At 32.0% G+C, this 144,179-nt stretch overlaps 3 protein-coding genes across 30 annotated transcripts in view; 2 read left to right on the forward strand and 1 right to left on the reverse strand.

Moving 5' to 3' along the window:
- Positions 1–1,208: 1,208 nt before the first annotated feature.
- Positions 1,209–64,203, reverse strand: LOC139491062 (titin homolog). Its single transcript, XM_071278341.1, has 21 exons — positions 64,126–64,203; positions 59,779–59,881; positions 56,710–56,813; positions 54,575–54,634; positions 52,252–53,790; positions 49,676–50,422; positions 39,634–39,747; positions 37,433–37,616; positions 36,951–36,999; positions 35,265–35,390; positions 34,478–34,615; positions 33,232–33,877; positions 19,414–19,482; positions 16,831–16,863; positions 16,289–16,435; positions 15,005–15,153; positions 13,883–13,951; positions 13,275–13,289; positions 7,945–8,030; positions 6,199–6,333; positions 1,209–4,664 (listed from the first exon to the last, which is right to left on the reverse strand). Exons 2-21 carry the CDS (start codon positions 59,858–59,860, stop codon positions 2,779–2,781), a joined length of 6,378 nt encoding a protein of 2,125 aa, XP_071134442.1. The 5' UTR covers positions 59,861–59,881; positions 64,126–64,203; the 3' UTR covers positions 1,209–2,778.
- LOC139491063 (tryptophan--tRNA ligase, mitochondrial-like) lies at positions 23,516–45,014 on the forward strand. 2 transcript variants are annotated; one of them, XM_071278342.1, is made up of 7 exons: positions 23,516–23,700; positions 29,327–29,493; positions 30,291–30,372; positions 31,069–31,149; positions 40,287–40,369; positions 42,732–42,850; positions 43,420–45,014. In XM_071278342.1, the coding sequence occupies exons 1-7, from the start codon at positions 23,548–23,550 to the stop codon at positions 43,866–43,868; spliced, it is 1,134 nt and encodes a 377-aa protein (XP_071134443.1). In that variant the 5' UTR covers positions 23,516–23,547; the 3' UTR covers positions 43,869–45,014. The 2 variants fall into 2 exon arrangements, with proteins under 2 accessions (XP_071134443.1, XP_071134444.1); XM_071278343.1 differs by lacking the exon at positions 23,516–23,700 and adding an exon at positions 24,438–24,502 and having other exon boundaries at positions 43,420–43,997.
- Positions 64,204–92,265: 28,062 nt separating the features above from the next.
- The window catches only part of LOC139491064 (CUGBP Elav-like family member 2), a 62,820-nt gene continuing 10,906 nt past the window's right edge, over positions 92,266–144,179 (forward strand). For 2 of the 27 annotated variants that reach the window (XM_071278344.1, XM_071278347.1), the window contains exons 1-13: positions 92,278–92,407; positions 98,107–98,289; positions 105,730–105,812; positions 117,158–117,251; positions 122,687–122,815; positions 126,686–126,765; positions 128,218–128,355; positions 132,504–132,561; positions 134,137–134,208; positions 136,012–136,113; positions 139,002–139,064; positions 140,170–140,238; positions 142,464–142,493. In XM_071278344.1, coding sequence (XP_071134445.1) covers positions 98,112–98,289; positions 105,730–105,812; positions 117,158–117,251; positions 122,687–122,815; positions 126,686–126,765; positions 128,218–128,355; positions 132,504–132,561; positions 134,137–134,208; positions 136,012–136,113; positions 139,002–139,064; positions 140,170–140,238; positions 142,464–142,493 — 1,096 coding nt within the window. In that variant the 5' untranslated portion in view covers positions 92,278–92,407; positions 98,107–98,111. Of the gene's footprint in view, positions 92,408–98,106; positions 98,290–105,729; positions 105,813–117,157; positions 117,252–122,686; positions 122,816–126,685; positions 126,766–128,217; positions 128,356–132,503; positions 132,562–134,136; positions 134,209–136,011; positions 136,114–139,001; positions 139,065–140,169; positions 140,239–142,463; positions 142,494–144,179 lie in introns of all 27 variants that reach the window. The other 25 variants (XM_071278348.1, XM_071278350.1, XM_071278358.1 and 22 more) reach the window with 20 other exon arrangements.

A 144,179-nucleotide genomic window follows, 5' to 3' on the forward strand; every position in this document is an offset into this window, starting at 1 on the left:
CCATGACTAAAGGGGCAGGGCCAAATCATCTCCATGGAAATTAGATGTGCCAATGCTTATACAACTGCATACCAAATATGATTGACCTACCATATGATTCACCATAAACTATACCTAATCACAAACTAATACATTGTTGACGCTGTCGCCGCCGCCAGAAACATCATACCTATGTCTTGCTTTTTGACTCCGTCAAGGTGACAAAAACTAGTAGAACAAGAAAAGTCAAGACTGAAAATACATTGGATACACAATTGTATAATGTATCCTAAAAACATAAACATTTTGAGATTTTTGTTCTCAAAGGTACAGTAGGGATGACATACTATAAAGTCATAAAATAATGCAACAATACAAGATGGTAATCATTTTCAAGTTGGAAGTTCAACCTAGCTCATATTGAGATTTGTGCAAACAACAGGTACAATACTGATCAAAGGATTTATACTGCTGAAATAATCACATAAAATTCTTAATTTACATTAGATGTAATTTAGTACAAGAAATCAAGTAGTTACTATTTTTGTGCAAATGAGACATTCACAATTATGAAAAAAATATTCTTTAGCACATTACTTTCAATATCCACAACAATTAAAGCTCACCTAATTCAGTAATTGTTCACTACCGGTACATGGAATAATACTTTCACATAGTGCAAATCACTAAAACAATAATCCACAAGGAATGATATTTAAAGTCAAAACCAAGCAACAGAAAAATTAATGTTTCTACAATATACATGATATATTCAAAGCTGATTTTGAACATTTTATGTTGAAGGTCTAGGTCACACCTGAAAATTTGTCCACTCAACATTTCTATTCATCAGCTCATCTATTAACAATGGATTTCAATACAAGACTCTTCTTCACTCATCTCTATTATACTTTTTTATATGTTTTACAATTAATTACTATTTTATCATAAAAATATTTAGCAGTTCACAGTACAGTTGTAACTTTAAAATGACATCACTGGCACACATGCATTTCTCTTTATTTCAACAGAATCATTCGGACACCAGTTATGATTAAAAAAGATGAATCAAAGTTTAAAAGTACAATGTAATTTCAATATTTCAATTGTTTTCAAAACTTCAGACAAGAAATCATTCAAGGAACTAAAAACTAACATATATGTGCAGAAAAAAACCCAACTATATAACAGATGTTTTCAACATCATTTCAACAAAAGCACAAGAGTAGTTAAAGAAACCCTTTTTATTTAACATACCTAGAAAGAAATATACATATAGGTTTAATTTACTAACCAACTCTATCCATGTGCATGTATAACTCATCTGACAACTAGTACAATCTTAACATTAATACTGATGAAAGTTAAATGTCCCTCTTATTTCTACTGGAACTGGAAAATCTTCTACCAAATGATATTCTTAATGGTTAAACCTCTTGCATTAACACGTCCAAAGGAGAAGGTGCACAAAGGGTTAAAATCGCCCCTAAATTTTTAATGTTTATTTGATTGGGCCAAACGATAACAAATTTAAAATATAAATACTTATGATAAGACTATTAAGACTAAAATATACTTTTTTGGCCCCTTCCTTTAACTTTTTTGGAGCTTTGACCCCTTGAATATACATTATTTGAGTTTTAGGTCATTTTTGGTCAATTTTGTCACAAGTTTTAAGAGTTTTTGGCATAATTAACATTGGCCGCCATCCACGATCCAAAAAGTTTTTATATTGATGAATACTATATCACATTGGGAATCTTTTACAAAACATTTGATCTTAAGTGGCGGCCAAATTTTTCTTAAAGCTTTTAGGTCTGAAAATTGCCCAAAATCATCAAAATTTGACAAAATGTTCAAAATGGGCCTAATTTGGAATGTATTATGTACTTTTATAGAAGGAACTGATTTATTGAGCATTAAGACTTTTGAACTAGACCTATTTATGAACCCATTTGTGAACTTTTTGGTGTTTTATGATAAAGTTGATTTTTTATGCCATTTGGGGCCATAAGTGAACCTTGTCCTTTGTTTCTAAGTGAACAAATACTGTGGAATATTGTTTCTTCTGGTATTCAAAATTCCAAGGACTTTGATTTGTAAAGGTTAATCATCAATGGAGCTAAACAACATACCAATGTTTTATATATATAAATTATAGGCTGGTAATAAGCAAAATTAGTTTTAAACCATGAAATAAAGTATCCCTGATTGTAATACAATGGGAGATTTGGTGTGCTGTAAAACCTGAATTAACTAACCACCATACAAAAGTGTACATTTTAAAACACTCAATTCTTTGTCTGGGAATACCTGCATGTTAATACACTGGTGTTCCACCCAAGTAAAAAGGCATATTGGACCCAAGGACTGTTCTAGATAAAATGTACAGGTGTCTTTAACCACACTTTTTCAGATGCCAAAACCATGGAACTTTAACCATACATCTTTTATTTTTCTTTAGGCTAAAGTAGATTCAAGCCCCAACCACCAATACATTTCAAACATCTAAAAGACAACAGATAACTTTTCTGTATTATTCACCAAGTATTTGGAATTTCAATATTCCAGCACATATCACAAACAGAAATAAAACCTGATATATCAGGTAAGACTTTCTTTTAATTGATTGCATCACAGTAAATAATTAAACTATTAACAATTAAAATATTCTTTAAACAGCAACAACTTCTAAAACTTAAAATTGGTACATGTATCATTATTTTTTATATCCTCAGTATGTAATATAAATGTGTACATTTTATATGTATAATAGTCTATATAATGTTTACAAAAAATCTAATCGTCAATGACAATGATAGGATCAGCCTCCTTTTGATCATCTATATTAGTTGTATTTTTCTTTGCATTATTAGATATGTTCCCAGCCTCATTTTCATCATCTTCGTCACTATCTAATGATATAAATACTGGTTCTTCATTCTTAACAACAACATAATCCATTGACGCTTCCTGTTTGACTGAATTTTTATTGATATCATTATCGTTTGTTGAAGAAGTAGGCTCATGTTGTCCAAAAGATGAATCGCCAAATGGTGCCATTGACTGGTTTGAAAAATTCATAGTTATGCCATCATTAATACTAAGTCCTGTCGTAATCACATTTTTTCCTGAAAATCCTGAAGTATTTTCTTCTTTTACTTTAATCCTTTCTTGAGTATTTTGAGACGTAGGTTCGTTTGAATGAGTTTTTGACATACATGTATTTGTTTGAGCTGGCATTGCCTCTTGGACATTTGGATATGGTGTTATGTCTGTAAGCTGTGAATTGTTTTGACTGTATGAATCAATCATTGTTGAAACATCTGTCGCTGGCCTAGATGAGCCTAAATTTTGTTCGAGCTGTTCTAACCTGGATGAATCTGAAGTGGCAGTGGAAGAGGAGGTATTTATTAGTGTTGCATTTTGTGGTGGCAATGTTGATGTGATTGAGTTATATGATGATGAGAATGGTACCCTGTTGTACTGAGGTGGCGGTACATGACGAACACTACTGCTAATAGTATAGGGAGGTGGAGGAGATCTCATACAACTGGTTCCCTGTGATATATTAGAAGGGGGAAACAATGGACTCAACTGTCCGGCATTAAACTGAGGTCTCCCAGCACTAGAAGTTGGTACTTTGGTAGACTGAATATTTGAAGCACCAATTGGCATACCAAATGTTGGCATGTTCAGTTGTATGCCTAAAGCACTAGTACTCAAATGACCTGGTATGATATTAACATTTAAACCAGCAGTCTGTATCGATTCATTCAGTAGTCTTTGTTCCTCCTCAGCCTTTTGCACAAACCTGTCTTCATAGGGAACACATACACCATTTTCAACATTGTCAATTTCAACAACTGGTGACGACAAGTTTTCGTTTTCATCAGCTCGATATAAACAAACTGGTATAGGCACTTCTGGATCAGTTGATTGTCTATGTTTTTTATGTGGAATGAGTTCATCCTCATCATCTTCATCACTTGTTCTAGATTTCGCACTTTTTCCCTCCTTATGAGATAGATGTCGTCTGCGAGATTGCCCTCTACCTGAGTAATGAGATTTTGGTTCTTGAGGTTTGTGTTTATCTTTGATTCTTTTATCAAGTACTGATATTTCTTTTTTATCAAGTACAGACATAACATCGACTATGGGTATAGAACAAGGTGAAATTGAATCCTTCTTTTTGTCAATGCTTTTTTTCTTTTCTGATTCTTTTTTGCACAAAGTCTTTCCTTTCAGTTCATACGTGCTGAATTTCCAAGTTTTATTACTTGCTGGAGGTGAACTTAATGCTTTCTTACTACCTGCTAGCGATACTGATGGAGATTTTATTAGTGATGTGTATTGAACTTGCTCAGGGGTTTGGCACATTTTTTTCTGAACCTTCTGTTCTTGCACCAGTTCTGGTGATTGGCTGCGTCTTTGAGGAGTGTTCTGCCTCAATGCTACTTTCCAATTTCTAACACTAGGTGTGTTTCCTTTATCTCCCGAACGTGGTGATCTATTTTTATTATTTGTTCCTCTTCTTCCACCTCTACCTTTCCCGACACCTCCCCTTCTGACCTGTTTTACACGTCCTCCATCAGATTTGGACGGCTTTTCCTCACCTTCACTATCTGAGCTACTGTATCTGTATGCATCTGTAGAATCTAAGGTTGTGTCTTTTACATAAACTTCTACAATGAATAAATAAATTATATAATTTTTTTTATCAATTAACATTTATCAATTAACAAATTTTCCTGAAAATTGATCTTTTTGTAGATCTGTAGGACTTTATATACTTATAATTAAAATATCATTCTGAAAATGAAGACTCCTTTACTGGTAAATTTAGCTAATGTTTCAAAGTTAGTGTCGCTCACCTTTGTCTATTACTCTATGTGTATATTAAACAAAGGACACAGTTGGATTCATCATCATGACAAAATTGTGTTTTGGTGATAGTGATGTGTTTGTAGATCTTACTTTACTGAACATTCTTGCTACTTATAATTTTCTCTATCTGTAATGAACCTGGCCGTTTAGTTACAGAGGAAAATATTTTGTAAAAACTTACCAAAATTTACCAAATTAATGAAAATTGTTTAAAATTGAATATAAAGGGCAATAACTCCTTAAGGGGTCAACTGACCATTTTGGTCATGTTGACTTATTTGTAGATCTTACTATGTTGAACATTATTGCTGTTTACAGTTTATCTCTTTCTATAATAGTATTCAAGATAATAACCAAAAACAGCAAAATTTCCATAAAAAATACCAATTGGGGGGCAGCAACCCAACAAGCAGTTGTCAAATTTATCTGAAAATTTCAGGGCAGATAGATATTGACTTGATGAACAATTTACCCTGGAAAGATTTGGTTTCAGAGTTATAAGCCAAAATCTATATTTAACTCCTATATTCTATTTTTAGCCATGGCAGCAATCTTGGTTGGTTGGCTCGGTCACCGCACACATTTTTAAACTAGATACCCTAATAATGATTGTGGCTAAGTCTGGTTAAATTGGGCCCAGTAGTTTCAGAAGAGAAGATTTTTGTAAAAGATTACAAAAATTTACTAAAAATGGTTAAAAATTGACTATAAAGGGCAATAACTCATTAAGGGGTCAACTGACCATTTTGGTAATGTTGACTTATTTGTAGATCTTACTTTGCTGAACAATATTGCTGTTTATATTTTATCTGTATCTATAATAATATTCAAGATAATAACTGAAACGGCAAAATTTCCTTAAAATTAACAAATCAGGGGAGAAGCTAAAAATGAATAAAAATTAAAATCTATCATGTATTTCTGGTAAGTTGTGAGTAAATTTCTTACTGCTTGTGCATTTTTTCCCCAATACTAACAGATGACAGTTAGAACTCAAGACTTTAATTAGTTTATTCCTGTTTTGACTTCTATATATGTTTATAGATGAGATGAAATCAATCTGACTTGTTCAGGTCAGTTTATGTTTTTCATTATTTTTCCATGATCTGGTATATTTTATTCAAATTGCCACCTTTGGTCTATGATCTTGCAATTTTGACTGTCTGACATGACAATCAGAAATCATTGAAGGGAAACAGTAACCGATTACGTTAACTTATTGATTGTTCACAGGTTTTGACCAGAACCTCGCCCTTCCCCAGTTTCTCAGCCTCATACAAAAAATTTATATTTTTCTGACATTGACCTAATATTGTATATTTATTGACTTACCACCCCATCTCCCATGTCCTTCCTTGCCACACAGTTTTAACTTTTGTATCCATACTAACAATTTGGCAAAATCTTGTCTTTTTAAAGATGCTCTTGCTAATAATTTCAAAACCTCAGTCTTTGCATCTGTGAGATCTGCAGGAGAAAGAAAACTTACCTATACATGAGTTATGAACCAGTTTCTGGTTTTTGTACTAATTCATAAATTGTGCATACTGTGGATTATTTATTTTCGTGAATACCAATTTTCGAGGATTGAGGAAAATTTGCATATTGGGCAAAATCTAATTTAGTGGTTTTGGCAATGTCTACATACATATTAGGAAATTTGGAAAATTTCACCTGTACCCAAGAAATCCACAACCAGGTGCTCCGCAGGGCACAGATTTATACGACCGCAGTGGTTGAACCCTGAACAGTTGGGGCAAATTTGGTCACAATATTCAAGCTTGATACTGTCTGCATTTGGACGGTGATCACATTTTTGACATAATATAGGTTTTGGTCACATCGTAAATGTGGTCAATGATCTAACAAATCTATTGCACAATACTGTGAAGATTTCTTCTTTAAACTTTTGAAAACAAGCAGTGTAAGTGAGGTAATCAAGAAATCAAACATATATAACAGTATTCTTTAAATATTAATTGCATAACCTCCCTAACACTGCTTTTAAATTGTCTAAATTGTCCTTTAAACAGAAAAACCTGTTTTCCGCCTATTTTGCCCCTAATGGCTTAATGATTTGAGCCATAACCGCCCATAACCATCCCTTTGTAGTATGGAAACTTGTGGTATAATTTCAAGTTATTGATTGAAAACTACAAAAATGCTTATTTGTGCCCCTTTTTTGACCCCTCGCTAATTGAAACCCCCCTATACACTATAATTCAATATACGTGACTGTTTATATTAACATTAAAAAGCTTATGGATAAAGGAACTAAATGTACATCATCCAAACGGCATCAATAAGAAATACTAAAATTTTTGTTTTTCACTCATTTTTTAGGATTGATATCTCTAAGAAGCCACTTCTCCCAGTTTCTCAGCATTTCAGACAGTCGGGTCACAAACTTGATGACTTTAACTGCATGAAAATGCTAGTGATTGAACAGAACATTCATTAGAGTGATGCCCAGCGACAGGTTCAGGAAAGCTGTGGGATAAAGGAACTAAATGTACATCATCCAAACGGCATCAATAATAAATACTAACAGTTTTGTTTTCAATCATGTTTTAATATTAAAATACACAGTCATGTATATTGAATTATAGTGTTTTGTTTATATTATGAGATTCAGGATTTTGGATTAAAGTCAATAGACCAAAACTTACCTGTATTATCACTGATCTATTTTGACACCTAATATCAGTATTGTTAAAACTTTTGACACTGACGAAGGCCATTTGTTGAGCCGAAATATTTGTCAACACGATTTAATAACAACATTTTCGTATAATAACATCTTATATCAGTACAGTTGTGCAAATTTTTAGACTGATATAATTTTTTCCTTATCTGCATAATATTGTCTATTCTAGACATATACGGTACATAGTTAATTTCCTGGTTGGTCCTTCTATGTAGAGTTAGTTTCTGCTCTACATTTGCATGACTTCGGATGTATCATGACACGAAGATGACAACTAGATGTATCATGACACGAAGATGACAACTATATACTATCTTTTTTTGCTTGGTTGCTCTAAGTAATGTTTGCCCTGGAACTCATTTTATTCTAACCTGTGATTGATGATGCTACTGCTGCTGAAGTAAATGTTTTACGTAGTTTCATAGGTGAATCTGGTCTTTGCTCTACACCCAAAGACCTAGAAATGTAAATAAAATATTAGTATAACACTGTTCAAAGTCATTTTATACTTATCAAGTTATAATATATTTTTTTAGTACAGGTAGAAGACATGTCAAAAGTCTTGTAAGAGTTGTCTCCTATTTGGTCCCTTTTCAGACACTCTTGAAAATAAACTGTTATCACAGAGATATGTCTTTTTGTAATTTTGATTATGCAATTGTTGAAATCAAAGTAGCAATATTTTATCATCTTACACAAGTTATGTAAATATTCAAAGTCAATGAACCATGACTGAGTTCACCTGGCTAAACAAAAGTTACAATCTCCATGTAAATGAGATGTGCAAATGCTAATACGAATGCATACCAAATACCATTGACTTTTTATAAGTCTTTCCCAAACCTAAATACAACCATTAACTTGTAAACTATGTAAAAGTTTCAAAATCAATAAATCATGAAAAGGGGATACGGCTTTATAATCTCCATGGAAACAATAGTTGCAAATGCCAATAAATTTGCATACCAAATATCATTGACTTAACATTAGCAGTTCATCTTAAACTGATCTAATCACAAACTAATACATGTAAACTAAGATAAGTTCCAAAGTCATTATACCATGACTTAGGGGTGAGGCCAAATATTCTCCATGGAAATGAGATGCTCCAATGCTTATACAACTGAATACTAATTAGCATACTAATGGTTCACCTTGGATCTGCCTATGGGGCGGAGCCAAATTATCTCTATGGAAATGAGATATGCCATGTATGTGCCTGTCCCAATTCAGGAGCCTGTAATTCAGTGGTTGTTGTTTGTTTATGTCAAGGATTTGTATAGTATACTTGTTTATGTGTTACATATTTGTTTTTCGTTCAATTTTTTTTTTTTATATAAATAAGGCCGTTAGTTTTCTTGTTTGAATTGTTTTACATTGTCTTATCAAGGCCTTTTATAGCTGACTATGCTGTATGGGCTTTGCTCATTGTTGAAGGCCATACGGTGACCTATAGTTGTTAATGTCTGTGCTATTTTGGTTTCTTGTGGACAGTTGTCTCATTGGCAATCATACCACATCTTCTTTTTTATATTATACAACTGCATACCAAATATAAATGCCCTACCACTTGTGGTTCCCCATAAACTGACATAATCACAAACTAATACATGTAAAATAAGCAAAAGTTTCAAAGTCAATAGACTATGACTGAGGGGGCAGGGCCAAATAATTTGTATTGAACAGTATGAATTCAGAACATTTTTTTTCTCATTTAAACCTTTTAATACAAATCTGAAAAGGTTTGTTTTATTCACATAATCAAAACAACTGTTACCTTACACCTAAAGATTGGCAATATGATATATTTTCTTTAACATAGCTGAAATAATTGAAGGTTTATATAGAATACATTTTAAAAGTATTTTTCAATTTCAATGTGTAATAAAGTTTAAATACCATAAAAATGAACAGAAAATATTGAGGTTTGAGGTTTATCTTAAATAAATTTTTGTTTTCACTTACACAAGATTTTTCTTGAAGGATGATAAAAACAAAAAAATATAACCACAATAAATTTTAATTTCTATTGATTAAACTTTCACTCAATATTTATCAAAATTTAAAACAAAGTTATTAATTTAAACTATTAATGGTGAAAAAATAATATCTATGACCAGAGAAAATCATTGCTACACTACACACACCATTTGATTAGCATTATTTAAGCAATAGACGATTAGATGTTATTTGATATCTGTAATAAAACCGTGAGTATGAAATATTCAAATGTTAGAAACTATCTGTAGAATAAATATACTAGTATTTGTCACTTGTAACATTGAAGTACATCTCATAACATTTTGGTTGAATGGGTTTGAAGTAAAAAATGTTTTAGGTGTAATACCACCATTGATTTTCCCCTATTAGTCTTTGTTAAATTTGCACTTTTCAAAAAAATGTGCAGAATTTATCTTTGTTTCAAATAAAGAAATACTTGGCATGAGTAAAGTTTTATCCTGTCCAGTACTACAGAAAAAATTCCACATAACATTTCATTGCATATAAGAAAATAACCATCATTGGAAGTTAACCAATCAAATTCCTCCCCTTAATTTATCTGTGTACAAGGTTTAGTCACCATGTAACCTCAAGATTACAAAATTTTCTATAGAAATCCCAAATAAAAAATAATGGTGTTTTGAAATACCCAAGACATATGTTTATGATAAGGAAATGTTTTTACTGCAATAAAATGTAGGATTAATAACCTACAACTGTCAAATTCAATGGAATATTTTTTTAGACCTACTTTCGTATACAACCGGATGTGACGTACCATGATTTGGTGGTACAAATGTATTACACCTAAAGAAGACATTATTGTTCAATAAACTGAATGTAACTTTTTTCCTTTGTAATACTGGTTATTTCAAGCATTTCTGTCAAGTTTTGTCATAATCAGTTCAATAGTTTGAGAAAAATCTAGTATAATGAAAGACGACATCTACAGCGATTCGAGCAAAATTTCATCGACAAATTCAAACCAAGCCGCATCAAGATGAAATAGAGTGTGGACCAATAAATGATCAAATATCTATCTTATCTGCCTACAAACAGTTAAATATGATACACAAGATGATTTTAGGAAGATAAATACCACTAATGAACCTCTTTGTCTTCTTTATAAGGTCTCTTTTGGTCAATTTAGACCTCTTATTTCCTAAAAATTTCAACTATGCAGCCCAATAAATAAAAATTATGGAGTAACTTTCACTCATTTATGGTAAAAATGTTATAAGAAATGAGTAATTGAAGCATTTTAGCAGATTGAACAATCCATATAAAAGTTTACAGTCTCCAATGAGGTTTTAATAAGTCCTTACGTAAAAATTAAGTTCACGCCGCGTTCCAGAGAGGGACTTAAAAGGCTTCTCTTTTAGTAAATAATTTGTCATTACGACATTAAAAATAATTTCATCTACTTATAACTATATATTTATTTAAGTATTTCCTCGGAAAATGTTCTATAATAGCAGAATATAAGAAATAAGGAGACCCCTCTCCTCCCCCCCTCCCCCCCCCCCCCCCCCCAAAAAAAAATACACTTATAGTATGGCTTGTTCTGACAACTGAATATTCATGGTAGAGTCCTATTTCAAGACAATTTTCTCATAAAATGTGTTTTGGAGACTCAATCCACTCAGAATATTTCATATTTTGTAATATTTCACTTAAATAGCAAGAAATTTTAACACATGAGATTACTCACAAGGTCAAGGGTGCATGTACAGCTTCCCATAATAGGTGTAATACCACCATTGATTTTCCCCTATTAGTCTTTGTTAAATTTGCACTTTTCAAAAAAATGTGCAGAATTTATCTTTGTTTCAAATAAAGAAATACTTGACATGAGTAAAGTTTTATCCTGTCCAGTACTACAGAAAAAATTCCACATAACATTTCATTGCATATAAGAAAATAACTATCATTGGAAGTTAACCAATCAAATTCCTCCCCTTAATTTATCTGTGTACAAGGTTTAGTCACCATGTAACCTCAAGATTACAAAATTTTCTATAGAAATCCCAAATAAAAAATAATGGTGTTTTGAAATACCCAAGACATATGTTTATGATACAGAAATGTTTTTACTGCAATAAAATGTAGGATTAATAACCTACAACTGTCAAATTCAATGAAATATTTTTTTAGACCTACTTTCGTATACAACCGGATGTGATGACCATGATTTGGTGGTATTACACCTTTAGACTTTTTTTTTTACCAGAAAAAATTATCCCTAATTTCGAATTAATTTTTTATTTTAGAGAACCTGATCTCAACATACAATAAGCCTGAAGCTGTGAAGCAAGCTTTACATATCACAACTGGATTCAAATGCAAATTTTAGTTTAAGTTACCCCAGTGACCACCATTTTCCTATATATATAATGTATAAGAGAAGTGATGTGACAAGCATAAGCCTTTCAAAAAGGGCTAGTCGACTCTTAGCTGATAAAAATGAATAGTGCTCTCGCTTTGTAGATTAATTTATTTACTAGAATAGCCACGTGCATCAATCAACAAATTTTAAAACACACATGAGGTCACACATTATGAAGTAGTATATATCGTTTAACGTTGTTGTTGACGAAACTCCAAAAGATTCGACTATTTATAGATAAAAGTTACCTGTGTACCAATATCATGAATATGCATGATTAATGACCAGGCAAAATCTAATTGCTAAAATAGAGGACAAATCCGATACTCTACAGGATTGAAGGACATTAACTAGGTTTGGATTGTCCTAACTAATCAATAAACTTTGATTATTCACGTCTCGTAATATCTTCCAATCAGGTAGCAAGAAAAATTCACGCACTGATTGTCCATCGTTCAATTCTTAATATCGACTCCTACGCTAATGAAAGATCACTAGTATATAAAGAAACATAGATCCCTAAAAGAAAACTGCAGTGCTGAAATAGTGTTATATATTCTGTAGATGTATTCAAACTTTTACAGCCAATTTCTAATATAGAACATATAGGAATAGTTGAAACCGAAAAATAGATTGCAGAATTGATGTGTATCAGAAATTTTATTTCAGTGGAGGATGCCGGAGTGCCTTGAAAAAACCAATGACCTTTGATAGAACTGACAATCCTAGTCAATTAAGGTTGTAGTCAAGTGCACCTCCACAAGCAGGGTTCAATCACAACTCACAACTTCAGTTCATTTTTTTTTATTTCTAATTTTCCAGTTATTCTCACATAAAGTTACAAAAGAAATCAAGAGTAAAATTATTTTTTATTAAATTTCAATATATTTAAATTTCTTTCTTGTACAAGTCAACAAGCAATTTATTTTTGTGAGACAAAAACCAATTAGAAAATAAATCACAGTGAGTGAATATCATGAATATGTAAAACTTTGATCTTTCCTATTCAAATAGATCAAATGTTTTTTGAAAATACCGAAATTAAATAACCGTGAAGTGGACTAGAAAGGACAAAAAGCTCGAAAAAAAAAAGAATCGGCAAAGATAAGTTGGTTTACAGTATCAACAATCCTTTCCCACAAGTTTGGATAAAATATTTTAGTAATTAGCAGATTTTAATTCCCTCAAGGAATCAAATAAGCATAAATGTTGATGTCTAGTGGTAGTGATAGACTAATATATGTGCTAAACAGTACAACTATGATATACTTCAAGCATACCTTCAGAACATTTATTCTACAACATTTAACTTACCACTTCTTAGAATCACTGTCGATTCAACCATGCATAGAAGAACAGAAAGAAAAAATTAGCATATAAAAATACTTACTGAGATCATAATTAAATATCACATTCCTTTTACCCTGTAGAGCCTTATATCAAAAGAAATTTCTAACAATTTGATGTTTTGAATAGAATTTTTAGGCATCTGACACCAAAAAAAAGTCTTATTATACACCTGGAAAAAAACATGTTTTTTATAGTAAGAGAACTGTGATGTCCTCTTCAGGTCATGTCTATGAACCCTTACTGATTACTTTATTTCATTCATATTTTATTTTGTACCTTTAAAGCCCAAAACTAATTTCACTCCTTTAAGAGACTTATATCTTTTTTTAATAATCTGGAAAGGTTTTCATTCTAGTGGTTTTGACAAAATTACCTCAATACATGCAATTATGCTGTGTAAAAACAGATATGCTACATCACAATTTTAATAAACTTGCAAACAACTTAATTAAAGCTATGTTCATCTATTTCAACATTTGCATTTGTGTTACCTGTGGCATCTCCCATACCGTAGCTAGGTTGTAGAAATATTGTATGAAATATTCTAAATAATATGTCTCAATATATATTACCTGATTTCCTTCTGTGATATCAAATGCCTTGTTCTGTTCCTGTCCTTGCTTCTCTCATCTTGTTCAACTCTTAAGATAAAACAAAACATATATATCTCTAGTAAAATATGTGTATCTACTATGCATGTAGAAAGAAACCTTTTAATTACTAGCTAAAATACAACATGCCTCTTATTATACTGAATGGTCAATATAACAACAGGATATCTTACAAGTCAATGTGTTAATTGTTTCCCTTAAATTGGACTATATGTAATGTGCAAATGAAGAAATGGCAGTGCCATAGTAGTTTCAAGAAGAGGAAACAGGTCATTATTTGTATTTCATCCTACTGGTTCAAATCCTATGCTAATCTTGGTTTGTTTGTTAATAAAGGTGTGTCTTTAATATGGAAGGCAAGGCAGAAGTTTTCCCATGTAAAAAAGAATTTTGATTCAAATTGTGTAGTCATGACCTACATTTTATCAGAGGAGGATATTATTGATTCAAGTTGTAATCATGACCTACATTTTATCAGAAAATAGTAACGTTGATTCAAGTTGTAACCATGACCTACATTTTATCAGAGAATGCTAACTTTCATTCAAGTTGTAATCGTGACCTACATTTTATCAGAGGATGTTAACTTTGACTCAGGTTGTAATCATGACCTACATTTTATCAGAAAATGGTAACTTTGATTCAAGTTGTAATCATGACCTACATTTTATCAAAGGATGGTAACTTTGATTCAAGCTGTAATCATGACCTACATTTGATCAGAGGTTGTTAACTTTGATTCAAGTTGTAATCATGACCTACATTTTAACTGAGGATGCACACTTTGATTCAAATTGTAGTAGTGACCTGTATCTTAACAGAGGATGCTGACTTTAATTCAAGTTGTTGTAATGACCTACATATTATCAATGGATGATAAATTTGATTCAAGTTATAGTCATTATCTATATTTTATTAAAGGAATGCTTACTTTGATTCAGTTGTAATCATGAACTTAATTTTAACAGAGGATGCTAACTTTGATTCAAGTTGTAGTAGTAACCTACATTTTAACATCTAGGATTCTAACTTTGATTCAAGTTGTAATCATGACCTACATTTTATAAGAGGATGCTCACTTACCTTGCTTTAACATAAGACAGGAGTACTTTTGATCTACATATATTGTTGGACATCTGACGAGGATCTGCTCTAGTCATGTGATACAGAAGGGGATAAAATTCCTTCTTCACCGATCGTATCTCTTTTGCAGCATCATAATTTACTGTTACCTGAAGTAAATTTATAAAGAAGTATGGTAAGATATGCAAATCATTACATCAACAATATTTACAAAGGGCTTTCATAGACTGGACCTGTTGACAAATCCATTTCAATTTTTTAATCAAATATTGTTCCATATATAAACATGACCAACATGACCAATGGTGCTATTGGACATAAATTTTAAAAGAAAAAAATAGATCAAATTATGCAGAGCACAATTTTTAACCAGAAACCGGCAATTACTGACAATTTTTTTAAATTCAAAGTAGGCCAATTATTAAAATTAATTGATAGATTTTCATCCCAAACCGCCCCTCTGGAATGGTCCTGCCCCGATTTTTTTTATTTTAAAAAAAATTACAATTTCCCGATTCTGTTCATGTCCGTTATCGTTGTCGTTTGTGTCCAAAAACACAAATTGCTGTATGCCACAAATGATTCAGTAAAAAACAGTTTGTTTTTTTATTTTATAGTATAATACAATGACGTTTACTTTAAAGAAGTTTCTAAAGCGGCAATTGTACATGTATAACAGTGGTTGCCAATCAGAGATATTTATTTAAGAGTTTGAAAAATTATGTGATTCCTTATACAGCATGTATATACATAATATAAGCTTATTTTACACTTGCTTATATCCCGCAGTATGAAGAACTCATGACAAGAGGCTTTCATATGAAATAAAATTTAAAAAAATAAAATCCTCCCACCCGCCCCATTTAAAAAAAAAAATTGGATGAAAATCTACTAATTAATTTTAGTTGGCCTTATCCAAAAAAAAAATATTAATTCTGTCTAGCTTCAAGTGATCAGTAACAACATATTAAAATTTGGGAAGCTTTGGTAGAACAGTTCATGCGTAAATGCACGGACACGACTGGAAACTCCATTTTTCAATCTTTCAAGAACCATAACTCCTGAACGGTAAAAGTCAAAATTGCCATTATTGAACTTGACCTTCATTTAGTTGTCAGTAACAACATATTAAAATTTTAAAAGCTTTGGTTGACAATTCATGAGTTAATGCACGGACAACATTTGATTGACGCCCACCCGACCGACCGCCCGGCCGACCGCCAGACAACGATCACCAAATCAATAACCGACATTTTTGTCACAAAAATCGGGTTAAAAACCCACCTCTACACTAGTATCTAGAGGCCATGTTGTTCCTTTAATAAACTTTGGTATCCCAGAATCCCTCTTGTCCATTTTAGAAAACATCTCATCTTCTGATTCTGATGAGTCTTGCTTGCTTCCATCGCTGCTGTTTGAATCTTTTCCCTGCTAAAAAATATAAATTTACAATATATTTTAATCAAGCATGAGTGTGACATGGTATAATATTACAAATGTATTTTAAAACTGTCAACCCAAACCAGAATTTTGTTACTTTATATTGCAAAATAATAAAATTTATGATTTGTCAGTAAAGCAAATTTCAAATAGTTTCAATTGGAAATTAATTTTTAGGGGAGGGTTATGAGATATATTTTTATTTTGGATGGTCAGTAGTTGTTTATGACATATTTTTGATATTTTTGTTTGTTAATTTTTTACTTTGTACTTTGGTGGATAGTTGTTTCATTGGCAATCATACCATATACCCCTTATTTTTGTATAATACAACCATGTGACCACCTTTACTTGTGCAAGAGAAGGTTAAGATTTTTTTTACATACTGTTTTCTTTGCTTCGTCTGTTTTCTTTACTTCCTAAAATAAAAAGATACAACAAAAACTCAAAACTACTAAACTTTGATATAAAAACAGTCTGATTTTGGACATTACAGTAAAAAGCCCTATTCACATTTTTTTTGTCAAACTGTATTGTTTTCCTTATTTTTTTTTTATTTAAGAAATAATTCATGGAAGCCATAGATTGTTGGAAATTTACACATGGCCTGGGCCGTGATATTTGTTAACGCTCAGGATAAAATTTGAATATCACGGCCCAGGCCATGTGTAAATTTCCAACAATCTATGGCTTCCATGAATTATTTCGATTCTAATAGGACAAATACGGTCATTAAAAAACTGAAGCGAGGGTAGGTATGCTGTGTGTGTGGCTGTTCTTTTTTACTCCCTGTTAGATAAATATCAAATATATTTATAAATAGGTAGCTTGCGTAGGTTATTTCGTGAATAACCGCTAGAAAAAAACTTTTTAAAATATTTAAATTCTCAAACCCAACATTTGCCATTTTTAATCTACATGTTTTTCTCATAAGCTTCCGTCAAATCCGATGTTGACATTTTGTAACTAAGGAGCCGCCATGTTGACTTGCTGAAATGAGTAAATATGCAAATAATGCAATAGAATAGAAAATAAAACAAAACCTACCTCAACAAGAGTGCACACACTGAAATGTTTCGCCTTCTTTACTAATCATTGATATTATGTTGATAGTCCTGAGTATAAAGCTTGATTACAACTGTCACATAAACTTACAATAACCAAGATAGCTAAACAAAGACCAATGAACCATGAAAATGAGGTCAAGGTCATATGAACCATGCCAGGCAGACATGTACAGCTAACACAGCTTCCATACAACAAATATAGTTGACCTATTACTTATAGTTAAGAAAAATAGACCAAAACACAAAAACAACACTGTGCAATGAACCGTGTCATGGTCAAATAAAACCTGCGGGACTGACATATAGATCATAATATATTTCCATACACTAAATATAGTTGACCTTTGGCATATAATATTAGATAAAAAGACCAAAACTTAAAAACTTAACTTTGACCACTGAACCATGAAAATGAGGTCAAGGTCAGATGGCATCTGCCCGCTAGACATGTACACCTTACAATCATTCCATACAACAAATATAGCAGACCTATTGCATAAAGTATGAGAAAAACAGACCAAAACACAAAAACTTAACTATAACCACTGAACCATGAAAATGAGGTCAAGGTCAGATGACACCTGCCAGTTGGACATGTACACCTTCCAGTCCTTCCATACACCAAATATACTAGCCCTATTACTTATAGTATCTGAGATATGGACTTGACCACCAAAACTTAACCTTGTTCACTGATCCATGAAATGAGGTCGAGGTCAGGTGAAAACTGTCTGACGGGCATGAGGACCGTGCAAGGTACGCACATACCAAATATAGTTATCCTATTACTTATAATAAGAGAGAATTCAACATTACAAAAATTTTGAACTTTTTTTTCAAGTGGTCACTGAACCATGAAAATGAGGTCAAGGACATTGGACATGTGACTGACGGAAACTTCGTAACATGAGGCATCTATATACAAAGTATGAAGCATTCAGGTCTTTCACCTTCTAAAATATAAAGCTTTTAAGAAGTTAGCTAACGCTGCCGCCTCCGTAGCCGCCACCACCGCCTATCACTATCCCTATGTCGAGCTTTCTGCAACAGTAGTTGCAGGCTCGACAAAAATCAGTTTTAATACAATATCATACCAATTCCGATGGTTCACGTAACAGAAAACTTTTAACTTTAGCGGTTTCATTTGTATGACGTCATGTTTTGAAATGACTTAAATGCGCCAAAAAGATTAATAGACTTTCGCGGAATTTTATTTAATTTTTATTTTGTTGATTTCTCCGAGCTCTTTTGCATTACTTCTTTTTATTATGCATACGAATAAGAAAAAAAGTTATTTTGTCTTTTTTTAATTGCACTTTTTAAAACAATAAAATCGGCAGAGGGTCTGCAAATAGGTTCCAATATATGTAGATTTACATGGGAAGTATATTGTAACAGCCATTATTATGTTTATCTCTGAGTCTGCGCTAAGTATATTTTATCGAGAATTTTATCACAGTGTTGTTTAAAGAAGCACGTCATATTAGAATTACTATTTTAGCATCCTTAATTCCTAATAAGGATCTTGAGTATAATAAAAGAAGACTGATGATATTTTTTTTACATTCTCTCAAGTATTTATTTTAAAGCTAAAAACAATTGGCTATTTTGGAATAACTATAAAAAAATATTCTTATAAGTAATGAAATATCATCCTGTAATATAATCTGATAATAAATAAATACTATCACATTTTCTTTTTTTCATTTTTTTCACTTTGTCATGATTCATTAACTTGTTGATTAGTTGTTAATATGCAGATTGAAGAACAGAAGAGATTACAATAGGTGTCAAAGAAAAGCAAAAAAAGATCTACATAAAATAGTAAAGATAATAAAGATATTTGATGCAGTTGTTCTACAAATAACTAGTACATAATGAAAGAAAAATAAAATAGTGTACCTTTTTCTTTTTGTCATCTTCTCTGTTGATAACTGATGTTTTTGTTCTTGCCATCACTTCTGTCTTTCCCTGGAAACAAAGTCAATACTATCAAATTTTCTATCTACTGTAAAAGCAGAAATTTTCGTGGAGGATTTAATTTCGTTTATTTCGTGGAAAGAATATATCCATGAAATCAAAACCGCCAGTAAAAATTTAACCTCCATATATTACCATTTACATTTAAGGAAACCAAGAAATTAAATCCACATGAAATCTTATAATATAAAGACAAAACCAAGAAATTTTAACCCCACGAAAATAAATCTTTCTACAGTATCTTTAATTATTTTCAAATTAATAGGTAAGAATTTTCTAAAGGGCAATAACTCCAATAAGGACTTGTCAACAGCCAGGTTGGTTTATTGATAGATTATCTCATGTATATCACTGAGTCATTTGTGGTATAGAAGTTCTTTCTTTCAACAATTACAGTTTTGGGGATAAATGGCAAAAATGCAGAAAAAAACAAGAATGTGTCTATTGTACATAATGTACAGGAATGCCCCACTCGCACTATCATTTTCTATGTTCAGTGGACCGTGAAATTGGGGTAAAAACTCTAATTTGGCATTTAAATTAGAAATATCATATCATAGCTATATATACATGTATAGGGAACACGTGAAATAAGTTTCAAGTTGATTGGACTTCAACTTCATCAAAAACTCCTTTGACCAAAACTTTAAGCAGTGAAGCAAGACAGGCAGCAAGACAGACGAACAGACGGACGGAAGAATGTACTGACAAACGAATGGAAGCACAGATCAGAAAACATATAACGCCCCTCTACTATTGTAGGTAGGCAGGATCGTTTGGCACAAAGTTCAAACTAGGTACCCCAATCATCATTGATTGCCAAGGTTTGTTCCAATTAGCCCATGGTATGTAGGTGTTACATGAATGAGGATGAATGAGGATTATTATCAAATTTAACAGACAGTGTATAATTGTAGGAATACTAATGACAATCATCATGATCATGACAATGGACACTAAGTGATGAGGAAAGTGCACTTGACCTTTTGGGTCAGGTGAGCAAAGACTATATCCAAATATTTTAATACTACTTAGAAAATTAAAGTACAGATTAACTTGTAAGTATTAGAAAAGATGTACTTGACTTTTATTAGACTATTTTTTAAATAGGCATCCATGGACATGATGGAGAGTTGTCTCATTTAATTTTTGCAATATTAATTTTCATTGATTTTTGTGAAATTGAAAAAATCCTGTTTAATTCATATACAAAATTTTAAATTGCAAGTTTAAATAAATTACTTTGCTGAGCGCAGCCTGATAGGACTGCAAATGTTAAACACTGAACAGTTGGCAAATTTGGACACAATATTCAAACTTGATACTGTCTAAATTTGGATTGTGATCAATTTTTGACATAGTATAGGTTTCTTACCCCAAAAAAATGTCAAGATCTTACCAATCTATTGTGCAATACTGTGCAATTAAAGATTCTTTTTGAAAATTTCAAAATTTGAAAAATTTTGAAACAAAAATTACATAAAAAATGTAGAACCCCTTAAAAAACTTAGAATTCCCAAACTTTTGAAACTTCCCTTGGACCAATTACCCCCACACTGAATCCCAGTCTTTCCTTAGGAGAATGGGACCTTGAAGTACAATTTCAGAGAGATCCATACTCTTAAACACAACTTATTGTCTTGAAACTAGAAAAATGCTTGTTTTTGGCCCCTAGTTCCTGCATGATTTGAACAAATAGCCCCAAACACACACCATGCCTTCCTTTTGTGATACGGAACCTTGTGGTACAATGTCTAAGAGATCCATAAACTTACACACTACCGGTACTTATTGTCCAGAAAGTACAAAATTGCTTGTTTTTAGCCCCTTTTTGGTCCTTTATTCCTAAACTGTTGGCCCCATAACCCCTAAAATGAATCCAAACTTTCTACTTGTGGTATTAATCAGTGTGGTACAATTTCAGAGCAACTGAAATATTTATACTGGTACACAAGTCATTAACCTGAAAGGAGAAAAATGCTTGTTTTGGCCCCTTTTGGGCCACTAATTCCTAAACGATTAGGACCATCATCCCCAAAATCCTTCCTATTGTGGTATTGAACCTTCTTCTTAGATTTCATAGAAATCCATTGACTTAAACTAAAGTTATTGTCCAGGAACGCATTCTACATTGTAATCAATAATAAAAACATTGCAATAATTTCTGAATTTACAGTATTCATTTTAATAATGCACCAGCCTGTCTTTGTGTTTTGATTCTACCATCAACTCAAAGTGCAGCAGCTGTTTACCTCTTACACATGTACATCATGTACATGCATTATATGCAAATACATTCAGTATGCTTTTATGATGATTCCAGCCCATGATAACCTGCCAATATTTACAAGTGGATCTAGCCCCAAATTTAAAACGTTTACAAGGGATGAAATTCTATATGTATTTCATGAATATTAATGAACTTTTAAATACATGTAATAGCAAAGTTGGAAGATCAAACCTTGTCAAAACAGTGCCTTTAAAATGTTTGACAGATATTAAATAAACAAATTTCATACATGTAAGACATGCATTTATAGATAAAATGTAAGATCAGATACATGTAATTTAAATTCAAATCTTTTAATATGTATCATACATATTTGAATACTTATTAATGTTTTAAATAATAAGAGGACCAAGTCTATTACTGTAGAAAAATTAAAAAAAAAAAGAAATTTATATATTTTTGATCCAGAGGGGGAGTTCCGGTGGTTTTTTTTTAATGGACAATCAATGCATTTGAATGGGGTCATATAGTTGGAACACTATCCTTTATCCTGGGTTGGGAACCCGTCTTTTAGAAATGGCTGCCCCACCCCTGCCTTGCATGTACAATGATGTAAGTATACTTCCACCCAAAAACATCTAGATCAGTAGATAGGAGATACATGTAGCTAATGTCAATTAATCTGTATCTGTATCGATCACTATCTGTACATTGAAGATGCCAATTCTGGCTTTTAACATTTGTTTATTCATCTGCAAAATTGACACAATTTTTTTCATGTGCCGATTCTGCTTACATGAACCATGAATTGCGTGCAAAATAAAACCCTGGACTTTTATCATGTTTATTTATAAGTAATTAATCATGATCTTAATCATTGAATATTTATATAATATGGTGACTTATCGACTTGGCCTTGCACACTGAAGTCATGGCAAAATATTCAGTTTGTTGATTGTGGCCATTATCCGGTAGAAGAAGTAGAAGATGAACTTCGGCCGGATCAACATCAATAACTCAGACTAAATCGACTTGGGGCCTAGTCTACATAATTATGAAGTCTTGAAAGGTTAATACGATATTTGGTTTTGTTTATGCCTTACAAAGTCGCTGTAGGGTATCCATCACTGTGTAAGGCGTCAAAGCCAAAAAGTATTTATAGCCTCTCAAGACATCATAATTATTTGGACTACTTGGCAGCCCTTAGTCCAAATAATTATGACGTCTGGCAAGACTATTTTAATTTTTTTCTGGGAGGAAGGCGTCTCCCAGAAAGAAAAAAAAATAGCCTTGCCAGACGTCATAATTATTTGGACTAGGCGGCCCTGTGCTTTGCATTTTATTTTTTCATAGATAAATATATATACTACAAGGTGGGTCTCATTGGGGTCTAAGCGTGACGCGGGATTGCTGATTTTTTTGTAAGCGTGACACGTGAAAGTCAAATTATTGTGTATCGAAAATGGGAAATGAGGTCTTGCAGGACCCGGGAAATGACAAAAAAATGAGAATTGCTTAGGTATATAGTGTAAGCGGGATACGGGAATCTAACAAAACAGTAAGCGGGATCCGGGATCAGAACCCCCCAATGAGACCCCCTACAAGGTGAACACAATATTTAAATTGGATCAAAACCTATATATAACATAATTTTGCATGTCTACACAACTTTTAGTAAAAAATAGTCATTATAGTGTTCACAAGAGACAGCTAATATCGACTTTTGTTGAATAAAAACAACGCAAAATTAATGAGAAATATTACCTGAGCTGTTATGCTTCTGTAAACATAGTAAAAATAATATTTTAGCGAACTTGTGAAAGTTTATGGTTTTTGCAAGTTTTAGTTTACAAAGGTGGATCCCCGAGAACTTCCGAAAGAAAACCAAGATGTCTGCCCACATACGAAATAGAAAGTTGATGCATTTAGCTAAACGCCTTTATTCTAATCATGCAGGTTCAGAATCATCTGTAAAATTGGTAAATTGATGGAAACTCATTTTTGTATAGTACAAAGTTTAAAAAGTGACAAGTTTTCAGTCTACTTTTGTTTGGTTAAATAAAACTTATTACGACCTGGAAAGGGAGATAATTATTACTAGATCACTTTTGTAGCTCATCTGGCCTAAATATTCAGTATGAACTTTCCCCATCACTTGGCGTCTGTCGTTTGTCGTTTTGTTACATTTTGCAGATATTCCTCCTCTGTAACTACGGGCAAATGTATCCAAACTTGGTCAAAATCAATATTTATTTCAAAATTTCCAAAACTGAAAAACATAAACTTAATTATCTGGACAATAACAAATGAGATTTGGTTTTTTGATACAGATTTTAGTCTATACTTAAAGGCAGTGTCTGCATGTATCTGCATGCTGGAGGAGACCCCTGAAAACAGGATTATTGTACTCCCGTCAGGAGGTTCACATGTATGTGGTACTCATAGCCAAATTGGCCTTCGTAGGCTACGCATACCCGCCGCCTGTTTAATATAATTTAAAGTCATCAGATCGGGAATAAAATGTGAAATAAACCTTGAAATTATGGCAATGAGTAAACAAAAATGATAACCCACAGAGATTTTAAGATTTGAAATGTCAAAATTTCGACTACGAAAAAAAAAGCTGATTCTATTTTTACTATGTCCTATAACACTTTGAAGAAATGATCCCGGTTAGTTTTTGAATATTTTTCTTTTAATATTAATTATAATTATTGATATAATGTAATTATGAAATTATTTATTTAGATGAGAATCAAATGTAAAAGGCATTACAAACAAGTGAGAAATACAGAAACAAAATAAGAACATTTTAAGTTTTTAGCATTAATGATCATAAAAATACAAATCCATGATCATACATAGCACTTAATTTTCATTTTAACCTATGAACAAGGAATTATTTGAATCTGGAATTATATTGAATTCTGGAAAATTGATTAGAAATTTATGATGAAAATTAACCCAACTAAATAGGATAAGCAATCTGCCCAAAAATTTTCAGACAAATCCAACAACCTGTTGTTAGGTTGCTGCCCCTGAATAGGTAATTTTAAAGAAATTTTGCAGTTTTTGGTTATTATCTTGAATATTATAATAGATAGAGATAAACTGTAACTAACAATAATGTTCAGCAAAGTAAGATCCTACAAATAAGTCAACATGACCAAAATTGTCAGTCGACCCCGTAAGGAGTTATTGCTCTTTATAGTAAATTTTTCACAATTTAATACAATTTTGTAATCTTTTACAAAAAATTTCTCCTCTGAAACTACTGGGCCAAATTTAACCAAATTTGGCCACAATTATCATTAGGGTATCTTGTTTTAAAAATGTGTCCGGTGACCTGGCCAACCAAGCAAGATGGCCGCCATGGATTAAATTGAACATAGGGGTAAAATGTAGATTTTGATGTGTATATGGGCGTTTTTCAATAAAAGCGTACATTTCAGACCTAAAAAAAATGGAAAATCAACTTGTCTAAAATTTAATTTCAAGAGTTATTTTGAATACCTCTATAATAGACCTGTTTGTAAACAAAAAGTGCAATCTTAAATATTCTTTAAAATGATATTATTTTCATAATTTGTGTACTGTTTCGTAGGGGACTTTTGTCCCCTACGAAACTTCTTCTAAACACAGATATTTTTGCAATTTTAAATGTCTCCTATAGACATTCCAGTTTGTTTACTTTAAATACTAGAAAAATATCATTTTTTTTCTGAATTAGAAAATCATTTTTATCGATAAAGATTAGACAGTACTTCACATATGAAGGTTCAACTCATGTTACGTAGTGGACATTTTGATGCGTTTCGTAGTGGACAAAAAGTTTCGTAGTTGACATCAACCCTATTATATGTTAATAAGAACATAATAAAAATTACATGAAACTTACCCTTGTTATTTGTTTTGCACGAATATAATTGAAAAAAGATTAAAAAAAGACTCCATGGTAGTGGTAGTGTCCACTACGAAACGTTTTTCTCCCATACTTGTTTCGTAGGGGACCGTTTCGTAAGGGACGTATTCGCATGCTTTATTTTTTTCCCACAATCCCTATATTGTAATAGTAACAAGACTGATTGCATTCATCAAAGCATTTATCAAGCTGTACACTGATATTTTTTTCATAATTTTAAAACCAGATACTGAAGGAGATTTGACCCGTTTCGTAGGGGACATTATCAAAAATACGGTATCACTCTGGTCCATTTGATGTGCTCAATTTTTCTTACCAACAATTTAATTGCTGTTATAAAAGCATCACTTCTTTTGTAAGACCCTAATGTTTATATCTCTTGCAAACAAAAATTACATTGATTTTATAAAACTGTTTATTGGCAAATTTTAATGACTTCGTTTCGTAGTGGACAATTTGTGAGGGACACACCTTCTGAAATTAAAAAACCTATATTGAAAGCTGTTTATTAGAATATGTTGGCGCTGAACATACTTTTGAATTATTAAAGAACTTATGTAAAGTAAAAAAAACATTAATTTCTTCATTTTTTACGATATTTTAGAGTATGAATGTTGGACAGGCGGTCTAGGGACATGCCATATTGGTTGTTTTGGACCATTCAGGAGTCAATATCTTATCAATCCCTCTAAAAAATAAACTGTTACTTTGCTTAAAAATGTTAAATCTAATTCAATGTACTGACTGCACAAAAAATTACTTGCAAAGATCAAACACATTTTTTTTAAAGTGGCTAGGACAAGAAAATACGTTTTTATTGAAAAACGCCCATATCTGAAACCAAAGCATTTAGAGTAAATTCGACAGGGGGTAAATATGTTCATCAGATTAAGATCTATCTGATCACAAATTTTCAGACAAATTTGACAACCTGTTGTTGGGTTTCTGTCCGTGAATTGGTTATTTCAAGGAAATTTTACGTTATCATCTAAGATATCATTATGGTATCTGATGATATCTAATATCTAATACTATTAATTATGTTTTAACCTTATTTCACATGATTTACAAAGCATCGTTTAATACAGGTGAGCGACACAGGCTCTTGAAAGCCTCTAGTTTTTATACGACCGCAAAATTTGAAAAATTTTTCGTCGTATATTGCTATCACGTTGGCGTCGTTTAGTTTTCGCACTCTAACTTTAGTAAAAGTGAATGGAAATCTATGAAATTTTAACACAAGGTTTATGACCACAAAAGGAAGGTTGGTATTGATTTTGGGAGTTTTGGTCCCAACATTTTAGGAATTAGGGGCCAAAAAGGGCCCAAATAAGCATTTTCTTGGTTTTCGCACTATAACTTTTGTTTAAGTTAATAGAAATCTATGAAATTTTGACACAAGGTTTATGACCACAAAAGAACGGTTGGGATTGATTTTGGGAGTTTAGGTCCCAACAGTTTAGGAATTAGGGGCCAAAAAGGGACCCAAATAAGCATTTTTCTTGGTTTTCGCACCATAACGTTAGTATAAGTAAATAGAAATCTATGAAATTTAAACACAAGGTTTATGACCATAAAAGGAAGGTTGGTATTGATTTTGGGAGTTTTGGTCCCAACAGAATAAGGGGCCCAAAGGGTCCAAAATTAAACTTTGTTTGATTTCATCAAAATTGAATAATTGGGGTTCTTTGATATATGCCGAATCTAACTGTCATGACTGTGTATGATGATTCTTAACTTTTGGTCCCGTTTTCAAATTGGTCTACATTAAGGTCCAAAGGGTCCAAAATTAAACTTAGTTTGATTTTGACAAAAAATGAATCAGTTAGGTTCTTTGATATGCTGAATCTAAAAATGTACTTAGATTTTTGATTATTGGCCCAGTTTTCAAGTTGGTCCAAATCGGGGTCCAAAATTAAACTTTGTTTGATTTCATCAAAAATTGAATAAATGGGGTTCTTTGATATACCAAATCTAACTGTGTATGTAGATTCTTCATTTTTGGTCCTGTTTTCAAATTGGTCTACACTAAAGTCCAAAGGGTCCAAAATTAAACTTAGTCTGATTTTAACAAAAATTGAAATCTTGGGGTTCTTTGATATGCTGAATCCAAAAATGTACTTAGATTTTTTATTATGGGCCCGGCCCAGTTTTCAAGTTGGTCCAAATCAGGATCTAAAATTATTATATTAAGTATTGTGCAATAGCAAGTCTTTTCAATTGCACAGTATTGCGCAATGGCATGAAATATCTAATTGCACAATATTGTGAAATAGCAAATTTTTTTTTAATTAGAGTTATCTTTCTTTGTCCAGAATAGTAAGCAAGAAATATCTAATTGCAAAATATTGTGCAATAGCAAAATTTTTTTTTAATTGGAGTTATCTTTCTTTGTCCAGAATCAACTTAAATCTTTGTTATATACAATATACAATGTATATTCACTTTTTACTACCAACTGATAAATTAAAATAATCTTTACCATTCAGTGATAACAAGCAGTTTTTTTACATCTTAATATTTTATGATGTATTTAAATGAGTAGTTATTGTTGCAAACTCCATTAGAAATTTTAATTGAGATTAGTTTTGGAATAAGGGAAAGGGGGATGTGATTAAAAAAATTGGGTTCAATTTTTCTCATTTGAAATTTCATAAATAAAAAAGAAAATTTCTTCAAACATTTTTTTGAGAGGATTAATATTCAACAGCATAGTGAATTGCTCTAAGAGAAAAAAAAATTTTAAGTTCATTAGAACACATTCATTCTGTGTCAGAAACCTATGCTGTGTCAACTATTTAATCACAATCCAAATTTAGAGCTGAATCCAGCTTGAATGTTGTGTCCATACTTGCCCCAACCGTTCAGGGTTCAACCTCTGCGGTTGTATAAAGCTACGCCCTGCGGAGCATCTGGTTTACTTCTTACCCAACTTACATGTAGTACATTTGAACTAAGTTACATGTAAATGTGTTATGAGTTATTTCTTGAAAATCATTGGACAACTTCCCAATATTTGGTCATTTAGATCTCAAAAATTAGAAACTTGTACGACCTATTCTCATTCTCAAGATTAATCTCAGTTTTGTTTAATCACACCTTTTGATGACTCTCGAAATATATAATATTGACACCTGTCTATTGTAAAAGACTGCATGCTAACCTATATGTTTCAGTTGTTGTGCAATTTGGTTGTTATCTACACAAGTTAGATTACTGCATGTACTGTTAGTAGAAATATCAGTATCTTGATATTTTTGTATAAAAATATCTCATGTATCTATATTTTTTAGAAAACTGTAAACATTAATATCTGCAAACATATAATTACATTGCATGCATGTTTCATTATCCTGAGTTGTTTTGATTGGCTAACAGCTATCTCATGTCCTTCTGAAATTAACATTCATTACGTATACACAATGAAATTTAACATTCATGATGACATGAGCTACCACAATAACGTACACAGGTAAATTAAAGAAAAACTTAATAGGAAATTGTTTTTTCATTCTCCTAGCTAAAAATGTAATTATAAGTATTGATAGCTTCTTTTTGGAAGTTCATAGGGTTGTAAAAGCGTTGACTGTGCACACATTTTTAGAATGAAGCACTTCCATTGACTTCTGCACTTCATACAAAACGTATTTAATACATTTTGATTTTTTTTTACTATTTTACAGAAGCCAAGAGTTTTATCTGGAATTCAACCAACAGGGATACCTCATATTGGGAACTATCTTGGAGCCATTAAAAACTGGGTCCAATTGCAGGACCAATTTGATGATGTTTTATATACTATTGTAGATCTGCATGCACTCACAGTGCCTAATGATCCAAAGACATTAAGGTAATGGCTGTTTTTCTTGTCATGGATACATACTATGTGATAATAAACGGAATTTCATTACTGTTTTTGTATTCAAAAAATTCCAAGCTTTAGATAATTTTAATCAATTGGCAATTATTACAGTTTATACAGATATTTTATGTCATATTCCAATTTACATGGAACTATCAGATGTATGCAATAAATGATGATTTTTTTAATCTTGCTTTAAAAAATAATACCTGGTAACCAGGTAGTGAATTTGTAATGAGGAATTCTATCAATAAATCATTTTAGTGAAGAAAAAAATTCTATAACTACAGAATGACTTCGAATTTGGTCATCAGTCATTTGTCAGTTTGATAGGGATGAGTTGTAACATATAAGAACACTTTACTGATCTTTTAAATCCTAATTCCCTGTTTCCCAATACTTGGAATTGTAACATGTGGAATAAACTTAAAATCTTTCATCACAAATTTCTCCAATACTATGTATACTCAATAGAATGAATCTTCATATTTTGTCGAAAGCTGAAGCTCTTGTGAGTTTTAAGGTGTGTGCACTCCTTTGATCTGTCCTACACCTACTTCCTGTTTTCAAATGTTTTAAGCAACGATTGGGGAGTAGGCTTGGCATGTACATGTAACACTACATGCATTCTTAATTTGATTTGATTGGCTCTCTGATTTGTGTTCAGTGAGTAATGACTATTTTTCTGTGTCAGCAAACCACTATTGACCTTATTCAAAGACAGACATCATATATAGCAAATTGATATTCACTCAACAATTGTATTTTAATATTTCAAATTTTAGAGAAAATATCTACAAGATGGCAGCTTCTTTACTGGCTTGTGGTATTGACACTAATAAAAGTATATTATTTCAACAATCACAGGTAAGAGAAAATTATTGGTCTTCCCTCAACCCATATCACTCTTACTCGATCAGCTCTTCATAAAATACCATATCAAGACATTTCTTAAAGCCAAATATGTTGAACTGGCCTTAATATTTACAACTCAGACTTATCCCTTACATTATTATATTTATAAAACAGACTTTAATATGTTTGACCAGAACTTATCAATTTCTCTTTTAATTTGCCATTGACAAAGAAAAAGTACTGTTCTGATATTGTTTAGAGACACACACATGACACATATACATTCAATAAATCAATATTCATTATATTGCTATTGTAAAAATATTAGCTGCATCTTTTTATAACTTGTTTGAAAAAAAAGTTTCTGGCAAAACCTAAACCCTGCACAGTTTTTTCAACAGACTTGGTTTTGTATTCTTCATTTGACATGTTAGAAATTTAAATTTAACTAAACTTTGATTTTTACTGTTTGCCTTTTACATGTTTAACAAGAAATAATATTTTGCTCCAAATACAAATGTATGTTGGGAAGATTTCAAGGTTTGTTTAAGTTACAAATAAATTTGGCTTAAAAATGTAGGGTTTACGGAATATACCATTAATATTCAACATGTTCAATGTCATATTCTACCAGAGAGAAAATAGCACATGAATTGTCAGATTATCAACTTGTTTTGGTTTGAATAACTTTTATATTTTCCCTTAAAGGTCCCTCATCACACAGATTTAGCATGGTTGCTAGGGTGTATATGTACATTACCAAGGCTACAGCATCTACCACAATGGAAGGTAATTAGAAACTTTTCATAGATACCAAGATTGAAATTTTATATTTACACCAGACGCGCGTTTCGTCTACAAAAGACTGAGTGACACTAGAATAATAAAATGTTAAAAAGTCCAAATATAGTACAAAGTTGAAGAGCATTGAGGACCAAAAACTCCTAACAGTTTTGCCAAATACAGAAACTTATTATTGATATTCTTCCTTTTCTTTCAAGAAAGTGATATATACATGTATATATATATAATTTGTCTAAACATCAGCCCAACAATGTTAGATATGTAAATTTGCTTTCTCAAATTTTTTGGTTCTTCCCTTGCCAGGATTCGAAATTCATGCTACTGAGATATCGTGGCACCAGATTTTGATTGATTGGTTGGAAGCCAGCATATTTTTCACATAGTCTAACATTTTTTTCTCATTTCAAATGAATGTGCCTGTTTTTAACCACTGCCGGTGAATATTCCTCAAATACCATGGTATTTACCATTTTGAATATTTCTTTTTTAACCTCGCAATTATCTTCCCGCCAGAATTTTGCAGATATGACATTACATTAAGAAAGAGAGCTAACATGTATTATAAATTCCTGTGGTTCTATGATAATATCCACTTATCCTCAAAATTATGCATAAACAGGTTTATGAATTACAGCTTACAAGTACAAATAAAGGTTTAATTTCACCTGTACAGAGAACGTCAATCCAAATCTATTCTGTGTAATTAAACAGATATATCTTGTTATGGAGTGGTATTTGCGAAAAATACCAGTCTTGGATCCGAATTTTCCTCGCCTGTCAGCTCAGGAAATTTCACAGTCCCTGAACCTGTATTTTCGCAAATACCCCTCCATAACATGATATATCTGTTCAAAAATGACAAAATGGAAATAATTTGTGAATTTACAGTACTGTGAACTCACTGCAGTCTTATCTTTATAAAATGAACTTAGTAATTTTGAAGTCTCTTCAAGTTAAAAGTTATTACTTCATATTTCGACATAAATAAACATCACTGTTTTGTTATGCTTACTGATTAAGTTTGGAAGACTTAATTTTCAATGGTCAATGATCATGATGATGTGCAGGGAAAATTCATTCAGACAGAGTCTTTGTTATACATCATTTATCTAGTATGCATGATCTGATAAATTGATGAACTGACTTAAAATAAGGGTGCAAAAATAAAATTGGGATTGGAAATGGGGAATTTGTCAAAGGGACAACAACCCGACCAAAGAGCAGAAAAGCCTTTAATGGGTTTTCAACACAGCGAGAAAATCCCACTCCTGGAGGTGTGCTTCAGCTGGCCCCTTAACAAAAATGTGTACTAGTTCAGTGATAATGGCTGTCATACTAAACTTGGAAATATATGAATGAACTATAATTACAAATCGTGCATGACTAACAAAGGCCAGAAGCTCCTGACTTAGGACAGGAGCAATAAAGGGCTAAATATGACATAATGTTTTGTGAGATCTCAACCTTCCCCCTATACCTTTAGCCAATGAAGCAAAAAGTGTGTCGCATTTGATAATAAATTGCTTCACCGAGCGCAACTGGATACCACCACAGAGGTCTAACCCTGAACAGTGCGGGAAAAAATGATCACAATATTCGCACTTGATATTGAATTTGGATTGTAATTAGATATTTAACACATAATAGGTTTCTGACACAGTATAACTGTAGTCAAATTAAAGAACTTAGAATTGGATATATGATTTGAATTAATACTTTATATTTTTTTGCGGTCATATAAAAAGGTAGATGGTTTTGCTGTGACATCTATTTAAAGTCCGTGGTTTGCATGAAAAATAGCTTTTTACTTTACAAATTTGGCTGAGCAATTTTCAGTCAATAATAAATCTATTTAGCTATTGACTTATAAGGATTTTTGGTAAAATGTCACTTTTTAAATAAGTCAGCTTTTTAAACATTTAGGGATAGGTAACCTTTATCATGTAAGAAAACTAGAAATAAAGTTTTCTGACAATTTGATATATTCTTATGCTGGTAAGAAGAAAGAGTGGAACCATGTGTGATTTGACTTGAAACCATTTTACTTCTTATTATACCATGGCATACCTTTTGAGAGCGCAATGACATTTTGATGTTGGATGTTATCTCCTTCTCACATGTCTTAGTACAGTCAGTAGGAAGTTTTTTGTTGGCAGCATTGGTTTTGACAGCAGTGTTAGTTTTGTAAACATCATTGGTTTTGTCAGCAACTTTGGTTTTGTCAGCAACTTTGATTTTGTCAGCAACTTTGGTTTTGTCAACTTTGGTTTTGTCAGCAATTTTGGTTTTGTCAGCAACAAGTGTTTTGCAAGCAACAACGTTTTTGTCACCAACAAGTGTTTTGTCAGTGACAAGTGTTTTAACAGCAACAACAGTTTTGTCAGCAACAATGGTTTGATCAGCAATAAGTGTTTTGTCAGCAACTTTGATTTTGTCAGCAACAAATGTTTTGACAGCAACAAGTGTTGTGTCAGCAACAAGTGTTGTGTCAGCAATAAGTGTTTTGTCAGCAACAAGTGTTGTGTCAGCAATAAGTGTTTTGTCAGCAATAAGTGTTTTGTCAGCAACAAGTGTTGTGTCAGCAATAAGTGTTTTGTCAGCAACAAGTGTTTTGTCAGCAACAAGTGTTTTGTCAGCAACAAGTGTTTTGTCAGCAACAAGTGTTTTGTCAGCAACATTGAATTGGAATGTACCTTCTTTTGACAATGCTTCTCTGAAAAATAATCATAAATTAATAATATAATTTGGATTTTCATTTAAAAATCATTCCAGCTAACAAATGCATGTTTTAAGGGAGCTACCATTTGATTTTTATGGGGGGGGGGGGGGGGGGGTTAGGATGAAATTTGAAAAAAATAGGCAGGACAGGAGTTTTGAGTAAAAAAAAAAAGGCAGGATGAGTCACTTGCAAAAAAAAAAGTCAAGACTACAATTTAGGTAAAAAAAAGACAGGACTGAACAGAGTGAAAAATAAAAAGGCAGGATAAAAATAAAAAGGCAAGGCCCATAAAAATCAAATGGTAGCTCCCTAATAGAGGGCTTAGTTTTTTGGTCTGTGGGATGGTTCTATAATTAAGCTTCAAATACTGCTAAATTATGTTTGTTTTGAATATGTTTGTTTGTGCACATGCAACAAACTATGCAATTCGTAACCACATCATTGGCTTTCAAACTTTTTACCTCTAAGGTTTTCTTTACCTATATTAACACAGAGCTTTGAAATTAACAATTTTTATGTGAGACTTTAAAGTTGTGAATAAGTGATCATAAGTGTTATTGGGGTGTTTATGTCCACCTACTCTATTTTACTTACTTGAAGCTTAGATAGGTCCCTCCTACATTGAGGAGTATATTACTTATGATATATCCTCCTGCTTGTTGTCCTGGTAATAATTTATATTCTTCCCCTAACACTGTTGATCTTCCAAGTTTGTTTGTGTCAAAGGGTCCACTTAAATATATCAAGTAAAATTGGACCTTGGTTTGAGAAATATTATATTCAATGTTTGTTTGTGTCAAATGGTCCACTAAAATATATCAATTAAAGTAAAACTGGACCTTGGTTCAAGAAATATTATATTCAATGTTTAAAATAAGTCTGATAACTTGGTGGCCATTTTAATCATTGTTACCACAGTAACCAAATTTTAAGAGTCTTCCTTGTGCTATATGGCAATTTGTATGATAATAAGATTTACTTTGGACCAAGTCAGGTTGTAACAATTCATTATACTAATGATCAATCTTAGTCATAAAATTTTTTATGAAACTGACTCCAGATCCTGTAAACCAGTGGTTGTGGTTAGCTTCTGTCTGCCATAACTGTGTGATGAAGTTTTTTTTTGTTGTTTTTTTTTTTTGTAGCATGAAACAAATGTTATTTTTTTTCTTTTACATGATCATCATGCTAGGACCTTTTATAACTTACTATATGTTTACATTATATGTTTTACTCATTGTTAAAGGCCACACAGTAGCATATAGTGGTTTACAATCTTGTCCTACAGTTTTTGCATGGTTGATAGTTGTCTAATTTACAATCCAATACCATCTTCTTATATTTATATTTACACATAAGTCAAATTAATTTAAATTCTTACATAAAATTCAACTCTGCACACAAATCCTTTACTTTCTTAATCACAGCATTTGACTGTTCTTCCTTGCAATGGCCACCAAGGTCAGAGAGTAAAATAATTCTTCTTTTTATAATCTCAGACCGGTTTCTGCAATGTGTATTTAATACAATAAGTTCAGTAGAATTTACAAAAAAAAAGCTTACAAAATTAGAAACCATAAAATTTTCTACTCTGCAAATAATACAGAATCATTTTTTGTAAATAAATCTTGAAAAGAACTATATTTCAACTTTGACAAGTAACACTTTATTAGGGTGACAAGTATCTTTTTATAAGGGTAATTAGGATTTGATTTTTACAAATAAAAAATTGTGATATTCAAGATACCAGATGTTATTGTGTACCCTGTTTAAATATGCAATGGTACATGTCCTGAGCTGTAAAAACTAGAGGCTCTAAAGAGCCTGTGTCACTCAATCACCTGTATTTACTGATGATTTGGAAATCATGTAAAATAAAGTTAAAATCATAATTTATAGTATAAGATAAATATCTAAGATAATAGCAAAAAACTGCAAAATTTTCATAAAATTACTAAATCTGATGAACATTTTTGCCACAAGTCAGATTTGCTCTAAATGCTTCTTTTTCAGAGATATAAACCAAAAACTGCATTTTACCCTATGTACTATTTTTAGCCATGTCTGCCATCTTGATTGGCGGGCATGGTTATTAGACACATTTTTCAAACTACATACTCATATGATGATTGTGGACAAGTTTGGTTACATATTTGTCTTAGTAGTTTCAGAGAAGATTTTTGTAAAAGATTACAAAAATTAAAGAAAAAATGGTAAAATTGACTATAAAGGGCAATAACTCCTTAAGAGGTCAACTGACCTTTTGTTCATGTTGACTTATTTGTAGATCTTACTTTGCTGAACATTATTGCTGTTTACAGTTTATCTCTATCTATAATAATATTTAAGATAATAACCAGACAGCAAAATTTCCTTAAAATTACCCATAAAGGGGTAGCAATCCAACAAATGGTTGTCCCATTCATCTGAAAATTTCAGGGCAGATAGAACCTTAAACTCTGTCAGATTTGCTCTAAATGCCTCGGTTTCAGAGTTATAAGCCAAAATCTACATTTTACCCCTATGTTCTATTTTTAGCCATGGCGGCCATCTTGATCTATTTAAGATTACATTCATATGCACATGTACAGCACTAACAGTTAGGTTTATGTATTGTATTAGAAATCCAGGAATAGGAGATGATAAAACATTTTGTGGCCAATTTTTTATTTTATTTTCTAACTGTGGAGTGCCATCAAAGAACGTATCGTCCTTTTTCTAAAAAAAAGTTCATTGGAAGGTACCAAGAACTTGTTGATAAATATTCTGTATCAACTTCACAAATAATACATGATGGTCTTGATGTATAGATTCTGCGTACTTATAAAGTTTTATATTGTTCTTTCATTAAATTTTGTCTTTGTTCTATTATATATTAATTTTACTTTAACTGTTGGATTGTTCAATGTGTTTGTACTTTTTAAAATTTTTGCTCGTGTGTTTTGTATAAGCGACTTTTTTGTGTTTCTTTGGTTCTTATAACGTGACTCTAAAAGATCTTGTCAGTATTTTATTGCTCTATTATATGTCATTATGTTATATTTATATTATAAATCAGAATACTTACTTTGTGGCATCCTTCAGATGATTCAATGCCACTATTAAAGCATCTAAAACTGTTTTCTGTTAAGTTTTTTTTAAAGTCAAACACAGTTGTAAGCTTATGAATTATATCTTTGAATATCATGAGAAACACCTTTTATTGTAAAACATCATATTTTTTATAAAAATTTAATCAAAATCGTTAAAATACTGCCATATTGAAAATCATTGCAATATTTAATCAAATGTCTTAAATGTAGAACATCACTATAATCTTGCTTATGCTTATTCCCATAAACACAACATGAGTCTATTTAATCGTTAGATTCATGACAAAAAGTTTTGAAATAGAAATTAAATTGTCGCACAGTTTGACTGAAAAGTGTTAATGCTTAAATATACACCACCTATAGTGATCTGTTTGCCTTTAAAGTCTTTAAGAACTTACTGACACACGTCACATGGTCAAATAAATGCATTCATATGATAAACATGGTATAAGGATACAGTCAGCAGAAATTGATGTAGGCTCTATGGAGTTCTGCACTAAATCCAAAAGTTCAAGGTTCACTGCATCCAAATGGTTAATAATTGTGATATTCTGGAAATGTACATCATCTGCAAATGGGTGGACTGTTGCAGGGGTGCCAAATAATATCAAACTTATTTCAGAATTACACCTGGATATTCTCTGTAAAGAATTAAGAATCCATTTACATGAATTTTGGATAACTTTGCTTTTATTTATTTCACACCAAAACATCAAGAGAAAAATACCTTTATACATATTCATATGTTGTTTAGAACAAATTAAAGTGTTTGTATGCAATTGACCTATATCTGTATATTGTGTATATAATAAACAGATCAGCTTACCAATATTTTAATGAATACAAAGCAAAAACAAATATCAAGATAAGTTTACTGTCTTATTTTTATGCCCTGCCTACGGTCAAACTATGATGGTAGAGGGGCATTATATGTTCTGTTCATTTGTTTGTGCATCCTTTCATTCCTCTGTCTGTTTCGCCTCAGATTAAAGTTTTTGGTCAAGGTAGTTTTTGATGATGTTGAAGTCCAATCAATTTGAAACTTAGTACACACGTTCCCTATTCTATGATCTTTTTAATTTTAATGCCAAATATGACTTTTCACCCCAATGTTACTGTCCATTGAACATAGAAAATGATAGTGCGAGTTTGGCATCGGATTCCGTGTACTAGAAACACATTCTTGTTTGTTCTTCCTTGCCTTTAGCACCATGGTATTAATGTGATATACTGTAGATTATACAGTCTAAGTTATATGGTTGACTACTGATCCCCTAGGGATCCATAGAGGGTTAGTAAAATTCATAGGGGGTGAGGCAGGAGGCCGAATCCCCTAAGGATTTTATTCAACCTCTATGGATCTGTAGGGGGTCAGTAGTTAACCATAAAACGAATTTATCTCACGCTGGACTTTTTCTACTGCATTTTGTTGAAAAAATAAACAATAAACACAACATCATTAATCGACGACGTCACCATTAACATTATCGCACCACGGGTAAAATACCACTTTCTGATTGGTTTAAAGCCGTCACGTGGCGACTCCCTATAAGACGGTAGGGGGTTAGTAAATTTCATAGGGGGTTCATGACCATAAATGGTGATGTAATCTATTAATGTTGTTGTGTTTCATTGTTTATTTTTCAACATAATGCAGCAGAAAAAGTCCAGCATGCAATAAATTCGTTATACAGTTAACTACTGACTCCCTACGAACCATAGAGGGTGAATAAAATCCAGGCCTCACCCCCTATGAATTTTACTAACCCTCTATTGATCCTTGGGGGGTCAGTAGCGAACCATATAACTTATAGTAGACGTGACGTCATGAACCCCTATGAAATTTACTAACCCCTACGGTCCTATAGGGGGTCACCACATGACGTCACTAAACCAATCACAACGTGATATTTTACCAGCAGTGCGATAATGGATGTTTTTCCATAGTTTCCAGTAAATAGATGGTACAGTTGTATATCATAGTTGCTTTTATTAAATTCCTCACAAGAACTAATCATTACAAATTTAAGTTTTGTAAATGATTGAAAAGTGTGCAGTTTTAAACACCATTTGTCAAATCAAACCTTGATCATGCATTAAGGCTATACATTTACACTATTGAGTTTTGTGACTGAAAATTAACTGTTAGTGACAGCTCTTGGGATAAATGTATGTGTAAAACAAAGTCTGTATCAGTCTTGGTACATCCGCAGTAACTGTTTGATAATGCGGCAAACAGTAGATTATAGTTTAAGCTATAAAGTTATGAGGATTTGTAATCACATAAGCAACACGAAGGGTGTCACATGTGGAGCAGGATCTGCTTACCCTTCCAGTGCACCTGAGATCACCCCTTAGGCCTAGTTTTTGGTGGGGTTCGTGTTGCTTATTCTTTAGTTTTCTATGTTGTGTCATGTGTACTATTGTTTGTCTGTTTGTATTTTTCATTTTTAGCCATGTTGTTGTCAGTTTATTTTCGATTTATGAGTTTGACTGTCCCTCTGGTATCTTTCGTCCCTCTTTTATGACTGTTGCAGTTGCTAAAAGCTCTTTGAGAACACAAATAAAAGACAATTTGTCAATGTCTATTATTTTTTAACACCCCATTCCTTCCCTTCTCCTCTTTTATAGTTGATATAAGTATTTAATGTAACTTACCTTTTGCTGAAGTAATTTTGAAACAATGTCTTTTGAGATCTGTAGAAATGTGTGTCCACTCTTTAAGCGTGTATTCATTGATGGTCCAATGTCCATCACTATTGCTATGGCTTCCTAAAATTTCAAATTTCATTGAAATTAAGCTGTTTTAGTATGATATTTGTTGAATTCAAATGCTCCCATAACAAATTCCTAGAGTTGGTAAATATATTATGATTTGTTCATACATCATGTAAATGCATAGATGTCTTATAATTAGAAGATTACACCAGGCATATTGCAATTTTGTATGACCTTATTTTTAGAGACCTAATTGATCAAAATATCCTTAAATTTTTCAAAATAGATCAGTTTCCCAAAGAAATCATTGTGAATGTAATTACAATATTTGCCACTGAATGATAAGCAACAACAAGCAATCATTTTATGATCTTTTATCTATGGTAGACAAGAATCAGCATTACAAAACCTACAAATAGATCAACATAGCTGAAATACATGTAGGGATTATTGCCCTTTTTTGACAATGTTTAGGATTTTTTGCTTTAATAGCAAAATTTACAGAAGATAGAGAGAAACTGATGTATGTGCCACTAATACAATGTAATTATGTAATTGAATCATGTGCCACTGAATGATACTTTTTTTTACAGGAGAAGTCTAAAACATCAGAAAATCCTGGTATTGGTTTGTTTACATATCCCATTCTACAAGCAGCTGATATACTTATATACAGGTAAGAAAGTTTGGAATTCATTAAGATGTAGCACTCTTAACTGAAAGAGGGTAAGAAAGCACATTTTAAGTCAAAAGGAAGACCACTCATTTATTTGAATTTCTACTCATATCCATATTTGAGCTGTAAATATACCTGTAGTGTATATTACGGATTACAAATGTGTTGAGGTTTGTGATTGGGGGTATCAGGTCCGTTCGCGCCCAATATAGTTTCGCACCCTACACGTTCGCACCTCACATTTTCTCCCCCAACGTCCGTTCGCACCCTACATGTTCGCGCCCAATTTTTAATAAAATTTAAGTTAAATTGTTAGAAATTATTCATATGAATATAACAAATAATTGTATTCTTTTTGAATAAAATTTGAGAATTTATTGAATAGATTTTTTTTTTTTATCAATCGGATGATTAATTATTAAATGTTGATTATGTATGATTATTGCTAATTGGTATTTATAAACAGCCTAACTTGGTGTTATTGTTTACTGTTGTTTATAAATCATGATTGTTGTTTTAAATTGCTTTGATGTAAATACTAATAAAATAAATATTTATTATAGCAATACACTTACCATGCATACCAGTTGTTCAACATGTTGTCAGATTCGCACTTAATTGACTAGAAACAGTGAAAAACAAATTATTTCAATACACTAACCAAAACACGATTAAGAATTATTCAACACACAAATGAAATAGTTGTTGTCAGAATAACATAATCTGACTTAAAAACAAGGACTTTCTTTTTATAAACTTGTCATGACACAAAAAAACTTGTCAGTATCTCGAATTATTTAGAAACAATGGCATATATATTTATACCAATACACCTCCAAACAAGAATGTGTCCTCAGTACACGAATGCCCCACTCGCACTATCATTTTCTATGTTCAGTGGACCGTGAAATTGGGGTAAAATCTCTAATTTGGCATTAAAATTAGAAAGATCATATCATAGGGAACATGTGTACCAAGTTTGAAGTCGATTGGACTTCAACTTCATCAAAAACTACCTCGACCAAAAACTTTAACCTGAAGCGGGACAGACGGACGAACGAACGAACGAACGAACGGACGGACGGACGAACAGACGCACAGACCAGAAAACATAATGCCCCTCTACTATCGTAGGTGGGGCATAAAAATTGGTAAAATTGGGTGCGAACGTGTGGGGTGCGAACGAACTTTTCGCAAAATTTGGGTGCGAACATGTGGGGTGCGAAAGTGAATGGGGGCGAATGTGGAAGGGTGCGAACGTGATTGGGCGCGAACAGACCCGGATTCGTGATTGGGTAACTATTCAGAGATGTTAGTGTATATTCTGGAAACTGCTGGGGTATATATGCCGTTTTTTTATCCCAATTTGTACCTCAATAATGATATTGCAATTGCTTTTTCTGTGACGTAAGGGAGCTACCATTTGCTTTTTTTATGGGGGGGCTAGGATGAAATTTGAAAAAAATAGGCAGGACAGGAGTTTTGAGTAAAAAAAAAAGGCAGGATGTGACACTTGCAAAAAAAAAAAGTCAGGACGACAATTTAGGTAAAAAAAAGTCAGGATAAACTGTAAAAAAAAAGGCAGGACCGATTAGAGTGAAAAATAAAAAGGCAGGACAGAGATTACAGCTAAAAAAAAATGCAGGACAAAATTTTTCATCCTAGCCCCCCCATAAAAATCAAATGGTAGCTCCCTAATGCATCATAGAAAAACATGTCAGAGGCTCATTAAGGGTAAAAAATAATGAGTTGCCTTAAATTCCACGTTTTTAATGTAAAAACACTTCAAATAAACAACCAGTATTAATAAATGTTTTGATGCATTGTTATAAAATATTGACCACACGAAAAAAATATATTACAAAAAGCTTCACATATTCGTACGCCTATGTGGGAAATGTATGATTTGGCTATGTTAATTGCATGGTCGAATGTTCTGAAAACACATCAAGTCACAGGTAATCTGAAATATAATTGTAATTCAGGTTTCAGGCAGGGTATATGATGTGACATATATCACCTTCCCCTCGGGCTCAGGGGATATAGACCCAAAGCCTGGAATGTCGCATCATATACCCTGTCTGAAACCTGAATAACATATAATATATATACACTTGTAACTCATGTTTTTATATGTAAAAAAAATTTAAAAATTATGTAATTATCAAATAGACAAATAGTAGAATTTTAATCATGTTAATTTTATGATTTTCTGTGGTGGCTATAAAATTAATTATAGAAAGACAAGACAATTATATTCCTATTTTATAATTACTCTGAATGCAGCTATACTAAAATATAAAAATAAAAATTTAATTGGCATCCATGAAAAAATAAATGAATCCACTTTGTCTTATTTCAGGGCGACACATGTTCCAGTAGGAGAAGATCAGATTCATCATTTAGAGCTAACACGTGATCTAGCAAAGATATTCAACAATAAATTCAATTTTAACTTTCCTCGTCCAAAGGATATCATGGGTAAGAATGAAAAGATGGAAAATGTATATTCAAAACAGTAAACATAGACATTGGTTGGACTTAAAATCCTACCAATTATATCAGTAGTTCTGGTGGGTAGTGGCATGATTGGCAGATACCACATCTCTCTAGCTATTCTTGTACATAATAATCATATAAGGTATCCTTTACAATGTATGAAGCCATCTTAAATGTTTTAGGTTTGCTTATTTCTCCCAAGATCTTGAAGAAGGTGATAGGATAAACTCTTCATTATACCTAAGTTAATTATGTTAAGTTTATAAACAGACGGTTACTACAATGTGATTAAAAAGAACCTTTTAAGTTCCAATTATTAGTGTAAGAAATTCATAAAAGAGATTTTTCATGAACATATATATGTAAATCTGAATGATAAGTATTTTATCTCTTTAAATATAAAACCAAAATTACCCTTGGTATACCCACGAGAACTAAAACTAGGGAATTTATATACATTCTCGGATAGGTGAACAAGAAAAGGGATATAATCAGTTTATAAGTCAAATGATTGTTAAGACATCAGTATCATTGGTTGAATGTCATTTTAGGTGAAGGCCCAAGAATAAAAAGTCTTAGAAATCCATCAGCAAAAATGAGCAAATCAGATGTCAATCCTAAAAGTAGAATTGATATTACTGACACACCAGATCAAATAGTGGATAAAATAGGGAAATCACATACAGATTCAATACAAGGAATATCCTATGATCCAGAGAATAGACCAGGAATCTCAAATTTGTTACAAATACATGCTGCTTTTACTAATGAAACAGTTGAAAATGTGTGTGAACAGTGCAAGTCATTAAATAAAGTACAGTATAAAACAAAGTTATCTGACATTATAGTGGACAGTTTAGGACCAATAAGACAAGAAACAGAAAGATTACTAAGTGACAGACATTACTTAGATACAATACTAGGAAAAGGGAAAGAAAAAGCTGCCGTAATAACAGAAAAAACTTGGAAGGAAGTACAAAAAAGTGTTGGATTGTTATAGCATTAAATATTAGAGTATATATATACATGTATACTTAAGTTTGGATATCTACCATTGTCCAAGTACATCACGATTTTGTGTTATTCTAAAAGTTATAGAAAAATGTCTTTAAATGATGCAAAAATGTCATTGAATTGTGTTTACATATTATGCCATGTGTGTGTTATGGTTTGTTATTGCATAAACTATTGTATCAATTGAAAAAAACATAAATGCTATAAGTATAAACTGTCATATACGGGTAGGTTTGGATGATTATTTATTGCTAGTGACAAATCAGAATGCAAGAGTTACTTCACCATTAAGATTCTGCTTCATTTAATAAGTTTTAAGGATGTACTTAGGTGATCTAAGGTAAAATTAAATAAATCAAGAATTCAAAATTGATACTTTAAGCTGCAAGAGTATTAGTTATTAAGGATCAAAATAAGCTAAAAATATTGATAGGTCATGGAGCTAGATATTTGATTAATAAAATATGGTGGGAAAGGGCTGACTTGGACTTTTACCTTAGATTTGCTTTGGTATGATTTGGGTCTCAAATCAAAAGAAAAAAAATCAAGAATCTGTTAAATTTTGTCAAATGACCTTTTAAGAGCTATTAAGTCTTATGTTAAAGATAAATAGGTGTTATGGGGCAAAATATTTTACCTTGTATCGTATGGAAAAACACCAAGAAGTCTGAACATTTGAATTTTATTCCAAAACCTCACCTAAGTACATCCTTAAAGTATATGTTTCTGTATTTCTTCAGTTTGCAAGTGTATCTAGTCGTTTAGTTACTTTCTGTTAGTACTCAAGACTAACATTTTTAAAATGGTACCAAAATTGGACCAAGAATCCCAATGGGTCGCAATCTTTGCACAAAAGGTGTTTGTATACGATGGAGGATAATCTATAATAATAATAATTTTTTTAAAAAGAAGATATGGTATTATGTTATGAATGCCAATGAAAGAACTCTCCAAAAGAGACTCAAGATTTAATCTGATGGAGGAGTTGATTACACAAATTTGTACCATCTTTTGAAGACTTGAATTAAACAAGTCTGAAAAAAGGGATTGTAAGAGGCAAACAGAGAGGTAAAGTGACTTTCAATTATTTTTTTAACCATGTTTTATATACGATTAAACTGAGGGAATTGCATGAATTTTGAATCAAGCAACATCAAGTGCATTGACAGCATAAGGTTTGATAACTGTAAGATGTGTCAGCAATACAATTTTCCAGCCCACCCACCTCACATCACCATACAATTTTATCCTTAAATAATGGCATTTTTAATTTTTATGCAAAACAGAAACTAAAGAACATAGAGAGTAAACATTATCAGCAATACATATATAAATTTTTATACACAAAATATTTTTGACCTATTGCTTATGTCACAGATAATTAAAAAGTATACAAAAAAAAGTAATTTAACATTAACCTACAAACTATGAAAATGATGAGGTCAAGGTCAGATGATATCTGCCGGACAGACATACATGTATACACCTTACAATCATTTCATACACCAGATTTAGTTGACCAATTTATTATAATAATTTAAAAAAAAAGACAGAAAATAAAATTAACATTGAGTAATGAAACATTAAAATGAGGTCAAGGTCAGATAATACTGCCAGACAGACATAAACAATTTTACAATCCTACCAAATACCATATATAGTTGACTTTTTGCTTATACTAATTATTTGAAACAGACTAAACCAAAAAATGTAACACTGACAAATGAACCATGAAAATGAAGCCAAAGTCAGATAATACTGGCAGACAGACATGTACATATACACCTTACAATCCTTCCATACACCAAATATAGTTGACTCATGAACTAAGAAAATGAAGTCAAGATAAGATAAAACTTGTCGGACTGACATGTAACCATTACCGTCATTAAATACACCAAATATAGTTGACCCTTTTACTTGTAGTACTTAAAAGACAGATCAAAATTCAAAAACTGAAATTTAATAAATGAACCGTGTAATGAGGTCAAGGTCAGACGATCAATTTCAGACAGACATGTACACCTTACAATCATTTCATACACTAAATGCAGTTGACCTGTTGCCTACAGTACTTGAAAAACGGACCAAAACACAAAAACTTTACATTGATCAATTAATTAAAAATGATAAAATGGTCAGATTAAACCTGCCAGTATGACGTGTAACCTATCACCACATATAGTTGACCTACTGCTCATAGTATTTGAGAAACGGACATTATCATGTAACTTTAACCTTGATCACTGATCCGACTCAAATCAGGCCGAGGCCAGGTGAACAATGTCTCATGGACATGCAGACGTTACAAGGAACCCCATATACCTAAATGGTTATATTATTACTCATAAACTAGAGGCTCTAAAGAGCCTGTGTCGCTCACCTTGGTCTATGTGCATATTAAACAAAGGACACAAATGGATTCATGACAAAATTGTATTTTGGTGATGGTGATGTGTTTGAAGTTCTTACTTTACTGAACATTCTTGCTTCTTACAATTATATCTATAATGAACTTTGCCCATTAGTAACAGAGAAAAAAAATTGACTATAAAAGGCAATAACTCCCTAAGGGGTCAACTGACCATTTCGGTCATGTTGACTTATTTGTAAATCTTACTTTGATGAACATTATTGCTGTTTACAGTTTATCTCTATCTATAATAATATTCAAGATAATAACCAAAAACAGCAAAATTTCCTCAAAATGACCAATTCAGGGGCAGCAACCCAACAACGGGTTGACCGATTCATCTGAAAATTTCAGGGCAGATAGATCTTGACCTGATAAACATATTTACCCCATGTCAGATTTCCTCTAAATGCTTTGGTTTTTGAGTTATAAGCCAAAAACTGCATGTTTTTTTTTTAGCCGTGGCGGCCATCTTGGTTGGTTGACCGGGTCACGCCACACATTTTTTAAACTAGATACCCCAAAGATGATTGTGGCCAACTTTGGATTAATTTGGCCCATTAGTTTCAGAGGAGAAGATTTTTGTAAAAGATTACTTAGATTTATGAAAAATGGTTAAAAATTGACTATAAAGGGCAATAACTCCTTAAGGGGTCAACTGACCATTTCGGTCACGTTGACTTATTTGTAAATCTAACTTTGCTGAACATTATTGCTGTTTACAGTTTATCTCTATCTATAATAATATTCAAGATAATAACCAAAAACGGCAAAATTTCCTCAAAATTACCAATTCAGGGTCAGCAACCCAACAACAGGTTGACCGATTCATCTGAAAATTTCAGGGCAGATAGATCTTGACCTGATGAACATTTTTACCCCACATCAGATTTCCTCTAAATGCTTTGGTTTTTGAGTTATAAGCCAAAAACTGCATTTTACCCCTATGTTCTATTTTTAGCCGTGGTGGCCATCTTGGTTGGTTGACCGGGTCACGCCACACATTTTTTAAACTAGATACCCCAAAGATTATTGTGGCCAAGTTTGGATTAATTTAGCCCAGTAGTTTCAGAGGAGAAGATTTTTGTAAAAGATTACTTAGATTTATGAAAAATGGTTAAAAATTGACTATAAAGGGCAATAACTCCTAAAGGGGTCAACTGACCATTTCGGTCATGTTGACTTATTTGTAAATCTAACTTTGCCGAACATTATTGCTGTTTACAGTTTATCTCTATCTATAATAATATTCAAGATAATAACCAAAAACAGCAAAATTTCCTCAAAATGACCAATTCAGGGGCAGCAATCCAACAACAGGTTGACCGATTCATCTGAAAATTTCAGGGCAGATAGATCTTGACCTGATAAACATATTTACCCCATGTCAGATTTGCTCTAAATGCTTTGGTTTTTGAGTTATAAGCCAAAAACTGCATTTTACCCCTATGTTCTATTTTTAGCCGTGGCGGCCATCTTGGTTGGTTGACCGGGTCACGCCACACATTTTTTGAACTAGATACCCCAATGATGATTGTGGCCAAGTTTGGTTCAATTTGGCCCAGTAGTTTCAGAGGAGAAGATTTTTGTAAAAGTTAACGACGACGGACGACAGACGACGGACGACGACGACGACGACGACGGACGCCGGACGCAAAGTGATGGGAAAAGCTCACTTGGCCCTTCGGGCCAGGTGAGCTAAAAATGGTTAAAAATTGACTATAAAGAACAATAACTCCTAAGAAGGTCAACTGACCATTTCAGTCATGTTGACTTATTTGTAAATCTTACTTTGCTGAACATTATTGCTGTTTATGGTTTATCTCTATCTATAATAATATTCAAGATAATAACCAAAAAGAGCAAAATTTCCTTAAAATTACTAATTCAGGGCCAGCAACCCAACAACGGGCTGTCCGATTCATCTGAAAATTTCAGGGCAGATAGATCTTGAACTGATAAACAATTTTACCCCATGTCAGATTTGCTCTAAATGCTTTGGGTTTTGAGTTATAAGCCAAAAACTGCATTTTACCCCATGTTCTATTTTTAGCCATGGCGGCCATCTTGGTTTGATGGCCGGGTCACCAGACACTTTTTTCAAACTACTAACCCAAAAGATGATTGTGGCCAAGTTTGGATTAATTTGGCCCAGTAGTTTCAGAGGAGAAGATTTTTGTAAAATATTACTAAGATTTACGAAAAATGGTTAAAAATTGACTATAAAGGGCAATAACTCATAAAGGGGTCAACTGACCATTTCAGTCATGTTGACTTATTTGTAAATCTTACTTTGCTGAACATTATTGCTGTTTACAGTTTATCTCTATCTATAATAATATTCAAGATAATAACCAAAAACAGCAAAATTTCCTTAAAATTACTAATTCAGGGGCAGCAACCCAACAACGGGTTATCCGATTCATCTGAAAATTTCAGGGCAGATAGATCTTCACCTGTTTAACAATTCTACCCCATGTCAGATTTGCTCTAAATGCTTTGGTTTTTGAGTTATTAGCCAAAAACTGCATTTTACCCCTATGTTCTATTTTTAGCCATGGCGGCCATCTTGGATGGTTGGCCGGGTCACCGGACACATTTTTTAAACTAGATACCCCAATGATGATTGTGGCCAAGTTTGGTTTAATTTGGCCCAGTAGTTTCAGAGGAGAAGATTTTTGTAAAAGTTAACGACGACGACGGACGACGGACGACGGACGACGACGGACGCCGGACGCCAAGTGATGAGAAAAGCTCACTTGGCCTTTTAGGCCAGGTGAGCTAAAAAGTGAGCAGTCGCTGAACCATGAAAATGAGGTCAAGGACATTGCACACATTACAGACAGAAACATCGTAAGATAAGGTATCTGCATACAAGGAATAAAGCATTCAGGTCTTCTACTTTCTGAAATTTAAGCTTTACACTAATTGTTTGCAACCGGTCACCTGATAATACCTGTCTTTCCGGTACATGCGAGACAAATTCATCATCCTTAACACGTAAAATGAACATAAATCACTAAACAATAAATGTCGATATTTCAGTCAATTATCAGACTCATGTATTGTAGTCAATTCAGTACTGATCAGTAGCTTTTCAGATAGGACTATATGCATGTTGGTAAATTGTACAGGTTTAAAATTACCGAAAAGTCTGAACTTGGACTGAACAGATCTTAAGTGACTATAAGAGATCAATATGGAAAGTACGGAAATTACTGCAATGCATAAGTCTTGGTAATTTATTGTTGGGTCTATTAAGATTTACTCACATCAAAACGACCGTTTCAGATTAAAATTCGTTTACTATTAAAATTTATGAATCCTTTTTCTTTGATAAATTTTGATGCAGTTTTAAATGTGAATTTGAATAATCTTACCTTTTGATGATTTTGGTTAATTATCGTTAAACTTTGATCCATTTGAAAAGTTCTAACCATTGGTTGCTTCGATGACTGTTGGGTTAATTTGTTTTGCGGGATATCTGTTGATTTGCTGTCGTTCTGTACTGAATTTGGAGACTCGCGTGAATGGTTTGTATTGTTTTGCGTGAGCATAGTCCTTGTATTTTTGGTTAATTTCTTTGGGCATAATAAACTATAAGAGTGTTTTTCTTGATTAGAAGAAAAACATAACGAACTTGACAACACTTCTTTCATGCGATCACGTTGGTGCCGACTTAATATCCACGTTTTCAAATCCTGTTTAACATTGGTCATTGAAGTAGTCTCTATATTTTTTACTTGTGACGGTACTCCATCATTGGAATGATCCAGGACCATAATATTTTGAATTTGTAGGGAATCTTTCGAAGTGTTCGATGAAGCGCTGGTAAATACCTGTCTATTGTCATCTCCCGTTGACGTTTCTTGTTGTGATAGAGGTTCTTTAGTTAATTGTTCTTGAAGTGGATTCGTTTTTGTAATCATATTTTCTGCAGAAGATGATGGTATTTCTGAACTCAACTCTTTTTGTGGTCTGATAAACGAGTATATTGTTTCTGTAAATGATAATGGTGATATATCATTAATATTCGTTGAAGCTTGTGACACTGGGAGAGATGGTCTTCCAAACATTTCGTGATATCTTTGGTTTCCTACTGCAACATGATAAGGATTTTGATGCATCTGAAAAAATCAAATGAATTCTTACTTTCGAGCCAAAATAAGATGTTCAAAACAAAGTTAAGTAAACAGTTTTAATAAAGTTTTATAATTGTTTGTTATTTGTTTCATTTCAACTCAAGAACCAAATTTCTTAATTCTGTTAATACATGACAATCATCTGAATAATATGTTCAATTTATGTAAGTTCTGAAGAGTAGAACAAAAGAGAAAACAGGTACAATAATTGGACCTGATAGGTAACAGATAAAACTTGGTTGTGCAATAGAACGCCTACGTACCCCTAAGTAGTTATCCTAATTAATCATTTAGGCAGACCCTGGTCTCTTTCTATTTATACACAACATACAAGACACTCCCATATCTTGATGGGGCATGACGGCATAGTTATAAATCATGCATTACATACCAAAACGAACACCCCGGCCGACTGGACTACTTTTATCCTAGGCGAGAGACGTCCAATTGGACATTTCTATTCCACAGATAGCCATTAGAGTCGGCCGTTTGACCAAGAAATAGATACTGAGTGGTTTAAAACTAACCAAGTACTCAAAAAATTGTTCATTCTGGTGTGTTTATCTTCATGGGCACCTGAAATCACCCCAAGTTTTTGATGGGGTTCGTGTTGATTAGTCTTTAATGTATACTATTATTTGTCTGTTTATCTTTTCCATTTTTAGCCATGGCGTTGTAAGTTTATATTCGATCTATGAGTTAGAATATCCCTCTGGGATCTTTTCCGCTCCTTTTTTCAACTTAAAGGGATCTTTCTTTTAGGGTCCAATAAAGCCATCACTGATAGCAGGATTGAAATTTTGTATTAACACCAGACGCGTGTTTCGTCTACAAAAGACTCATCAGTGACACTCGAATCAAAAAAAGTAAAAGACGAAGTGGAAGAGCATTGAGGACCAAAAATTCATAAAAGTTTGGCCAAATACAGTTAGGGTACTCTATTCCTGAGGTAGAAAAGAAGTAATATTTAAAACTAAGTTTTGTAAACAGTTAATTTATAATAATGACCATATCAATGATAACTAAAGTCAACAAAAAGTACTAACACGTTGGTGATACCCTCGGGTAATAAACACTCCACCAGCAGTGGCATCGACCCAGTGGTTGCAAATAAACTCATCATATATACCAGGATTGATATTTTTTATTTACACCAGACGCGCGTTTCGTCTACAATAGACTCATCAGACCCTCGAATCAAAAAGTTAAAAAGGCCAAATAAGTACGAAAATGAAGAGCATTGAGGACCAAAAATTCCTAGAATTTTTGCCAAATACAGCTAAAGTAATCTTATCTTGAGATAGAAAAGCCTTATTATTTCAAAACGAAAATTCTAAGTTTTGTAAACAGTTAATTTATAATAATAACCATATCAATGACAATTCAAGTAGTTGGTCCCTTTTCTTTAAAGGGACACTAGCTGTTAAATTCATGTTCACCGATTTGACTAAAACTCTCATATGTTGACATTCTTTTTGATTAAAAGTTCACACGAATACGAATTCATTGAGGTCGAATTATTCACTTGCAAGTGAATAATTCATCATCAATGTTTCTTAGCTTATTTTGACAAAATTGAAAAATACTCCCTTATTATTTCCGCATTCTTTAAAGGAACACTAGCTGTTGAATTCATGTTCAGCAATTTGACTCAAATTCTCACATTTAGACATTCTATTTCTTTAAATTGAAGTTCACATGAAAACGGATTCAATGAGGCCGAATAATTCATCATCAATGTTTCTTAGCTTATTTTGACAAAATTGAAAAATACTCCCTTATCATTTCTTTTAGTTGTTTAGATTTAGACATACCTGATGCGTTGCTCCTACTGGTGAAGTCAACTGTGTTTCTTTGATTGACGGTTGTTTACTTAGCCTTTCTTTTGTGACAACACTACCTAACAACTGTTGTAACACAGACTGATGGTGGTCTTCCGGTTCTGTAGACTTATGATAAGTGGATGGAATCAACAATTGGAAGTTCGGAATGGACATAATTGGTGTGGACAGTGTAGGAATCGATGTTGTCCCCGATGACTCTTGAAGTTTTGGTTTTGAAAATAACGGCGAGGTTATCGTAGTAGAAACTGGCTCAAGGGAAAAGGATGTTGTTTTTACTTTTGTTTCTTGTTTTTGCTTTGACGCTGTTACTTTAAAATAACGGTCTCCTACCTGTATAGTAGTCGAAACTGCAGTATTAGCACTTTCTCTGTTTGAAAAAGATGGTACTGGGAATATCTTTTCTAATATTTTTGTTTCGTTCGAACGCACATTTAGTGACGTTTGAGAATTGAAACTGTTTCCTGAAGAAGATTCTGTCATCCTTTCCTGTTTTATAGTTACGTTTTGATACATTGATGAGATACAGTCATCCAGTTTTGACTGCGTTTTCTGTTTTCTAGTGTGAATTCTCTCTGTTGAGTCAGTAATATGCAAACAATTCGAACTTCTAGGTAAGGCTTTATTAGGTTCGACGGTAGATTTGATATTGTTTGTTACAGTCTGTTGGTATAATAATCTTTCACCGGATGTGGTGTTACTGTGTGTTATTGGGACATTTAAAGTTTCTTTATCAGAAGTCTTTACAATACAAAACCTCGAAGATGTGGATGGAATTACTGTTGGATCAGGTTCTGAGCAAAATGGGGATATCACAGTGTTAGAAAATTGTAAATTAGAATTGCTTTTACTTTTTACCGAAGATTCATTTCCTGAAGTTCGAAATTCGGCTGCTATAAAAGATGTCATCGAATTAAGTAAACTACGTACATTTAGTCTTGTAAGTGCATCTAAACATCGATTATCTAATTGGGAATCGTGGTTGGATAACGGTAGAGAATGTGCCATTAATGGAGTAAGTTGGTAAGTAGACTCTTGTGTTGATGTCGCCTTCTGATTGCTTGTTTGTTGGTGTAATTTAACAATTTCCTGTGATACCAGTTGTTTGGATGTTCTTTTTGGTTTCGATTTACAATTAACTGAATAATCAGGAAATAGTTTTTCTTGGGTTTTTGAAGGTTCACATAAATTTAATGCTTTAGATACTGGATATGCATCTTTTTGACCGTGACTGGAAAACTCATATGTTAGATTCAATTTATCTGTACAATTAAATGACGATGTGTTTGAAGTCGCTAGGGTTTCTTCATGCAATGGCTGTCCTGAAAATTCATATGTAGATTGTGAGTCATTTGGGTCATTTTTAGATGTTGAATCATTCGTCTGTGTTAAGGAAAGTGAACTGATTGCCATCGGAACTGCAGTATTGGTGCATTCGTCTTCACCCGACTCCAAGGACTCAGTCGACTCAGTCGGGGAAGGAGATATAGAACCATTTGAATGAGGTGAATACTGTTAAAAACGAAATGAAAGATTGCATAAGTTATGTTGTACGTATGTTCATATTACATAATTTCTAACTAAATCTGTAATGTATTTTAGTTTCTTTGTCTCCAAAGTTTAAGCTTTATGCAGAATAAAATTATATGACTTTCATCCAAGTTAGATGATCAAAGCCATACATTGAAGGCAAGTGATATTGATATTCAAATTTGATACATCCAGAAAGAAGAAGATACTATGGATCAGGTAAACAAAATAAAATTCGGGAATTCGATTAACTTTTTAAAAAAGTAGCGACACCAGATGCGTCTTCTACTATGCTAAAGCCTTTAGTATTGTTTGACAATATTATAAGCCATTTGATATTATTTGCAAACAATATCAGACGCAAAAAATTAACAAAAATAATTGTAAAATTAATCCTTGATTCTATTGATCAGAGATAAACAAAACAATAGTGAATTGACGGTCATTTCCTAAAGTAAAAGGGGAAAGGAAATAATGAGTTACAGGCAGAAAAAGAAGTTATATAAAAAGAAATTTCGTCCAGTTTCTAAATTTATATTTTGACTTCTTACACGATTTATGCATATAACAATAGAAGGACAGTACCGTGTAATAAATATACAAGACATCAATTGATAAACTAATTTGACAGTTGTTGCCCTTGCTTTTGGTGTATTTGAGCTTTTGATTTTGACATTTGATTAGGGATTTTCCGTTTTGAATTTCTTAGAGTTTAGTATTTTTGTGATTTTACTTTTTACAATGTGAATATTTCAAAACAACTTACAGGATTTTCATGTTCTGTGACCTCTAGATCTAAATCAACAGCTACTTCTCTTTCTGGTAACTAGAAATAAATTAAAAAGTTTAAGAAAAAATAAACAATCTTATCTTATCGGATTGTTTTGCTTCATAGCTATTTTGATCTGAGCGTCACTGATGAGTCTTATGTAGACGAAACACGCGTCTAGAGTATTAAATTATAATCCTGGTATATATGATGAGTTTATTTGCATGCCACTGCTGGTGGAGTGTTTATTACCCGAGGGTATCACACGCGTGTTAGTACTTTTTGTTGACTTTAGTTATCATTGATATGGTCATTATTATAAATTAACTGTTTACAAAACTTAAAATTTTTAAATATAACTGCTTTTCTACCTCAGGAATAGAGTACTGGTGGACGTGTCGTCCCTGAGGGTATCACCAGCCCAGTAGTCAGCACTTCGGTGTTGACATGAATATCAATTATATGGAAATTTTAATGAATTTCCTGTTTACAATGTAAAATTATAAATTTTTCGAAATGCTAAGGATATTTTTATTCCAGGCATGGATTACCATTTGGCATTTCTTTATGGAATTTTTGGTCCTCAATGCTCTTTTACTTTGTACTTGTTTGGCTTTAACTAATTTGATCTTCGCATCACTGATGAGTCTTATGTAGACGAAACGCGCGTCTAGCATATTTAATTATAAGCCTGGTACCTTTAATAAACGAAAGATACCAGAGGGACAGTCAAACTCATAAATCGAAAATAAACTGACAACGCCATGGCTAAAAATGAAAAACAAACGGACAAATAATAGCTATTATCATAATCATAATATCTTCATTTTGAATTGATGTTTTGAAACTAATTTCACGAAATGAGGCTTTTGAGTTGATTCTCATCACAAATCATGATAAAGCTTATGCCAATAGACAACTTTCGAGTTCGATGCATTTCCGTCAAAAACTCTGGTTTTAGTGAACGTCATTTGTGTGTTTAGGGGCGTCGTCACTTCCATTCCAATGTTGAGCGAGTGGTTTGAAAACTATAATTCTATATTTTACGAAGTATTCGGCAAATTGAATTCTCAAAATTGACAAATCAGCATTGCTGTCATTAGGGAATTGTCATTAAGCACCTACAGAACAACCATTATTTCTAGTTAATCCTGCACAATGACGATCACTAAGACGCTTGATGAACGTAAATAGTGCAGGGATACAGGCGACCCCCTCTTTCTGATAAATGACGTCATAAAGGCGCGTATAATTGACGAGTTTTTTCCGGTGACGGATGAACTCGAAAGTGGTCTATTGTTTTCCTTTAGGCTGTTCATCGAATCTACTAGTTGAAACTAAGGTGTCATCAAGATGCGAATCTAGATACCAGACCAAATGCTTTACTTTCATTTGGACAAATATAGGAACACGTATACAATTACAAAAGGGCAATTAAAATCAGAAAAAGGCATAATATGTTAAATAATCAAAGATACACTGCACAGAAATCTAAAGCGTGCACTTAACCAAAATTAGGGGATGAACTCGTGCACTTCTAAAGTTAACGATTCTTGTTTTAAACCTGTCTTTTTCAGGTCGTGTGGAAGTATGGTGATAAGTCACAATTAATAATAGCTATAAAAGAGGAAATGAGTACTGGATTGTGTCTACGAAAAGTTGACTACGTCCAAGGTTAATTGTAACATTTAGGTATCAAGCAGTTACCCCCTACCAAGGACATTCCGAAAAGAATGACCTCCAAAGTATTTATTTAATGTGTTATGGCAAAATCGAATCGTGTGATGTGCCACTGAAATCGGTACCATACGCTTATTGTGTATCCTTTAACTTTAGTATTAGGATTAACAAATAAATACTTTTAAGACTATTATATTTAACATGATGTAGTAGTAGAACAATAAAATACTTTATTTCCACAGAAATTTTCAGACTTTCATGGAAATGATTCATGTCGGGCTGATTGAAATAAGATGATTGATTTTGAAACAACTATCTTAAACCAGTTTTCAACAATTCTAGACTGTAACGCAAACAGTAGTATGGCAATATTTTTTTACTTTTATAACTATGTGTAATTTGGGACGATCTTTCGGCCAAGGACCCCCCAAAACTTAATGTCTGTTTTTTACCTTCTTAATTATCCTTTTGTTTTCAGTAGCTTTTTCTTTTACGTCTGCATTGCTTGATTTCTTAAAGTCTATAAAAGACTTTGCTTTCTCCTGCTTCTTGTGTCCTGAAAAATATAACATGATATATAATAATAAGATGGTGCGTTACAATATGAAAAGGTTTTAAATAAAATGCTGCGTCAATACTCCTAACGCGCATCAAAATGAGGCACTAAATAGTAGTGCGTTAACAAAATATATGTGCAGTGAAATAGGGCATGTTTCAATTATTTTTAACTTGTAAAGGTTTTATTTGACTGAGCTTCGCCATTTGTGCTGATTTTGGAAACAAAATACCACAGAATAAAGGTGAAAAAACTATGGAATTATTAAATGTATGCCAGGATCTAAATTGTCAGCAACAACAAAATTTTTGAAAAAGGGTGATTTTTTATCTTTGAAAAGCTAGGTGTGCAAATAAACATTAAATATATCTTACTTCGTACCCCAAAATGTAAGCACATATGTTATAATGTATCAACTTTGAATTAATGCCTATCGTTCACGAATAAAGGGCCGCAACAGATATTACTAAATATTTCCAGGTTTTTTTAAATAGATATAGGAAGATGTGGTGTGAGTGCCAATGAGACAACTCTCCATACAAATAACAATTTAAAAAGTAAACCATTATAGGTTAAAGTACGGCCTTCAACACGGAGCCTTAGCTCACACTGAACAACAAGCTATAAAGGGCCCCAAAATTACTAGTGTAAAACCATTCAAACGGGAAAACCAACGGTCTAATCTATATAAACAAAATGAGAAACGAGAAACACGTATATATTACATAAACAAACGACAACTACTGTACATCAGATTCCTGACTTAGGACAGGTGCAAACATTTGCAGCGGGATTAAACGTTTTAATGGATCCAAACCTTCTCCCTTTTTCTGAAACAATAGCATAATAAAGACTTTTAAGTGGGACGTTGTAGATCCAAATAAAACGAAAATCAGAGCAATTATGCAATAATACCTATTCTATGTATTGATATTCATGATCCAAATCTATAATTTGGTTTGTAAAATTAAATGATTTATATCAGAATAACGTGCTTAACATTTTAATATTCGTATACTAAAGATGGGTTTCTTTCTATCTAGTTTTGCCCAAAATACAAAAATACTATTAGGTTAAGCTCGGCTTTAAAAGAATGGGACTAATTACAACATCGACTTTAAAACAAAGAACTTACAAACTCGACTTTAGAAGAAGAGGATAAACAAGCTCGGCTTTCGAAGAAGAGGACAAACAAGCTAGGCTTTCGAAGAAAGGACTTATACCGGCGTCACACAACTGCGTATAGCTTCGACGTACGCCGGGCGTGTTAAAAAATCATGTACGCTGCCAATATGCTAGTAATTTTGGATGCATACTACTTGTCAATCATATCCGTATCGTGTGTACAACGAGCTTTAAGCGTGTATTGGGAGTACGAAAAGCGTACACGAGCGTGTATCGGGCGTTCAAGTAAATAAGGTATGTAGGTGTATGTATGGCGTTTGTCTAGCGTAGAATGAACGCATTCTACGAAAGAACAAACGTCCCCTGAACGTATTTGAGACGCGTCCCGGTCGTATCTGTGACAATAATCCGTGCTTTCGGCGTGTCTGGGACGTTTAAGATCAACCCTAGTTTTTGATGGGGTTTGTGTTATTTATTTTTTAGTTTTCTATGTTGTGTCATGTGTTCTATTGTTTGTCTGTTTGTCCTTTTCGTGTTTAGCCATGGCGTTGTCAGTTTAATTTCGATTTATGAGTTTGACTGTCCCTCTGGCATGTCTGGTATCTTTCGTCCCTCTTTTTTAACTATGGGTTGTTTGCCCAAACACACCCGCATACGTTTAGTTTAAAGTCGACGTGTGTCAAACTTATCTGAGCCGCTTTCAACGCGCTTGTAGCGTACTGGTATACGCTTGACAAACGCTTGAGCTAGATGAAAATTTTCATGCTTCATAAAAATTTCCGGGAGTTATAGCGTTCAGCAAGCGTATACCTTTGAATTTCGACGTACTTCAAACTTATGCAAAGCGCGTTTAACGATTACTTAGCGTTCCTCTGGCGTCTAACTAACGTATACGGACTTTAAAAGAAGAGGACTTACAAGATTGTCTTTAAAAGAAGGGTCTTACAACCTCGGATTTAAAAGAAGGAGACTTGCAAGCTCGGCTTTAAAAGAAGGCATCTTACAAGCTCGGCTTTTAAATACTGGATTGACAAGCTCGGCTTTCAAAGAAGAGAACTTTCAAGGCCGGCTTTAAAAAAGAGGACTGACTATCAAGATGATCACTCACAAAACCAGGTTTCAAATAAGAGGACTAACAAGCTCGCGCTTAATATATATAAATACAAAATGTACTTTGGTCAGCGCTTTTACACGCCAATAAATTTACAAAAAGAAGCATTAAATTCTTAAATAATTAAATTGCATGTATGTTTCATTATGATATGTTATTTTGATTGGCTAACAGCAATCTCGCTTCATTCTGAAATTTAGTTCAATTCAAAATGAATTATAACATTCATGATGACACGAGCTCCCACAATAAAGTGCACAGGTAAATACAAGAAAAACTTTAAAGAAATCGTGTTTCATGAAATAATCTAAAAAATATAATTTTAAGTATTGAATGTTTTTTTCAGTTATTTCATAGATTTGTAAAAGCGTTGACCGTGCGCACATTTTTAGAATGAAGCGCTTCATACGATACAAAATGAACTTCGGTTAACGCTTTTACATCCCAACTAATTTAAAATAAGAATCATTCAATTCTTTAATGAAAGTTAGTTTACGAATGACGCCAGATTGCTGTTAGGCAATCAAAATAACGTATTATAATGAAACATACATGTAATGCAAATATTTTAGTACTAATATACAAGGTTGTATAAGAAGAACAAGGAGACGAAAAAAAAACATTATAATAAATACATTCATGACAGTTTTAAAGGTATGATGCAATTGTTCGTTCATCATTTTGTTTAAATGTCAGGTTTGAATTCATGATTATTATGTTTATATCTACCCGCTTTTCTATGGACTCTGTTATGGTTATTAACTCCACACTGTGTTTTAAAATATTCCCCGCATACCTTACACCATGGCATGGTAATGTATCACTACTTGATCTGCAAAATAAAATCAGAGGCATTCAGTAATAATGTGATATATCCTGTAATGTACAGAAAACAAAACAAAAAATGTTATCAAGTTTTTCTTTTATTTATCTCTTCACGTTTTTGTGGAAGCACGTGTCATCACGAATGTAACATTTCAATTTGTTATGAAGCTTGCAGCCGATTGCATTGAGTCTGTAGGTATAGGTAATATCTTTGGTAAGCTTGCTTGATAGCTCAACCGTGAAGTCATTATTAGCTTTGGTATACTATCCTCTTTCGAAGTAGTCTATACCTACATACAGATTGGTTATCTGTCAGACTAGTCTACTTTTAAAGGAAACATCATTACCAGAAACCATTCCAAAAGTAAACTATATATAGTTGTATTAATTTCTATGTAATTTGGTCTCTTGTGGAGAGTTGTCTCATTGGCAACAATACCACATTTTCTATTCTTAAATGTAGCAAAAGCTATAAAATAAAACCTGTTCTATAAAGAATTATAATTGTAAAGTAAAATTTTGTAAAATATATATAGTCGGAGAATAAAACGGCATTTATTCAAAGATCAATCTAAAAAAAATCCAGTTTATTAATCCCCATATAGACTTCTTTCATGAAACCTAAGTAATGTTTTACGTTCATTATTTCGGTGGTGGTCATACAAAAAATATTTTATGCTACAATTAAGGTGGTATGGGAGTTTAAAAGGTCGCGCCTTCTGCGGAGTATGTTGCGTAATGAAATCGAATTTGTTATTTAAAATGTCAATTTAGGACAAAGTTGCACAGGCACTTGTCTCAGAAATTGTTTTTCCCTTACACCTCAATATAGCATTAGAGCCATGGTGTAGTGGGTAATGCATCGGACTACTAACATAAAGGTTGCTGGGTCGATCCCCGCTCCGGTGAGAACATTTCAGGGACTGAATTTTCGGCAATCCCTTGACACCATTTGCTAGTATGGTCTTGAGGAAACGATTATAGTCCGAATATATCTTGCACGTAAAAGACACCCTTGTAGATTTCGAAAAAGAGCAGGCTAATGCCGCTACAGGGCAGCACTTGCACCCGCAAAGTGGAAAGGGGTTAATATAAGTTGCAATTACTTGTTTCTAAATCCACTATAAATAAATACGTTTCAACTATAATATAATCTTCAACTCCTTTATACAGCTGTTATAGGAGATTTGCAATCGTTCTTGAGATATTCTTCCGCATGTGTTAAAACAATTTTTCTCGACTTGTGCATAATCGATTAATGAATTTTAAATTACATATATATATATTTAACAAAATATTTAAAAAATATTTGATGAGTATTTATTGAAGAAAATTTATATCAAGCGATAAGGAACGTTATTTTGAACTCGGTGATGTCGGCGTATTTATCATGTTTATAGCGGCGGAGGACATTTGAGCGCATTGTAGTACTATTGATAGGACATTTCAGCGAGGAGAAAAAATAGGACGTTTGAGTGCCAAAGTAGAACCCATTTGAGCGCAATAATTTTAAGCCATTTTAGCGAAAATTAAAATTGTCAAAGCCCATTTTAGCGAAATGTTTTTAACCCTTTTTAGTAAATAAATTAAATAAATTAAATATAATAAATTTTATAATGTTTAATAGACTCAAGACAGCACAATATAAAACAGTATAAAACATGTCCATTAAAATACAGCACTAATAGACTCAAGACAGCACAACATAAAACAATATAAAGCTTTGCAATTGAAATATAGCACTAAAAGTCTTAAAGTGTAAATCAAATGTTAAAAGTCTGTTCTAGCCTGGAATTAATAACTAGAGAACGTACGTAATGGGCTCTAGATATACCCATTGTACATTACTGTTCATATATAGAATTGCATTAGGAACTGCTCTTATATCGAAATCCATCACAAATTAAACTGGGTTTTTTTTACAACCAGGCAAATTTTCGCTAAAATGGGCTATCGAAAATGCAGGTGAGCGGATTAATCCGGCGCTTAAATGGGCTCTAATGTCGGCGCTCAAATGACCCCTAGTAGTTTTATTTTGTTCGCTCAAATGTCCTGCACCCGTTTATAGATCTGTTAAAAATCCAAAACGAATATTACGTAATAGAAATCTAGGCATTAGCAATCATGATTAATATTAATATTTTATCAACTCTTCTTTTCAAAATGCTGATATAAACCTAAGACATAGGTTTCATAAAAGTCTGTCAAGAATTAAACAAACTATAGAGCGCTAACAATGCAATTGTCCATATAATAAATGTTCCCAAGGGGCATAACTCTTTTAAAAATAATTGATCGGCACTGATTTTCGAACTCGACAAAGACATTGCTGTTATAAACCTATGATATAAGTTTCATAAAAATCTGACAAGCACAAATTTACAAGTTTATTGATAATACACGCGAGAGCGTTAACAAGACCGGGCGAACGGACGCTCAGACGAACGTTTTGGGTGACAATATACTATTATATTCGGCGTCTTGCATTTGCGCCGATTTTTTCTTTCATTTGCGCCGATTTTTTCTTTCATTTGCGCCAATTTTTTTTTCATTTGCGCCGATTTTTTTTACAGGTAAATAACAGGTAAATTACAGGTGAAATGATATAAGAAGATGTGGTATGAGTGCCAATGAGACAACTCTCCATCCCAGTAATGTTATTTTCCTTTATCATTAAAGACCTCTTCCGTTAGCCAGTTGTACATATGTTATGAATTGTCAATCATAACATGTATAAAACTGTTGTCTCCTGCTTAAAATCAAGAAGTAAAAACCTAAGATAAAAGCACTTTGTTTATATTTAAATGACGAATTAAAAATATATGTGCAGCATTCAAATCCATAAAATCGGAATACATTCAAATCATAAATCTGTTCTTGCCGAGTATGTTTAGGCAACACATCTAATATATTCCTTTCTTATGATTTCGCATCTTCTATATTTGGCGAATTAGTTGACCGTTATGGAATGTGTACTTGCACGTTGTCTAAGAATGTATGACATTTGTCATCAGAAGGAGCGGAGAGTCAGACAATGTCAAACGTGAAGCAGTCATCGATTTCATTTAGGGAAAGGAATGGTAACCTGAAACATTGGGATAACCATTTACCAATTGCAATGTCACTTGATTTGTCTTTATACTAGATCTGTGCTCATCCAATATAAAAGTATAAACTTACCTGTAACTTACCTGTAAATCCAATTACGAAAAAATATAAAATCGGCGCAAATGAAAAAATGAAATCGGCGCAAATGAAAGAATGAAAATTTTCAAAATCGGCGCAAATGTCATACTTATCCATTCTATTTATGTTATTTGTTGAGAAAAAATCATAATATGTATATATGTATATATCTGGTAACTTATTTATACTTAATTATTATACTATTATATAGAAATAATTAGATGTAGTTTAAAATTTACAGGTTCAAAAATTTACATTTATTTGCCATGTGTTTGCGGCACAGATGCATAAAACAAAATAAGCTTATTCGTGCCAGTCAGTTATAGAAAAAAAAGTAAAGATATGTAGGCTTTTACATTTCGTTAGAAAAAAAAATCAAATACAGATTGTTTAATGTTTTTAAGACACACTTTGTTACAGCTAACGAGTTGGTAATTTATGGTAGCCAATAATAATATCATCTTTCGTTAGAGCCGGAGTATGTTTCTTTTCTTGAACAATATTCTTTTTTATTTTTATTCTACTAATATACAGGAACAGCTAAGAGATGAGCTTTATAATTTATAACAAATGTGCTTCTGGAAAAGGTCGTTTTCTTTTAACTTATAATTAAGCATCAAATAATTTATGCACCCTCCACAAAATAGATAGAAAAGAGGGGTGAAAGATACCAGAGGGACAGTCAAACTCATTGATCGAAAATAAACTGATTACGCAATGGCTAAAAAATTATAATAAAAATAATAAATAGTTGTCGGTACTTTAAATCTTTCTAGCTAGTATTACTAAAACTGACTATGTCGGTTCTTTGATCTTTATTAATATGTTGCAACGCTATTATATTGGATGGCATAAAGGGCTTCATGCTTTTTAAACTATATCATTTTATAAGTGTGGACATAGAAGATCATCATGAGAACTCACGTTTTTGGCGAAACAATAGTAATTAAACTAAAATATTTACGAAAAATATATGAGAAATTGCATGTTGGCAACAGACAGGAGATTTCTAATATATGAAATAAATCAAAGACGAATTTAAATATACCATGTTTCTATACTTACATATAAATAGTCAGTGCAACAATCTTCCACGCGCCGACAGAAAAATACACAAAAATATCATTAATCGATATACTCACTATCGTACACATATCATCGTGTAATGTGTTTTCGTACTAATAACAATTTTCACTGCTTACGGTTTTTACTGTTGAGTTTTTATTTAGGTGTTTACTCAAATTTAAAAAGCATGTCCTGTAGATTGATTTTAGGTATCTAGTTTTTTTGTCAATGATTTCTACGATTTTTACTGTTTCCGATTACTTTGCGATTTTTGTAAGTCAAAAAAACGGCGTCATATGTTTTCGTATGAAATAAAAATTGGATCAGTACACGGACAGGAAATGACTACAAAATCCGGAAATACATTTTTTCTAAAGTCGTGGTTCGGGTGATCGCTTAAATCTTAAAAAAAGTTATTAAATACTTTTCAGTACAAAAAATTACTAGTAAAAAGTGTAAGGTTGGTGTTTCGTGTGATGAAATTTTTAGATTTTGATTAATTTCAGATTGGCACCTGGTTTGTACAAAATACATTATTTTTTCTAAAATAAAATGCAGTTTTCAAAATTTATGATTAAATATAAAAAGTTAAGACTGTTTTCATCTTCATGTATCAAGGATGTATAAAAAAAATTGTCAATGAAATATTGAATAGTTAGATTTTGAACAACCATTTTATATAAGAACCCTGCTAATTTTAACTCGATGGTTTGTAATTAAAACGGCCAAAAAAACACATGACAGTCATACGTCTTGAAGATCCGGTGTCTGACTTGCAAAAAACATATCTGGACTTTATTTTAACCCTTCAGAATTTTTTTCCACAACAATTCTAGTGATGCGTATTTTTGACATTAAATAAAAATGGCTAAATAGGTCAGTTTTATTTAATTTGTTCTAACGTCTTTAAAAAGCGACGTTGAATATGTTTTAAATATATCAAGTTGTAGTGGTGTTGTTGTTCTAAATAGAGAAACAGAAAAACATGCCACAATGTACGCGTATGCAGTCGAAACCGACGAAATGTGGTTGATACGAAAACATATGACATACGAAAACATATGACACGACGATACTATTCTAAAAATAGAATCGTGCAGACGACATATTCCAATGGTTAATAGATGCCTACAGATAGCGTTTTACTCAAGATTGCATGCACCCCAAATCGAAATTAATTGTTTTTTAAGAAATGAGAATATATTACAACCTCTCGACTTTTGCCATACAGATTAATATTTATTTACGGGAGCCTGCTTCGGTCTGTTTCGAGAACAGCTAGATTGTATATATATGTATGAATAAATAAATTTTATGTTTTTACTGTCTTCTGATTGGTTAAAATTATTAGTTTTATTTTCAATGTTGTCAATTTTGATGGCGACACGCCCACTTTGACGTTGTGTATTCATACGCTAACATGTGTGTACGTTGTTATTGTGAATATAAATCGTAAATATAAAAAGTTCTTTGAGCCTTAGTTTTGATAGAAATTTATTTGTAATGAATGGCAATAATTTATTTTGATTTTATTGAACCATAAAACTATTTTTTCACTCTTCACATTTTACATAATCCGCTTCGCGGATTATTCAATGTGAAGAGTCAAAAATTAGTTTTATGGTTCAATAAATTCAAAATAGATAATAGCCATTCATTAATTTAAGGCCCGTTTTTGATTTGCAAAATTTGCTTGTTCACGTTTTCTTAGTTTTTGATGGATTTATTTTATAGTGACAATCATCAAAGTCATCAAAGAAAACATAGATCAAAATCTTTGGCGGACTTAGATTGAAAAAATAGTATAGATCTGATCCTATATTTACTGGAAACTTGAATGAACTTGGGACGGAATTATCCAATTACAGTATGATCCAGTATAGCTTTTATAAAAAAAAAACTTCGAAAGATGACTTGGACCAAGTTTACAAGTTTCCAGATTAACTTTGAAAGTGACAATCGTGCTTAAAGGGGCATTAGGAAACAACCATTTAAATTCAAGAGGAATATGACTTTTTGTCTGAGTCACAATTTTTTTTTTTAGCTTTCATATAGTTTTTCGACGCTATCAATCAAATTATTTCGTTTTCAATCAAAATTTAACAATATGAAATAAAAGGAAAATCTGGATTCAGAATTTTTTGTTTGACATCTGCTTCAACACAATATTGTTTTTCTCTCACCAAATTATCATAACATATTTTTCAAGGAAAAAACATACACCCTCTTTTAAGATAAATGATCGTTCATTTAGCCGTCAAATTCATGTTCACCTCTAAAGACTGCTGACGGTCAAATAACCCAATGAATTTTTTTGATTTGAGGTTACTTATGACTTTAAGTCATGAAAAGCGCTCCGATTCAAGCTTAAATATGAAAAATCTAACAAATATGCCAAAACATGTCACTTTTCAGATGGTTTTTGTCAAAAATGAAAGTGGCCGCATCCGTGTTTATCCTCAACCTTTATATATGTTTTGTATTATCATCAAATACAACTTACATTTCAATATAAAATGCTAAAATTGTGAAGATTTCAGTAATTTAGCATGACTTAACGATGCTAGTACACGATATATGTGCATTGTATTGTAAAAAAACAGACAATATTTATGTAGCAGAAGTATTCTACTTTCCAATAAATAACTAAAAGTTTTACTTTTTACCGCTGAATGTTTGGAAAACTGCTATATTTTGGGGCCAAAAAGGGCTTACTGGACCTACTCCTTTTAAGCACCGCTTTAGGGCTATTTCGTGGAGGCTAATTTGTATTGGTGGAGGAAGCCGGAGTGCCCGGAGAAAACCATCGACATTCGATAGGAAAATTGATACTTCTATATATATATAGTCAATTAAGATTGGAGTCGAGTGCATCTGCACGAGCGGGGTATGACCTCACAACCTCAGTGTTGACTGGCTATATATATGTATAGTGATTACAGTAGTAACTACTTCGACTACTCGGTCACCGAGCCCCCTTTTACCTTGTATAAGTATTGAGCTAAACTGGCTACTAAATGCGAATTATCATTTCACTTTTCATTTTTAATAATAATAGATTTAAATGTCGTAAATAATGGCCCTTTAAGATTTGTTTTTATTCATCCGAACATAACACATTTATGATTACTTCAAATTCAACATCCGAAAATAAGCCCAGATTTTCTAAAAATAGCTATTTTCAAATCAATTTGAAAGGGATCCATAATAAAAATTTAAACTATTGCATACGATATTTCAAATATTTATTTATAAAGTAATTAGTACATAAGTCAACAATTTTTCAATCTGTTTTGATTATTAAAATCGCAACTTTAGGTTTAATACGACAGAAAATCCAATATTTATCGAAGTTGGATGATTTAACATGCAGTGTTAACTTATCGAGGCAACAAGACAAATTTTCAAAAGCATTTGGAAAGGTGAAGACCAAAATTTAAACTTTTCCAAAAGGCATATATATATTTCTAAATAAATGAGGAATACTGTATATTTCCACACTTTATTTATTTTATCGATTCCTGAAAGCCCCTGTTCATGTCTTTACATTTTACTTGGGTGTATGACTTCACAAAAGTCACGTAATGACTACTCTTGTTGGATATTTGATTTGTTTTACATATTAAATAGGCATAAAAATATAAGTTAAACTGTAAAACTGGCTTTGGTGTTTTCTTCATGTAATTATAAAGAAGGCGGTTAACGAATAAATAAAAATTCTGAAACTAAGTGACTTCTTCAAGTATTGCGCAAAGAAAATTGAAAAATAATTATTTTAATGAATAAGAATCGTTAATAATTTGAGCTCATTCTGTATTTACAAAATATTACAGAAAATTAACAATGATATTGCTTAAATGTAGAGGCATATTTCAAATAACCCATTTGCAAAGGATAACATTACGTACTAAATTCAAAATATGATACCACCACCGAATGTGCCATTTTTTAAAACTATTTTATAATTTTAAGGTTGTTTCATGGCTCATTTCAATATGTTAATGTATGAAAACATATTTGTTTGAAAGAAATTCAATGAAATTTTTCTTTTTTCTTTTTTCAAAGTCCGATAAACCTATGTTTGTATAAAATTTGCGTCATGGTTTCATAATAATTGTGGTTGCATATGTAAATAGAATCATTTCCATAGTTATAACAGCCTAGACAAGCCTTGACGTGTTCAGGTAATCAATTAACTGGGTCAGATTAGGTGGACGTCTGTAACTTGTCATATCGTTCATGTTATAGTCATTTGAACTGTGGGGTCGCCAAAGGTTCTATTCGCTTAAATCAAATATTAATACGAATAACTAGCAGAGGACTAAACTTTGTGTATTGATTTAAACGTTGAATATTGAACTTTCTTTTGCACCTGTAAGACTGTACTTTACTCTTTTAGTATATCTAAGGCATTGGAAGTCCTCTGACAGACTGAAGCGTAAGCGTAAAATCACTGTTATCGATATCCGATGACAACCAAACCAAGAGTTCCAAATGGTGAAGTTGAAATCATCCCTTCGTAAATTTTACGGACGCCATCACGAGTTGGTTGACCGTTATGGAATAACCGTTTCACAAATGATATCGGATATGTTTCTTACGTCGTAACTACAATCCCCTTCCCTTTCATGAATGTGACCTACCGAATAAGACTATTTACCGGATTTGTAATCACATATGCAACACGACGGGTGCCACATGTGGAGCAGGATCTGCTTACCCTTCCGGAGCACCTGAGATCACCCCTAGTTTTTGGTGGGGTTCGTGTTGTTTATTCTTTAGTTTTTCTATGTTGTGTCATGTGTACTATTGTTTTTCTGTTTGTCTTTTTCATTTTTAGCCATGGCGTTGTCAGTTTGTTTTAGATTTATGAGTTTGACTGTCCCTTTGGTATCTTTCGTCCCTCTTTTAAAGGTAAATGATTCAGTATTATTAGCAACATAAGTATTGCGGTTGTCCACGGTGTTATGAAAATGACTCTATTTGATCTACAAAGAGTAAAGAGGAGCCAGCCTGTACTTCAACTTCAGCTAATAAGTAGATTTGACCTCATTTTTTATATAACATTGGTCCAATTGTAGATTTAACCGCATCATTTTTTTTTCAAGCATAACAGTTCCTATATTAAATCCGACCAACACTTTATACAAACATTGGTCCAACATTCGATTTTACAGCATCATTTCGTCCGATACTAGACTTAACAGCATCACTTATACAGGGATTCAATTTGGTCCTATACTACACTTAACAGCATCATTATTATACACAGGGATTGATCCGATAGCAGACTTATAGTTTCGACATACAAAAAAATGATAACACACACATTAATATGATATAAAAACTTCAAAATAAAAAAATAAGTTTTTATAAAATAAAAAGAGGTTTAATGAAGCCGCACTATAACTTTTGGTCAACTACTATTTGATGTTAATATAAATTAATGGACGAACGCCGAATGATAGTAAAGGCTAATTGGTTAAAGGGACTCAAAATACATCTGCCATAAGTTCAAGTGCAGCTTCGAATTAGATATTTAACCATACTTATTGTATAAAACATTCATTTAGCTATTACACCGAGGAAATCCACTTAAAATTACGGTTTCATATAACAACCAAATTAAGTGACAGCTTATCAATTCACTAGATTGTATATCAGAGATATTTTTCAAAGAAACATTACGATACGAAGACTCCAATGAAACAAAAGTATGACTATCTTGTGGTTTAGTGCACATTTTATTTTCTGTAAAGTGTAGATTACAGGAACATCTAAAATGATTTTCTTTCAATTCGTATGCTTAATTTTATCAATATTTGCGACTTTAGCCAGCTCAATTGGTTCAGAGTCCGGATCCTGGGTATCGGCCTGTTCGAAATTTGATTTTGAAGAAAAGGTGCTGGAAAAACTTGTGCGCTTGGAACATAAAATGGAAGTATACACTGAGAGGATGAAGCTATGGGAAGAATCTGTTTCTACTAGTCTGGATAAAGTGGTCGAGGCGAAGAAAAAAACAGAAACATTTATTGAATCAATGCGAGAAACACAACTTCAGTACCAAACGCGGTTAAACGAGTCTTTACTTGAAACCGTAGAACATTTTAAACTGCAGTCTGAAAATAAAACTGAGATGTACGAAAGAAAAATGAACACGCTGTTGGAATCGTTTTCTTTTAAAATACAAGAATTAAGTGATGCTGAACGTAAAAGGGAGAGAGCAATGCAAGTATCTCTCGACCAGGAACAGAACAGATTTAATGCGTCATTTGATAAAATTGTGGAAAACTTTCAGGTTCGCTTCAATAAGTCTTTGCAAGAAATTGCTTTAAACCAGCAGAAAGGTAGGTTTCTTTATTATAGTATCTATAACACTAAAATTACGAGGTCCAATTTGTCAGCCGTCATCGGGTAAAAACGACAAATCAAAGAATTCAACTCTATATATAACTAATATAGGAAAATGGTGTAGATTAAAAATTACACCACTCCAGACCCTTTTGTTTTCAGCATAATTAGGTAGCACTCCACAGTTAGGTGTGCAGTTTCGCATTTTGGCCCCTGTGGATTTTTCAAATATGAGAGCTAGTGTGCAATAAAAAATTATTTTTGGATAGCTGAGTATTAAAATAGCCTTTGTATTGGGTTTATATGAACATCAAGATTATGTAATGTATATACATGTATAGGCTGTTTTCTGTATGACAGTCCGTATTTGCATGTCCCTACCATACATTGGTCTGGCAATTATTGTAATTTTTCCAACTTTTTATCGCACGAACTTTGTGATTGGATTTTACGAAAAAATGAGGCGAAAGACACCCATTTTTTATTTGATCATTAGGAAGATTTATGAAAACAGTTTCTAAAAAGGTATCACTCAAAGGCATTGAAATTCTAGTTTCATCCAAATTTTGGGGGGGGGATATGTGACATGTCCACCCCCCCTTTTTGCAATATTTTATTGTAAATAAATGCAGAATGTTGCCATGGATACACATAAAAGGCATTAATTTTTACTCTTTTAACTTTTGAAAATCAAATCTATGGAATATACTAATTACATACAGACTGTATGTAATTAGTATATTCCATAGATTTGATTTTCAAAAATGTATTACATATGCACATGTACAACACAAACAGTTATAGGTTAATGTATTAGAAATCCAGAAATAGTAGATGATAAAACATTTTGTGGCTCATTAAGGTCTTTCCTCTCCGCGAGGAAAGACCTTATTGTTTTTCGCCTGTTTTTTTTTTTTTTTTTCATCCAGCATTTCTTTGACATGGCCTCCCCTCGTTTCTATTGGAGTTATCAAGACCAAATATGGACCATCGGTAGAACTCATCATGATGTATTACCAGATGAGGCTGTGTAGGATTTCATCATCCCCTTTAGAAGTTATCTCCCTTTTATTGGGTTTTTTCGACATGGCCCCCCCCTCGTTGTTTTTAAAGATATCATGACCTTATTTGGACAACAGTTAGATCTCATCATGATGTGTTACCATATGAGGCTGCTAAGGATTTCATCATTCCCTATGAGAGTTATGTCCCCTTGAAGCAATTTCTTTCTTTTACATTTTTCTCAAAAAGTATTCAACATAGAATCGATTTGAAAACGCAACATGTACAAGACCAGATGGCAATGTTAATTAACATATACAATCATTTTGTTGTTAACCCTTATAAGGAGTTATTTCCCTTGAAAAAATATAATCAATTTTTGAAAAATTGTATCTCGAGAACCGGAAGTCGTAAAGACTTGGGACCTACACCAATAATCTTAAGTTCATGTGACCTTTAATTTGCACCCAAGGTCAAAGGTCACAGAGTGCAAAAAAAAATTACGCTGCAATTTCAAGCTTTCATATTAAGAAAACGATAAGAGTTTGCTGCATACTTACAGCGTATAAAATGTTCCTCTCGACGAGCTCTACATTTTATACTCTGACCTCAAAAGAGTCCGACTGTCTGTTCAAAAGTTACGACGGGATGATTCTTAAAAGTATAGTATTGTGTGTATATCTTTTTAAAGGTAACAGATATCAACCTACTATAAATTGCAAAGATGATCAGTAGTTCAAGACCTTCAATTTGAGGTCAATGTCAGGTCATGATGAAATTTCACCTTGACCTTCATATTTTACTATGACCTTGACCTTGTAATATTTGAAAGGTCAAGTGGTCCTAAGTTGAATGGTGATAGTCCCATGTCTCTACGACTTCCGGTTGTCAAGTTTTGTATTGCATCATATATTTGATGATTAATTGTGACCTTGGTGAACTTTGAAATTGTCCCAATTCTTTTTTTATAATGTTGTCCTTCAACTCTAGATCATTTATCATTTAACAGATTTGAGATATCTATTGTCGTTTTAGAGATAATGCAGTTTGAAGTTTTTCGAGCGGAGGCATGTATTTCTGAATCATCAAGAGCTTACCACTGAAAATGTTTTAGAAATTGAAGAGGTTGACATAGTTATATGTTTGACCAAATACCAAAAACATTCCATTGAAAAAAACACCAAAAAATCAATTTGAAATTTTCAAGTTTTGCATTGACTTTGTAAGTTTCATAACTTCTATTTATATAATTGATATTGCATCATTATTTGCACTTTGTCAAATGGGGTCATTTGATATATCAAATTGAAGGTCTAAATGTACTCTACTTAAAAATGAAAATTTTAAACCCCCTTTTCATCCCAGGGGGACGGGTGGGGTCATTTAGTGCAAACATTCAAATTTCTCAGATGGTAAGGTTGTCGCATATCAAATGAAAGAACATAAAGCGTACATTTCAAATTTCAAATTGACGTCTCCCAAAAATGGGTTAGATGGGGTCATTGAGTGCAAAAAATTAATGTTCTTTTAAGGTAGGGTTGTTGTATATCAAATGAAAGGTCATGATGTGTACATTTGAAATATCAAATTCCCGACCTCCAAAAATTTGTTGGATAGGGTTATTAAGTGCAAAAATCAAACTTTCAAGAACATGGTGTTGTCGCATATTTCTTTTTCTTTTTTTTCTTTTTCTTTTTTTTCTTCCAACATTTTTTTGACAGGGCCTTCTCCCCTTTCTGTTGAAGTTATCAAGACCAAATATGGACCATCGATAGACCTCATCATGAACTTTTACCAGATGAACTTTTGTAGGATTTCATCATCCCCTTTAGAAGTTATCTCCCTTTTTTGATTTTTTTCAACATGGCCCCCCTTTAATGTTTTAAAAAATATCATGACCTTATATGGACAATAGGTAGATATCATCATGATGTATTACCACATGAGGCTGCATAGGATTTCATCATCCCCTTTGAGAGTTATATCCCCTTATAGCAATTTTTAATATTTGCATTTTTCTCAAAAAGTATTTGAGATAGAATGTAATTGAAAATGACAGCATGTTCAAGAACAGATGGCAATGTTTATAAACATAAACAATTAATTTGTTACTTATCCTTATAAGGAGTTATTTCCCTTTAAAAATTATAAATAATTTTTGAAAAATTCTATTTTCAGAACCGGAAGTCATAGAGACCTTGAACCTTGACCAATAATCTTTAATTCATGTGACCTTCAATATGCACCCAAGGTCAAAGGTCACCGAGTGCAAAATAAAATTACGCTGTAATTTCAAGCTTACATATTAGGAAAACGATAAGACTTTGCTGCATACATACAGCGTGTAAATTGTTCCTCTCGACGAGATCTACATTTTATGCAATAAGCCCAAATATGTCTGACCGTCTGTTTAAAAGTTACGACGGGATGATTCTTAAAGAATAGTATTGTGTGTATATCTTTTTAAAGGTAACATATATCAACCTACTATAAACGGCAAAGATGATCAGTAATTCAAGACCTTCAATTTGAGGTCAATGTCAGGTCATGATGAAATTTCACCTTGACCTTCACATAATACTATGACCTTGGCCTTGAGATATTTGAAAGGTCAAGTGGTCCTGAGTTGAATGGTGATAGTCCCATGTCTCTACGATTTTTGGTTCTCAAGTTTGGTATTGCATCATATATTTGATGATTAATTGTGACCTTGGTGAACTTTGAAATTGTCCCAATTCTTTTTCTATAATGTTGTCCTTTAGCTTTAGATCAGTTACCATTTAACAGATTTGAGATATCTAGTGTCGTTTTAGAGATAATGCAGTTTGAAATTTTGCGAGCGGTGGCCTGTATTTCTGAATCAACAACAGCTTACCACTTAAAATGTTTAAGAAATTGAAGAGGTTAACATAGTTATATGTTTGACCAAATACCAAAAACATTCCATTGAAAAAAACACCAAAAATTCAATTTGAAATTTTCAAGTTTTGCATTGACTTTTTAAGTTTCATAACTTCTATTTATATAGTTGATCTTGCATCATTATTTGCACTTTGTCAAATGGGGTCATCTGATATATCAAATTGAAGGTCTCAATAAACTCTACTGAAAAAATAAAATTTTAAACCCCCTATTCATCCCAGGGGGGCGGGTGGGGTCATTTAGTGCAAACATTCAAATTTCTCAGATGGTAAGGTTGTCGCATATCAAATGAAAGAACATAAATCGTACATTTCAAATTTTAAATTGACGTCCCCAAAAAATTGGTTGAATGGGGTCATTGAGTGCAAAAAATAAATTTTCTTTTACGATAGGGTTGTTGTATATCAAATGAAAGGTCATGATGTGTACATTTAAAATATCAAATTCCCGACCTCCAAAAACTAATTGGATGGGGTTATTAAGTGCAAAAATCAAACTTTTTAGAACATGGCGCTGTCGCATATCAAATGAAAGCTCATCTACCCTGTGTTACATATATCATACTTCCGATCTCAAAAATGTAGGCGGATGAGGTCATTAAGTGTAAAAAGCGAAAAGTTTCAAAAGGTATGCTTGTCGTATATCAAACGAAAGGTCGTACAAAGAACATTACGAAAACATCAATTTTTCAGGAAAGACCTTTCAATTGTTTTACAAACAATTGAGATACTAGTTTTTAATTTTATTTTCTAACTGTGGAGTAATATTGCCAATAATTAACAAGTTCCGGGTCGAATCTGATACCGATACAAATAGTATATTCAGCTATTACCTTATCTGTACGTTCTGCATTTGACAGGCGCACCACCAAACGGTGTATTTAGGATTTTGCTATATACACGGGTCATAATCAAAGGACTGACACTACTAAATTCAATCATTGTCAAATTGTTCCCTATTGTAGTTTTATTCAGCAATCAGAAAGACTTTCTAAGATAACGAATATAGGACCATGCTGTTGATTAAAAAATACTCCATTCAGGCGCGGATCCAGAGGGGGGGGGGGGGGGGTTCCGAGGGTTGGAACCCCCCTTTTTTTTGGACGATCAATGCATTTGATTAAGGGCATGTAATTGGAACCCCCCCCCCTTGTCCTGGGTTAGGAACCCCCCTTTTTAAAATGGCTGGACCCGCCCCTGCCATTCCTGGATAGCCAGAACCTTTTGTTTTCCAAATAATTAATATTTCCAATAACTGATAAGTTCCAGGTCGACGGGTTCAAACAGAAAGATTTGAAAGCAGAGAAAACTGTGTATCTTATAATCGACATGACTTATCAATTGACAATACCAATTACTAAAATAAGGCTTAGGCATAGTTATATATACTTTAATTCAGTCACGGACCCGCGATATCACGGGTGTGTACTTGTATTTTATATAATTGTAACCTATGCTAACATGCTAATTTGTTATTACATGCACATCTTTGCTTCTTTAACGTTAAGCCCAAATAATAAACATCTATATTTATCGTTTGAATTGTTTAACGCTTGTCATTTCCGGGGCCTTTACATCTGTCTTTGTGGTATGGGTTTTGCTCATTGTTTAAGGCCGTACCAACCATATGCATATTGTAGTCGTAAGGTTTTTATTTCTAGTGAGCCACAGAAATTAGTTTTGCGCTGCAAAAAAAAAGAAGATTTTAATTATTTTCCTCTCGATTATTTCATGATGCTTCAAATTACTTCAAGCTATAATAAAGTCAAATAAAACTTTCAATAAATATATTTGTTATATAGATTCTAAATGCATATAAAATTATCATTTCCACTCAAGGACGCCCGATAGGCTGTAATTGCGTAAACTCATTATCATTGACAGGCACTCACTGCAACGGTGTGGATGGGGGTCCTTCATTTCGGTATAGATTCTTTTTTTTTAAATGTCAGTTTTTCTCTATATTCTTTATACTGTTTGTCCATTATTCTCTATTCTCAAAAAGTAAATATATACAAAGCGCAGTAGGCCCTTTTGCATGTGTAGTTTCTAATGCAACCTGATTCATTGGTTCATTTGTATCTTTTGGAGATGAGTGTTGCGTTAATTTCGTTACACTAGACAAATTGAAAATGGAAATAGAGAATGTGTCAAAGAGACAAAACCCAAACAAAAACCTGACCAAAAAACAAAAAACAGTCAAAAGCCACCAAATGTATACATTAGTTAGTCTTGTATGACTATTAATTTTTGATCATTTTATAAATGTTTGGGTTAAGTAAGACGACCATTATCATTGCACTGACATGTAGCACACATTTTTGTTAAGGGGCAAGCTGAAACACGCTTCCGAGTGCGGGATTTTTTTTTCTCGTTGGTGGCCTTCGGCTGTTTTCTGCTCTTTGGTCGGGTTGTTGTCTCTTTGACAAATTCCCCATTTCCATTCTCAATTTTATTATTATTGAGTGGCTGGTTGAAGTCCGCCTGTGGTTGTGATATTTCCACGCTGCCTTAAAATTCCGTTTAAACGTTTGGGTTATTTTCTACTCTTTGGTCGGGTTGTCTCATTGACATATTCTTTATTTATGTATTCATTCTATATACCAAACTAGTACTTTTAAGTAAATTACACCACGATCGAAGTCTTGTTCGTGTTTTTCGGTCAATTTTCCAGTCTTTGTGTGTGTGTGTCATTTTTTATATTTAATCTGACGTTTTCAATTTTTATACTCAAAACTTAAGAAAATACAGGCTTTTCCCCGACAATACGGGTTTTTTTCTTAGCATATAATGCAGCTATTTATATGCGTAAAAAATGGTTGATTTAAAAACACAAACTAAAAAAAAACACAACAAGAGAGTTTATAACATATACCAATAACGCATTAGTAAAATTAAGGAAAAGTAAAGATACACAATAATATGACAACAGTCCAGTGAAATAGTCTGAGGTAAACAAATACAACAGGAATTATAGTGTACGTTTTTCCTTATTTGTAAAATCACAAATTGATCTTAAATGAATTGAAGTCCCAAACTCTCTTAAAATATATGCCTATCCAATCAAGGAGCGTGTAATTCAGTGGTTTGTAAAACAAATCCGCTATTACGACAATTCTCATATAGTAGTGTTCCAGTTAAATGTTGCCTAAAACGTATCATAATATGACGAAATCAATGTAACTTATGTTCAAGCATTGTTCCACATCCAGCGTGTCATATTCACTTAAACCAAACCTTTCTTCGAGTACGCCTATTTCCTGGCATCTCAATTGTTGGTAACGCAACAGGCTCGTGTTGGTGATGGAAATCCTCTCGGATTGGAAAACTATCCAAAACCTCATTCATAGGTTTGACTTGACTTGCTCGTCTTTGGTTTAGTACAGCCAAAAATAGTGCTATCTGACCTTGAACTCTGTGTAACCGTCTCCGTTCTTCAGAGGTTAGCTGAGAAATTGGATCTGATTTTTTCATTTTCTCAAGTTCTTTTTTTATGAATGTTTTAGAAAAGCTGACGTCTTTTCTACCTCCGTCTTTAGGTCTAGAAAGTTCTGTTATTCTGGCTTTACTTATGACCTTTCTTGTCGTATTTTTTCTAATTTCTAAACACTCGGCAACAAAACTTGCAATGTCCCTGCTTTCCTTTTCGTTAGAAATATTTAAGTCAGGAAGATAATTTTCAGTGTTTGTACACTGAGCCACGATATCACCGTTATCAATTGTGCTTTCTACAGTCTCTGCGTTTTTATATATTTTATTCTTGTTTTCCGAAGTTTTTCTTCTCGTCTTGCCTTCGTTGCTGTCCTCCACATTTTCTACGATGTTAAAGTGATCATGGCTTATATTTATTCCTGGTACTAGAAAACATGGCGTTTTCTTCTTTCTCGACAGACAGGTAGAACAGTTCGGTCTACACATAGGTCGGTAACAGTCTTTAATATGCGGAATTTCTAATGGGTCAATTGTCTTACCGGATCGATTATGCACTTTCCATGGACTGTGAAAAACCGACAAGTTATTTGCAGTTTCCTTTGATTTTTCTTCTGTTTCGTTAGAGCACTTTTTACTACCTTGTTCTTGTTCTTTGTTCGAACGTGTTGACAATTTATGATTTTGATTATGTGTGTGCGTTTCAGCATTTTCTACATGTTCCACACACTGTAACACCGGACTAGAGCCAGAAACGATTTTGTTTGAATCATCAAATACATCGTCTTCAATAAACGGAGATGTTAATCCTGATGAACAATCAACTTGATTTACATCTATTGGTAATTGGTCGATGCAAAGCAGTTGTTTCGTTACACCACCTTCAGATTTAATTTTCCTGCGTCTTGCTGCCCTTAGTACACTTTCTAATTCATTATAACTACGAACAGTTCCAGTTATTGCTCGTATTTTCTTCGAGCTTCTCTTCTTATTTTCTGTCAGGCTACTACTAAAATTCAGATTTCGTCCATAATCTGAATGGATTATCTGATCAAGAATAATCTGGGGAACACTTGGAGTCGGAAACGACTCTGAGATGGAACACGTGCGCGAAGCTGATCTGATAACTGGTATCCCATCTTGACTTCTACCAGTTGACCGACGGATCTCTTTTAAATCATGACGAACGGTTTTAATGTTATTTTTTAAAGAGTCTTTCGTTAGATTAAACTGTAACGACAAACTTCCGACTTTCCCTCGGAGTTTTGTATCCTCACACACATTTTTCTTTAGTGCAAATAGTTCATTGTCAGAATAATATCCTAAGAGCTGAAACTTAAGCATTATGAAGGATGTTCGCGTAAAATCATTAATGATTCAAAAATATGAATCCCGAAATCAAACTTTGAAATGAAGATTGTAATACACATATATATCTATATAGTTGTCATGTTTACTTCTTATTGACGATCGAGAAAAGATGTAAGCAATTCACATCATGAAAATAAGACCAGCTTTACGTCATCATGTCCAACAGCACTATAAAGGCCAGCAAAACATGAACTTTAATTTGCTGGGTAAAACAAACACTGTCTTTATTAGCCAGACAAAGATCGTCAAAAGAGACTGTCTAGCTTTTCAGTCTAAATTTCATAAGAAAACAAACACACATAAAGATTTGTTACATAGCAAGGAATTCAGGAAATCATATAATAATAGACAGTAGGAAATTTAAAAAGAAAGTTATTTACCATTTAATAAAGTTGCAAATGCTGTGGTTCGTAAAAATATTGGTTTAAGGGAACTTTGATAATATATGAAGAACGCATTTAAAACGGTGTCAATCACTTGATAAATTTCAATTCTTCCTATTATCGAAAGATTGTTAACTTTAGTTTGAATGTATGGGAAAATATTTCATTAAATACACACATAATGTTGAAATATTTCTGTCTAGTTTGTTCGCACCAGAGTCTTCATATCCAATAACTTCGGAGAATATAATAAATTAAGTATAGAGAGCGCTAAACCCTCCCCTTATCTGGACCAGTGGTGTAACAACACAAACATAAGAAACAAACTGTAAAATTCAGTTGCAATTGGCTTAACTCAAAAGAAATGTACAAGTCACAAAGATTATAGACACAAAGCACTGATATAAGAGTAATCGCAGCTCAGAAAGCTAATATTTGTTTGTTAAGTCGAATATTTCTTTAAGCAGGTATTTTATTCCAATTTCTTAGTTCGAGCAAACCGAGGTTTCCTTCGAATAGAATCTACATTTTCGATATCACAAGTAAATAGGCGCCTATAAATGATCATAAAGATTAATATGTTGTCTTAAGGGGGCTCGCGGGTCTAAATCAAATTTTTTATTTAATATAGGATTTCTCTATATTTTTCTATAAATGAACTTTATCTTATACTTAATAGAAAAATGAAATAAAAAAATGGGGTCACCGTTCATTTATGCTCACAATCTGCCTTCGAAAGAAGCATACATGTTTTCTGTTGAACTAATAGGAGAAATAGCGGTAATATTGAAATAAAAAAAAACTAAATTACAGAAATCACTTAAATTTTACAATTATTTAGTTTATGCACAGCTTATTCGAAAACAACAATAAAAATATAGGTCACCGATGAGTTAAAAAAGATATTTCAATTTTAATGCCAAAAAAAAGGCATTTTTGCACCAAAGGGAGATAATTTGGAGCCTTTTCAATGACATCTCCATTTTAAAAGTCACCTGGGGCCAACACGAATTGATTTTTTGGAATGATTTTTGTACCTTACTAACTTAGTTTTTATGAAGAATGTTTAGATATAACATGATTTGGTTCTTTTCAGTTGCTGTAACTGCATGTCGCAAAACTAGAAGTATGGTGTCGGCTGGACAAATAGTACAGTTTTCGGAAATCAGAACCGACATTGGAATAGCCGACTTATCGTCCTATAAATCAACCGGAAAATTCGTTTGAACTGTTGCTGGGTTGTACCACATTTCAGCAGTTATGATGTCAAACACAAATGATGCATTGTACTATATCTTCAAAAACAATGGCGTAATTTTTACTGCATTTTACGGTAAAATTGACAGTTATTACAAAACTACAACCAGCGTTATTGTCACGATTTTGAATGTAGGTGATGAAATAACAGTAATAACTGGAAGTTCTCAGTTTATAGATAAATCTTCCTGTTTCACAATTGTGAAACTAAATTGAAAGAAATGTAACATAAGATAATTATCTAAAGTGGTTTGAGATTGACTTTCATGATAACATTTTGAAAATGATTTTTATTAAATAATTTTTGACTGTTATTTTAAGAACTACTATATTGATGTTAAAAAGATTTTTTTTTATAGCAATACAATACATTGTTATCGGACAAATGCTTATAATTATATTGTTTTTGATATGGTGAGAGTTTGAAATATATAATGCACCAATAACCTCATAAGACTCTTGTGTTATTCCGTCCTTATCGAAAGTCTCTGTGTACATAAAATTTAGAATGGAAATTTGGAATATGTCAAAGAGACAACAACCCGACCAAAGAGCAGATAACCATGCACCGAAGGCCACCAATGGGTCTTCAAAGCATAAAGAAAATCCAGCTCCCGGAGGCGGGGATCAGCTGGCCCCATTGTAAAAATGAGTACTAGTTCAGTGATAATATATTCATACTAGACTCCAATGAAACTAAAATGAAAATAACATCCCAAATCAGGAGCCTCTGGCCTTTGTTCGTCTTGTATGATTTTTTATTTTAGTTTCTTGTGTATAATTTGAAGTTTAGTATGACATCCATTATCACTGAACTAGTATACATATTTTTAAGGGGCCAGCTGAAGAACGCCTCCGGGTGCGGGAGATTCTCGTTACATTGAAGACCTATTAGTGGCCTTCGGCTGCTGTCTGCTCTACGGTCGGGTTGTTGTCGCTTTGACACATTCCCCATTTCCTTTCTCAATTTTATCTCAAAGGCCAGAGGCTCCTGACTTGGGACAAGCGCAAAAATGTTGCGGGGTTAAACATGGTTATGAGATCTCAACACTCCCCTAAACCTCTAGCAAATGTAGAATAAAAATACACACGTCAATACGCTGTGGTTAGAAACGACGTTACTATTATTAGGATTGGGTTATCACATCCAAATATTTGCTCTGAAGTTGTTTATAGAGCATTTGCATTTACGGTATCTGGTGAGTCAATGAACAACATGTGAAGTAGGACATGCTTGCACTCTCGATGCATCCAATACCATCTCTACACAAAATGCAAATGTTGTCATTATCTCATAAACGGATCACTTGGATAGAGACATTTGGATGGAGCAGAGATGATCAGAATGTCAAGATCTACCTATACTACTTATTTTTGACTGAAACTGTCAGACGTCTATTTGTAGGAGCTGTATTGAAGATTTTTTTTTATTCTGACTTTTACCTGTTAAATTATAATACATTGTAATAGATGGAGAAAAAAAATTAAAATGTACAAAAAAATCAACGGGACAAGATCTACAAGTAAATAAAACTGGTCGAATCGCAGTTGCCTTGAAAGACAATATTTACCGATTTTATGAGTTTTTAGTGGAAACTATAAACCAGATAGACAATATAGACAATAGACAATACTTTATTAATAAACCTCAGACACATAGGTGTACAAGAGGACATCATATATACACGTATACACATGTTTATACTCAATACATTCACACTAAACATAATAATACTACATACATGGTAAAATATAGCAAGATGTCAATATACAAACTACCATAACATTCGACTCAAAACAGACTAACATAAATCACAAGTATCGTGTAAGAATTTTTAAAAATATTGCTAAGTTTTTGTAAAGTTCTACATGACAAAATGTTAAAAGCTGTTTCAATTTGTACTCCGTTGGATTTGCAGTATAATATTGTGGTATATATTTATTTCTAAGCAGTTTTATTTCTTTGACATTTAAAAAGATAATGAAATTCATCTCCTATTCCATTTCCACAGAGATGACAAATTCGTGCATTTTTTGGAATTCCGGACCATCTTCCCGTTTCTACAGGAATTTTTAGATTTGAACATCTGAGTTTTGCCATATAAACCCTGTCACACAACTTCAACTTTATCAAATATGTTTCCAAACGAAATTCCTTTTTATAAAATGAATAAAATGCACCTCTTGAAGAGTTATTCATTTGTGAAAACCAATGTTGGATGAATTGGTCATTAGAGAGCATCTGTAATCACAAATAAGTAAACAGCCGACTCGGAACGTTTATGAGTTATTGACATTTTTTCATCCTTAAGATATCATAAAGAGAAACTGCATGACGCAAAAATGTCCACTAGGACAATAACTACCATCAAGTCAAAGGATTAAATCATAAACGGACTCCTATCTAGTATTCATTGGACGACGTTGTTTCCTCATATTTATGGTGGTTTTGTTTGTTTGCGGTTCTTGTTCATTTCCAAACTTTACAAAATATTGACAAATATGTTGAATGGCAAATTGTGTCGATTGACTCCTTGTTGTATCTGTCGCCCTTGAAAAACGATATTTACACATGTTTGTGGTTTTTAAGGAAACTATACTCGTAAGAAACTAGCGGTAAATGGCAAAATGACCAGCTGCAGCACAATATTTACACAATTACAATCGGAACATATGACAGAAATCGTAAATTGACTCCTCCCTTTAATTTACCCATTTTGTTATTTTTATTTGAACTATAGAAGATTGAAAGGAAATTGATTGGAGCAACAACAAAAAACAACAGCAGGACAAGATCTTTTTATGTTACTTGTAGTCAACATTGCTGGCAGGGTCAATTTACTCATTATTATAGCTAGGAATTTGAATGAGCATGTTTGTTTATTCCGATAATTTTAAGATTCTTTTCAGTATACTATAATAACTAAAATGAGCAAAAGTTGCCGTCAAAACAAGATCGTTAAATCAGTTGACATGCATGAAATCGCCTGTCAACTTCTTATAAGAGTATCACCTTGGATGATGATATAACATTTTTAACGTTTTTGCTGGAAATTATTTGAAATTCTCTCTCATTAAATGTAAGTGATAAACAATGATTGACATTGACATTTAATTCATATAACTGTAATGTTTACAAACAAATACTGACTGGCCAAAGAACTGGAATTGAATTGCCTAACTTCATGAATTTACCATAATGTCAGCTGTATAGACCTTACAAACAAATCATAGATGTATGTAGATACGGAACTTGGATTTAGGATATTCATTTCAATATCTATTAGCAATATCAGTCAATTACTTGGACGTTTTAAGTGTTAAGTTTTGTTCTATATTTGTTTCTTGTAAACAAGCTCATTGAGAACGATTGAACTGAAACACATATACATGACCTTTAATAAACTCGCAAGAAAGAACGGTTTTATTGAATAATGAACATATACTGGACGTTGTTTATCAAATCATCTTAAAGTTATTTACATTTCTCACACTTTAATGAAAAACTATATTTTTCGATTGGAACCTTATTTCATGGTCTAATCGTTGTATCGAGGAAATTAAAAAAATTTAAGAACAGACCGTACGCCAAAGAAAGTCAAACAACCCATGGCTCCCCAAAAATGTATTGAAACCGTACGGGATTCATTGATACTTTGATGGACCTTCTGCAAGTGATCTTCGTTTCATGTTGGGTGGGTGGGAAACATGGCTATATTTATGGCTCATAGTTCCACGTCAATTTTTATTCTAGAAATGGGGAATGTGTCAAAGAGATAACAACCCGACCAGAGAGCAAAAACAGAGAACAAGTCCAACAAAGGGTCTTTAAAGCAGCGAGAGAATCGTCAGCCAGCCCCTAAATAAAAATATGTATTAATTCAGCGAAATTATATGTCACATTAAACTCCGAAACATATCAATGAATCAAAATTTAAAAAAAAATAAAAAAAAATACAAGACTTACAAAGGTCAGAGGCTCTAAACTTAGGACAGGTGAATTAATGCGGCGAGGTGAAACATGTTTAATGAGAATCCGCTTGCAGACTTGAACCCCTCTATTGTCAGAACACGGTGGCATTGGTGACACTATGTTCCCTTTCAAACCCTGTTAAAATAACTTTGTCTTAAGGGCATCCGATACAGTTTCTCGATAAAATGTCATTTCCTTAATTTTTAAATATGTTGTAGGCCTTGGCGAGTTATAAAATAAAACACAAAATAAAACATAGGTCACCGTGCTCGTTTTCGGGAAAATTGAGGCTGAAAATTGGGGATTTATGCAATTTTGCAAAAAAGTTAAACAATGTTATAAATTTTTTGGAGCAAATATTCTTTGTCGTAAATTATTAAGATCGGGTTCAATTTGAAGCTGTGATAAGTGACAATAAGGAAAAAAATAAATCCCTACACGAATGACTATACAAATTTTCAAGCAATGCTTAAAATTGCGAACCAGATGCTCAAAGTGGGATTTTTTTAATCCAAAAAATATAGCAATAAAGTGTTTCTGAAAATGTCATTTTTATCATTTTTCTGCATGAACTGCATTTTGTCATGCTTTCTCCAAATATGAAATAAAAAATATATGTCACCGTGCTTGATTCTATGATAAACGCGATTTATCCTAAAAATTGCGTCCCCCCTTTGTAACCTCAACGTTAGCGCTAAAGTGCACGACGTCGTTGGCAGACTTTTTCGACGTAAACTTGAAAATTACCGGCAACATTTTTCAGATGTATAAAAATTGCTTGTAAAGAGCTTTCTAAAAATTGGCAATATTGTTTTCGGCAATAAAATCATGTGAATCATAAATACATCTCTTTGTTTGTGGTCTAAGTGAGAAACATCCCAAGAAAAGTGATTACGGACTGTTGATAATTTTTACGGCTTTTAAAATTAAAGACTCGGCAATTTAAAACTTGACATACAGGCTTCATATCTTGACTTACATCTAGAAATTGACAATGAGGGTCGGTTGAAAACAAAACTTTACGACAAAAGAGATGATTTCAGCTTTCCAATTGTGAACTTTCCATTTCTAAGTAGCAACATTCCAGCAGCACCTGCATACGGGGTATATATCTCCCAATTGATACGATATTCCCGTGCTTGCATTTCCTATCATGATTTTCTTGATAGAGGTTTGCTGCTCACAAGGAAGCTATTAAACCAAGAGTTCCAAATGGTGAAGTTGAAATCATCCCTTCGTAAATTTTACGGACGCCATCACGAGTTGGTTGACCGTTATGGAATAACCGTTTCACAAATGATATCGAATATGTTCCTTACGTCGTAACTACAATCCCCTTCCCTTTCATGAATATGACCTACCGAATTAGACTATTTACCGGATTTGTAATCACTTAAGCAACACGACGGGTGCCACATGTGGAGCAGGATCTGCTTAGCCTTCCGGAGCACCTGAGATCACCCCTAGTTTTTGGTGGGGTTCGTGTTGTTTATTCTTTAGTTTTCTATGTTGTGTCGTGTGTACTATTGTTTTTCTGTTTGTCTTTTTTATTTTTAGCCATGGCGTTGTCAGTTTGTTTTAGATTTATGAGTTTGACTGTCCCTTTGGTATCTTTCGTCCCTCTTTTACATGTACTGTACACACTCGTGCATTAATTTATGTATTAATTTATAGCATATGTTGACCTCTAGATGTTTTTTTTTTTGTTGGTTGGCTGCTATTTCATTACAATACTCCTTTGGCTTTAAATTTCAGTAATCACTTTTTAGAATTTCACATTTATTCATAAAATTAAACTTTTATTCTGATCAATGATTACAATTGAATAAAATTGGGAGGCTCCTAAATATTTTTAAGTTCAGTTTTTATAGTTGACTATGCGGTATGGGCATTGCTCATTGTTGAAGACCGTACGGTGACCTATAGTTGTTAATTTCTGTTGCATGTTTGTTTCTTGTTAAGAGTTGTCTCATTGAAAATTATACCATATCTGTCAGAAAACAAAAACAAAATCTTATCAAGGAATATGCTAAAGGATGCTTTTGTCCAAATTTTTGCTTTGATGGTCCGCCTTCCTGTGACGCGTGAAAGAAAAAGAAAATATAATAGCCTTTCAAGACATTTGGATTAGTAAAATACCATACCATACCTCCTCCAATCTTTTAAAGTGCAATGATCGTTCCATAAATATATTCCATCTGAATTTATTATTTTATTTTAGACAAAACTATATCATATGTAAGACATACTTCCTGAACATGCATGAAATATTTGCCACTGGACGTTAAGCAAACAACATTCAATCAATTTATTGGACATAGTCTTGGTATAAAGCTGGAATTTAAGGTAGCGCCTTCCTCATATTAAAATGATAATTGACATGCATTATATTAGTAACATCAAAAGGGTCAGTCATCTTGAGATTGCTAACTTTACGATAGTTAAATTTGTTGAAGATCTCACAGAAACAGTAATGTGTTTTATTTCATATGATTTTATTAGACTGTTATCCTTTTAGAATCAAATGCACTAATATAATGGTGTAGAAGTTAGCATGCGGGAGAAACAGAAATTGGAGCATCGGAAAATCCACATTACGTTTCTTATTACGGAAAATTACATGCATTACGTCCCGCAAAAAGTGACGTTTTGCGGGAATCCAAACGCTTAACGTCGCGCCAAGAGTTAACTCCCTTGAAACTGTATCGGATGCTAATTTTGACTAAACTTTTAAATGATGATGACGACAATCTCTGATTCAGGTTAGACAAATGAAAAGTTGTTGCCTTATATTTTCAGATATTAAAAAACCAATAGGCAAACTTTCAATATTTTCCAAGAGTGGGATGGATGCTTTTGAACCTCTAGTTTTATTGATAATTCACCAATCAACAACATTTAATTTTCGTGGTCTCTGAGAACTAAAATTAAAAAAGTTGATATACTTTATCCTTGAGATCATATTATTATTAAAAAAATTAGTATTTAGTGATCTATGAGATCCAATGTTAATACAGTTAAGATACGAGTTAGAGTTATCCTTCTTGGCTTATAACCGACTTTAGCCAGACTGAGCTTCATTATTTTATAAAGAGGTTGATCCAAATTAAAATATTTACTTCTCACGAGGGAAATTTTCTATAATTTAGGGTATCACAAGCTTTATGTGTGTACTTCAAGATTCTGATAACCTTATGTCGTATTTTGAATATGTTATAAAATTGTAAATGCTTTTACACCTCATCTCTTCTTTTTCTATTAAAGAGAGTTCAAGGCTGTGACATATTTATAGCACGGACCAAAGCTCATAAACTTGGCAATCAAAATTAAACGCAGGACTTCAGGAATGTCCAGAGAGCCGACAACCTTGCTTCGAGAGTTAATATACTAGAACACACCCGCGAAATCGCGGGCATATACAGCTCGTAAACTGTTGTAGGATGAATTTTTGTAAAAGATATTATGACTGGAGAATTTCATATAAGGTATCAAAAGCCCTCTCCCTTTTTTCCAAAGTCCGTTATGTGTTTCCTTTCTGTTAAATTCAATTATTTTTCGTGCTTCTGGCCTTATACCACAATTATTTTTCCCCTTTGCTGCAATGCATTTTTTGGTAAAAGTCAAATTAAATTAAAAATTGGCACCGCTTCAAACATGAAATGAAACTGCTTATAGACCATTATTATTCTAATAAAATGTGCTTCTAGGACAATCCATCAGTGCTTTTCCTTTTGAGAGCCCCATTAACATGCCAATGGTAGGATTTGAATCTCGTATAAATGACTAAGGCTCATTTGAGGGGTGGTCGGAGGGGCCCTGATCCCGAAACTTGGCTTAAAAACATGAAATCCCGAGATGCGTATTTTAACGAAATTCATATCCCGACATCCCGAAATTAAAAAAGGAATATTCCCGCATCCCGTAAAGATCAATCCCGAGATCCCGAGCTTAAAAACACCCGATCCCGACGTCTCGAATAAGTCCTGCCTCCCTCTAATTTCTACCCTACTTTCATTTTGGCCAACACACTACTTTCATTTTCAACAATAAATTGTTATGCCCCATTTATGGGAAGTATATTTTCTAGTCTGTTCGTCCGTTCGTTCGTTCTCCCAAAATAACTCAATCTGAATAGTCATAAGAATGGATGACAAATGCGACTATGCATGTTACCTAAAGAACACAGAGGCATGATGATCAATTTATTGTGGAAGGAAAAGAAGCGACACACAAAATGAGGTCTTCTCTTTTAATAGTATAGATAGAAGATACTATTCCAAAACTCTACAGGAGGTTAACCTTTCACACACAGTCTAATTCTTTTAGGTTCTTGATACCTTTCGATATTAAGTTTCACAAATATTTGCGAAATATGAAAATTTTCTTTTTTTATACTACAGATTATCGACTTTTAACTTTAGTTCAAGGGATATGAAAAAGAGGATGCAGAGCTAAATACGTTTCTCAAATCAGATGTATAACTAATTTTTATTTCAATTTTATGATCAGTGAATTTAATTCATACAAAAAAATGAATTATCTTTAAACACTGTCTCTAGTTAGGGTGAAGGTAAGCGCCAAATAAAACGTTAAAATCCGCTGCATTTGTTTGCACCTGTCCTAAATCAGGAACCTAATGTTCATTGTTTGTCGATTTTTCATAAGTATTTCTCGTAGGTAGTTTTGATATAGACGTCACAAGACCGTTGTTTTTCTTGTTTGGATGGCATTACACTAGAAATTTTATAGCTTGCTGTGCGGTGCGAGTCAATGCTCCGTGTTGAAGGCCGTACTTTAATCTATAATCTATAATCGTTTACTTTTAAAAATTGTAACTTGGATGGAGAGTTGTCTCATTGACACTCATACCACATCTTCTTATATCTATTCTTAGTTTAAACATATTTATTTATAGTGGATTAGGAAACAAGTTTTGCAACTTATCCCTTTCCACTTTGCGGGTGCGAGTGCTATTCTAAATATCATTTGACTAAAGTATGAACATACTATGCAGATGGCAGTTTTGGTAAAGAAAGTTCTATATTTTTTTCTACATTAATTTTTTCTTAGAAGACATTTATTCACAACAAAATAAGTTAAAATTGTAAGCTTGTAAGATCCATTTTGTTTCCACTGTCAATTTTTTGCCATGATCACTTTTGCTATTGCTATTCATAATGACATTATTAACAATCTGACCCACCAGTAAAACATTTATTTAGTACTTAACCGGATGCAGTAAATTGTCTAAAATCTAATGTTAATGTACATATTTGACACCTTTTAGAAAAACCATGGTGAGAATGTATACACAAATAATGCTATACTTATATGGCGGTTCTTTATAGTTTTAATTGCTAATGTAGGGCTATGTCCATAACTTCACAGCTCGCACCTTCATAAGTCCGGATTCCATTGCAATCCAGACGTTAACAAGATACAGGGGCGTAGCTAGGCAGTTTTGATGTGTACGCAATGCCGGAGAAGGTAGTCATACCACCGGGGGTATGGTGGCCTCTCAATGCCCCCAGAAGCTCTGGGGGTAAATGGTGCAAAATCCTGCATTCTCGCAGTTTCTGAGGACTTAAAATGACCTCAAAGAAATCTTACTTTAAGGAGAAACAAGTCAACTTTGGAAATAAACAATCAGAGAAAACAAAAAAACCCGTACTGTTGGGCTTAACAATTTGTTTTTTCTTTTCTTATGTGTAGTGGGTTAAAATGTTTGATTAGGTATATTTTATTTGTTACCTAATCATGCTGAACCCACTTTACATTAGAAAACAAACTAATTTCTAAGCCAACACTGTGCAACTTAAATGGTATTTTTCTTATTGAGAAAATACATAAAAAAAAATTCGAATCAGACACATATCTTTATGTTTTATTTTATGAGTGAACAAGCAGTGTTTTTCAGCTTTCTTTTTTTCTCTCAAAGTTAATTCTGAAAAATCAATGCCCATTTCCTTTCTTTTTTTTCTACTAAAGATGTCCAAAACCGTGTCTGTTTTAATTATTTTTTTCTTAGTACATGTTCAAAAGACCGAGTCCAGATAAACGATTTGTTTTCATTGTATTTCTCAACTAGGTCTTCACTCTTCTCATGGTACTAAAGAACCGTTCTGCCCGCGTTGCCGTCGAGACCAGCATACATGCAAATACATTAAGTATCTGAAAGAATCCCGGGTATCCTTGGTTTATTACATTTAATGTTTCCTGCAGCTTGTTAGGAATGTTAATAAAATATCCAGTCCATTTTTTTTTTAACCATCTCCGAATTGCGATCTTGAAATTCATCTTTTGTAACATGCATGGGCATCATCTGCATTTCATTAAAGATTATGTCCCCAACAGCTAAAGTAAGTTGGTCAATGTTTTTTTGGGATTAACTTTTGGGCGACATAACGTGGCTCTGCTGTCAAATGATCGACGAAAGGTAGATACATGTTCAGTTTCATAAGAATGAATTGATGTCCATGGTCTCTTAAGAATGTCATATTTTATTTCATCAGTTATTTTGGAATCTTCAGAAAAGATGTCAGGGTAAGGAGGCATAGAAGACGTGACAATTGTGTTTTGACACCCGGAGGACTAAGCCATTTTAAATTGTTTGTATCAGCAACAGAATCACGATGCTGATTTCGTAAATGAAAAGGGAAGACTAGTTTTCGGAACGGAATATAGCTACAAAGTGATCATTAACATATTTTTTTTTTTATTAACTTCATTACTTTAGTTAAATTCTTACTAGATTTACCATATTTTTATTTTTGTGAGATTTTCCATGTGTACGCAACTGCGTTTTTGTGTACGGGTTGCTACGCGCCTGACTGATACCCTAACTGTAGTTAGATATGTATCCAGCACCAATAGATAATGTATTATAAATCCTACATAGGGTGTTTTCTTTGACGTCCGCGTCCTCTATAAATGTGACATCTTTTAAATATAAAAGAAATTAGGGAAACATTAGCACCATTTGTTCTACCGTTTCCAAGGTCTCAAAAAACATTTCTATGACTACAAAGAAAAAAATTCATAGTTTGTTCAAGGAATTTCCTTTTAGAGACTTTAATTTGGTCTGCAGTATTAATCGAACACGCCTTGCATTGATTTTTTTTTTTAGTTCCTGGAATTCTTCATATATATTTTTTTTCGTTATTTATGCGATTTTTTTTTTCGTTATAAGCGAAAAAAATTGAAGATACAGATCTCAAAAATATTGATTCTAATTAAATTCAATAATCTGCTTCCGTAGCGTGCATTCGCTATCTTTTCACCTATTATTAATGTATATAGATTTTGGATCATTTAATAGCTCCAGATAATTGCAGGGATTTCTTGATCGTCAAGAAACAATGAAATCGATGCCGTTAGCCAATAAAGATATTAGGAGTGCCTTTGTATATTAATAATCGTTTTAGACAATCAATAATATCCGCTACCGTAACAGAAAAGGTGATTAGTCGCAAGGTAAAATCTCCCCCACGTGTTCGCTACTGTTTATAGGATTAGTTGGATTGTGGGTATTGCAGTCCGCCATTTTGTTGTGTGTTTGTACTGTCTTGTCTGTGTGTGTTTTCACGTGGAAATAGGTAAGCTTATTGTTTATTTATCAAATAATTGACAGTATTAATCAAGGGTATTTTGATTTTTAAGTCCGATCGAATTTTGCAATTTAACTGACAGTGGCTTTCTTTTCCACATTGATTTTCTGAAGTGAATGTCATAGCGCTTTCACTATTTAGAAATTTTCCCGCAGTTTTTCGTCACGATTTTATGAATTGAAACCTATGTTTAGTAGCAAAATGAAACGAATAATTTTTGCTAATATCAGACATTTATTATTTAAATAAAATATGTGTATGAACGTAAAATTTTATAAGAAGGAAAGTTATTTTTAATAAATTCGTCTGCACACCTTTCTAGATGGAAAGAAAACAATGAGGTTTAAAACCACGTGCTTTCATCTATTTTTTTCTGGTATTTTTTCTTCTTCAATGAAGTGCTGAAAGATGACCAAATTCGTCAATTTCGAAGTTATTTAGAACTTGACACATGTAGTATTCCTTGGTGTATTGCATTTGTGTATTGCCTTCCCAGGTGAGAGGCAATCAATTTGACATTTATTTCTGCCAGGTTATGACATATATAATGGCTTGTTCTCACTCATTGTCACAAATTATTGTTGTTTTATTCATATCACAGATATTAAGAATAACTATTACTATACTTAGTTATTACTATACTTAGTAATTTATTTTATGTTAATTAGAGAGGTCTATAATATGCAAATGTTTTTCCTTATATATATATAAACAATTTATACTGTACTTCCAATGTTTTTTTTATTTACAACATGCAGCATGTATTTTGAATATATATAATGTGATTTATAGAAATTGACATTGGCATACCTTTGCGTAATCTGCATTGGTATATTTAGCACACCTACATTAATAATTATAAATTAATTCAATTACTTAGGTTGAAGTGTAAACAAAATGTTTACTAAGCACTATCATAATATATGAGTACTCTAATTACAGTAGTGAAAGTGTTACACAATCCTGTGTGAATGAGCTACTTCAGAAGTTCTACAACTTTAACCCTTGCAAATTTTATTGCACAGCTTTAGTACCCTTGCATGTAAAGTTTGGATTTATTAGTAAATTCCAAAAGAAATATGCCTATAAAATTATTATTGGTTCTAAATCAGTATATTTTTGCCTAAAAATTCATCTTGTTTTGAACCTTGTGAATTATTTCAACTTATGAATATAAGCAATAAATTTCATGCAATAATCAAGTGTAAATTATCCATTATAATGACAACTTCAGCAGGTCAAAGGCGGTTTGGAATATTAATTTACTTGATTTTAATCAATAAATATACATGTACATTTTTGTATAACATTTAAAAAACTGATATAAAGTCCTAAAATGAATATATAAAAAACAAAATATATTTTAACTCTAGAAAGACCTAGTTACTTGTAAAGGATAACTAAATGAAAAAATTATATAATTTTAAATAGATATTTTTTGTCAAGTACAAAATTTGGTTATCTAGTTACAAATTTTGGAACATAAACCTGTGAAACCACTGTTGTGATTTAATAGATTATATGAGAGCCTTCTACACATAGAATAGTAGGGTAACTCCGTTAAATCTTTTAGGTTCATTGATCATGAGTAATTCATTTGTGGTATGGGTTTAGCTTTACAGTCAGTTAATTTGATAAAACATTTGTTAAAGATACAAAGAATTAAGATATATTAAAGAATACCAATTTGTACAATGAATATTTATCGTTATATCGAACTTTAAATACACAGAACATTGAAAAGACGCATAGGGGGATATTATATATTATTGTGTAGAAATATGAGAATTTGTTAGATATAACACTGTGGGATAAACAAATATTCTTCATACAACGGTTCTTTCTTATTATATTGCCCTAAGGTCTTTTAAATCCAATGGCTAGGTCCATTCTTATCTGGTTACATGGATTGAAAATCAATGATTTGCACCATTCACTCTTTTTAAAAAAAATCGTCTTTTTATTCATCAGATTTACAGTAAGGTTACAGTGGCCTGGCCATATCCATGATATCACACTTTCTGTATTTTTGTCTATAGATTTCAGATGGTTTCATTGAAGCTTGAAATGATATAGAGATGTTTCCTAATTGACCTTTAGTCTTGCTTTCTAGGATATTTTCTTTTAAGAATAAATCAGTAGCAGCATTATTTCTTATGGGCCAAAATAAAATATACTGTAGTCATATTTACCAAAATAAATTATAGTCATATTTAGCATGTTTTGCAGTTAACTGGTGATCCTTGTATTTGGGTTTGATACCATAAACCAGGAGTCTATTTTCAGGCGAGGAAGGGGGGGGGGGTCTTTTTATTTTATCATCATCTGTGTCTGTCAACCATTATCTTTAAACTCAAACTTAAAATTTTGATACGTTAATACAATACCTGCTCCATTTTTGGATATAACAAACCTGTAATTGTTTTGCCTTGTTAAAATGAAAAATAACAAAACTAAGCTTTTGGATTGTGGCCTTTTCCACACATCTACAGTATAAATCAAACTAAAACAGTAATTTGACTTTTTCTGCTTTTAGGCCCTAAAAATGTCTGTTTACTGGTACATTGTACTTTCTGAAAAAAAATTAGGTCTAGTATTTTATAGGCAAACCCAGAAAAAGCCTTCTCTGATCCAGTATTGCTTTTACCATGTTTACTGGTTTAATAGCAGCTATTTGTAGAAGTTGTTTTTGTCAATCAGATATACGACACAATGTTATTCTCAGATTTAATTGTTGGCGATCTTCTGCATTCAGCAGTTGATCAGAAAAAACATCACTGTCAAGAACAATACTGGTGAAAATATCAACTGCATAATTGTCAGTACAAAAAAGTTATTACATGTACTTCAAAATGAGTACTTTGAAGCACTCATTTGTATCTCCCTTATTTACAGTCATACTAGACTTAGCTAGATAATGTTTGCAGAATTATTTTTTTCAGTTTCATTTATTATATTAAAAAACTTAATTGCTATACTTTTTCAAACAGTGTATTTTTCTGGGTAGAAGGGATTACATAATGACTTCATCTAACATCAGGATTTCCAAGATAAAATCTTGAAAGTTAGCAAAAATATTGTTAAGCAGGAAGTCACTGAGAGCACCCACATGTTCATAATAAAAACGTCTTGTTTCTAGGATAAATACAACTGTTTTATCAGAAACTGTGAGAGTTTCAATTAAGTCCTTCCTTATTCTTCTTGTGTACCATATTAAGTTTCAGTGAAGTCAATATTACCATAGTGAATTTCAAAAGCTCATTTCAAATCAAAATGCTTTGGTTTATCTGAGAAATGAGGAAAGATAGAATCTTACATAGATTTTCAGTATCAAGTTCAAACATAGTCATTATCAGAAGATTTTTTTTTATTGCATTATGGAGCTGATATAAAAAGAAGCATTTTGCACATATTATTTTGTAACTTATATAATAATTGTCCAAGACATCCTAATTTTTAAAAAAAGTTTTAAATCCAGAGTTAAAATTAGGGGAATTCTTCTAATGGAAATTGCATTTTATGATTATTTACTGATTTGGTAATTTAATGTTATTAACACAACTAAAGGACTAAAAAAATTGATACATGTATCATTGGAGCAAAGACATTTTTACCGTTGAGATACATTTTGTATATTTATTAACATACAAGTTGAACATGAAAGCATTGGAAGCTTAAGATTCAGTGATAATAGATACTGTTGAAGTGCTAATCAGACAGGAATCCTCAAAGTGGATAAAAATATCACAAATATTAAAAACAGTTGAAGCCAACACAAGTTGTAGACAACTATTCTTGTCACATTGATCTAAAAGAAATTTTTTCTCTGGTTTCACATTTCGGTCAAAAACTACTTTGAAAGCCATTGATTTATAAATACTTTAGGACCAAAATGGACATTAGCAGAAAAGCCAAAACCCTCACAGACTAAGGTCAACTTTTATGATATAAAAATATGTACAAGATTTTTTTTTCATGTTACAACAGTATGTCTCAGTTTGTGCCAAATACTTTTTCATCTACTGGTCTGGACACTAAATATCAAAACTTGTGCCTATATGACTATAAAATTTTGAAATTTTCACTAGTCCAAATCATTATTTACTAGTTTGGGGCATGGGACTAGTGGCTAACGTTAGTTAGTGACTGGAAAATACACTAGATCTATTACAGTGTAATTGCTTTTAGATTCAAATTGTTATTTATAAAGTATGATGGTCTTTCAGACGAATTAATATGTGGTTGAGACATCTCTCCTCTTAGCAGATTTACTAAAAAAAATGTTATTTTACGTTAAAACAGAGAAAGGTCTTCCTGTGCAAGGTTCTGGATTAGACTTTAAACCATTAAAATTTGTAATTAGATTTGATAAGGATATAAGATAAAGGCAGATGATTGAACAGAGCTAGAAGACATGCAAGATGTATCTGTTTACCTCTTAACAAGAGTAAAAAGATAGTCATCTGTTTTGGTAATTAGACTGATCATGTAACACAAAATATACCTCGCCATGCTATGTATTAGTTGTATCTGTTAATGTTCCATTCAAATACAGATCTACAGCATTCTCTATTCTCAAAAGCTTATTGAGGAATGGTTCCAACAGACAAAATAATTAGGTGTTAAGAGATAGATCATAAACTGATAATTGAAAACGATTTTAAAGCTGTTTTTTTATCAATGGCTATTTAATAGTTGCATACTTAAAGTTGCTTCTTAACCAAGGTGCTCTTTATAATATTTTTAATGTTATTAATCTATCTGCTTAGGTAAAATATCTATCAAAAAAAATGGGTTAAGATGTTAGGTTTGTATAATGTATTAATTGCTTTGGAATTTGGCTGATAAATTATTCAAGTATTTTTGCGATGCAGCTAATGTATCTGTCTAGGTGAGGAAAAAACATATAGAAAACCCATTTCTTTCCCTGTGTGAAGTATAATGATAAAATAAAAACCCATTTCTTTTTCCTACATGTAATGATTATACAAACCCTTTGGAAACAGGAGTGAAACAATAGGAAATTCTTAGTTTGAACAAGAAAAAACACTGTTTCACATTTCATAATAGTTGTAAGCAGTTATTCTAGAATTAATTTTATAAGAAAAATAATTTCCTATTGGAAAATTTGTGTTTATTTACAATACCCTTGAATATCATATTTGTTTTCCAGTAAACTTAAACTTCCTTCTAAACAATAGACTGAAACAGGACAGATTTTTCTAAGAAATTTTGTTTAAAATCCTTTAAAAAAAATTATGAAACAAAAAAAAGATGATTTGAGAGAACATATTAATATAAATCAAATCAAAACAAAATAAGAGTTGTAGTGAAAAGAGAAGAGTAGCAAACAAATCAAGGCAAAATGATAGGTACAAATTGTCTTTGTCCAAAACATAAAATATTTGTTTCTTTTTGAGCTCTATGTCAAATGCCTAGTACTTCGCAATAGATTTTATTGCCTTTTCAAAGGAACACATCATTTTTCAATTCCATATTTCAATTTCAGAAAAAAAACCCACCAAGTACCTACTTTTAAATTCTGCAGTGTAGCCTAAAGTCATTGGAGTAATGTTTTAAATGGGAAAGATGAGTTACATTTGTTCTGAAATATTATCCATAGTTACATGCTCTTTATATATATATTTGTCTACTTATTTCATAAAACATTCAATTTTGTTTTTCAGAAATCATGAATTCACAAACTCAGAATGGCCATAGAGAAGAACCAGACCCTGATACAATTAAAATGTTTGTTGGTCAGATTCCACGGTCGATGGATGAGAATGAAATAAGGAAAATGTTTGAAGAGTTTGGACCAGTGTTTCAATTAAATGTGTTACGTGATAAATTAACAGGACAGAGTAAAGGTAATGCTAAAACTAGCTTTTTCTATTGCCTTCCATACATTTTCCGCTTAATCATCATGTGGCTAGATTTTTCATCATTTTCTTATAAATATCTAGAAAGATTTGATAATAGGCCTCTGGAATCGCCAAATTGAAACCTTGCAAGTGTCTGTAAAAAGCCAGCAATTTATACTGCGCACAGACTCTTGTTTGCAATATTTAAAATTAATATGCTCGTTTTTACATTGTTAAAACTTAAATGTATCAGACCTTGGTTTTGTATTAAAAAGACTTGTACTAAACCAATACAATTCACTTTCAAGACTAATTTGAAGTGGTTTTTGCAGTCATGTTTGTAGATTTATTTGTGAAAGAGAGTCTTTTCTATTTGTATTCCATTACAAGTATCATCTTTATATGAACAACAATACTGTAAAATTGAATCCAGTTTCTATATTCTATACACATATGATATAACTGTCACAGTCTATCATGGCTGTTGACATTTATTACTAAAAGATGTCATATTCATGATGGAATCTTTAAAGTTCATGGCAAACCAAACATATTCATGGCGGAGGTTAGTTATAGTGATGTGGATATTTACCTATGTCACTTACACCTGATTTCTATGTGATAGCAATTATCTGTAGGTGTCTCAAGGTTCCTTGTGTAGTAAGGTTAACCTATTGTTTGTCCGTAGTTTGATAATGATTATTACTAGGTGGTAAAATGTGATGTCTACGTATTAGGTGTATAGGTAGAGATTCAGATGTGCAGACCTATTCTTTCCAATATGGATGTATATACCTCCTTGCATTTTGTCTACAAGCAATACTTACATAGTCCCAATTCAAAACAATATAGAGAATCAACTGCTGGGAGCCAGAAGGCATCATTTATAGTCATACACATTTGTACATGTATGCATGGTACAATAAATAAAAAGTGGTTTAAAATTGATGTTTGGGATTTTTGTTAATTCTCTCAGTGTCTAGCATACGATCAAAATTGAGGTACACCATTTTGGCTCCTTTGTTTTCTTCAGAAGACAATTGTTTTACAATTTAAACAGCAGTCACAGTTGATCTTTTCAACCAAATTCATCATAATTTGTTTAACCCAATTATTTCAGTATGACTTTAATAATACCATACAGGACTCATATAGTTTGGGATTGACAAGCAATTTGCCGATTTAATGGAGGAATCAATCTTACCAACCGATTATAAAACATGTCTTTCAACAAATCCATATTGTCTAGTACATTAAAAAGGTCTTATTGATCATTCTTCTATTCGATTATTGCTGAGTATACATTTTATGCTTAAAAAAATCTGATGACAATTGGCGAAAAAAATACAATTCCATTTTTTGTCTCAGATCGAAAGAAATTGTCAGACTTTTTTTTTTATTTAATTTGATTTGAATGTTTGTCTTGTTTTCAAGTCCTGTGAGTTTTCTGTTGAAATCAGATTTTCACTGTGATTGGAATAAGAAATGTTGTACAATTAAATTTTGAATTGTGATTTGAAAATAGGGCTAAAGCATTATAAAACAGTTAGATTGTCAGCAAGCTACAAAAATTTGATGGTTAAGAAATTGAAAAGAATCAATATGTTCTACATTCAGTGATAAGAGACTTGTTGATTTGTTATGAATTTAGTTTTCTTTTCTTCTTTTGCTAAATTCAGCCAAAAGCTGGAGGCATGACAAGTCTATTTTTAGAACCATCAGAGAATATATCCATGTGAAGAAAATTTAACAGCAGTTAATTCAATGTTATAGTTTTGGTTATTCAACTTTGTCTTTCTGCAGCAATGAATTGGTGCTTTAGACTTAATTATTGCAATATTTAAGTCTTCATTACTATGAGTTGATGGTTCAGTTTATAAATGAATTTGAGTAATCTAGATAACTTTGGAACATAGTTTTTTGTGTTAATATATTTGTCATTTCAACAAGTTTACAGTTTAGTAGCTTTCATACATTTGTACAGTGCCAAAAAGCTTCTGACTTCCTATCCTCCTAATTAAAAATTTGACCTTCTACAGACCAACTTTTTCTGATGCCCAATAGGTCTGATCAACTCTGTTACTATCTGTTTGTTGTTTGAAAGAATTTTGAAGTACCAAATTATAGAGATTTGAAGATTAACCATGCATACTTTGTAGACAAAATTTATGAATTATTTCAAATTTACAAAATCTATGGGGATTACACTTGAGAACATGAAGAGGAAATTAAATTAGCCAATAAAGGACAAAATTGGTCTGAAATTTATTACGTAATCTAATCTTATTACTATTAAATGAATAAAAAGAGTCTGGAATATTTCAGCAGGGAAGTAGATGTTGTAGGAAATCTCTGTGATAATTGTGTTTACAACATAATAAATGGGAGGCCAATTTTCTTAAAATAGTGAGTTGCATGCAGTGCCTATTTATCTTGACTTTTCTTCTTTGATCCAAGCAATTCAACTTCATTTATGAAAGTAATGAAGTTTTTGTAGTTTATATTGAATGATTGACAGCCAGTATAATTTTTATGTCTCGATTTTATTATTGTTGCCAAGTTTTCTACCGATTGTTGACCATATGTTTGGAAATCATGCAGTGTTTGTTTCTGTTCATACACAAGCAACAAAACATTAACTGTATAGAACTCTGTAATAAAGTATGTTTTACTGCTAACTGTGTAAAACAGGGTAATAAAGCATGTTTACGACTTTAAGGATCATTTGTTCTACTGTTTTCCCCCATTAATCCACATTGTAGGAATGGTTAGTAGGATTATGTGTATAATCCCCCTACAATACTGAAGTACTATTGGGTGAATCATGACATATTACGTCAGGTGATAACATTGTTGGCCTACATTTCCTTTCTAGGCCTGTATGTACTGTAGTCTTAAGTGTTCACTCGTCTTACTCTGATGACAATGCATTGCAGACTGTCATATAGCATACATGTAATATGAATGGATGCATTTTTCTGAGTTACTCTCTGAATAATAGTTAAATACCAGAGTTCGCGAAAAGTGACAGTCCTCAGGATTTTACCACCAAAATTTTGCGTAGAACTGACACAATTTTAGTATTTTTCAATAGAATTGATAGTAAGGACCAGTAGATTTTCTTCAAGGACCACCAGGGAAAAAAAGATTTCGCGAACTCTGAAATACAGCAAGGAGGGGTGAAAAAGTACTCAGTTATATGATTTGGGATATCAAATGAAATTAACTTTCAAGTTGTGTTGAAATTTTGAAAAATAAGAGACATATTTTTGTAAAATATGCATATGTATGGTTAAATATAGTCTAACCAATTTTGAAAAATATCTTTTAGAGATATCGGTGATTTGCAGTCATATGGATTATTCCTGACACTTTGTACATGTATATGAAAAGTACTTTACTAATACATTGTATTTGTAAACATTTGAAGGGTTGACCAAGGTTTTATTACCTCCCAAGTTATATAACATTTTCAATTGCAACTATGTACAAAATGTAGAAAAAAAGATACAAGTTTGAAAAATTGGGGACAAGTATGGATAAAGGGATGAATTTTGGAATCTTTCAACAGTTTGATCTTCCCTCAAAGTCTATATAACTATAGCTATTGTATCATGGTCCCTTTTCTTGTTGAGAACAGTACATAGCAAGACAGGTGATACATGTATATTGAAATAAATCTCAACTATTTTACCTTATAGAATCAATAGGTTCTGATTGATTGCTAAATAATTTAACAGGTATCTTTTTGATGTAGAGATATATTTTACACAATCAATTAGGTGACATGGGTAGAACAAAGCCTATAGAATATTCCCAGTGGCAGGGTTTTGTCTAAATTATTAAGATATAAGGACCTGACATGATATTTTACAATAAATAAAGCATTAAGATATTTATCTCCAAGTGTCTTAATAATTATTGTTTTTTTTATTTGACCGATTTGTAAGATTGAATAAGTGCTACTTGAAAACAATTTAAAATGATTTGAGAATCAGTAATAGACTAGAGTTTTTTCCCACAAGGACAAATTAAAAATATCAATGTTTCCTGAAATTTATAAAAACTTTTTTGTTTGTCGCCTTTATTGAATTATTTTTTTAAGCAATTTTCAATACTATTTAAATTCAAGATTTTTGTTACTTTGATTTGATATGATATTAAACAAATCTTTTAAAATTGTGCAGACCTACCAATAATATTTTTTGTCATTCTGCAAGAGGAAAGTTTAGAAGTGTTTTTAAAAGAAAACCCTAGTCTATATATAGAAACTATTCTACGAGACAATTAATGAAACGAGACCAAAGGAATGGGATTAAAACAAGCATAGATCATGCACCATATGACCTTCAATTATGTATTTACATGTTTATGTTTTATCTGACTTTTTATCTTAAAATCACACTTAAAATTTTACACCTATCTTCATTATAATTTAAAAGATAGATAAATCATTTTGTAAGTGTCATTTGTTTACTTCTTGTTCATTTCAGACTAAGGCCAGGATTTTTTAATTTGTTGGTTTACGGATCCGCCGACCCGATTTTGCCGATTTCCAGAATAAAAATAAAATTTACTTTTCATGCTTTTTTATTCCCGCCGACCCTAAGAAATGCATTATCCCTGAAAAATAATTAAAATTTTTTTTATGAAATGAAATGCATTAATCACTAACAAAATTGATAACACTTGCTGTTGTGAAAAAATAAAACTTCCAGTTTACGTTTTTAAATATAGACAAATCAATTATCATAATAACTGACCTTGAAATGTCGTTTGCACAAATAATTTTGCGGAACGAAACTTGTGTTTAAAACCAATTACACAATAAGTTCGTTTCCCTTATTAATTGTCATCAGTCCGTAAGATGCATCATCTCATAGAAATAGACTTGTCCAAATGTGGATAGGTTGAAGGTATCAAGTTGAAGTATTGAATATTAACAAATCATTTGGAATTTTCTTGTTTCATAGATAATAAAAAAATTATCGTCCATTTGGATAAAAAACGGGAATGCGAGACAACAGATTGACCCGATAATCTCGTTTTTCCAATGGACGAGTCTATTAGGTTTTTGACACGTGTGTTGAAACTTATTTTCGTACGACGTTTTTACATTTTTTTTCTTTATCAGTTTTCGTGCTTGAAGATCATTATTCACCAAGTTTTCTGGAATTGATTAAGAGCTACGCGAATCTATTTTTCTTGTTTCTGAAATGACGATTTAATTTCATCTTTGTCCGTGCACCCCCCTTTTTTTTACTGTAACTTATTAGACAATGTCATGCGATGTTTATAACAGCTGAGCAATAATATTTCATTGAACTAAAATTTAAGAAATGATGATAAAATGGCATAACAAACATATTGTTAGAAAGGTGAAATATATATTGATTTTGCATATTTTTCTGTCTTCAAAGATTTTTTTTCTTTTTTTTCCCGACCGACCGACCCGACTTTTTCATGGGGAAAATCCGTAAACCAACAAATTAAAAAACCGTGGCCTAATGTAATACTACAATTGTAAACAATTTTTTGAAGCATTTTTTTTTTTAATTCAAATTTGTCAACAAACAACAACTTACTTACTCTCTGTTATAAAATGTTCTTCTAATCAAAATAGCCCTCTTAACCCCACCCAATTATTTTTTAAAGTCATGGAGTAAAATTTGGACTGCCTACAGGAAAATAGTTCATCTTAGCTAGGACCAGAAAGATGGCCCAATGGACTATAAAAGGTAGATTTTGCAAAGAACTATTGGTCCTTACTTTCAAGCCAACAAGACACATCCCTTAGAATATACATGTATTAAACTGCAGGAGGGTAGGAGTCCAATTAAATATACATGTATTGATAGATACCCTTGAGGTCTACTCTAGCAAATTTGTAAACTTCTTTTGGGATTCACTTCAGGAAGACTGGAAAAAGACAGTCTGTCAGTGTCTATTTAATTGGTTCTTTTAAGTTTTATGTTTCTGATTTTTAAAACTACATTTTTTAAGATTCTAAAATGGGTTGGTCACTGCGACCCTAATTTGAAGGTCATATTCTGATACTCAACTTTTGCCTTTTGAAATGAAGTGTTTTGTTTGAAAGAAAACTTTCCTTCATCTCTAGCCCTTTGTACATTAACCTGTAAGAGTTGTTTTTATTGTCAGTCATTGTATCATTGCTGTCAGTTTTATTGTGTGGTAATAGGTTATATTGGTTGTATGACTAAAACAGGTGAAAATGGTAGAATTTTCAACGTAAGGTAACTGGTTCAATATTACAAGTCCTGCACATCTTTGTCAATGAGTGTGATGAATTGAATAATAATAGAATTGGTAAATTAGTCCCATTTAGAGTTGGGATCCAATGCCCAGTGTTTATGATCATCAGCCAAGTATATAATTTGCACTAAAATTCAGAGGACCTATACAATGATTTTGTATTTGCAACATTACAATTTGGGTTTCTTGAATATACCTTCTGACATTACTTGGATGTTATGCTGTACACAATTCCTATGCCAAATCAGTATAACTGTAGATGATTATTGTCATTTGAATCTTTGAATTACCTTCTTAATTATTCTGAAACACAAACAAACTTTTCCTAAATTTTATACCTAAATTTCTTACTAAGGTATAAAAGTCACAAATAACATGTAAGTTGGGGCCAGGAAGGTATATTTAAAAGTCACTAAATCACAACCTGTCACACTTGTAACGTATTACTTCTTATGTTTCAAAGTTTTGACATTTTATCATCGTAATTACTGTATGTTTATCAAGATGTATTGTGGATGACAAAAATGAGCTTTTTAAATTAATATTTAAATGTCAAAACAAACCAGAAAGAAATTTCAAATTCGAAATTTGACACTTTTAGTTTCTAGATGAACTAATTGTATTATTTACTGCATACCGCTGCATACATTGGTGCATTATTGGGAAATATTGGACATAATTTCTTAATTCTAACCAAAATATAGATTACTTTTGGCCCAAACGATCTAAAAAAAATAAACTGTCCCTATTCTGCAATCAAAGGTTGCTGTTAATATTTGTCTTCATTGACATCTGAAACCTTTTCTCGTTTTCACCAACATTCTTTAAAGTAAAGAACCAATACTTAAAGAACTGCTAGCCATATATGATATTTCAAAGCCCTTTAAAATCGTAATTTGTTCAGTAAAGGCAAACCCATGTAACTTCAAAGATTATGGTAGACCCTTTTCAAAGATAAGAATTATAGTAAGTTTCATGGTTTTGAGGGTGGAAATAGCACACAGGGCAATGATGCTAAACATTTTACACTTTTCATTTTTAATGGAATTTTGAATTTCACATTCAGATGTTGTAGCAATTAAGATTATGAGGTGTTGCTGTTAACTAAAGAACCCACAAATATCCTTTCTCTGACACAAAATTTATTTAATTTTTCAATTATCTGTTTTTCAGGTTGTTGTTTTGTTACGTTTTATACAAGAAAGGCAGCATTAGATGCACAGAATGCACTACACAATATCAAAACAATGGCAGGGGTAAGTTTGGGTTTTATTTGTTACAAAATGTTTCAGCAATCATCGGCCACCTTTGTGCAGATGTCAGAGTTCTCAAAATCTTTTTGTATCTGGTGGTCCCTGAAGAAAAGATGCTGGGTCTTCACTACCATTTCTTTTAAATACAAAATATCAAAACTGTTGTCGGTCCTTTGCTAATTTTGCTGGTCAAATTCCTCGGGCCACCCATTTTCGATAACTCTGAGTATGGTACATTAGTTTTTTGGAAATTATACAAACAAATACAGGCCATATGGCAATCAAAATTAATTGGAGAGTCGGCCTAATTTTTATAAAATTTTGATTTTGTCTTTATTCTTTTCCCAAGCGAAAGAGTACGATCTCATTCTGAACCCTGTAACTGTTTGCTTATTGATGCCTTTTAATGGATCCTGGTGAATAATAGCTGACTATAGATTGTATGACCTAACAGAAGAACTGCTATATATCTTTCAATAATATGCTCTGCAAAACCCTGAACATGTTAGCAGGTGAAATGTTTTGACTGACAAGATTATTCGGTTGATTTTATAAATGAAAGATTTTTGTAAAAATTGATGAACTTAGTATGTTACCAATATGGTATAATGAAAGATGTGAGGTTATCATATTTGTATATGTATAATTGTAGTTGTGTCAGGAAATTCATAGTACATTTGATGGTTATAACTGTCTCCTAAGTTGTAAAAATATACGTTTGGACTGAATCTGATTAGTTATTAGACAGCTTAGGTTGATGGTTCTCCTGCATAGATAAGTTGATACTTAGCATGGAATCGTGGAAACTTAGGCATTGATTTGACTATCACAAGAAAACCTGTTCTATTACAAAGCAGTTGGTATTGATCTAACTGTATCAGGTGTTAGAAGCTGCAGATGTGAGACTGTTTTTGTCAGAATTATGAACATAAATATCATAGACATAATGAAAAGTTAATCAATATTTCTCTAAAGTGAGATTTTGTATCAGAGGGAATTAGACAGCATTGAGGTTTTAAAATGTATTGTTCTTTTCTTCAGTTTAATATGTCTTATAACTTGAAGACTTCTCTCTGACTGAAGTTAGGCTGTTAAAATCTAGATTGTGTGTGTGTACATATTTTGTTGTTTGGGTTTCAGAATGTTTGGTTAGTAATTTAAAAAATAAGAAACTTGAGGAAAAAGCACAATTTTCATTTTAAACAACCTTCGATAAATTTGTTTTCCTATGTCTGCACTTTTGTAAATGTATATAGCATGTTAATGTGGCATCAATCTTCACAGCAGAAAAATAAAAATTATCTAGAGAATAACATGATGTCTTTAATATTTCATTGAGATTAATAGGTCAGCTCATATGTACAGTGAATTGACCACCTACATAATATCAGGTTTTGTATAGATGCTTGCCAAAATTATTAAAGAGTATATTCTATTCCTTTGAGATATTCTATGGTACATCTTTTCTCTTGTTCTGCTGTTAAATACATTGAATAGTCCATGATAAAGAGCATGTGATTTAGAATAGGTTATTTTGGATAGGGGCAGAAATTTTCATGCAACAGGCCACTCAAAGAGTTGTTGCATGGATTGTTAACATACACAAGGCATGACTATCTACACAGGTTCTGTTGATAATTGCAAAGACATGTATCATTATATACTAACTTTCCCATAGAAAACGTGATCAGCTTCTTTACTTTGCTGAGTAAACGTTATCTGGACAGACACTAAATACAGAAGCTGCTGGTAAATGCCAGATCAATTTGTACTGATTCTTTTATAAGCTTCTTGGTTAGATAAAATACTTGAATTAAGATGTCTGGAAAGGTCCTGACCATGTTCTCTTCTAATCAGTCATAGACTATTCTATTCCTGTCCTTAAATCTTCTTGTGTGTCTTACAGTTGACATTACTTTGATCTTGGACAATTGCACTCTTTTTGTACTTTTAGTTTCCGATTATATTAGCACTGAGTCTGATATTCACTGATATTTATTTTTCTTGGAAAGAATGATTGCAAATTATACAGGTAATTCCTGTAAAGACAAAAAGCATGAAACTGTTTTGACACATTTGCAAATGAAGCACAGCAACTTTATACTCAAAAACCTTTTCAGGTTGAAAATTGGCCAGTTTATACTGAAAAGTTCATGACTTACATGTATTCTCAGTCATACTTGTACCATTGTGTGTGAAAAGTGTTTCTTGTCTGTTAAGATATCTATATCAGTGGTATATTTTGTTTTGATTAGGCTTTTCACTTCATGTTATGTTGCATATATATATATATATATCATATATAACTTTGCTTTTACTCGACAGGGCTTTATGAAATCTGAAGTAATTTTTTGTGTATGAGGTACACAAAGAAATACGTTTGAGAATTGAGTTTTCTGATAGAAGTTTGTTAAAAAAATTCAAATGCAGTTTAGATCAACATTATACACTGTGGCCGATTTCGTCTTTAAATATCTTGTGCTGTGTCATTCAAAATCTACCTTATCTACCATCTTGTGATAGTTTAATTAAAGATTTAAAAATGTACCACCTAATTAAGTATTTAAAGGTAGAAGATTAAATACCTGCAAACCAATCAAGACAAGAGGTACTACACAAATATTGTATTGATTGTCTTCTCAATAAATAGATTGGCAAATATCACAGTTTAAAAGTTTGGCTGATAACATATTGATTTGATTGTATCTTATTGTTGGGTTAAACCAATACACTGTATAATAATAGTGTAAGAAATCACCAGGTCATCGAGCTACCATACCATGCATTGTTTTCAAACCACATGTCTTTTGTGCCTATTATCTCTCAAATCTAGCTAATTTGGAAATAAATAGACATGAATGGTCGTGACTTTGTAAATAAACTGCTAGCAATACACTAACTGTAATTAAGTCAACAATACATGATCATTTTTATTATTTGGTTAATGCTTGATTGATCACCTAATCGGCCCTAGTTAATCGGAATTATGTTTTAAATGGTTTCATATTTATAGCTGTTAATCTGTTCTGTTTGTTAAGTTAGTATGAAATTAAGCTTACTTAATATGTATTAAGGTAATGTAATTGATATTGTACTTTATAAACTATATTATAAAGTGTAGAATGACCTTTGAAAAGGAGCATGTCATTTTCACCAGGCCAAGTAAATCTAATAATATAAAAATATGGTGATGTTGTATGATTGCCAATGAAACAATTATTATTTACCAGAGGTTAAATGAGGAATAAATATAATCAATTATAGGTCACCATATTGCTTTCAACAATGAGAAAAAAATATACTGTAAAGTCCACTATAAAAGACCACAACATGAAAATGTAAATCATTTCAAATGAAAAAAAAACCCCAGCCTAATTAATAATGATAAACTTTACTAAAAACAAATATGACAGACATGAACATTTAACTACCACTGAACCATAGGGTCTTGACCTCGGACAGTCACATTAAGAATGTATCAAAGGTTAAACTTGTTGTATAGTGTTTCTTAACTAGTTATAAATCATATTAAGATATCCATGATAACAATTCAGTTTTCATGGTAGTGTGGTATGTCATTGCCAATGAGACAAATCCAAGTCACAATGTGTAAAAAGTAAACAATTATAGGCCAAAGAACGGCTATCAACACAAAGCCTTGGCTCACACAGAACAGCAAGTTATAAAGGGCCCCAATATGACTAGTGTAAAACAATTAAAACAGGAAAACCAGCTGTCTAATTCATATGAAAAAGGAGAAAGACTAATATGAACTACACCAACAAAATACAACCATTCATGCGAGATATCAAGGCATCATTTGAAGCTCCAAGAGTCCAAGAGAAACCAAAAAAGCCATGACATAAAACAAAAGAAGATGTAAAGATAAACACAACAGTTTATAAGCACTACATCAATACCAAACAGTGAGCAATACAAATCCACCTGTTCCTGAGGCAATCTGTCTCATAGAAAAAAAAAGTTCCTGTTTGAGCAGCATGTCTGGTTTATAAATTACAAACCGCATTGTTTTAATTATAAGTTGGAAGCTTTAATGCTGTTTGTCATGATTTTCACCTACAGATCAAGGAAAGATATTCATGATATTGGTAATTTTGCTATCTATCCATTCTGGTACAGGAGTCCTTAAAAATTCCTGGTGTTTTTATTTTTATTTTAAAATAGTGATATATAAACGTTATCTTTCACAGAAATAACTTCATTATTTTTACAAAAATACTTATTTTAGGATGTTTCTATTTATCGTATAATTAGAACTCGAGGTGACAAGATTGCTAAAGATGTGATGAAAAATTCAATAATTTTTGCGTCAAACTCTGGTTATCTGCCATTACAAGTGTTAGAATTTCCTGTAGATACTGGCGGATCAATAGTAGAATACCTTCATTTTAATTGCATGGTCAAATACAGGTTGGGCTTCATGGCTATCAATGCTATAGTACAAAGCTGATCTTACATAAGTGTTTGTTAAAACTATGTTACAGGGTTTTAGTTGTGATTAGTAAAATTGTTACTCAAAATCTAGAGGCCACCTCTGGGATGTGCTTAAAAAGGTGACTTCTTCATATAGAAAACTTCAGTTTGCGGTTAAAAATTATAAATATTAAATAGCCAAGAGATTATGTATTTTAACTACTGTTACAATGGTCCTGGTAACCAGGTTTAAAGGCAAGGTTGATTCAACTTGGCTGTTGTGTTAGGAAGGCCTAGTTACCTATCAGACCCAATCATTAAACATTTGGTGTGAATGAGGGGCTTGAGTCTCTAGCTTAAAAGTGAAGGTCATTAACTAACTTTATACAGTTGCATCCTAGGTGCATGGCTTCTAATATAGTATCACATCTAGGTCAAATAAATTTTCAGATTACTAATAAAAACACTGAAAAGAGAATTAAGCCACATGTAAGCAAGTCTTGTTAAAGTAATGGCCTAACTCTGAAAGTTGTCTAGTTCATTTAATACAATTTTTTGTTGGTTTTATGATGAAGTCATCTTTTTCAACAAATGTTTGAAATTTAGTTGGATACTTGTTAATTTCAAGATGGTAACCTAGACTAATTATGAGCTCCAGAATATATATATATAACTGTGTATGTAATTCACTGTAGTTGTTCCTTTGTCCAATGTCAATTATCTGTACCTAATCTCTTTGGAGGTTCTTTGATTGATGCTTGACATAGTTGTCATGACAGTTAGTTGATCATACATTGCTGCTAATTTGAATTGACTTTTTTGTTCACATGATGATGGTAATTAGATTGGCTTATTTTGGGTAAATTGGAAGAGGGGACCTACTATGATATTTTTTTTTCTTTCTATTTTGGTCTAGTCTATTTTAATTCCATTTATCTAATTAGTCTGGTAGTTATAACCAGATGTTCTACGCTGTTTGGTCTTTGCTATAACCTTCAACCTCTATTATACTTGGCTTTAAGTACTAGTACTGTAAATTCAGAAATTATTGGGTACATTTATTATTGCGATTTTGTCATTTTAGACTTAAATGTGATTTTATTTTTTGTGCTATTTAGAAAAGTTCTGTTTAATTCATAAAAAACATTCAAAATGTGAGTTTAAATTATTGTGATTATAACCCTGTTGCATTTTTCATTTTTTGCAATAATATAAGAATTGCAATAAATTCTGAATTTACTGAGTAGACTTAAGTGGTCAACAGTTGTTTGGTCAGTTCATTGGTAATGACATTTACTTCAATCAGAACAACTAATCAAATGTGTTTACACAGCCTCCCAGCCTATTGTTTTAAATAGACTCTCTGTGGTTACTTACAATGTGATAATTACATTGTCAATATTGAAAAAATTCTCATCTCCAGTTTTGTACAGATGGATAGTCCGCCTACTTTAAGCAATTATGATCACAATCAATAGCATACTAAACTTTATTACTAAACTTTATTATTGTTATCACGGAAGTTTTGATAATTTCTTGTCCACAGTAATCAATTAACTACTATAAATAGTACTGTGTCACCTAAAACTCAACGTAGTAATGCACATTTGATGCAATTTGCTTTACGCCTTTACTTACTAGAGTAGGGGATGTTTGGTTCAGTAAGTTTTCAGCTTTTACTGGCCAAATATAATATCAAGAGATATTATTGCAAAGATATTTCAACGTTCTAAGGAAAAGATGTACAGAATTATTTTCTTGCATGTTATTATGCCATTATCCAATATCTGTGCTCAACATTTTCAAAACATAAAGGAACTAAATAATACATGTATACCAAATCTGGATGAGACCAAAGGGTTATAGTTAACTTTGGTGAATTGGTTTTTTGTACCAGCCATAAAGTTTACAATAAGAAGCCTTAGGTTCATATATCAAACTTGCAACTTTTCTTTCTCTATTTGATTAGAACGTTCAGACAATGGAAGCTCAACTTAAACTGAATTTTTCATCTGTACAATCAAATTAAAATTTAGTAGGGTCTCCTTTAAGAATCCATTGAAACAATTTTCACAAAAGATTTTTGTCAAGATCATATGTTCAAATGAACAGATTCCCTTTCAGATTTTGCTTTAGTATGAATGCTCATAATACATTTATTAAATTTGCCATTTAAATCATATAATTTCCAATTTTTAAAAAATCGCCCTAATCTATTAAAAATAAGTCTCAAGGGAATTTCTTGCATAAGACCATTATATATTTAGTTATATATATGGCTTTATTTCTATGCTTCTTTTGAAATGTCATTATGAGCGTTATTACAGAAAATTCAATTATTCTTTTACTGACTGACATATTAAAGGGATTTGTTCAAAAATATTATAATGATTATAAATATTATAATGATTATACACAAAGTATGAGAACTTAGAGGAGAACATTTCTGTTTCTCGTTGAAGAACATTGCTGGCATTTTTACATGTAGACATTTTATGATAGCAATGTGCACTAATCAATTAATTAAAATAAGTGTTTCTAAATATAATTTCTTGTGGTTTAAAGTTCGACATAAATTGGTAGTTCTTAATGTTCATGCATGTTGCGCTATAATAAGAACAAAATTCGTGTTTTTGATGTTTTAGAAGCAAAATTATGAAAATAAAAAATTATGCCAAATCGTTAAATATCATAAATTACACAACAGAAGATGATAGCTTCAAGGACATTATATAGGGGTAGGCTTGAATAAATGGCTGTCTTTCTGCTGTAATGACATTGAGAATAACCTGCAATTAAGATTTGACCATCACCTTGTCTTTAAATTGTTTTTCCTTTTTGTCATGGGTTTGTAAAGTTGGCTTTCAACTATTGAATATCCGTTTGGTATCTTCTCAGTAAAGGTACCACAATGTGACGACATTTCTGACATAAATGTTGGAGCAAACTGGTACAGGTACTATATTATTTACCTGTACCAGTTTGCTCCAACATTTGACTTTTGTCTTTGATATTTATAGCAGTCTTACTGAGAAGGATTTACATTTATAGACCCTGACACCAAAAGACTTGACTCAAAGCAGTCAAATTACTTTTGTTCCATTAAAGCCTGCATAAAGAAGGTTATTTCATGGGCTTCTAAATTGAAATAGGTTCAAGATGTAGAAATGGAATAATTAGTAAGTGCCATTTTAACCTTTGTCCATATCAGGTAGTGCCGATTGTAATGAGTAGGTTTAAATAAAGGGAAAATAAAGATGTATTACAATACTGACAATGACTTGCAGTTCCCAATGTTTATGGTAATGCATTCAAAAATTTTATACATGTATTGACATTCACTCACTAAGTCCCATTGTAAACTGATGTTGATGTCATTTATATTTTAATGTGATTTCAGTCTTTCAGAACTCAAAACATATAGGGAAAAAACAAAAGATGTCTGAAATGTTTTTTAAATTACATAATAAAAAGGGTTCATAAATGTTAAAAGGTGAAATTAAAAAAAAAAATAATAATAAAAGCAGGCTTCATTATTTATAGAGACTGTTCCAAAAAAAAAAAATTTAGAAGCAATGGTAAATATCTATAACATTAGATATTTTGTTTAAAATACCAGAAGCTACGTAGTTCGTCAAGTTCTCCTCTGCAATGAAGCACATTCTCTGTTATTACAGTAATATTTACCCAAACTCCTAAAACATTTGTTGTATATTTGTAAACCATTATAGAAATATAAAGATTTGTTTGAAGCATTAACTTGTATCTATATATACTATGTAAACAGTGATTGGAGTGTTTTCTGTTTGGATTGAAACAGCTGGTGTGTGTACATATATCAACAAACTTGGACTTCCTGTCTTGTTTACAAGGTAGCTGATATCAATGCCACAATGTGACAACATTTGTCAGATGTTTACAAATAGGTTATAGTACCAGACTTAGTACCTTTACTGATAGTCTTAATAATAGACTAAGTACCTTTAGACTGTGCTATTATAAACTCTTTGTATAGAGGTTAAGCGCTTATTTAACAAAAAAATAAGAGATTCTTCAGACCAAAGATCTAGACAGAGGCAGATTTAGGGGGGGGGCAGTTGGCCCCAGGCCCCCCCCCTTTTTGGGAAAAAATTTGGGTGCTTATATAGGGAATCACTGAAGCGTGACTGGAGCGGGCCGGGCCCCCTCTTAGGTCAGTCAGTGGGCCCCCACTTATGAAAATTTCTGGATCCGCCACTGCTAGAGAACGATTGATTAAATGTGTAGTCTTCAGCTTTAAACATTAATAGGCCAACTGCAGATGGTCTTGAGGTTTCATTGGGCCTATAATTATAATACCCCACCTAGTCCTGCAAGTGATTTGCTCTATTTTGTATTCACTTCTTTACTTCAACAAATATTTTCATCACACTTTTCTTAAAACTACTGAACAGAATGACTTCATTTTTGGACAGCAGCTTGACAGTGATGAGTTGTAATGTGTGACTTTGAGGATCTGTCAGGTACTTACTTCCTTTTGGCCGTTATTTTGGATATTTCTGTATGTTGAATCAAACTTGAAAAATTTTGTCACATATTTCTCTGATGCTATATAATGAATAGAATGATTCTTGTTTTGTCAGCTGAGGTCAAACAATAGTTAGGAATTGCAATTTTTTCACTTTTCTGTTCTGTTTGTTGTTTTCCTGAAGACTTTGTGTGTAAAATGCTGGATTTTGGAGGTTCAGACATTATATGAATTTGAAAAATAATTGGTCATACAAAAACTGGTTTAAATTAGTTTATCTAAAAGGATTAGATGAAAAAAAGATCAGATATGAGCTTGATTCTCTTGTTTCATAACAAATAGGACTGATGATATCTATTTAAGCTTCAAGTAGTGGCCACATCCTGTTTGCAGAATATTTTCAATTAAAGAAACTATTCTTAAAAAAATACAAGAAATGTGAAAAGAAAAAAATGTAATGTTAATTTTTAAAATTACAGTATTGGCCAGTTATAATTTAAGTTTTGTTTATCTTAGCTGGTAGAGGTTAATAATTAGGCTATCATTTCCTTACTTTATTTACTGTGTCAACAAAAATACCAGATAATCTTGTTAAAGATAGTAAGAAATAGTGTGGAAAATCTTATAATGAAATGATATCCATTGGCCAGGTGATTTTTACAAGTGTATAACATGAGATTTTTTTGTAAAAAAAATCTTAAACTACAAGGTCATTTTGTGTGTGTGAATCTTAACTTGTGCAACATTATTAAATAAACCTTATGTCAAAATACTAATATATTATCACAGTATGATGCTCATTTTACTTGATCATACATTGATGAAACAAATCCAAGGTGGATTGAATTCTTGAATTTGATAATGCAAAAGTTTGCCAGCATTTACTTGATCATTGATGAAAAAATCCATGTTACTTTCATGACCCATTTTGAATTCTACAAATTGATAATTCTTAAGTAGTTTACCAGCAGGAAAGATTTTTGGTCTTGAGGAAGATCTCTTCATTGATGAAATTATATGCCAAATGTTTGTCAGAACCTTTAGACATAGCAATGATTTAGTTACATTCCATCCCTGAGTCCTCTGTCATATCTGGTATAACCAGCTGGTTATGATACCCCCATACCTAGTCATGCTGAAATCACTTCTGATCATCATCTCTGACATTTATCTCTTCACATGACAGGGATCCTCTATCTACATGGGGAATCTTCTCTGTACCAAGGATCTGCAAGGTCGTTCAAGGTTAGATGCTATTTGATAGTTTTAATTGAACATGATGACTGTTTGTTCTTCTTGGACAGGTAAAGCTTAGCTTTGGATACATTGATATGGGAATTGATAATTAAGTGGGTGCCAATCAGTTATTGTTCAATGCTGCAGTGTACTACAATTGATATTTTTGAAATTAGAAATATGTTCCATTTCCATTTATACACCTACAGTCTGTGACAAACTGTTTGAGTTTGTCTGACAGAAAGAGAAATTTTACCTTTTCAGACAGTAAATTAATCAGTCTTCACGCTGAGTGGCAGCCCAGGCAGCCCAGGCTAGTAGAATTGCTCTCGGGCCTGTAAAAATCATATCTACAGGCCAACAGAATCTAACTAAAAATTTTAAAAAATTGAGCTCCGGGCCTGTAGATTTGAAAGTTCGCCATGAAGACTAGTACTGTTTTCTGCTATATTTTCAACTAAAAAATCTTAAAAATTCTGTTTGTACAAATGAAATTTTGTCTGACATTTTGTCGGTCAGACAGAGTTTGTGATACACTGACACTGTTCCTTATGTTTTAGGTGCAATTTTATATCTTTCTAAATATATCCATATGGTGCTGGTAAAAAATCTTTGAAAGTAATTTTAAGTTTATTATCTATGGTCATTGAATTTCTCTGAAAAGTAAATGATTGAAGAACTGTGCCAGTTACATAAAAAGTTATGATATATAAGACATTGTTTTAATAAAAGACAAACTGGCTGATGAATGTAATAGAAAGCTACATGGTTATGTACCACAATATGTAGTTCTGTATCTGATGTATCTGATGCAAAGGTTGCATTGTAATGTACAAGTCTTGGCATTACAACACTGAGAAATGGTTACTGTCACAAAAAATTAACCAGAGCAGGTCAGGCAGGATCATCATAAGGTCATGCTACATTTCTTACTATATATATTTGATAGGGGCATTTTACCTTAATTATCCGTCTCTATAAAAGAAAATACCTGAACAAAAAATATGGTATGATGTACACAGCCTCACAGATGTAACTCATTCAATTGACTATTCTCAAATTAATGTTATGATTACAGTTTTCTTTATAGAAGGTAATTTTAGTTACAGTTCTAATGATTACAGTTCATATTGTCTTAACCCTAATTTTGTAATTTCTTTTCTATTTTTAGATGCATCATCCCATACAGATGAAACCCGCAGACAGCGAGAAACGAAGCGGTGAGACAAATTGTGGTGGATATCAAGTCTCAAGAATAATTTCCTGTAACCAAACAAACCTATTAATCTCAAAACACAAATTTCACTTTAAAATGTCTTATCATTCATATATATTAGTCCAAATAAAAATATATGTGTGGTTCCAGTGACCCTACCTTCCCTACTTTTTCGTCTTGAAAGTAGCCTACCCTAAAGATTTTATTGTCATTTTTCATTAAGCACTGTTAAAGTCAGAAGGATGCTCCCATAGACTCAATGTAGAAAAAAAAAACCATAAAATAAAAAAAATCCCTACTTACCTACCTTAACTTTTTTTCAGATGTAACTGGAACCACACATACTATTTTATTTGGCCTTATCATCTCCATATTTGTCGGAAAAATCTATGAATATTAAATCCCTATTAAATTTGGTGGGTTCAAGGATTGATTGCCTGATTAGAATATATTAAATTTTCTTGTCTTTTCTCTCCCCCTTCTCAGCTACTTTTTGTTTTAAAATGGACTAAGTCAATCTGTAACGAGGAAGGGCTATAAACTGCATACAGATTTCTCGAAAAGTTCGTTCCCAAGATGCATCAGTATACAATGTTAATATGTACCCTTTATATAAACTCATTCAGAAATGTTAAATCTCTTTAGAAAGACTTGCCCATCACTTGACATGAAGGGAAAAGGGGGTTTATAAATTAATATGCTTTGATCCCTGAAAAAAGTGCCTAAAATAGAATTTTGAAAATAGTAAAGCTCGAAGCTCTTATTTTAACAGAATATTAGTTAATTTTACACAAAAACATTCAGATAAAATTAAAGTCTAAAATGCTATTTAATACACATCTTTAATTTTATTAACACAAATTTCACACTTAGAAATGAATTTATCTGAAAAATTGTGTTTGAAATGATTTTTTCTGTAAAAATGTGTCAGGAATTCTTTGATAGACAACAGGTAAATTGAAAATGAAGCTAATGGAAAATCTACTAGTTAGGTTAAGAAAATGTTTCAGTTTTTTATTTAAATTCTGTAAAATTCAATATGAATCAGGAAATAGAATCGCTTAAATGATGGTTTGGCATACTCTTTCAGGTTTATTTCCTAGAAATGTAATATTAACTGGAATGATACAATTCTGAAGAATATTTCGTCCTACTAAATGGTTAATAAAGCAAAGCACTTGAGTCTTTTACAATATAAAATGGCGAATAAAGAATTTTAAAGTTTTATGACATCTAATTTTCTGGTCTCTTTGTTAAATGTCTCATTGTATATTAATCATAAATGGAATCGGGATTTGCAAGGGGAAAATAAAGATTGTCAGTCAATTAGTTTTGAATCGGAAATTCACTTGACTCTTCATTTCATGTATAAAAAAACAATTATATTTGTAATTCTCCTTTAGACATTAAGTTGTTTATAACTATTATCGTCAAATTGGGAATTCGTCAGATGTACAAAGTTATTTACTTCAAATAGAAATCTAGCTAAACAATGGACTTCTGACATTTAGAAACCAAATTTGCCTGGAGAAGAATGCATAGTTTTGTAGATCTTTGTAATTTAGATCTATAAGCATGTGGAAATTTGATTCAAATTATTGATTATATGTACAAAATAGATTAATACAAAGAATCCACAAAGTTTTGGCTTTCTGATTTATAAAAGGGAAAATTACAGGAAAAGTGTAATTAAATCAGAGTTTGTTTAAAAATTGAGTTAGTTTGAATAATTGTTTTAATCTGTACTTGCCGAAGAAGTCAATAAAAAGCACAAGGTTACCATGTAAATTTTTCTATTACATTTTCTAAGTTTTTAAAATTTTTCAATTACATTTTCTAATTTTTCTTTCTTTCATATAAAATAAATGTTTTAGTGGTCAGACTTCACTTTAGAATAGTTAGTTTAATTGCTGGAAAAACAGAACTAAGTAATGATATTGTCTGCTCAGGGAAAAGAATGACTGTTTAACAAACAGAAAATAATGAAAAAAATAAGTGTGTCAACTTTAAGTCTAAGGATTCATATCACAAGTGCTGGCGTACTTTGATCAATTTTAAAGAGGAAAATTATGAAAAATTGAAATGTTTTATGAAGAAAAATAACTTTTTTCTTCAATTATGTATATTAAAAGTCTTGGTCTTGTATTGATTTTCTAAATGGGATATTGGAATATTTTTGAACTTTGAAACGAAGATTTTTGCACTCTCATTTATTCATGAGACAAAAAGAATATCAGTACTTCGTAAAGAATCAGAAATGGCTTTTTTTTCAGTTTAAAAGGTCGGAAGAATCATTTTCATTTTCATGTGTCTTAGAAAATCATGTAAAATCCATTAGCATTTTAAAGTGAAATTTGAGTATACCTTATAATGTCTTAAGATGTAAGACAGAAATAGATAATATGAATATCAAAAAGTTGATTATTTTATATAGAAGTCATGTAAATATCATATTATTAATTGCATAAAAATGTGACGTGACTTAGGCTCTTGAATAATTCATAAAAATATGAAATTTTTGACAAGTTGCAGTTAAACAAAGTAGATGTCGTTACAGGAAATATTCTTGTGAATGATTTCTGCTTGTTTGCAATACAGTTGATGTATTAATGGTGTTTTATGTTGTTTTTTGTTTTTCTTGAATATATTAATTGTCATAATTTTTTTTCAAGTGCTACAAGTACAAGTTATCAAGGTTTATGTAAGTTTTTCTCAAGGTTAAGGAACTTTTACAAATTGTGACTTGGATAAGAGAGTTGCCTCATTGGCATGCATACCACATCTTCTTATATAAATAGATTGGGAGTACAGTTTTTGAAAGATTTTTCAAACAATTTTGAGATGTTTGACTGATTAAATGAAAATCCCCCCAAAAAAAGGTTGACTCTTCCCGTTTGTAAGTGCACAATTCATGTTTTCCTAATGAAAAAAAAAATAAAAAAAATAAAAAACTACCAGTAATTGATTTTCAAATTAAAATATGAGAATTATTTGAAAATTTAAAATCAACTAAAAAAAACTGAACAGTAGAAATTAGATAAAATTGAGAATGGAAATGGGGAATGTGTCAAAGAGACAACAACCCGACCAAATAAAAAACAGCAGAGGGTCACCAACAGGTCTTCAATGTAGCGAGAAATGCCCGCACCCGGAGGTGTCCTTCAGCTGGCCCCTAAACAAATATATACTAGTCCAGTGATAATGAACGCCATACTAATTTCCAAATTGTACACAAGAAACTAAAATTAAAATAATACGTATATATTCCCTTCATTAATATTTATATAACTCCAAATCATGCTTTTAATTTGATAAAAACAAAAGAAATATGATCAGAATTTAATTTAGATTTCATTGCTATTTTAGGTTATTGTCAATATTGAAAGCATAATTGATCATCGAGGTCTAACTGAAATAAGCGTTACAACGTTGTGCACTTTAATATTAAAGGCATATCTAATAAAATATTCTCAAAATTACCATATTCTCCTTGTACCATAAAAATTCTGGATCCGCATTTGAAGAAATATCTGAAAACACGAAACAAGGGTAAAACCAAATTTTTTAGCATTGTTAACAACAAGAAATTAACAAAGTGGTTATTTAGTCACCAATGAAGTTCACACCACCATATATCATTTAATGTCAATGAAAAGGAGTTTCATAAAGCATCTATGAATTAGTTTTCTGATATGATTTTATGGCAATATATGTAAAAACTGTTTGCTGTTTTTAATTTGTATGCAAAATCTTTAAATTGTGCGAATTTGAGATTTGTTGTAACTTGATTCAAATTGCTGTCAAAATCAAATCCCACTGTGGTCTATGTGAGTCTAGAAATCAAATCCCACTGTGGTCTATGCGAGTCTAGAAATCAAATCCCACTGTGGTCTATGCGAGTCTAGAAATCAAATCCCACTGTGGTCTATGCGAGTCTAGAAATCAAATCCCACTGTGGTCTATGCGAGTCTAGAAATCAAATCCCACTGTGGTCTATGCGAGTCTAGAAATCAAATCCCACTGTGGTCTATGCGAGTCTAGAAATCAAATCCCACTGTGGTCTATGCGAGTCTAGAAATCAAATCCCACTGTGGTCTAAGTGAGTCTAGAAATCAAATCCCACTGTGGTCTATGCGAGTCTAGAAATCAAATCCCACTGTGGTCAATGCGAGTCTAGAAATTAAATCCCACTGTGGTCTATGCGAGTCTAGAAATCAAATCCCACTGTGGTCTATGCGAGTCTAGAAATCAAATCCCACTGTGGTCTATGCGAGTCTAGAAATCAAATCCCACTGTGGTCTATGCGAGTCTAGAAATCAAATCCCACTGTGGTCTATGCGAGTCTAGAAATCAAATCCCACTGTGGTCTATGCGAGTCTTGAAATCAAATCCCACTGTGGTCAATGTGAGTCTAGAAATCAAATCCCACTGTGGTCTAAGTGAGTCTAGAAATCAAATCCCACTGTGGTCTATGTGTGTCTAGAAATCAAATCCCACTGTGGTCTATGTGAGTCTAGAAATCAAACCAACATGAGTGTAGAATTTATAGAGAAGTCACATTTTACAGAGAAGTCTATTAAAGACAATAAAGTCCGTGCATTGTTTACATTAAGACAAAATTTCAAACAGGATACTGTTTCAAGCTGTGTTATCAGTTAATAATTTGAAAAAAAACCAATAACCGAATAAAAGTTTTGCTTGTTTGAAAGTTTATAAAAAGAGGTATATATCAAATCTTGAAAACTTGTACTTGTTTTTTTTGCATAATATATGCTGATACATTGACTAATGATCAAGTAGTCTCTAATATGTCATAGTGTACACATTTAAGAATTGATCATTTATAAAGTTCATTGTTGTTTACCATTTAAAAAGAAGAAAAAAGATTTATAAACAAAAATTGTTTTGTATGATGCACTTTACACAGAAATCAATTTATTCTTCATATTTCTTTTCATGCAACTATTTTGACGAAAATTTATGTTTTTACTGAAATTGGTCATTAATAAATGACAAACATTTTCCAAATCATACTATACCTATGCAATTGTTGAAAAAATTCTATATTCTGTATACCTTATGATTTCAAAATAATATTCATATTTTATTTTACTATCAAAAATGATAATAGATAAGGTTATCAAGGGAGGATACCCTGATTTTAAAATTGATTAAATTTGGCATCAAGAGATTTCAAAATGCAGTAAATCACATTTATCTCTAATTGAAATCACTTATCACAAGAGGAATTCAAATTTTTAGTATATTTATTCAGAATAAAGTTGTCTAGGGAATGAAAGTATCTATCCGCATTGTTACATTCAAATGAGGAAAGTAATTCAGTCTTTTACTGTTGTGTGAATTTCTGTTTATTTTATGCCTTTAAAACAGGAATCCTGCTAACTTTATCTAATTTCCAATGTTGTAAGATTTCTGTAAGGTTGTAATATCTATTTATAAATATAGTGAATGTTATTATTTCAGATGAGAGAAAATTATTTGTTGGTATGATCTCTAAGAAGTGTTCAGAAAATGACATTCGCATGATATTTTCACCGTTTGGTAGCATAGAAGATTGTACAGTTTTACGAGACCAGAATGGCCAAAGTAGAGGTAAACTAAAATTAGAAATACAGTGAAGCCTGTCTTAATTAAACCCAGACTAAACTGGCACCCTACCTGCCTTTTCTGAACTCTTAAAGATCATAAAAGATTATTCTGATATAACATGTGTGTACCAAACTTCTGTTGATTCTTAGAATTTTTTTTGTACCGGTACTTCCATTTGGATCATCCCAATCGTCTGGTGCTCTCACTGTAACCCCCAGTTTTTTTAACGGGATTGTTTTCTATATTGTGGTTTGTGAACTTGTTTTTCTTCTGTTTGTTTTTTTGTCATGGCATCATCAGTTATTTGTCGACTTACGAGTTAGTCTAATTCTTTGATATTTGCCGCTCCTCTTTTCCAAAGAAGTTATAGTTTAGTTGTGCTATAATTTGTATACATTTTAAATCTGTGCCTAAATTGAATCCTCTTGAAATTTTTCTTTGTATATATTTATTTACTAGTAATATTATGGGGTACAACTGTTATTTATCCAAGTTTAGACACATGCATAAATATAAACTCTTAATAGCCTCCTAATGTTATCATTTTCATAATTATGAATTTATAAAAGTAAATTCTTCAACGCTGATTTTGTAGAAAAAATCTTCCAGGTTCTCTCACTTTTACCAATGTTTGACTGGTTGACATTCTGTATGTCATATTCAATTTATAAATATTACAGACACATTAAAACCATAACCACCTGTTTAAAAACAGTAGCAATTATTCTCCTTATCTGCTAAAAACATCATCAATGTTATATAACATCCTAAATTGCACACAAAGGCATACTCTTGTTTATAATGTACAGGTTCGAAGATAACCTCTCTTTTTAAAGGATGGGTGAAATTTGTAAGATATTATGTACAGTAGCTGATTTGAATGAAGTTTTATGGAACATCTGGAGTGTATTATCTTTTAAGGGGAGATAATGCTGTGATAACCTTAAGTTTGTGTATAACCCTCGATTGACAGACTTATACAACATTTATTATCTCAACGAAAGCTAAAACATACAAATTATTTATTACTCGGATTTAATTCTAAAATAAGGAATTTATACAAATTATTTCTCCTTATGATAATAGATAGAATTAAAATGAAAGATGTTTAAAAAGCATCATTGTCAGTTGGATATTGTTGGAACAAATTCACCTCACTTTCAGAAATTTGTTTATTGAAACCAAACCTATATGGAAATTTAAACAAAATCTGCTTCTTACCATTTCTCTTTGCCTCAGGGAACCATTTTGAATTGTTAAACAGGAAATATTTTTGTGTCTGTACAAAGTTGGGCCATTGTTTATCGTTGGTTGTTTGTTTGTTCAGAGGTGTGTTGATTTGTATATATATCTATTGTACAGTCCAGCGTTTTTTTTGCCATTTCTGATATCCCTCTTTATGTATTATTGATATTAAGCAGATAAAAATAAGAAGATGTGGAACCATTTCCAATGAGGCAACTCTCCACAAGTGACCAAATGACTAAGAAATTAACAACTATAGGTCATCATATGGTCTTCAACAATGAGTATAACCCATGTCAGCTATAAAAGGCCCCTAAATACATTTTTGTTGATGAGTTATCCTTGAATATTTCCTTGTCCTCAATCTGCATATAATGTTTGACCTTGAACTTGAGGTAAATTACAATCAATTATTGAATCATTTTTCACTTGTATAAATGATGTATTTTGGCTTTTTGACATCTTTCATATCAAGGTGCCTCAGTTAAGCATCTGTTTCTGATTGTGTTAAGTTTTAAATATATATATATATATATATATAAAAAAAATTGAGTACAAATTGCAGGCAAATGTTGGGTTTCAAACTAATGTAATGACTTATGCCAAATTTTTTATAAAAAAAAAGATGGCTTAAAAGTCAGCACTGATCTTATAATTTTATTTTAAGTTTCATCTTTACCTCTATTTACTTTATGTGTTTCATCTTTTTGTCTAAACTAATTTTAAAAGTTGCACATTTGAGAACAAGGAATTAAATTCATCTCTTATTCTCTAAGAAGAGTAATTATCGCTGCATGGCAAAAGGATGCAATGCTGAGATTTATGTTTGTAGAGGGATGTTTTTAAAAACAGGTGTTTCTCTAAAATGAAGATGGAATGCTGAGATAACTTATTAGCACTATTAAATTGGGTCATCTCAGTATGTCATAAATGACGTGTTTCTTGCTAATAGATATAAGAAGATGTGGTATGAGTGCCAATGTGACAACTCTCAATCCAGGTCACAAATTGTATAAGTAAATCATTATAGGTCAAAGTAGGGTCTTCAAAACAGAGCCTTGGCTCACACAGAACAGCAAGCTATAAAGGGCCCCAAAAATGACTTGTGTAAAAACTATTCAACCAGGAAAACCAACAGTCTTATCTATATAAAAACTAGAAACGAGAAACACTTATGTCGAACCACATCAACAAATAACAATTACTGAACATCATATTCCTTAATAGTTTTGTTTGTAGGTTTAGTAAATGACTTTTTAAAAAGCTGCATTTTAGAAAGATTATAACAATCTGCAGTTAGAAGGCTATTGAAACTCTTTGACGCCAGTACATTTAAAAATACATTTATAGGGCCTTATCAAGCTCATCTTCCTAATCGTTGTCGAATTAATGGTTTTGTTTGAATACACATTTGTAACACATCAGCAGCACATGTTTAAGTACACATGAGTTGTTAGAAGTGTCATTAACAACAGTACAGACAGGTGTCACCAATCAAACATGTGTTTTAACATCAAAACTGATGGATTACATTTATCTTTATGGTTGTATTGAGTGTGACAATGTACATACATAAGATAAGATATATGGTGGTATTTTTCTTTTGTATTTTTTTAAGGACTTTGGACAAATTTCTTGAGTCAAAAAGGGCTTATAGTTGTAAACCTTTAAACAACCAGGGTGAACTGTTTCACGATAGTAGGTAAATATATGAACATGATACAGCCATTGACCTGGTAGTTAATGAAGATGTATCTGTCTCATTTATTTATGATAATGACTAAAGGAATAGTATTTATCATATTGTAATTGTCCTTTCTCTTCTCTTTTAACTGTCTAGTTATAAATATTTGAAATATTGGCACTTTTTTTTTTGGTTTGTTTTATGCCACTCATTATGGTACTTAGGTCTAGTGCAAAAATGTTTATTTGATGATGGAAGATCAAAAGAAAAACATGAGAATATTCTACACATTAATTTCTCCTTGCAAGCCTGGATGTGGTCAATTTGAATTGAAGGAAGGCCTGTTGATTTGAAGTAACATGTTTGTATGCCCTTCTTAGGGGTATTATATTTTGCTGTCTGTGCATTCGTCATACTTTCTGTCACGCTTCAGGTTAAAGTTTTTGGTCAAGATACTTTTTGATAAAAGTGAAGTCCACCAAACTTGAAACTTAGTACACATGTTCCCTATGATATGATCTTTCTAATTTTGGTGCCAAGTTAGAGTGTTGACCCCAATTTCACGGTCCACTGAACATAGAAAATAATAGTGTGTGTGAGGCATCTATGTACTAAAGACACATTCTTGTTTTTTGTCAATTTATACACCAACTAGACAAATGATAAAAGGTTTAGTTTTTATGTGCAGAAAGAAATTGTACATGCTTGGAAATATAGTATTCATTTTGCTGGGTTTTTTTGCTGTTATTTTATATCTAATTAACCAAATCGGTTTGGTTTTTTTTCCATTGAAGCTAACACTAAGACTGTCAAGCTAAAATAATGATGTAACTACTTAAAAAACTCTTGCTGCACTGACAGGTATAAGTTGCTATACATGAACAGTAAACTATATGTACTAATTACAGTCATTAGATGTCATCAGATTGTTATCTTTTTTGCAGGCTGTGCTTTTGTTACATATGTAAATAGACAGTCAGCTCAAAATGCAATAAAAAGTCTTCATCATTCCCAAACAATGGAGGTATGTAAATGAACGTTAGCATTCCGCACTAATTATATAATTCACTCATCATCATTACTATAGAATTCATTCGCTGACGTTTTTGTCCTATATTTTTTGTTGGGCTATATCACGTAATTGTGTCTTGTTCCAAATGTAATGAAGTACATGCATGTTTCAATGTTTCAATACGTTTTGTGGCACATAGTTATCCCTAATAGATGTCATTTAGATAATGTAGATGTGAGTGTCTGATATTAATAGTATTTGTAGTACACTTATTTTAAAAAGTAATTATAATCACATCTATTGCTCTTGAAGAAGGTTAACAGTTAATTCTATGCAATAGATTTCTATTATAAAGGAGTCTTTATGTATAAGCAGTGAATGTATATGAGTAATTACTAATTAAACATACACAAACATGCATATCTTTATAATGTGGAGTTTCAATATAAACAACAACAATATAAGTGCCATTCTTTTTATACATAGTTATTTCCTAGTGCATCATGAAAAGTTGTCTTTTGTCCATCCATTCTGTAATCGGTACATAAATATTGATGACTGTATGTTATAACGCAACATGAGAGTTAAGTGGAATCTTTAAAGGAAGTTAATTTCATCCTGTATATCTTGTTGAAGGCAGTTTAGTTAGAGCTGTTATCATTCAATTAAAAATATGTAAATATAAAAAAGAAGATGTAGTATGAATGCCAACGAGACAACTCTTTACAAGAGACCTAATGACACAGAAATTAACAACTATAGGTCACTGTACAGCCTTCAACATTGAGTAAAGCCCATACCGCATATTCAGCTTTATAAAGCCCTAAAAAGACTTTTATTAAGAACAATTCATACAAGAAAAATAACAGCCTAATTAAAGTACAAAAAAAGAAGAAAAGAAAAAATATGTAACACAGCATCAAAGAACCACTGAATTACAGGTTCCTGACTTGAAAGCCATTTCTCCAGCTTTCTTGTATGAAAATAGAAATAAAAATGCTGCAAGCCATGTTATAGAGTGAGTCTACATCTTGAAGAGAATGTCAACAACACATACTTAAATCTAATATACTGTTAAATCAGATATATTCTGTATTCAATAATTATTGAGAATCTTGAACAATGGGCATTAATGCGAGAAACTAATTGCAATTTCAGGACAGGCTATATACAAATAATCCTATCTGAACTGGAAATCAAAGTTTTTATTTGCAAAACCTATCTTATTTTAATTCTTCCAAATAATTAAAACATTGTAAACATTAGTTTGTTTACAGTAATGTTTTGACTTCTGTCTGAAATACATTTTCTAAGGAGATATTTATTGACATGTCATTGTAAATGCACAGATTTGCAAGAACAGAGATCTGATTTTGGAGAAATAAAATTGCATTGAATAAAAGAAAAAGTCGTGTATAGTAGTTACTTTATGTGATAAAAGAAATTAATTGATCAATTTTATAGGGCTGTAATGCACCAGTAGTTGTAAAGTTTGCAGACACACAGAAAGAAAAAGAACAGAAAAAGTTAAACAACATGACAGCTAATTTATGGAGTCTTTCAGTGGGAGGTTTAAATGCTCTTGGTCCACAATACTTGGCAGTAAGTTTTACTTTTTTTATTATTTTTTCTCAAAAGCAACTACTGTGGATTCATTATTATTTGTTGGATACCAATTTTCGTGGATTTCGTGGATACAAGTGAACCACGAAATTAAATGTTCAACGAATGACATTTTATATAGTCTTGTACACAGACTTCTCCATAACCAAGAAATTAAATATCCATGAACATGCAAGCCACGAAAAATTGGACCCACGAAAATAAACGAGTCCACAGTACTATGATTGAGATTGATGAACAAAGATGATTTTAAGTTGGTTTGCTTGTCATTTGTTAAGTGCCAGTTGAAATTTATAGATATAAAATGTAATTGGGTCAAAAATAGGTTAACCAGAAGGATACTCATGTGATCAGCAAGTCTTTATGCAGTTAAAAGTTTCAAATAATATATGCCTAGAAACATGTAAATATTTGTTTTCCAAGCCTTGGTCATGTTGGCTGTGCCAATTTGAAAGACGTCAATCATTTATAACACACTATGAAATCTAATACACTGTGGAACCAGTTTTAGACTGAAACCCTTTATGACACAAATTTTGTTTGTGATTAAACAAGGGGTTGGTTCATACAGGGTAATACATTGATTGTCCTGAAACAAGAGTTCCATTTAGACAGGTGTTACTATATTTAGGTTATCATTTATATTAAATTATATCTTAAGGATGTTCTGCCCCAGGAACAGATTACCTTTATAGCTGTATTTGACAAAACCTTGCAGAATTTTGGGTCCTCAATTCTCTTAAATTCATACCTACTCTGATATATTTTTGATTCAATCATCACTGGTGAGTATTTTTTAGACAAAACCTGTGTTGGTCATTTAAAATCATAAGCCGGGTATCTTTGATAAGGCCAAAATAAAGTAATATGTGTGTTTCCTATTACATCTTTGAAAAAAATAGGGAAGATAGGTAGAGAATTGTTTGTATTTTGAGTCTATGGGAGGGACATTCTTACTTAAACAGCACTTATAGAAAAATGACCAAGAAAACTTAAGGGTAGGCTATTATTGAGCTTTAAAAATAGGGAGGCTAGGGAAATAGGCAATTTTGTTTTATTTAGCCTAAGTTTTTTTTACAGACATTGTATTTCTTATTCTTACTGAAAAACATACTGTGTATAAAACAGATTTTGAAATATCTTTCAATTACATCATTATCCTGAACGCATATCATGTTTCTCTCTATTATGTAATGTGATAAAAGAATAATGTCCAAAGTTTCCAGTTCTGGATAAACAGGTTATAAATTTCATATTTGTCAAAATAAAAAAAGTTTGTCTGATGTCTTTATAAAATATTCATGGTAAATTTGAGCTTTTTGAAAAAAGAATCTAAATTGGAGATATATCTTTGAAACCTGATGTTTTGAGTTATCTTATTCTATTTCAATAAACTGTTCTTTAATCAATAAATGAAGAAAAAACAACTTACTGAAAATACATAAACTATGTTTTCCTATTGAAGATGAATTACGCTACTTATAAAAACTTGATACTAGCTCTAATCCTGATATATTATCAAAAACACAAAAATTTTGCTATTTATTTTATGTAAAGACGGCTGACAAATTGCTATAAATCTTCTACGTATTACATAATTTGTTAGGGAAACCAGTTTCCCCGCACACCTTAAAATCATTTCATTTGCAATAAAATCGTCTTTCACTCCTTTCCCTGTTTTTTTCTGCCAATTAATGCAAGATATATTCCATAGTTTAACAAGTTCAAATGTAAAACCACAACCACAGTGAATCATAAAAGATTCTTACGAGCTGTGAGTTGCTTTGAGTCGCTGCCACCAAATATGTTGATGAATAAATCGGAGATAAAATGTGAAGAATGATGTTTTTCTTAGTAATAATTAGCCATTTCTTTCAAACTGACAGAGTAAGAGTCCTTTGATGTTCAAAGGGAAAAAATGGAGTTTCGTGTTTAATGGGCACCAATTACTTAAATTGGGTAGGCTTTACAAGTGGATTATGCAATGAAAGCTAATAAAATGATGATATGTTTCTTGGTATGTTTTTGATTTCTGGAGCATTGAATGTACCTGACAAAAGTCTTTGAAGATATATTCAAAGGAAGCAAAGGGGTTGCCATACATATACTGTATCACTCTGAAATTAGGAAAATGATGGCACTTATGTAAATAAAATGACTTCTACAAAAAAGTGATATTTTTAGCAATCCAGGCAAAATTTGCAAGCATTACCTATCTGTCTCAATTTGGAGTTGTTGCTAACACATTTTAAGTAATGAGGTTTTGGAGATTTCAGATTTAAATGAATTCTAACTAAAATTGACTACCTATTTAAAATACTAAATTTTCAAACCCCTACTTCAAACCATAAGTTCAAATTCCTAAATAAAAGAAATATTTCTGCTGATTAAGAAACCTCAACTTAGTGTTTTCATTGTCCCTTGTATTATCAAGTAAATTGTTGAATTGGAAGTTCATTGGGTACTTATCTGGAGTCTTGTGTCCTAATTTGTTTATGGACAAGAAAGGGTTAAAGTTTTACTAACAGTCTATTATTTGAACTTGGAATTATTTTCAATTATGGAATTTGCTTGATTTCTTGTTATTGAAATTTTTAATAAATTCCATGTTTATTCTGTACTGAAATGTTCTGTGCTGCGCACAACACTTTCTATTACAAAGAAAATAGTATACTTCCAATAGAATGTACTGTGCTGTGCACAACACTATCTAACCAAAATATATTGTATGGAAAGTGTTATTAACCACTCAAAAGATCATAATACCTAATAAACATGGAATTTATTAAAAAAATTTAAACACAAGAAATTATGCAAATTCCATAATTAAAAATAATTCCAAGTTCAAATAATAGCCTGTTTACTGTAGCTTCACTGTAAAGAACTACTTTCCTGTCGATATGTGCTTTGAAATCATTCATAAACGAATTCAATGCATATCTGTATTAAATGTGGGATATTCTTTTAATTATTTTTAAACATCTGATTTCTCAGTACAGCTGTTAGTTTAATAGTTAAAGATGTTTATTTTATTGGATAAATACATGTAACTGAAATAAAGGTAATAAAATAGAGAATTATTGCTGTTTCTCTAATTTACATGTTGTAACCTGATAGTTTAGTCAGTTTAATAGTAAATAGAAGGAAGAAAAAGAGATAGGCAGAACTCATTAGGTTATCAAGAGTATTTTAATAGATTTTTTTTTCAAACCTCAAACAAATGCTCATGGCAATTTTGTGGAAGAATGTCTGATATTCCATTTGTCTATTAATTTGACAAACTATTCAGCTAATACTGGGCAGCTATTTAGGCTTAGGACAGACCAACTTATTCAATTTCAAGAGTACACAGGAATGGTTGATAACTAAAGAAAACAAAACCTGATAGCATTCAACATCCAAATAAGTAGGTGAAAATCTATGTTCTTGCTAGGGTGCAGATATAAGATTTGATGACCGAAGGGGTTAAGTTTTCTAACAAAAGACCAATTTGGCAAAACATACAGTGATTGGGTATAAATTAACAATGTCAAGGCCAAAAGTTAAAATAAATTCAATCAATTTTGTAATTAGTTGCAGATGCTTAAAAATAATTTATAAATAGTAAGAAAGTTATGGTGATGTTTTTATATTTTGTGATAATTAACTATTTGTTTACTCTTGGTAATAAATAAAGTATTACTTGCAATACTTGAGAATTATACAGCTGGTGTAAAATAGTAGGAACTCCTGGATCTAATGGTGATATATCATTCACCCTTGTGTACATCAGTAAACAACAAACAACCAATAACAAAAAATTACCTTAGACAGAAACTAAACTTTTTCAATTTCCAAGAATTATCGATTTTCTAGTATTAACAGCCAACAGATGCAAGATTCTAAATTTAAACTTTATCATTTCAAAGCATATCTATGACAAAGTTTGTTTTCACCACAGAAATCATAACAGAAATATAGAAAACTGGTTTGTTTTAAAACTTCAATAATAATATAATTATGTCATTGTTTAGAATAAAATGATGAATTACGTCCACAATGTAGCAAGATGATTAAACTTGCTTTGATGGGGCAGAATTTTGATCAAATAAACATGTAATTACAACTGATTTGATTGTTCTTTTCAGTTATTACAACAGGCAGCCGCAGCAGGGAACCTGGGAATGTTTAATTTAGGTAATATGGGTACGTAGACAATGCTAATTACCTTATTATCTTGTCTGTCTGTTTACAACCATGCCTTGTTGTGTTGACAAGGGTCAGTTAACTTCCGCCTAATGTTATGTAATATTTACACAACAGATACGGCAACAGGAAACACTGGTTACAAGTTAATAAGACAAATTTTAAGGAATTTTTATGATTATTTTAAGCAGAACTTGTATGTGAATAAATATAACTGGCACCTGTGAAAAGGAATTCCTTTAGAATCTTATTAACATTTTTCATCATGAAATGGTAGACCATATACACAGGAGAAATCTTTGATTTGCTGAAAAGACAGATGCACATATCGGAAACGTCTTAAATGCATGAACCTGTGCAATATTTTTTTGTGGTATTTTTAGAGATTTCCATGTCTAGACTCTTAAAAAAGTAGTTCAATACTTATAGGTTAAAGTTATATTAGCTACATGTTCTGTGATTCACAACTTTATCATGTGTCCTATCTTATGGCATCGTTAGTCGTTAAATTCTCATTTATATAGCTACTAGAATGTGTCTCTTGTAATGTCAAAAGAATAGCAGCTATTTGAAGCTCATGTTTACCTAATTTTAGCATGGCATACAACCAATTAATAACAGTGATTTAGACTTAACACTAGTTCTCTTTTTGAAACATCAAAGCATGATGATTTGTTTGTGGCTACAAATAATCACTAAATTCCAATTAACATTATTAAATGGCGTTTTTGTTTACAGCTAATTTCCTAATGCATGTTAAGCAAGACTTTGGTTAGTTTGCTTGCTTTGTTTGTATATATTGTACAATTGTAATTGGGATAACATTCAATCAAACTTAAATATAATATATACAGGTTAGAATATGCCTATATATATTGTTTGAAGATGAAGATGTTAATTACAAAGCTTGAATTAAATCCATACAAACAGAGCAAGCAAACCTACCAAAGCTTTACTTTACAAGCATTAGGAAATAAGCTCTAAATCTTTTTTTTTATAAGTACTGTAAGTTTCATTTTAAAACAATGGAAAACCATTATTTTGAACAAAATGTTAAAATGTAAACTATAACCGAAGGATCAACTGAATGAGATGATTTTTATATCAGAGAAGTCCAAAAATGCCACAAAACTAGCTTAAAAACGGCCAATTGCTGATCATTAGTACAAATGAATTAACTTGGACTTGTAATTTTATCACCTGTCTTTCATGAAGGTCAGCGTCATTATTACATTACCCTTGCATCTATGTGTTATTCTTGTGACTGATCTGCACCGAAAAACTGTCAGATCATTTAGGTTCAAAGATTTTTTATGGGGGAGCTGATATACTTCCAAATAAGTTTCTTCACATTTGTTCCATTTTCAAAATTTTATGTACAGGATTATGAATGAGTCGAGTTGTTAAATGACTACTGTAAAATTTCTCTACCTTATTTATTTACCTATCAAAGGTGACACAGGGTTAAAATAAATTAGAAAAATGACTACTGTAAAAATTCTCTACCGTATTTGTTTACCTTTCAAAAGTCACACAGGGTTAAAAGAAAATATTTTTGTTTTCTCCTATTTACAGCAGGTGGTAATAATGGTCTGCAGCATCTATTACTGGCTCTTGCTGCAGCCGCGGCAGGAAATAACCAAGGAGGTATAATCTCCCCTTTCACATGCTCTTTTGCTTTTGTGTTTTGCCAGACAATAGTCTGTTTTTGTAGTGAACACTTATTTTTCAATGTATTTTTGTTGGGTATTTGTGATATTATATATCTTTACATTTCGACTTCAATATTGTAGTACGTTTTGGTTCTTTTTCTCTCTACATTATAAACACCTTACTTTTTACTATTTTTTTCTCTTTGTGTTATTTTAATTCAATTATTGGTGTTATGTATCAGATAAAATTTAATCAGAAGGAAAGATGATTGTTGTCAAGTCATATGTGTATGAAATGATAATTAAAGGTCCAGGTATATTACAGAACCTGTTTAAAATAAATTTCAGATCTACACAAGGGCAGAATAACAATAAGTTGTTTAAGTTTAGCCACACATGAAGGTCTCGGTCATTTCAGCTTCTACAGGACCATTGTCTGTCCATCTGCTGTGACAAAAATTTTGTGCAATTAAATTTATAAGTTGTGCTAGCCACACAGTACTTCTAGCAATAATTGACGTCACTCAAAATAATATTTAATCATAACACTTTGTGTTGAAGTTTTTGTGAAATTTATACTTGTCCAAACAGTTATTATTGTGAAACATTTGCAGTTTGAATGACTGCTTTTAAAATTTTGAGTGTTTATTATTTATTTAACTAAATTTCTTTTAAGTGTGAACAATTCAATTTGTTCTATTAGATATATACATATTGTTATTAATAAGGACCTTTAAATTTTACTGTTGAAGTGAGCAAACACTTAGGTATTTAAACAAATATTGAAACATATCCAGGTAATAAAATTTACCATGGCCTAAGGGAAGTAACTCAATGGAAATCTTGAAAATTTTGGTGATATTTTTTTGAACAATTTGAACAGGGTGTAAATTATAAGGTTCATAATTTTTCCATCCACCTTTAGGAAAACATGGTGGTTAAAATAGGCTAACGAATTCTAGAATATTAGTGCTACTATTTCTTGATATCTACATTTAGTCTATATTTTGCAAGAAGAGTCTAAAATTTTGTTCTATAAAAATAGGAAGTAAATTGAGGGATATTTGAAGGCTCTTTTTCAGGCACCCAAACCATTCAGACCATATTGTTAATGCATTCAATTGATCTTGAATTAACCACACAATACAATTTATGTGTTGTGCCTTCAAAGTCCCAATGATGTCTTTTTTCGAGAAAAAAAAGGTCTTAATGAAATATGCGTAAGGATCTCCAAATTTACAGCATGCAAGATGGAAACAGTTTTGATAATTTTGACTGAATTATACATGTATTAATTCAGACATTTTCTAGTTTTTCTTGAAAACTTCAATATAAATCTCTTAAACTATAGTGGTTTGGCACCCTGTCATTTATGAATAGATTTCAATCTTAGCTAATTGCAGAACTTGTAAAATTATTTGGGATTAAATAAATACATAGTTGATGTTTACCTATGTTCATGGAATCCACAGAAATTGATACCACATAAATAAGAATGTATCAACTATAGGTATAACATGACTATTTAGGCATTGTGAAGTAATTGTTAAATTGGAATGATAGTTGGATTTTGCATAAGCGAGTTATGAAAATAATCTTTTTTCTTAACTTGAAACAGCATGTTGAGTTATAGAAATTAATTTAATTAATATTAAGTCAGTATTGCTGTTTTCCATACCTAGTTTTTTGCCATTTGAGTTTTTTGAAAAATATTTATTCTCTTTCATATAATTGATATATATTTGACTAGAACTATAGAGCAAATTTTGATAGAGTTTACATTTTTTGGTTAATACAGGACTATTAGCTGCCCTTGCAGGGCTCCAGTTTAATGGTGGAAATTTATCCACCCCAAATTCACCCAGCGGATCAAATTGCTCCAATAACAACAGCAGTACAGGTACACCAGCATCTGTGTCGATTTTCAGCCGACTCTTTTAACATGAATTGCTCTTCAATGTACAATGCAGGGAAATTTGGATTTTGTTTTGATCTAATGTAATTTCTTTTTTTTATTTATCACATTCCTGCATTATCTAAAGAAAAGGTCTTGGATTTCATAGCATTAGAAATTCCCATCAACACAAATATTGAACTGACCCGATAAAGTTATTAGGGGTCCATTAACACAGTGATGATATCAAAAGAAGTTTAAATGACGTGGAAATAATTTTGCATCCAGGGGACTGGAAACTCCTGAACACAAAAATGGAACTTTGGTTGGTGTTTAGGGCTCTTCATGCCAGCATTACAGTCTACTGACTTGTCACGAAAAAAGAATGAAAAAGGTTTTAATGTTAAAGTCAATCGATTGGAAACATGGTAAACCGACCCTCACCAATATGCATGTTTGGCTGTGTCCAGCTTGTTTGTGAAATAGCAGCATACAATTCATTCATTATTTCAATATTATGGTAGATTCTATACCTTTTATTCTAAATTCTCTTTAAAAGTAGGTCAAATTTTATGTAGCAAAGCTTTACCGAGATACCATATTTACTTCTCCTGTAAAATTTAAACCTTGACATAATCAGATTTTGTAAAGATGCACCTATAGTTGAAGACTTGTTGTTGATCTTTAGATGTCTTACGGTTATTTGCACTGTTGGACTGCTGACTGATTGTAAAATATTCAATTTATTTTATTTATTTAATCTGTACTAAAACAATTCATGCTTTGAGATGAAGAGAATTTTTTTTACTTGCTTGCATTAAGCATTTTAAAATGGATTGTAGAAGCAAAAGGTCAACATCTAATGACTACCGAGACTATAATTAGAGAGAGAGAAAACGTAACTACACCACCTTAAACTATAAGATAGAGAGAAAATTTTACTTCACCTGTCACTTAACAAAATTGAAGGAAACTTGCTGTGATGGTCATTAGATCACTTGGTTTATCTTTAAGTTGCTATCCCTCTGAACTAATTGCTGATTAGATAAAGCCTATTGGAGAGACTACAGCTGATATTAAAACTGCTAGTATAACGAATAATTGATTTGAAATAAGCATACTACTTTGTATGCACAATATTTAGTTTCATATTGCCAAAACCTAAGAAATTTTGTACTATAATACAGTTGAAGAGCAGTTAATGTTATTTTTGACTTTCCTGTTTATGTGGCAAGCCTGGCTATTTATTTTCCTCTTGAAGTTTTTATTATTGCAGCATGTTTATCATATTGTATTCATTTTTATATCTTTGTCTCATTCATTTGCAAACAAGGGTTATCATAACCAGAAAAAAATTCTCTTTTCTAACAATTTTTGTAATGGCTTTGCTTTCTTGAAGGTTTTTATACTGTATTATATATAAATTTAGTTATTTCTCACCAAATTAACTACTGTATGTATATATATCATACTCTTGAATGTCATTAAAAGCCATAATCCATCTTTTTTCCCTGCACTAATAGATGCTATCTCTCAAATTTTCAAAGATATCATACTTATACTTATCTTCCAGAGAAGCCATTTGATTCGGTAAATATACCTTGCATTATTTTAGAAGCATTTCTGAGAAAGCCCATATCTAAAATGTCATGGAAATTATGACGGATCATGGTTACTCTAAATATATTTTCTACAGAATATATTGATTTTAACTTCAAAAGTATTTATTAAAAATGTTTGCAGATGAATTTTATTTCACAAAATGTTTATATTTACTATAGGCCAAGAACACTTTCATCATAGTAAAGAGCCCTGTTTAATAGTCAGTATAAGATTACAGGGGGTGATTCAGTTCCAAGAAATATTAAGGCTGGTTACATTTTACTTTTGATGCTTATGATATTGGAAAAAGAACAAAAATGCCTGGATACATGTACTACTTTTTACACAATTAAAGGAACTAAATTTACCCTGTTTTCTTGGAAATTGGACAGATATTTCTCATGGTTTTAGAAAGTTGAAACCATGCCATTTGATGTAATTATATAAGTAAATGAAACAATGTACAGATAAATCTTCTATTCATGATTGACCTGTTTTTAAAATGTTTGAAAACAGGCATTCCCTGAATTACATTGTGTATCAGCAAAAATATTTTTCCTAGTCAAAATTTGTCGTTTAATTATATTAAAACTTATAAACAGGGCTCTTAGCAGTATTTTCAGCAGTTTTTTGAATGTATGAATGTAGCATGAATTTTTTATTTGCATCATGTTTTTGGCTTTGTTTTATTCTTGACGTTTTATTTTGAATGCATATAACAGAAGCAAATGGTCACATTTGTTTTAGAGCTACAGAGATTTGCTTTTGTTGTTGTTTATTATTTTTTGTTTACACCAGTTATAATTTGCATGTCCAGTTCAGCCTATTTTTATATTGTCAGATTATCACAGCTTCTTTTCACTAATATGCGTATATTACACTTCGTTTTGTACTGTTTATGTTAAATAATTGGTGTCTTCATATTTATACCCAATGTTTTCTTTACTTTTGAATTTCTTGTTATCTTCTTTTTTTCTTGGTTTCCTTCTTTTTCGTAGTGGAACTGCCTTAATTTTGTAAATTTTGGGAAACTTTGGATTTTTTCTAATTAGGCTCGAACAATATTTTATGACCAGTCAATAATAGCATGTGAATATACTTTTTTGGAAACAAAGGACTAAAAAATTGGAATTGTTTTCAAATTTTATGATTCTTGGATTTTTTTATAATTTTTGTAACTAATTTTTGTGATTTTTTAATGGACATTTTTTTCTCTTCAATTTTTTGCGTAGACCTATTAAAAAGAATAAAAGAATAAGAATGATTGAACAATTTGTTGATTTATTTTACAGGAGATGTTGCCAGTCTACAGAACTTACAGGGTCTGATGGCTCTAGCCAATGCTAACAATCCAGGTACATATTTATAAGATGGGGTCCTCGGTAGCTGAGTGGTTTTACGTATTTTATCTACTGCATCAATGAAATTTATAATGGAAATTGGGAATATGTCAAAGAAACAACAACCCAACCAAAGAGCATACAACAGCCGAAGGCCACCAATGTGTCTTCCACACATTGAGAAAATCTTACACCTGAAGGTGGTCCTCAGCTGGCCCCTAAATAGTATTGTGTACTAATTCAGTGGAAACCTATGTCACTCTAAACACAATAAACTCTAAAACATATAATAAACTCATACTAAAAAAAAACATATAAGAGTAACAATGGCCAGAGGCTCCTGACTAGAGACAGACGCGACTAGCCTCTCGATACTTGAGTTTGTAAACTTAAACCTTACATAACCTTACATACCGGTACAAGTAGTAGGTGAAAAGGTTCGATTTCAATCTTAATTTTCTATAATTACTCATTTTCCTGCTGATAGTCGGTGGTTCTCTATGGTCACTCCTTCCACTAATAACAGCTGGCCTCCATGATGTAGGCAATAGTGTTGAAATTGGTGTCTAACACAACAATCAATCAATGTATTATAAGACATACCTTCAAATGGTATCAATGATATGACACTAAAAAAAAAATTCCTGAGGGAAAAGAATTTTTAATAAATTTAATTATCCCTACTTATTTTAAAATACATTAACACATTAATCTTTATTATATAGATACAAGCATTATTTTTCTTGTGTACCTATGGCTTTTCTGCAATTTCTACTATAGAATATGAAGCATTAGGAATTGTAAGCATCAATTAGGCATTGCTAAATAACAGTGCATCAAAACTAGATTTGAATATTACCATATGGTATACAAATACAAGCAGTTACACAAACTAGGTATGAAGTTTAGCATTATCGGAATATAACTTATTTTCAATGTTTTGTGGCTTAAAATGTTTAACATAATTTACAAAGGTCATAGTTGAATTTCTGAATTATTCCATAGAATAATCAAATCTTTAAAGGCTTGAATTTCTGAATTATTCCATAGAATAATCAAATCTTTAAAGGCTTTATAACTAAGACAAGTTGTATTAATTTTTAATTTTGTACAATTTCAGGTGCTTTGAATGCATTAGGTATACAGAGCCTGTCAGGATTGAGTGGTAATGGTATGTCTAATAGCACAGGTGAGTTTATGCTTTTTATGTTAATACAACAGATGTGTCCACTTATCTGATTTTCTGTCCTTTTCAAGTGTCATGCATTTATTAAGTTGTTGTAGAATAGGGCAGCCTTCAATTTTCGTTCACCTGGCCCAAAATGATATACTACTTCTTTAATGTTGGTTCTTCCTGAATATGCATGAAATACTTGCCACTTAATGTTGAGCTACTAACAACCAGCCAGATTATTGATGCAGAGTGGCATAAGTTGAAAAAGCAATATGAATCGGGTAGGCCGCAGGCAGCACAGGATTTTTATAGCCTTTAGTTTATAAGGTCTTCTCCAAATTTGTAAGGTGGCCTTAGAGGCAAAGTGGTCTAAGTAGTTCTACTACTGTAATCTCTAGCCAGTCAACACTGAGGCTGTGAGTTTGAACCCCGCCTGTGAGGGTGCACTCAACTCCAATGTTAATTGTCAGTTTTCCTATCAAAGGTCAGTGATTTTCTCTGGCCTTCCCGCTTCTTCCACCAATAAAAAATGGCCGCCACTTAATAAATAGCCCAAAAGGGGTGCTTAAAAGTGGCATTTAAACACTTAAAATCAAATCAAATTTGTAAGGTTTCCACTCATTTATAACAAATTAATATGGTAACAGATTGTTTAAACAATGATAAAAAATGGGGGCCATTATTTGGACGTGGACTTACTTTTAAGTGGCAGTGTGGGTATATGACTTTGCTCTCCAAAGGTTCTTTAATTTCTTTGCTATCAACATTAATCAGTTGGGTCAGGCAGCATACTAAGATTTAACAAGACTTAGTCTTGCCAACAACAAAGTCATTAAGTAGAAAAGCTGGTGTGCTGTTAATGATAATTAAGTCCTCTGAAAGAGAGGCACAAATAAGAATTCATACTTTCAAAATAACCTACAGGCGAGATAAATCTCTGTCAACAGTTTGATAAACTGGTCACTTCAAAAAGGTCTTATAAGGATATGTTTGTCTTAGAAGGTAGTGCAAAAGGGAAAAACTAAAATTGATCATCTTAATAATTGGGAGTTGGATAATCTTTTTATAATCAGTGTAATATATTTCATTTTAAATTGAACTCGCATGTTTGTCATGAATGACCTAAAAAGATACGTTTATTTATCACTAACACAAGATTTACTTTTAAAGATGAACAAATAAATATATGAGCATATTAACTAACTCATGACTCGATACATTGATTATCTAAAACAAAATTATCAGCATCATTTAGCTTTAACAGGGAGATCATTGATCATCTAAGATAATCCTTACAATGGAAGCCACAAATTGTATAATATGTCAAATTTAACAAAAACGGTATTGATTGAAAAGTATTGTTGTTTAATGTTAGGTATTAACAATAGAGGAAACAACTTAGGTGAGATAGCTAAATATAGTAGCTCCGTAGTCTATATTGTAATATGTTGTCATGGTAACATAAAAAGAGATATTGCTGAAAGAAAGGATTTCCAAGTGCAAAGTTATAAAATACGATCTAATATTTTATAGAATAAACTGGTATTTCATGTAAAACATAAAACTTGTTATTGCTGGATCAAGTAGTATAAAAAAATGACAAAACTATGTTCCAAATTTTGAAAATGTTTGTTTGTTTGGCATTGTGCATTGTTTTGGTGTAGTTCAGTGTAGTTATTTTAATCCAGGTATTTGATTTTGCATCAACTTTAAGGATTTTTACCAAACATTTTCTACTGAAAAGGAATAGAGCATGCTTTTGTAATGGAATTATTTTTTGACCCACAAGTGGGGAAAGGACACCAGATTATAATGAACACTATTTCTAATAAGTGTGTCATGATAAACATTAGCTACATTTTTTCAAGCTTTTTACTTTAGAAGAATTATAATCGATTTATAAATAAAAATATTTTGGTGAAATTTCTATGGCTGCAAATGATATATGGAACAATTAAAAGAAATGGTTAATTTTACATACAAGATTGTTGGATTTAGAAATAATGCCAATTATAATATTCCTGAATGTGTGAAGTCTGAAAGATGAGATCAATTACAAAAAAAATTAAGAAAAAATGTAAAGAAGGTCAGAATTCACTTATGTAATGAAAGGTTGGGTTCTATGGACTTCTGCTCCCTTCTATAGATAGATCTTTAGGCCATTAAATTATTCTTAAATTGTACTTGAGAGAACAAATACAGTTAATTTGATTATGATAAACATTCACTTTCCTATCTAGCTTTTGGACACAGACCAAATGGAAATATAGGTGAGACTTGGCTTGAGGTTTAATTAAATAATAAAAAAACCAGCACTTAACATTGGTATTTTACACTCCTGTTTTGACAATTTCACTTGTTCATACACTGGATATTGCTTTTAACTGGTACCTAATGGATCGCCCATTGGAACAGTGCAATAACTTGACTGGTTTCCAGTTAACTGCACCACAGGTTAAATTGAAACTGGATCCTTGTTGCATTATTTTGTTGTTGGAGTGAATGATACAAAAAGATGCCAGTTAGCTGCAATATTTTATTACATTGTTCTTCTTGAAACGTTGTTATTTGTAAAATTTGAAAACTGAAATCACAAGTAGTTTAATTACTTTCGTATGTAATTTAAAAATAGAAAAATGTATTACAATTTGCAGTGACACATTTGGGTAGAGATATTATTGCTTGATTTTATTTATTTTTTGGCTGTTGTCTGCTCTTTGGTCCGGTTGATATCTCTTTGACATATTCCCCATTTCAATTCTCAACTTTATTAAAACATTTATTAGTATCTATGCAAAATGGAATAGGTGTTTGTCCTCACAAAATTACAAGCACATTCTATTTTTTATATATATGTTTTTTTGTTACAAAGATTTAAATTTTTGAAGAGGTACAATAATTATTATGACTTAAAATTGAATCAAATTTTCTTAACTCCTTTAAATTATGGGCATTATTTCATGATTTTTATACGACCGCAAAATTTGAAAATTTTTCGTCATATATTGCTATCACGTTGGCGTCTGCGTCGTCGTCGTCGTCCGGCGTCCGAATACTTTTAGTTTTCGCACTCTAACTTTAGTAAAAGTGAATGGAAATCTATGAAATTTTAACACAAGGTTTATGACCACAAAAGGAAGGTTGGTATTGATTTTGGGAGTTTTGGTCCTAACATTTTAGGAATTAGGGGCCAAAAAGGGCCCAAATAAGCATTTTCTTGGTTTTCGCACTATAACTTTAGTTTAAGTTAATAGAAATCTATGAAATTTTGACACAAGGTTTATGACCACAAAAGAACGGTTGGGATTGATTTTGGGAGTTTAGGTTTCAACAGTTTAGGAATTAGGGGCCAAAAAAGGGCCCAAATAAGCATTATTCTTGGTTTTCGCACAATAACTTTAGTTTAAGTAAATAGAAATCAATGAAATTTAAACACAATGTTAATGACTACAAAAGGAAGGTTGGTATTGATTTTGGGAGTTAAGGTCCCAACAGTTTAGGAATTGGGGGCCAAAAAGGGACCCAAATAAGCATTTTTCTTGGTTTTCGCACCATAACGTTAGTATAAGTAAATAGAAATCTATGAAATTTAAACACAAGGTTTATGACCATAAAAGGAAGGTTGGTATTGATTTTGGGAGTTTTGGTCCCAACAGAATAAGGGGCCCAAAGGGTCCAAAATTAAACTTTGTTTGATTTCATCACAATTGAATAATTGGGGTTCTTTGATATGCCGAATCTAACTGTCATGACTGTGTATGTAGATTCTTAACTTTTGGTCCCGTTTTCAAATTGGTCTACATTAAGGTCCAAAGGGTCCAAAATTAAACTTAGTTTGATTTTGACAAAAAATGAATCAGTTAGGTTCTTTGATATGCTGAATCTAAAAATGTACTTAGATTCTTGATTATTGGCCCAGTTTTCAAGTTGGTCCAAATCGGGGTCCAAAATTAAAC

The sequence above is a fragment of the Mytilus edulis genome, chromosome 10 (assembly GCF_963676685.1).
Source record: "Mytilus edulis chromosome 10, xbMytEdul2.2, whole genome shotgun sequence".
Taxonomy (NCBI): Eukaryota; Metazoa; Mollusca; class Bivalvia; order Mytilida; family Mytilidae; genus Mytilus; species Mytilus edulis.

Excerpts from the sequence above, each read along its gene's own strand:
- LOC139491062 (XM_071278341.1), bottom strand. The coding sequence starts at position 59,860 with ATGCCATGGTGTAAGGTATGCGGGGAATATTTTAAAACACAGTGTGGA. Across the intron at positions 35,391-36,950 it reads CATCTGAAGGATGCCACAAA|AAACCGGTCTGAGATTATAA; the intron begins GTAAGTATTCTG and ends TACACATTGCAG. Across the intron at positions 6,334-7,944 it reads AGTAGCATCATCAATCACAG|ATCTCACAGATGCAAAGACT; the intron begins GTTAGAATAAAA and ends TTTCTCCTGCAG.
- LOC139491063 (XM_071278342.1), top strand. The coding sequence starts at position 23,548 with ATGGTTTTTGCAAGTTTTAGTTTACAAAGGTGGATCCCCGAGAACTTC. Across the intron at positions 23,701-29,326 it reads CAGAATCATCTGTAAAATTG|AAGCCAAGAGTTTTATCTGG; the intron begins GTAAATTGATGG and ends ACTATTTTACAG. Across the intron at positions 42,851-43,419 it reads TCGTCCAAAGGATATCATGG|GTGAAGGCCCAAGAATAAAA; the intron begins GTAAGAATGAAA and ends ATGTCATTTTAG.